The sequence below is a fragment of the Nyctereutes procyonoides genome, unplaced genomic scaffold (assembly GCF_905146905.1).
Source record: "Nyctereutes procyonoides isolate TBG_1078 unplaced genomic scaffold, NYPRO_anot_genome, whole genome shotgun sequence".
Lineage (NCBI taxonomy): Eukaryota > Metazoa > Chordata > Mammalia > Carnivora > Canidae > Nyctereutes > Nyctereutes procyonoides.
In genome coordinates this window covers 174,875-311,225 of record NW_026575139.1, presented here as the reverse complement: position 1 = coordinate 311,225, position 136,351 = coordinate 174,875, and the positions used below count along the sequence as shown (strand labels likewise).

The 136,351-nt window shown below is 64.5% G+C and overlaps 5 protein-coding genes across 6 annotated transcripts; 3 read left to right on the top strand and 2 right to left on the bottom strand.

Annotated features, from left to right (window-relative positions):
- The first annotated feature begins 65,399 nt into the window (after positions 1 to 65,399).
- INF2 (inverted formin 2) lies at positions 65,400 to 80,798 on the top strand. The gene is given in 25 exon segments (XM_055303671.1): positions 65,400 to 65,453; positions 65,455 to 65,791; positions 67,199 to 67,314; positions 67,383 to 67,542; positions 67,968 to 68,001; positions 68,894 to 69,035; positions 69,520 to 69,661; positions 69,819 to 70,135; positions 70,137 to 70,494; positions 70,865 to 71,010; positions 71,083 to 71,144; positions 71,616 to 71,718; positions 71,948 to 72,033; positions 72,350 to 72,450; positions 73,137 to 73,207; positions 73,314 to 73,421; positions 73,510 to 73,580; positions 74,211 to 74,331; positions 74,847 to 75,011; positions 75,131 to 75,233; positions 75,412 to 75,573; positions 75,910 to 76,515; positions 76,977 to 77,033; positions 79,868 to 80,470; positions 80,566 to 80,798. Coding segments are annotated over 23 exon segments (3,621 nt in total). The 3' UTR covers position 77,033; positions 79,868 to 80,470; positions 80,566 to 80,798.
- Positions 80,799 to 83,745: 2,947 nt separating this feature from the next.
- On the top strand, positions 83,746 to 99,386 carry ADSS1 (adenylosuccinate synthase 1). The gene is made up of 13 exons (XM_055303659.1): positions 83,746 to 83,985; positions 89,508 to 89,610; positions 91,661 to 91,723; positions 92,493 to 92,543; positions 92,878 to 92,944; positions 93,793 to 93,900; positions 94,001 to 94,082; positions 94,833 to 94,959; positions 95,470 to 95,624; positions 96,516 to 96,640; positions 97,478 to 97,575; positions 98,791 to 98,940; positions 99,016 to 99,386. Exons 1-13 carry the CDS (start codon positions 83,794 to 83,796, stop codon positions 99,066 to 99,068), a joined length of 1,374 nt encoding a protein of 457 aa, XP_055159634.1. The 5' UTR covers positions 83,746 to 83,793; the 3' UTR covers positions 99,069 to 99,386.
- Positions 99,225 to 102,873, bottom strand: LOC129496311 (uncharacterized). Its single transcript, XM_055304403.1, has 4 exons — positions 102,261 to 102,873; positions 100,477 to 100,586; positions 99,652 to 99,775; positions 99,225 to 99,497 (listed from the first exon to the last, which is right to left on the bottom strand). Exons 1-4 carry the CDS (start codon positions 102,871 to 102,873, stop codon positions 99,259 to 99,261), a joined length of 1,086 nt encoding a protein of 361 aa, XP_055160378.1. The 3' UTR covers positions 99,225 to 99,258.
- Positions 102,874 to 103,499: 626 nt separating this feature from the next.
- Positions 103,500 to 107,899, top strand: SIVA1 (SIVA1 apoptosis inducing factor). The gene is made up of 4 exons (XM_055303663.1): positions 103,500 to 103,676; positions 104,926 to 105,120; positions 105,875 to 106,031; positions 107,719 to 107,899. Exons 1-4 carry the CDS (start codon positions 103,559 to 103,561, stop codon positions 107,774 to 107,776), a joined length of 528 nt encoding a protein of 175 aa, XP_055159638.1. The 5' UTR covers positions 103,500 to 103,558; the 3' UTR covers positions 107,777 to 107,899.
- A 3,856-nt stretch (positions 107,900 to 111,755) lies between these two features.
- On the bottom strand, positions 111,756 to 131,826 carry AKT1 (AKT serine/threonine kinase 1). 2 transcript variants are annotated; one of them, XM_055303657.1, is made up of 14 exons: positions 131,707 to 131,826; positions 129,279 to 129,417; positions 120,824 to 120,952; positions 117,337 to 117,448; positions 117,048 to 117,195; positions 116,774 to 116,905; positions 116,628 to 116,693; positions 115,529 to 115,597; positions 115,295 to 115,420; positions 115,086 to 115,214; positions 114,790 to 115,004; positions 114,265 to 114,352; positions 112,674 to 112,776; positions 111,756 to 112,545 (listed from the first exon to the last, which is right to left on the bottom strand). In XM_055303657.1, exons 2-14 carry the CDS (start codon positions 129,322 to 129,324, stop codon positions 112,466 to 112,468), a joined length of 1,443 nt encoding a protein of 480 aa, XP_055159632.1. In that variant the 5' UTR covers positions 129,325 to 129,417; positions 131,707 to 131,826; the 3' UTR covers positions 111,756 to 112,465. The 2 variants fall into 2 exon arrangements, with proteins under 2 accessions (XP_055159632.1, XP_055159633.1); XM_055303658.1 differs by lacking the exon at positions 131,707 to 131,826 and adding an exon at positions 129,754 to 129,937.
- Between the last annotated feature and the right edge of the window lie 4,525 nt (positions 131,827 to 136,351).

The window sequence follows — 136,351 nt, the reverse complement described above, 5'->3', positions numbered from 1 at the left end:
GAAATTGTCCTGAAAAAAGTGCAAATTGCTACTTCGCTGCATGTAAATGAACCGCTAATTGCTTTTTGCAAACAATATTTATGCAAATGGCCCCACATTCTGCAAAGCTGCACAGATTATGCGTTCACATTTACATTTGTCACCACCCTCCTTTTATCTGAAGAACCGCGGGCGAGGGGCCCCCCCACGGCACTCGGCACTCGCTGCTCAGACTTTCTTCCTCTGTGTCCCTGCGAGCCCCCGCGCTCCCGCGGCGCCCTAGGAAGACAGCCAAGTGTCCCCAGGCCGAGGCCGCCTTCCGCTCCCGCTCCCAAAAGCCCTGGTCTCAAATCCCTTGGGTCCCGGATGCACGTATAGGCCCAGCCACACCCTCCCTGCCTCAGAGCTGACAACAGCGCCTCCATCAGCAAGCTCAGTAGCAGCCTGCCAACCCAGGGAGGGTCTGCGTGCCTCGAGCCTCCGTCCTGGAAAGACTTTCTGAGCATCAGTAAGAGAAGGGCCTGCAGCCAGGGGAGGAAAATTCACGAGCAAGATGAATAATCCCAGAAAATAAAATGGACTGATAGTTCGGCACGTGAGAAAGGCCTTAAGATCACTCACAGTCGGGCAGCCCGGGTGGCTCAGCAGTTTGGCACCTGCCTTCAGCCCAGGGCATGATCCTGGAGACCCAGGATCGAGTCCCACGTCGGGCTCCCTACAGGGAGCCTGCTTCTCCCTCTGCTGTCTCTGCCTCTCTCTCTCCCTGTGCCTCTCATGAATAAATAAATAAAATTTAAAAAAAGAAGAATCACTCAGAGTTGCACAGATTTCTGGGCACCAGAGAGAACGGAAGCCGCCTGGGCCCGCGTGCCCCCGCCGCCCGGCCACCAGAATCCACGCAGAACAAGGAGGAGAACAAAAAAAACCGCGCGAAAGCCACTCCCGGGCGCGATCAGACCCCAAGGAGCGCCGGGCTTCAACACCCCTGCACGTGAGGAAGGAACAGAGGAAAGGGAGGACATCCCAGCGGGCGGCTGCTCACACGCTTTGCAGAGAGTAAGGGCAGCCCAGGAATAATCACTGATTTCGGGGATGAGGGAAGATGAGGGCGCGGGGTGGGCGCGCAGGGCTGCAGGCGCGGGCCCTCAGCGCACCAACCCTGCACGCGGGTCCCGTGCAACCTAGCTCGGAGTCTCTGAAGGGCAAAGCTTCGAAGCCCCGCGGAGCAGGAAAGAAGGCGGTTGTGCCCTCAGGGGACTAGGTGGCAGGGGCAAGAGGGGTATAAGGGGGAAGTTTCAGGTCCCGTTAAAAAAGAAGGAACCACAGATTTGGAGGACACACGGTCCCTCCCACTCCCACCAGAAAGTAGAGCCACTTGAGGAAAGCAGCCTTGGCGACCCCATCGAGAGGGGCCTGTAAACCGCCCGAAGCCACAGCATCGTGGGAAAGAAGTTACGTCTCTTCTAAGCCACCACCAAAACCAGCATGTGAGGGGCGCCCGGGCGGCTCAGCGGTGGAGCATCTGCCTTCGGCCCAGGGCGTGACCCCAGGGTCCTGGGATCGAGTCCCGTGTCGGGCTCCCTGCATGAAGCCTGCTTCTCCCTCTGCCTGGGTCTCTGCCTCTCTCTCTGTGTTTCTCATGAATAAATAAATAAAATCTTTTAAAAAAGAAAAAACAGCATGTGAAAACCGACACACCTGATAAGGGGCACGTTGGCCACGCCAGCAACAGCAGCGACCAACACGAGACCGTGAGCCCCTGCTCCAAACTGAATTCAGATCCTCCCAGAGGACGGCTGAGGCCGGAGGACCCTCCACACAGGTCGGGGAGGAAGGGTCCGTCTGCAATGCACCTGGGTTTCAAGACACCCAAGAAGGCACAGACTTAGTTTCAAAGGGGGAGGGGGCCGGGGCACCTGGGCTGAGGGGGGCCACGTCAGGGGCGCGTCTGACTCTCAGGGTTGGGGGACCAAGCCTCCTAGGTCTCTGCTCAACGGGGAGTCGGCTTCGGACTCTCCGTCCCCCTCCCTCTGCTCTCCTCACCTCGCTCTCACGCGTGCTCTCTAAAATAAATGCACAAGCGGCCTTAGAAGAAAGTTGGGGAGCACCCAAGAGAATGAAAAAAGAGCCAACGAGGGCAATAAAAAGAGCCGGGGGGTGGAGAAGGAGCACGCCCCACGGATGACGTGCTCAAGTCCGTATCCCCGAGGACATCTGGGGTCGGTACCCTGAAATGACCGACCTGAGACATCACATCCCACAAGGAAGCTCAGATGTTTCCAAGATAAAGCAAACACAAAGTATGAGCAGAGGAACCGGCCCGACGTCTCGAAAATAACAGCAAAGCAACAGTGCGGCAACAGCCCCAGAATGGCAGCGAGAGGAGGTCGGGATGGAGCGTTTGCTATTTCGGGAGAGGAAGTGTGTGTGTTCCTGCGACACTGTGGCTTTCTGAGCAGCAGTCCCTGGAAGCCCGAGCGCAGGGGCCTGAAAGTGAGCAGCCTGGGAATCCGAGACCGTGAAGACCCAGGACAGGGGATCCCACACCCGGCCCCTGTGCCGTGGCAGGGGAAAAGGCCCAGGCCCCTGCCCCACATCCCAGAGGGCTGAGCGCAGGGGGGCCCCATCCTCTTCCGCGGAGAATGTGTTTGCCCGGGAAGGATCCCCCTGGCCAGGTCTGGACAGCAGATCCTATATGAGCCCTGAGACCCCTCCAGGGATGCGGAGCTCCCGTTTCACGGGGCTTTCCCCCCACGATGCCCACGTGGACACGGGTCATTGGGACCAACGGGGAGGCCTTCCATGGGTGAGTCACGGTGGGTCCTCCTCCAAGCCGGACCCCCTATGCTTGCTCTCAGGATGAGGGAAACAAGCAGAGACACAGAATGGACTGGTGTCCACGGTGTCCTCCAAGTGCCCAGAGAACACGTCCACGCACACAGGAGCTCGGGGAGTCCCGAACCACGAGCCCTTCCTGAGGGATCCACCAGAAGGTCAACTTCCTGTGATGGGGCAGCGACGGCAGGCTGAGGACACGGCTCGGGGCCCCCACCCCGCAGGCGCTCCTGCCCGCCCTGAGGCTAGGGGAATGGTCCAGACCACAGCAGGACAGGAGCCCCCTCGGGCCCCAGGGTCTTAGGGGTTTACCAGGAAAAACAGTATTATCTAGAGTCGGACGGACTTCGGGAAGGAAGCTCCCAACTGTCTTACCGTGAATCCCCTGCTAGCAGGGGGAGAAAACACCTTAGCTGGGCGGTGGCCAGGCCCCCGGGGTCCGGAGAGTCCTGGTCAGGGTACCAAAGTCCGCTTGGCCACCTCCCACTGTCCTGACCTCTCCCAACAACCAGGTACATAGCCCCCCACCCCCACAGGCCCCGGGCAGCAGCTCTTCCTGCCCACGGTCCCGTGCTTGGGTTTTAATAAAACACCATTTTGCACCAAGGACACATCTCAGAAATTCAGCTCCAGACCTCGCCCACCACGAACCACCTCACCCACGTTCTTCCTAAAGCAACATCACATCCATCTGAAAAATTGACAGGGAAAGATTTTGCAAAAGGATGAATGTGGGGAGGAGGCCGGAAAGTAACCTACTCGTGTTTGGGCTGGGACACAGCGGGAACGGGGCACTTGGGAAACAGAAGAGGGAAAGGCAGTCGGTGGGTGTCAGTTACCATTAAAAATCAGCAACCCAAGGGTGCAGTGTTAACTGAAAAAAATATAGGGATAAAAAAACAAAACAGAAATAGGAGCATTTAAAAAGTACAAGAACAGAGAAAATCATAAGAATAAAAATACAGGGATCCCTGGGTGGCTCAGGGGTTTGGTGCCTGCCTTCGGCCCAGGCCGTCCGTGATCCTGGAGTCCCGGGATCAAGTCCTGCATCGGGCTCCCGGCATGGAGCCTGCTCTCCCTCTGCCTGTGTCTCTGCTTCTCTCTGTGTGTCTCTCATGAATAAATAAATAAAATCTTTTTTAAAAAATACAAATATTTTAAGAAAAACAACAAAAACAAAAGAGCAAAGAACACATATCACATAGCAAATGTTACCGGATGCATATAAATATCAAGTATCATACCAAACATATAAGTCATATTTTTTTAAAGATTTTATTTATTTATTCATGAGAGACAGAGAGAGAGAGAGAGAGGCAGAGACACAAGCAGAGGGAAAAGCAAGCTCCATGCAGGGAGCCCGACGTGGGACTCAATCCCGGGACCCTAGGATCACGCTAAACCGATGAGGCACCCGGGCTGCCCATAAGTCATATTGTAAATGTTAATGGGAGGCGCCTGGGTGGCTCTGTCAGTTGAGTGTCTGCCTGCAGCTCAGGTCATGATCCCGGGGTCCTGGGATCGAGTTCTCCCTCTGCCTCTGCCCCTCCCCCCGCTCCTGCTCTCACTCCGTCTCTTTCAAATAAATAATCTTTAAAAATCAAAACAATTAATGGGCTTGACTTGTCTATTAAAAGAAAAAGATGTCGAGACGCCCGGGTGGCTCAGCAGTTGAGCGTCTGCCTTTGGTGCAGGGCACGGTCCCGGGATCGAGTCCCACGACGGGCTCCCAGCAAGGAGCCTGCTTCTCCCTCTGCCTGTGTCTCTGCCTCTCTCTGTGTCTCTTATGAATAAATAAATAAAATCTTTAAAAAAGAAAAGAAAAAGATTTCAATTTCGCTCACAAGCAGCACCCAGCTATATGCTGTGAACAAGAGACACACATAAAATAAAGTGAGTCAAAAGGCTACAATGAGCAGGACTGAATAAAGGCATGTCAGGCAAACAGAAGCCCCCAGAAAGAGGGCAGTGGTCCCAGGACACCAAAGTAGAATTAAAGACCAAAATCACTAAACATGACAAAGAAGGACATTTTAACACAAAAAAAAGACACAATTCTCAAAAAAAGTAAAAAAGTCGTGGAACATTTATAACACAACAACCACCTTTATGAGAAGAAAACTCAGCGCTCACGAGGAGGCGCAGCAGCACGCCGACCACCGAGACGGTGCCACCTCACGCCCAGAGCAGGACGGACCAAGTGAACTAGAAGGCACATGACGGGGCAGGGCCTGCAAAGGCAGCAGGAGGGGAACTCGGGACCACAGGAGCCTTATGGGGGACACCCGTCAGGGATAAAGGTGAGGACACAGGATGAGTCAGGAATAGCCTCCGACTGGGAGATGCGCATCAGACACGGTCGCCAGCAGCCCGTGGGAGGTTTCAACGCCTGCACGTGGGGCAAAGCCGGCCAGGTGCTGGACCTCCCCACAAGGAGCAAGGTGGTCTCGAAGGTGCTTCTGGCTAGAGGGCATCAGCCACCTGTGCTCTCCCCGCCGAGCTATACGCTCCTCCTGGAGGGGAGCTTTGAGCGACACGTAAGAGCTACCCACACGACTGGTAGGCAGAGCTTATGGATTTAGCTAATATTTGCACACACACAGCTTTAAGCCGGAGGATCCCAGATGCACCTGCTCGAGCATTCACGAAGCATTCACAAAAACAGATCATCTGTTAAGTCACTAAAAATTAGTGAGTTCCATAAAGTAGAACTATTGCAATCAACAGTCTGTGGTCATCATATAATAAAACTAGAAACTATCGACAAAATGAAAAATTGGGGGCAACAAATTTTTTTTAATCTGTAAAACAATTCTTGGGTGAAAGTAGAAATGCACAGTGAAATCACTTACTTCAAAAAAAAATGATGACAGGGAAGATATGTAGTATTGGCTCCATGGGATATACTTAAAGCAGTGATCAAAGAAAATTCAGAACTGTGAACACTTTTATCAATAAACATGAAAGAATTTTTTAAAAAAATGCAATAAAATTCCCAGCTCATGCAACTAGAAATAGAACCCCAAGTAAACCAAAGGAAAGCTCAAGGAATGAAATAATAAAGATAAAAGTAGAAATTAATGAGGTAGAAGAACAGAAAAGCACTCGACCTAATTAATAAATCAAAAGCCTAATTTTTTTTAATTAACAAAATAGGCAAACTGCTAACTAACCTGATCATGAAAAAGGAGAAAGCTCGAGTACACAAAATGAGAAATGACAAGAAAAGCAACCATTGGAGAAAAAGAAAGCTTAAAGTCGTGGGATTGGTTTGCAGACATCTCTGCAAATAAATTTGAAAACACTGATATTATGGGTTAAATTGTGTCCCCTGTCCCAAAAAAAGATATGTTGAGGCCCTAACCCCCAGTGTCTCAGATGGTGACCTTACTTGGAAACTGAATTGTTGTCAGTAAAATTGGTTAAGTTGTGGTCCCCTCAACACTGCTTGGTGAGAGGGAGCCCCTAATCTAATATGACTGGTGTTTTGGTAAAAAGAGGGGAATTTGAGGCACGCACACATAGTAGGAAGATGCCACGTGAAAATAGGCAGAGATGAGAGTGATGCATCCACAAGCAAAGGAATGCCAAAGGTCGCCAGCAACACCAGAAGCTGGGAAGAGGCAAGGAAGGATTCCATACAGGTTTCAGAGGGAGCGCAGTCTGGTTGACATCGTGTTTCAGACTCCCAGACTCCAGACTGAGACAACAAGTTTCCATTGTTTTGTTTTTTTACAGATTTTCTTTATTTATTTATTCATAGGAGACACAGAGAGAGAGGCAGAGACACAGGCAGAGGGAGAAGCAGGCTCCCCGCAGGGAGTCTCATGCAGGACTAGATCCCAGGACTCCGGGATCATGCCCTGAGCGGAAGGCAGACGCTCAACCACTGAGCCACCCAGGGATCCCAGTTTCCATTGTTTTAAGCTCCCCCCCTGGTTTGTAGCACTTTGTTAGAGATCCTAGGAAACCAATACGTGTGATTAAAGACATAAGTTCCTAGAGAAATACCTATTTCCAAAATTGACCCAGCTGGAGATAAGAAACAAACAGAAAAATTTCAGGAGAAGAAATTGAGAACTTCCCTACATGAAATGCCCCAGACCCAGATGGTTTCACAGGAAACTGCTACCAAATTTTCAAAGACCAAATATATAGTTCCAGTGTCTCATAAATTGATCCAGATTACTGAAAAATAAGGAAAACATGGAAGGGTAACATTGAAACCTCAATCTATACAGACAGTATGAAAAATGGAAACTATAGGGACGCCTGGGTGGCTCAGTGGTTGAGCGCCTGCCTCCAGCCCAGGGCCTGATCCTGGAGTCCCGGGATCGAGTCCCACATCAGGCTCCCTGCATGGAGCCTGCTTCTCCCTCTGCCTGTGTCTCTGCCTCTCTCTCTCTCTCTCTCTCTCTCTCTCTGTATCTCTCATAAATAAATAAATAAATAAATAAATAAATAAATAAATAAATAAATAAATAAAATCTTTTTAAGAAATGGAAACTACAGAGTGGTCGCACTTACAAATATGCAAAAGTGCTAAGGAAAGTATTAATAAACAATGCAATACCACACAAAGAAAATAATGCACCACAGCCAAGTGAAGTTTCTCCAGGTGTGCAAAGTTGATTCAGTATTAAGAAAAATGTATACCACAGCATACACACTGTGCACTGAGTCGGAGAGAAGACTCCAGGTGAAGACATCTATACACAACCCTTGTCCTGAAGCCTGTATCTCTCTCAATGTAGAAACAGTAAGGAATATCCTCTAAGATTAGGAACAATGTGAGGATGTCCAGTATCTCTGCTGCTGTTCAGTATTGTACCAGTGGTATTAGCCAATGCAATTAGACAAGAAAAATCAGATTGAAGCATAAGGATTAGAAAAGAAGTAAAACTATGTCAATGTGCAGATGATATACCATATTTTTTGAACACTTCTGAAGAACACATGGTAAAACTAATCTCAGACAGGAGAGTATTCCAGTAAGGTGACAGGATACAGAATTAACATACAGAAACCCATAGCCTTCGTGTACACAAAACACAACCAGTTAGAGGATGCAATAGGACAGAAAACCCCAATTACATAGCAATAAAGAAGATTAACTAGGGATGCCTGGGTGGCTCAGTGTTTGAGCATCTGCCTTTGGCTCAGGGCGTGATCCTAGAATCTGGATCAAGTCCCATATTGGGTTCTCCACAGGGAGCCTGCTTCTCTCTCTGCCTGTGTCTCTGCCTCTCCTTTTCTGTGTCTCTCATGAAAAAATAAATAAATCGAAAAAAAAAAAAGAAGAAGAAGAAGAAGATTAAGTACTTAGGGAAAAACTCAGCAAAAAAAAAAAAAAATGTGCAAAACCTACGTGAAGGGAACTTTAAAATGCTCCTGAAAGACTTAAACTAGTGGAAAGACATCCCCTGTTCTTGGATAAAATGGCTCACCACAAAGACATCAGTTCCCTTTCAGTTGATTTATAAGTTCATTGGAATCTCAAAAAAATCCCAACAAGGTTATTTATAGAGCAAGACAAGTTACTATTGAAGTTTATATGGTAAAAAATATATATGTATATACAAACAGTGCCAGGAAAACACTGGCAAGAGTGTCTCTACCCGAGCTTCAAACGTACTATATAAAGCTGCTTGTGGAATGGAGTGGAAGTGCAGAAGGAATCACGTGCATATATGAAAATTTAGTGTATCAGAAAGATGACAGCTCGGATCACAGGGACTGAGATGGGCTGTGTGTGCACGTGCCTGCGTGTGCATGTGTGTGGCAGATCTGTGCATGTCCTAACATGTTCCACGCACAAGCCCACCCACCGCCACGATCAAATTGCAGAGGGCTTCCACCAGCTTCCTCACTCTACAGCCCCCCAACCCCTTCTACCTCCAGACCCTAACCCCCGACAACCACTAGTCTGTTCTCTGTGTCTCCTGCTGCATGACCCCAAAATGCTCTATAAATGGATTCATACAGTAGGCAACCTTTTTAGAATTTCACTCAGCCTGATTCCTAGCTATTATGTATATCAGTAGCTTGTTTCCTTTTATTCCTGAGCCGTACTCCCTGGTGGGGGTGAACTAGTTTGTTAAACCGTTCACCCTCTGAAGAGCATTTGGGTCGCCCCTAATTTGGGGTTATTACAAACAAGGCGGCTGTGAGCATTCATGGACAGATTTTTGCATGAACTTAAGTGTTCGTCTCTGACATAAAAGCCAAAGAGTGCAATTGTTGGGCCACGGTAAGGGCATTCTTCGCTTTAAAAGAAACTGCCCAAAAAATTGATAAATTGGACTTCATCAAAATTTAAGCCTTTTTCTCTGCAAAAGACCCAGTTAAGAGGATGATAAGACAAATTGCAGACAGGAAGAAAATACAGGCAACCCTGTATTTGTCTATAAGCTTGTATCTAGAATTTGTAAAAAAAAAAAAAAAAAAAAGAAAGAAAGAAAGAAAAAGAAAACTGTCAAAACTAGGCAGTAAAATAATAATAATGGTCCTACTAGAAAACGGGCAAAAGACATAGACAGTTCACTGAAGAAGATATGCAGATGGTAGCTAAACATGAAAGATGTTCAATACAACCAGTAGTTAGGAAAATGCAAGTCAAAGCCCCACCGTATTCCCATCAAAATAGCTAAATTAAAAATTCTGATAACACCAAATGCTGACAATGATGCCGAGAAACTGCATCCCTCACACACGCATTGCTGGCGGGGAGGTAAAATGGTGTAGCCACCCTGGAAGCTCTGTGGTTTGTTCTAAAATACAGACTTTTTTTCTGAGGCGCTGAGGTGCTGAGAGGCGCTGAGGCAACTGGGCAGCCACGTGGGAAACATAATAGGATCCTTACCTCACACCACACACACGACCGAGGTCCAGACGGTGCAGGGATCCAAAGACTCAACCCATCCCAGTACAGGAAGGAGATGGGGTGAATCCTTGTAACTGTGGTGCAGGGAAAGGATTCCTAACTACGACTCACATTCCAGATGCAATAAAAGGCCAATAAATTTACTTGCAAAACACACTCTAAAGTCAAGAGATGACTGACAAAAGGGTATAAAAATATATATATTTATTTTTTAAAGATTTATTTATTTATTTATTTATTCATGAGAGACACAGAGAGAGAGGCAGAGACCCAGGCAGAGGGAGAAGCAGGCTCCATGCGGGGAGCCCGATGCAGGACTCGATCCCAGGACTCCAGGATCCGCCTTGGGCCGAAGGCAGACGCTCACCGCTGAGCCACCCGGGGGTCCCAATATACATATTTACAAGTCATTTCATAGGCAAAGGGTTAATATTCCTCACCTATTAACAATCTTTAGAATTGCAGGGGAAGAAAAACAACCCGGTGGGAAATGGAGAGAAGACGTGAACAGACAGCCCCCCAAAGAAGGTGAACTTGGCCCGATGCTCAACCTCACACAGGCGTCTCCAACCGCTGAGTTCGAACGCAGGTCACTAGACAACACACACTAAAATAGAATCAGATCCTTGGATTCAGAAAGACAGGACCTGCGGACACGGGCCACTGCGAGAGGACTCGGGAGGACGAGCTGCTCAGTGGTGTAAGCCCGGCGCGGGGACAAGGACTGTGTGATTCCACTGACACGAGGGCCCCGGATGGGGTCATGTCCATGGTGGCAGAAAATAGACGGGGGGCGCCGGAGGCTGGGAGGGTTCAGGTCGGGGAAGGAGAGAAGGTTCTGGAGGCCAACGGTGGCGGCGGCTGCAGGACAGCGTGAGTGTGCTTCACGAAGCCCCCGAGCGGGGCACTTAAAAGTGGTTAAGATCGTAACTCCTGGGCAGCCTGGGGGCCTCGACCGCTTTGCGCCACCTTTGGTCCAGGGCATGGTCCTGGGGACCGGGGATCGAGTCCCGCGATGGGCGCCCCTGCATGGGGCCTGCTTCTCCCTCTGCCTGGGTCTCTGCCTCTCTCTCTGTTTCTCATGAATAAATAAATATAATATTTTTTAAAAAGATCGTAAATCTTACGTGGATTTTACCACAATAAAAACAAGAACACGAGACAGCACTTCAGAGAGATGAAACCGGAAGGCGTGACCATGGCCTGCTCTGTGCAGCTGTGGGGCGCCAAGCAGGTCCTGCTGGAGGGGTTCCCCGGGGGGTTTATCTCAGGGAACCATGCACTCCCCTTCCCTCCCAGCACCCCATGTCCAGGGGTCCACCCCCAATACACCTGCACACAGCTACTCGCTGCAGCCGTGCTGGCGGCTGTGGGGTCCACGGGCACACCCCCAGCCGGGAGCAGGACAAATATGAGTCACCGTGGGGGCGCGCAGCTCACAAAAAGGAGTGAGGGTCCCGAGGAGCCCGGGGCTGCGGCGGGACCTCCAGGGGACGGGTGCGAGTCGTAAAAGCAAAGAGCAGAAGAGCACCTTCTGCGTCAGTGGGAAACAGGAAATTCCCCGGAACTACGTGGATCTGCTCATCTGTGCGAACAGAGGCACGGAAAGAAGTCAGGAGGGCGGGAGGTTGTTCCCCACGGGGCTTGGCAGGGTCGGGGAGGAGAACATGAGCCCGCGGCTCGGCCCGGGGACACGCCCCCCAGCAAGCCTTCCCCGGGGTGCTGCCGACCTTGAGGACCAGGTTAAGGGCTCACACGCTCAAATACGAATAAGTGAATTAAGAATCAATAGAAGGGGGCAGCCCCGGTGGCTCAGCGGTTTAGCACCGCCTGCAGCCCGGGGTGTTATCCTGGAGACCCGGGATCGAATCCCACGTTGGTCTCCCTGCATGGAGCCTGCTTCTCCCTCTGCCTGTGTCTCTGCCTCTCTCTCGCTCTCTCTGAATGAATGAATAAATAAATCTTTAAAAACAACAAAAAAAGAATCAATAGAAGGAACCAGGGCGTCTTGGAGAAAGATCCAGGAAGAGAAAGAACAGAACAATCCCGAAACACAGAGGCGCTCCGAAGACCCCGTGAGACAACGGCGACGAGCCCCCCGTGCCACGAGGATTGGCTAAAGTGGATGAAATAAGAACTCAGGCGTTTAGCCTGATAGGGACATGCGGTATTTATAAAATATGACTTACAGCACTGGTGTCAATCATTTAATAAATACGTGTATGAATCATTAAAATATTAGCCAAAAACTATGAAAATTAAAAATCTCGAAATCAGTGGACAGATGCAGCAGACGCGCGGACGCGGCGAGAGGAGACCGCCGTCGGGCAGGCAGAGGCTCAAGGAGCCGCCCAGGGTACAGGCTGGAGGAAAGGAAAGGCGTTTGCACCATGGAAGCGTCTGGAAGGAGAGGAGGACGGGTCTGACGCGCTCTAACCGGGGCTCCCAGGTCGGGGGCCACCCCGGGTTGCGGTGACTTGGCAGGAGGGTCACAGCCCTCGGGGTCTGGTTGTGCTCGCAGCCGTGACCCCCGCGGTGAGAGGATGCAGAGCGAGCGCTGCCGAGCGCAAAGGTGCGCGGGGTGAAGTCTGAGGACGCACCAGCTCCTGAGAGTCCTTCCCCGCGGGGTGCGGGCGGGGGCACAGGACTCAGAAACAAAGACTCCAAGGGACACACACACCCCAGCACCTGCCTTCTGCTCGGTCCGCCCAGCGGCCGCTCCGTGTGGCGGTTCCAGCGGCGCCTCACACGGTTCCCGGCGGGCGGTCACCGTGCGCATCCAGGCATTCCCTCTCCCCACGCATCCCTCCTGGAGGTTGAATCCTTTGGAGGCTGTGGGGTGTGTGACCGTGGGCTTCTCCGCCCGCTGCGGTCTGGTCAGACAACGCGGCCTGCAGGCTCGGCATTCCCGAGCGCGGCCTCCAGCTGCAGAGGTCCCCGAGCGCCCGCGCCAGTAAGCCGCTTCCCGGCTCCTCCCATCCGTCCTGTCCTCGCTCATTTTTCTTTTCTTTTCTTTTCTTTTCTTTCTTTTCTTTCTTTTCTTTCTTTCTTTTCTTAGATTTTATTTATTTATTCATGAAAGACACAAAGAGAGGCGGAGACACAGGCAGGGGGAGAAGCAGGCTCCATGCAGGGAACTGATGTGGGACTCGATCCCGGGACTCCACGATCAGGCCCCGGGCTGAAGGCAGATGCCCAACCGCTGAGCCACCCGGGTGTCCCTCGCTCATTTTTCTAATTGTTTGCCCGTCACGTGCGACCATGGAGCCTTAGAAATAGGACCGGTCCAACCGGACTGCGAAGCTGAGTTTTGCATTTTATTCAACGTTAATGAGTTCGATTCCGAATGGCCACACACGCAGCCCGCGGCCAGTGCGTCCCGAGCGGCGATAAACCGCCGGGGGGTTTAACAAATGATACTGGAACACTTGCTCTCCACGTGGCGAGGGCCGGGTTCCGAGTCCCACACCCGCGCACATTGAACTCCAGACGGATCAAAGACCGGAAGGTGAACAGCAAAGCTGCAAAACTTCTGGAAGAAAAACAGAGAATGTGCTTATAATGTTGGTGGAGCCGCAGATTTCTTGCCGCACAAAATAAACAAATAAAGGAACGTATTGGGGATCCCCGGGTGGCGCCTTCAGCGCAGGGCGTGATCCCGGGGTCCCGGGATCGAGTCCCACGTCGGGCTCCCTGCATGGAGCCTGCTTCTCCCTCTGCCTGTGTCTGTCTCTGTGTCTCTCATGAATAAATAAATAAAATCTTTAAAAAATCATAAAATAAAATAAAGGAACGTATTGATAAGCTCGTCCGGCCTCAACCTGAGACCTCCGACGGCGCAGAGCATGGAGGAAGCAAGCACACACGCCGACAGGACCGAGCAATTTAAGGAGAAAAAAAAAAAAACACGCATCCTCGTTGAAAGAGTGAGCCGAGGATACGGTTAAGGGGGCCACCGGCTGTCACCTTTGACCCCCTGCCAGGGCAGGAGACGCGGTCTGAGCTGTCGCCCCCTCAGTGGCCCGCCGTGCACCTGCTGTCACTCGCTGGGCACTTAAATCCTCCGCCTGGTCCTCGACACATTCGGGCCCACCCATCTTCCTCCCGGCGGCCAGGTCGGGGGCGCGCGGGACACTGGCACTGATGAAATGCCTCTAATAGCCAACATCCATCTGCCCGTCCCGTGGGGCCCCGCGAGAGCAGGGTGGCCGCACCCCCGCGTCCTGGCCTGAGGTCTCCACGGCAGCCCCACAGAGGGAGACGGCCGAGCAGGGCCGGCTCAGAGACCCCACGCGCGGCGAGCCACGGAGCCACGCTGGGGTGCCCGGCCTGGGCCTGCGGGAGGGTGGGGACCGGGTGGGGGCCTCCCTTCCTCTCACGCCATCCAGCCAACCGCAGCCAGGACTGAGCGCCCGCCCGGACCCTCCTGTGAGCTGAGTGGACCCAGGCCGCGCCCTTCTGACCTCCCTCAGCCTCAACTTACCCCTCTCCAAATACAGCCACGCTGGCAGTCAGGCTTCCACAGAGAATCCTGGGGAACCCAATTCAGCCCCTAGCATCTGTCACCCCAGCCCCTGTCTCCCCGTGCCTCTGTGGGACCCCCCCACCCAGCCCTGGGGGTGCTGGCAGGGAAGCAGGGTGGGCGCACAGACCCAACGGGGCAGCTCGTAGCCTGGGCCCCCCCACCCCCAGCAGGAAGGAGCGCACATGCACAGGTCCGTGCACCCCGGGATCTGCACATGGAGGGAGGCACCGCCGGAGGAGGCAGCAGGCCCAGGGGCGGGGGGGGGGCTCGCCCCGTGAGCTGCTTGGTGCCTGTGGGGAGCGAGCCCGGCCCCCCCACAGGGGGTCCCCATCCACCCACCTTGGCTGCAGCCTTCTGGGGATGCCGCTGCCCAGCCAGCTCCCACTCAGGCCCCATTGAGGCCATTTGTGAGGCCCACCCCTTGGTTGTGGGGCCGCGGAGCACCCCGCCTGTGAGCCTCCTGCCCCGCCCACGGGACAACCAGGGCCGCGTCGCATCCAGGGCTGTCGGACCCATCGCCTCCTATTTTAGGGGTGAATTAATGTCATATACACAGAGCACCTTCTACCCTTGACCCCGCCATGCTCCACCCTCCACTCTCTACTCCTCCACCCTACACCCCCGCCCTACCTCCTCCACTCCATCTCCATTCCTCCAGCCTCCTCTCCCCACCCTTGCACACTCTACCTCTCTACCCTCCACCTCCACCCTCCTCACTCCATTCCCCCTCCCCTCCATCCCTCTATCTCTCTACCCCTCCATCACCTTCCCCTCTATTCATCCGGCATCCTTCCACCCCTCCTTCCCTGCATTGCTCTCTCCCTCCACCCTCCCATCCCCCACCTTCCATCCATTCACTCACCCAGCTGCCCTGATGCTGGCCCTCTGCAGAGCACGGGGGATACTCAGGCAGCCCTAGACACCAAGTGGCCCCAGCTGAGGGAGGCTGACCTGCTCCACAGGCATCTCCCTCCACCGGGCACCTGCTGCCATTGCCTCAGGAGGGCTTCAGGACTCTGTGCCCAGTCCAGCCAGAGGCCTGGGGGGCAGCCCAGCGCCACCCTTGCCACTGCCCCCACACACCTAGGCCTATGGGGGGGCAGCAGAGCCCTCCCTGGTGAGACTCCGGGCACAAAGCTGCTGAGTGGCCAGTGGGAACCTCCAGGCCTGAGCTCAGAGCCTGCTCTGACAGCTCCTGTTGAGGAGGGAGGCAGGGGGCGAGGGCTGTGGTCTGGGGTGACCAGGGCCCAGGGCAGGGGGGCAGCAGAGGCCTGCCCCCACAGTGGGATGTGCCCGGCCCAGAGGCAGATCCTGGGTGGTCGGGGAATCCAGGGAGAGGAGGATGGAGAGAGAGCACAGGGACGGAAGGGCCTCATCTCAGTCCACTCCAGCTGCCCTAACACGGCAGGCCAGGCGCCTAAACGTGGACATTCCTTCTGGCAGCTCTGCAGGCTGCAGGTCTGAGGGCCACGGGCACACAGACCCCCATCTCGCCATACAAGGGCACAGACCCCACGTAGGGGCCCCACCTCCAGGCCCATCTAACCCTGACCCCCCCCCAGGGCCCACCCCCAACAGCATCGCACGGGCGGCGGGGCCTCCACGTGTGAATCTGGGGACGCAAACGTTCAGGCCACCTGGTGCCTCACCACGGGCACCGGATCACACCGCGGACACAGGCCCAGGCTTCCCTGTAGAAATTCGCTCTCCAGGGAAGAGAAAGAGTGTGCAGGTGCCTCCCCCGGGGCGCCCAGCTTCGGGGCCACCAGCCAGACCCCAGGACCTGAGCCTGACCGCCCACCTGCTTGTACCCGCCCACCTTCACCCCACGTTCTTCCTGGAGCTCTTCTTCCCAGCCCATGTCCTGACTCGGGCAAAGGACAGGACAGCGCGGCCCCTCAGGCAGGACGGCGCCCAGACAGCCCGGCGCAGCGTGAGCTCAAGCCCCGCCTCCGGCTGTGCAGGTGCGTGGACTGACCCACGCAGTGACCACACTTACCTTTCCCTCGTTACAACACCCAAGTCCCTGCCGAAGGGGGAGCACAAGCCTCGCTTACACAACAGGCACTGGACGGAGAGGCGTGTTTCGTCCAGGCGCGCGCACGACTTCACGCCACCTCCACATGCGATGACGAGGCTCCCCTTTCTGGATACGCTTCCTCACCCTAAATACGAGGCATCCACCCCCCCTTGCTCGGAGTCACGGCTTCGGAAGTTTCTGCCCGTGACCTCCTTACTTGCTGCAAATCAAGTTTCCCTCGTGCGACCACTGCCCTGGTGTGGTCTCTGCGTGTGACTCACCCAGGAGCCAACTACGCTGGTTCCCTTGCACCTGCACCACGCACCCTGCTTCTGCCGAACGCACGGGGCCTGGGGGTCGCTTGGGGACCCAGGCGCCCCCCACTCGGGACCTGTGAGATGACCTGCCCACAGGACAGCGCACACAGAGCCGGGGACCCCCTCTCGCCAGGTGATTCTGGGGCACACTCGGTCCGACACACGTCACGGCCAGTCACCCAGGACCGCTCCCCGCTCCACACGGCCCCCACCCCGCACCCCGACGCAGCTTGGGTGCCCAGCTCCCCGTGCGAGCTCGCCCACCAGCACAGGACAGGAAAGGACACCGATTCTCTCACTGGGCCTTGAACAGCGCTGGTGCCCTGAACGAAGGGCGGTCACCAGACCCCAACGGCGTGCCTCCACCTCCCTCCCTGCCCCCGCGGGGCCATCCCCGCTCCCACATCCGTGAGGCGGCTGCGCAGATCACCAAGAGTTCGTCTGCCAGTGGTGGTCAGGCCCCAGGGTCCCCGCGGGCAGGGGGTCCTTGTTATTCAGGAGACCCCGGACCACACGGGAGCTCGTGGGAGGGGTGAGTCTCCACCAGGAGACCACGCGGGCAGAGCGTGGCCCTGAGGGAGGGCTGGGGACAGCTCGGCCAGCCGTCCCATCGTCATGCCCACGTAATCAGACCCCGAGAAAGGCTGGGTGCCCATGAGTGTGCCAGGGGGTGACGTCCCGGGGTCCACAGAGAGAGGCCACAGGCGTTCAGGCCGCCCCTGATCTGTGCCTTTCTGTCAACACTTCCATCATGAGGTCTGTGAGTCTGTCCAGGGAATTACTGAACCAGGCGGTGGGGGGTCCTGGGGGGGAGCACGGGAACCCCGGGTTTGCAGCCAGAGAGTCAGAGGAGCAGTGGCTCAGTGTCTGCAACACGCGGCGAGTGTCTGGGGTGGGCCCTGCCCTGCACCCAGTGGGGTCTGTGCCACCTGCAGGGGGTCAGTACAGAACGGAGCTCAGTACCCCAGCTGGGCTGGGACAGGACTCAGGACAATCTGCGCCCCCCCCGGGGGACACACAGCGGCTGCCCATCCCTGGCAGCAGACAGCAGCGAGGGGGGCCAGTCCCCCTGCACGTGCCCCGCGGCCGGGACAGCCCGGGCCTTCTGTCCACAAGACACGGAAAGGCCACCTGAGGAAGAAGTGCACCCGGACGCCTTCCCCTGAAGCGCTCTGGAAGGAGGAGGGAAGCGCCAGCATCAAGGGTCCAGATGGGCGACAGCAGCCGGGAAGGAAACCCGGAGCCTCGGTGCCGCGCTGCCCACGCTCCTGATGGCACGGGGGACAGCTCTGTGCAGAAACCAAGAACAGGGATGAGTCAGGTCCCGGAGTGACGCGGAGGAGTCCTTCCTGAGAGTGAGGGCACGTCGGGACAGCCCGACTCCTCTATTTTGCTTTAATTTTCATGTTTCCGTAGGCACCGAGTGCGCCGCGGGGACACGCTGTGATGCCAGACGCCCGAGGGGCCCTCGGGGGAACACGAAACGGCACGTCCCCAGTCCCCGCGCTGAAGCTCTACGTCAGAGCTGTCTCGGCGGCGCGTTTTCCCTCCTGAGGTACGTGAAATGACCGTGCGCCTTAGCAGCGACGGCCTCCCGCAAACGTGGGTCCCCACGGCCACAGCGCGGTCCGGAGGGCGGCCGGCGCTGCATCCGACCGTTGCTGCGGCTCACGGGGTCCCCTAAAGGGGCCAGAAGGGCAAAACTCCCCCAGGGAGTGTCTGCAGACGCAGGAAGGGACCCCTGTTTATAATTTCTGAAAACTCCCAGAGTAGCCTTCACTTGATAAAAACTATTTCCAAAAAAAAAAAAAAAAAAATCCTCTTGAAATATCAGACTTAAGAGAGAAATCCCAGACCCGATCTCCTCAAGCGCTGCAGTGAGTCAGGGTGTCCCCCGTCGCACGGGTTACCACAAGAAGTGTGGAAGCGCCTGAGCACGCCCACCACGAAGTATGGGTGCAGGGACTGGAAGGCGAGACCGAGAAGCGGCCACCGCGCCCTGATGGGACCGTCCTGGTGGCAGCAGCCGGATCAACCAACTGCTAGAGCTATCGGGACTTAGGAGACGAACCCACAGAAATCGAGAGCGTGACTCTGTGCCCGGAAAATAGGACAGGACGGCGCTCACCGCAGCCCCGAGGCCACCGAGCAGCCAGGGACAAAATCAGCAGGGACACCGCGTGACTCAGCGTGGACAGCTGTCCCCAGGCCGCCCTCTAGGTGAACACCGCACAGATCGCAGTCAAGCAGAGGCTTTTTCAAGAAACTTGGAAACCCCGTTGTGAAGTCCCGGAGGGAGGACCAAGGCCTCGGAGCCGGGTGCTGACTGCAGAGGGAGCAGAGCCAAGAGGCGGGCTGCCCCCGCGCGGGACGGACGGGAGAGCCGGGAGGACCACACGCGAATCACGGTGACGACAGAGCCAGCTGCCCCAGCAGGCCGGGGACACGCGGACTCAGAAAGGCAGCGCGGGTGCGGAGCCGGGGGGCCGGCGCGTTCCCGGGAGGTGCAGCTGGGTTCCCACATCACGCCCTATAAAAAGCTGGCTGCAGATGGACCGGAGGCAGAAAATGTAAAAGGAAGTGCGAGCGGAGCCGCGGGGGCTGGCCCGCGTGGGGGGAAGGAGCCCAGCAGCCCCCGGGACACAGGCCCGCCAGCGGCTCGCCAGGCGAGCGGAGAAATCCCGGTGAACACCGGGGCCGCCACTCCGTCCCCTCCCCGGTGCAGGGTCTGCAAGGACCCGGGCAGAGGGGACCCTTCTCTGTGCCGGGCGTCAATCACACTTGAGAGCCAGGGCCCGGGGACACCCCCAGGAACCCTCAGCCACGCAGAAGGGCAGGCCCGGGGGTCCTCAGCCCCTAGACTTATTACAGGGCCCCGATGGTTAGGGCAGCCTGGGCCTGTCCCGGGGAGCCCTAGGCAGGGCCCTGCAGCCCGGCCGCAGGTGAACATGCACCACGCCCCTCCCCTGCCCATGGACAGGGTCACCCTGGGGCTCAGGAGGGACACAGACAAGGACACGTGTGCCCAGGCTGCTGGAGGACCACCACCGACCCCCCCCACCCAACCCACAGCTGCAAAAATGATAGCCCAGAGTGGAGGAGGCCGCAGGGCAGCCTGGAGACCCCTGCCACTGTCCCCTGGGTCTGCGGCAGGCCCACGGGAGGTCACCGCCAGCCTGGGCCTGGGGTCAGCCTACTTAGCCTCTCCTGCAGACCCTCACCTGCCTTCTCTGCCAAGTGACCCTTCCTGGTGCCTGCGTGACTGACGGAGCTCTCCGGCCGCGGCTCACCATGTTGACTTTGCAGCCGGACACCCGAGCCCTGACCGTGGGGACCTGGCGAGTGTCCTGACCGGTCAGCAGGGACCACCCCGAGGTCAGGGCAGGGCAGGGCAGGGCAGGCCTCTGCTCCGGGCCTCCCTGCAGACCCGGCTACCCACACCCACCACCAGCCCCAGCTTCAAAGAGGTTCTTGGGGGGGGGGAGCCTCCTTCCTATAAATGTTTAATTGAAAATTAATATTTATGAGGCTCCTGAATGACGGGGCCGAGAGCTGAATAAATACTAACGAGGGGCGAGCGTGCCCGCCCGTGTGCCCAGCTCTGCCTGCGGCTCCCCCCCCCCCCCGCGAGGCCCCACTGCACCCTGCGCCCCAGCCCGCCCCCAGCTCCTCGCCAGCCTCCCCCAGGAAGCCCTCCAGGCCTGTGCACCCGCTCCCTCCGCGGGGGACTGTGCTCCGCCCCACAGGCCCCCCTCCGAGGGCAGGGAGGCCCGGGCCATCACCCCTCCCCCCCCCCCCCCCCCCGCCCCGCGTGACCCAGGAGCGCCCCGAGAGCCCGGCTTAGCGGCTGGAAGCGGCGGAGGGGGGGGGGTCCCCGGAGGCCGGGGCGGCGGGTGGAGCTCGGGCGCCCTCGCGCGGCCAGTGTGGGCGCGGCCTCCCGCGGGAGAGATGGAGAGATGGAGAGCAGGGGTGGGGCGGGCGGGGGGGGGGGGGGGGCGCTGACCCGGACCGGGACCCCAGGCAGCCGCCCCTGCTCAGCCGCCCCCCGTCCCGCTGCCCGGGATGCCTACAGGGACCGCGCCCACCAGCCCCTTCCGCTCCCCCCCCCTGCCCCCTAGTCCAGGAGGTCACTGCCCCTGGCGCCTCCATCATCCCCAGGGGGCCAGGCCCTTGGGAATGTCACCACGGGCGGGGACCCTGAGGCCCCAGGGCACCTGGTCTGTGGACTTGCACGCAGATGCAGGACGGACCACTGCGCCCCACCCCGGCCCTGGCCCCTGGGTCCACCCCACCCCTGCATCCAGCCCCTCTCCCTTGGGCCACCAGTGCCTGGGAGGGAGAGGCACAGGGAGACGGCGGGTCTTCCCGGGGTCTTCCCGTCTCCAGGAAGGGGTCAGCATTAGGCCTGCCCTGTCCCTCTCATCCCTGCACCCTGACTCCGCGGCCACCTCCCTGCTGCACCCACCAGCCGGTCCCCCGGATCCGCCCTGCCGCACACCTGCCGCTCCTGCAGCACACACCGCGGCAGAGGTCCCCTCAAATGCCAGCCTGACCCCAGCACCACCCTGCTCAAAGCTCACCTGAGCCTCCCGGGTCTCCAGAGAGACAGCAAAGCCGCCCGACCGAGCCTGGCCGCCTACTGTCCCCTCCTCCCCTCTGAAGGCTGCTGGAAGCAGGCGCATCTCTGGCCTCAGAGCTTCCTGACTTGCTGTTCCCTGCCTGGAACCGCGTTCCCGTCCCTTCACCTAGGTTCCACTAGCTTTGGTTTTAGAGCTAAGTCGCTTCCTCCAGCAGGGGAGGGCCCTGGGGAGGCCCGAGATCCTGAGCCCCGTCCGGTGAGACAGGACACGAGGGCCGCAGGACACAGGAGCACGTGCTGTGGGCAGCCAGGCTCTGGGCACAGAGGGGGCCGCGGGCGCACCAGGCAGGCCACGCTTCGGGCCCAGGCCCTGTGCTTACAAGCAGCGACAACTACGTGCATCTGCCGGGACCCTGGTCCTGTTTGCTGCCCCAGGGCCAGGCCATGATTCTGGGAGGGCCGGAGGGAGCCCACGCGGCAGCCGCACCCGTGATGCCGTTAGCAATAAATTCTGACCAATCTAGTCCTTTACTTACTAATGCAAATAGAGGGCATCTCGGAGACGGGCTGCAGGCGCTGTCCCCACGGTCCCCAGTTCCTTTCTCCCTGCCCACCTCCCAGTCTAGAGCCTAAAAGCGCCAGCAGTTCATTTCCCCAGTCTCTCTGGAAGCAACGGTTGCCCCGTGACGTGCGGACATCTGCCGAGGGGCTCCTGGCCGAGAGCTTTCCTCTCCCATGAAAGACGTAAGGCTCCCAAGGAATCTTCTACACCTCACTGGCGTCCCCTGCTTCCTGCCTTCAAACACAGTGTGCGTGGACCTGCAGCCACTTTGTGACCAAGAGGCTACAAGTCTACACACAGGATGGCAGGGCAGAAGGATACAAAAGCCACGGATACAAGCCACTGAACCCACGCTGGGGCCACCGCCCTTCGGCTTCTTCGTAAATAAGTGGCAGGTGTCCACAGGGTAGTATGGCACGTGTCCATATGGCTAAGGCCACTTACACTCGAGGCTTATTTCCTGTCGCTGGGCAAACTGTTCCGGAAAGAGTAAGATAAGCTACAGCAAGAGAAGGTCCAGCAGCTGTGCAATAGACGCGCTAGGAGGACAAAATGGGGAAGACGAGACCGAGAAATAGGGAAGAAAGGTTGTTAAAACCAGTTTTCCTTGTAGCATGATTCCGTCCTGAGCTCATTTTACAGCTTGGTGACTACACTTAATGGGCCTGTGCTGAGTACTGGGAATCTTCTAGAAGAGGAGACTTCAGGTGCCCTCGATGTGACAGCGTGAGGAGCTCAACCACAGTCATCACTTCCTGGGTTACACACATCGGGTCATCATGTTGCTCACCTTACATATAATTTTTTAAAGACTTTCTTTATTCATTTGAGAGAGAGAGAGAGAGCGCACAAGCCGGGGGGAAGGCCGAGGGACAGAGAGAGGCAGACTCTCCACTGAGCAGGAGCCCGACTCGGGGCTCGATCCCAGGACCCTGAGATCATGACCTGAGCCAAAGGCAGACACTATCAACTGAGCCACCCAGGTGCCCCACGTATGTATTATTTCGTTTTAAAATAAAATACATTTTACGCTTTAAAATGTCTTATTTTTAAAATTACACATTTAAAATAAATGTTTTAATTTTTTAGATCAGAATATTTTTCTGATCTGAACAAAGACTTAAGGTCCTGCTCAGCCAACCCAAGGCCTGGCCGCAAACCACAGAACGTCAGGCAGGAAACAGTTAAAAGAAACAAAAGGTCACATACCCCACACATGCGGGTGACAACTCTCAACTCCAGAGTTGAAAAAGACAAGCTGCCGCTGGGAACAGGCAGGTGGCCTGTGACGTGCCGGACGTCAGGTGGGCGTAGGTGTCTCCCTCAGAGACGGTGACGGCTCTCGGGGGAGGCTCTGGGGCCCCGGAGCTCCGTGGCCAAGCCGGTCACCGTTCAGACGTGAAGGGGAAGCGTGTTGTCCGATATGCGGACACAAACGAGCCCCCGGACCCTCTCCGGGAAAAGGAAGCCGTCAGGTGCGCGCAGCAGCAAAGACGAGGTGTAAACTAAAGAAAGGCGGTGAGGGGAGAAATGAAAATCAAGAAATCATGATGAACAAAGAAGCCATAAAACATCTTTTTATAAAGGGGGGTGGCACCTGGGTGGCTGAGCGGTTGAGCGCCTGCCTTTGGCTCAGCTCGTGACCCCGGGGTCCTGGGATCGAGTCCCACATCGGGCTCCCTGCATGGAGCCTGCTTCTTCTCCCTCTGCCTGTGTCCCTGCCTCTCTCTCTCTCTGTGTGTCTCTCATGAATAAATAAGTAAAATCTTTTAAAAAAGATATGTAGGGCAGACCACGAGTAAAATACACTGGGGATGCCGAACTCCCCGCCAGGCCGGGTCTGTCCCGACTCTACCCCTCACCCGCCCTGTGACCCTGGGAACTCACTTCATTTCTCCAAGCTGGGAATAGGAACCTGTGGCTGCAGGATGGTCGCCAGGAGGGGACGCATCGCGGGGCGCTCGCCGCAGTGTCGGGGGGTCGACGGCGAGGCCCGCGGAGCCACGGGCTGGGATCAGATAGCTGCCTACGCGGCCGGTGCCATCAGTGTGGGTGCGGGGAGCTCCCGGGGAAAAGACAGAAGCTCTCGGGGCGCCTGGGTGGCTCAGTCAGTCTAAGCACCTGCCTCTGGCTCAGGGCGTGATCCCGGGGTCCTGGGATCAAACCCCGCATCGGGCGCTCTGCTTCTCCCTCTGCCCCTCCCCCTGCTGCCAGCGCTCGCTCTCTCCCTCTCTCTATAATAAATACATAAAATCTTTAAAACAAACAAAAGCTCTCAACATGGATCATTTTTTAAGTCCTGCTGTGTTGTTGACAAGAGACACACCAAACACAAAATGACACAGCTTGAAAACATTCTGAGGAATGAGACGTACCAGGTGAAGGGGTTTTTTTTGTTGGTTTTTTTTTTTTTTTTTTTACAGGAAGCCAGAACCAGCGGCAGTATCATTATCAGACAACGTAGGATTTCAGGGCAAAAGTACTCGATGAACTAAGGAGAGCGTATTTGGATAAAGAACGCCCTCCAGGGATCCCTGGGTGGCACAGCGGTTTGGCGCCTGCCTTTGGCCCAGGGCGCGATCCTGGAGACCCGGGATCGAATCCCACGTCGGGCTCCCGGTGCATGGAGCCTGCTTCTCCCTCTGCCTGTGTCTCTGCCTCTCTCTCTCTCTGTGTGTGTGACTATCATAAATAAATAAAAATCAAAAAAAAAAAAAAAAGAACGCCCTCCACCCGCTGCCGAGTCCCGGAGGGTGTCGGCCCCTCGGGAGGCAGAAGCCCCCGGGACCCTTGTGACTGAGCATCCGTGCCCTGCACCTGCACACACGCCGTCACGAGGTCCTTCTCAAGAGGGACGGGGTCCGGTGCCGCGCACCAGGCCGGGTGTCTCAAAAAATAAATAAATAAATAAATAAAAATTAAAAAATTAAAAAAAAAAAGAACGGGAAGACGAGCTGAGGGGGACCAGCAGGTCAGAATGCAAGTGGCGCGTGTAGGTAGAGTAGAAGTAGTTCTCCGGAGGGTTCTCCAATACGGGGTGTGTGTGTGCAGAGTGACTTACCCGCAGTTACAGAGGATGACAGGTCCCGAGGCCGGCAGTCGGCAAGCTGGACACCAGGAGAGCCAAGAGCGAGTTCCAGTCCAGGTCGGAAGGCCTGACGACCGGGGAAGCCGACGGTGAAGTCCCGGTGTGAGTCCAAGTGCAAAAGCAAGAGAAGACGGAGGTCCCAGATGGAAGACAGGCAGGCAGGGGGCGTGTTCAGGCCCTTCGACTGATTGGGTGAGGCCCACCCACGTGGGGAGGCCCGGGCTTCCCGCCGTCCACCAGTTCAGATGTTAATCTCATCCAGAAGCACCTGCATAGACATGCCCAGAATCCCACTGACCCCGGAGCCCGGTCACACACGAGCTAACCGTCACAGGTAACCGGCCCGCCGTCCATCCCAGAACACACCTGGGGATCAGCCTCACAGCTTCTGAGCTCCTGGCATCTCATCCCCGAGCCTGTGACCCCTGAGTGACGCGGAGGCAAAGCTGCACGTCACAGCTGCGGCCCACGGATCCCCCATCACGACATCAGAGCCACCCCAGCAGATACCGCGTGCTCTGGAGGCCCCCAAGGCCCACCCCACGGCGGCCTGTGCCGTCTCGGGGGGGACACGTGCCACCTGGCTCAGCCGCAGCGAGCACCCCGGTCATCACATCAAGAGTCCCAGCCCAAGAAGGAGTCCCGGCTGATGACCTGTGAGCCATGAGCCTACCTCTCTGTCCGCCCCGCGGCTCCCGGGAGGGGCCAGGGGACCCCCCACGTCGGCTCAGCCATCCGTCTGTGCCCCGTTGCTTCCTGGCCTTCGTGTTTCCGTCCACCGGTCCGGGTCTGGGATGGTCGATTTCGTCCCCTGGAACCTCTCCGGAGCAGAGCCCCGCAGGCTCGCAGGAAGTCAGATTTGGAAATGAGGTTCCAGGGTTGGCAGAGAGCATCGCAAGCCCCAGCGGAGCCAGACTGACACGTCCACGGAGCCCACATCACAGTTATTAACCTTCTGCTCCCGAGCATATGGAGAAAAGCTGCCAGAAAGCCAAGGAGAATCTGCCCGGATGGCGTCTCGGCGGGAGGCCGACGTACCTCGCGCGGCAGGTGCCAGAGAAAATGAGTGAAGGAAAGAGGAGAGTCACAGAAGGCGAGTTAGTAGGTGTGCAGGACTCGGCATTCAACAAAGACTGCGTTCCTTTCGATGCCAAACAAAGAAGCGCAAGTGAGGGAAACCCCAGGAAGTCTCCGTGGGTTCCCCAAAGGGGAGATGGCACCGGCCGTGGTCCCTGACCGGCGCAGCAAAGCCCGAGGCCAACAGCACAGATGTGGGTGTGAAGGTGCTAACCTCCTGGCCTCCTGGACCGGCAGCATGCACCTGGGGGTCCTGGACGTGCACCTGGGGGTTCTACACGTGCACCTGGGGGTCCTTCGTGTGCACCCAGGGGTTCTGCACATGCACCTAGAGATCCTGAGTGTGCACCTGGGGGTCCTGTGCGTGTACCCTGGGATCCTACATGTGCACCTGGGGGTCCTATGCATGCACCCGGGGGTCCTGGGTGTGTGCACCTGGGGGTTCTGGGTGTGAACCTGGGGATCCTGTGTGTGCACCTGGGGGACCTGCATGTGCACCTGGAGGTCCTGAGTACGTACCTGGGGGTCCTATACGTGCACCTGGGGGTCCTGCATGTGCACCCAGGGATTCTGCACATGCACCTGGGGGTCCTGAGTGTGCACCTGGGGTCCTGAGCATGCACCTGGGGGTCCAACACGTGCACCTGGTGGTCTTGCACGTGCACCCAGGGGTCCTGTGCATGCACCTGGGAGTCCTGAGCATGCACCAAGTGGTCCTGCACATGTACCCGGGAGTCCTGCGCGTGTACCTGGGGGTCCTGCACGTGCATTGGGCAGTGCTGCTGCTGCTGCTGCGGGGGTGGGGGGAACCATGCACCTGTGACCTGAGGTTAAAGCCCCTGAAGCATCCACAGACGCCGCCCTGGACAGCTCGGCTGCCATGACTCGTGCCCACGCGAATCTGAGGTCTTCAAGTTGCAGGAGCAAGGAACTGTGGGATCTCAGAGCCTGATGAGCTTGGTGTCGAGGACTCTAGTGCCACAGACCACGGTGCGGCCGCAAGTGCTTCCGGCAGAGGTAAAGTGTGAGGCTACGCTCTCCCTCACGAGGCTGGATGTGGAAGGAACACGAGATCCACAGCCAGGCCCCGGCCCCCCGCCCCACACCCCGGCCCCCTGCCCTTGTGCAACATTTGAGTGACACTTGTTGCCGTGCCGTCTGGGTTTTCACAGGGAGCACATGACTTCGAAACCACGCTCCACGTGCTGGGGGTCACACCAGGTCTCCACAGCCCGAGTGTCCGGCCACGTCACCGTCCACCCTCACTGGGGGACCTGGGGCCCAGGCAGCAGGTCCTCGAGGTCGGGGGCGTGGGGGGACAGCCGGCCTGTGCCTGCAGCGCAGGGCTCCTTCCCCAGGACCCTTCAAACACTGCCCCACACAGCAGGCGGGCACCCCACGCCCTCCCCGCCGGGTGGGCCGCCCGCGGTGCCCGGATCTCTCCCCACCAGCTGTCCACCCCTCAGCTGCCTCACGGTGGAACACATTCCCGAACAAGCTGCAGACACCTGCCCACCCTCTGGGAGCTCCTCAGCAGACAGATGCTTCACTAACTACGCTTGGGGATTTGTTTACGGTTCCTTTTCTTTTGAGGAAAGAAGTGTGCTAGCGTGCGCGTTACTCCGCCGCGGAAGGGACCAGGGCACCCTCCCTCGAAAGCACGACGCTCAGGGGCAGAAGCCAGTCACAAAGGGCCACCTGCTATGAGATCCTGTTCATAGGAAATGTCCAGACCCGGGAAATCCGCAGACAGCAGCTCGGGGGTGCAGGGGCTCGGGCACGCGGGCAGGGAGGGGGTGACCGTCATCCTAGGGTACCTACCGTGGATTCTTTTTTTTTTAAGATTTTATTTATTTATTCACAAGAGACACTGAGTGAGAGAGAGAGAAAGGCAGAGACACAGGCAGAGGGAGAAGCAGCTCCATGCAGGGAGCCCGGCGCGGGACTCGATCCCGGGACCCTAGGACCACACCGAAGGCAGATGCTCAACCGCTGAGCCCCCCAGGCATCCCTGTCCCCCTACCGAGGATTCTAACCAAAGCAGACGCCGTGTGAGCCACCCCGGCCAAGACGGAGCAGCATTGTCACTCCAGAACATTCCATCCGCACCTGCAGGTGCAAATGCTGATGGATCTCTGGCCAGCTGTCCTAGAACCCGGCGCAGCGCGGTCACGCAGCAGCGACTCCACCGCATCTTCCGTCAGCATGTTTGGGTTTCACCCACGTCGCCTTGGTCCTCCTCCACATATCCACACGACCCAGCTCTCCCGATGCCCACCGTCATCGACGCAAGAAGGACAACGTCTCCTGTACTAGCAGCGCGCTCTGCCCGCGGACTGTCGCCTAACGTGATGCGTGGTGCCCGGAAAGCCCGCCGGTCACCGTCACCAACCCCGTGGTTAAAGTACCTGTGTGGGGATCCCTGGGTGGCGCAGCGGTTTGGCGCCTGCCTTTGGCCCAGGGCATCATCCTGGAGTCCTGGGATCGAGTCCCACGTCGGGCTCCCGGTGCATGGAGCCTGCTTCTCCCTCTGCCTGTGTCTCTGCCTCTCTCTCTCTGTGACTATCATAAATAAATAAAAATTAAAAAAAAAAAAAAGTACCTGTGTGACCCGCAGCGTCGCTTTTCCTCCTGCACTTTGGAAGGCCCTTTGTTCTCTCCGGATTTATTTTTACAGCTGTTGGCTCACAAAACCACTGAGAAATGATTTATCTTATACTTTTTGATAAGCTTTTACGGCAGCAAACAGATACTGGGATTGGAAATGCATCGTTGGAGGAAATGGGGGGGGCCCACGTAATCCCTGTTTCCACTCCAAATATTACTGATTGTGAAAAAGATAGTGTCCTTGGGGCCCCTGGGTGGCTCAGCAGTGGAGCACCTGCCTCGGGCTCAGGGCGTGACCCCGGGGTCCTGGGATCGAGTCCTGCATCGGGCTCCCCGCAGGGACCTGCTTCCCCTCTGCCTCTGTCTCTGTGTCTCTCTGCATGTCTCTCATGAATAAATAAATAGAATCGAAAGAAGAAATAAAGAAAGAAAGAAAGAAAGAAAGAAAGAAAGAAAGAAAGAAAGAAAGAAAGAAAGAAAGAAAGAAGAGAGAGAGAGAGAGAGAGGGAGGGAGGGAGGGAGGGAGGGAGGGAGGGAGGGAGGAGTTAGTGTCCAGAGCCCAACTTCCCCTACTTGGAGTTTCAAAGATGTCAGCTCTGAGCACCTCTGTCCACCTCAGCACCCTGGGGGACAGGAGGCGCTTTGATCCCGCAGGCACAGCAGCACCTTTGCGTCCTCAGAGGCCGGAGCAGCCAGCTACCAGGGGTGCAGCCAGCGGCCCAGGGGCGGCGTCACCCGCCTGCACAAAGGCAGGGGAGGGCGGGGGAGAAGCGGCCCCTCCATCGCGGGCGCCCCTGCAAGTCAGGGCGCTGGACCTCACTCCCCGAACCTGCGTGCCCCCCCGCACCGCTGGGCCCTCTGACCCGCCCCGCCCCCGCCCCAAGCGGGACCACCACTCAGCCAAGACAACGGAGGGTGGTGCCGCCTGTCGACACCAGAGGGCGCGCCTTGCCCCCAAATGGACAGGGGTGGGCGCGGGGGCTCCCAGGCCCGCCAGAGGTGGTTGGTGGCAGAGGGGTCGGTGGAGGGTCCTAGCTCAGCCCCCCCGCCCCCGCGCCAGCTGCCCATCTGCTCCTTGAGGGGCTTGGCTGGAGGCACTGACCGCCCCCCTTCCCTGGTCCCCATCCTCGGCAGATGGACGGGGGACGTGATGATGACATGGGGCTCTGGCACGGGTGAGGGCTCCTCGCAGCTGGGGGACCCCCAGCACCTGCGCCCGAGCTCCAGGGAAGGTGGTGCCGGGCACGCTCGGGGATGCCTGGGCTGCCGGCGTGGTGGAGGGAGGACCCGGGCCCAGCGGTCACCCAGCGCCGGTCCTGATTGGCCAGCCGAGAGCTGCGTGACCTCCCCGTGGTCATGGCCTGCGAGGGTGTGCTTGGCACAGCCCGAGTCCCCTTGGGCGCCCCGTCCCTCCCACGTCAGGCTGGCAGACGGAGCCTCAGCCTCAAAGCCCAGAACGAGGAGGGCACACGGGGGGTCCAAGCCTGGGTGGGTGCAGCCATGGCCGTCGGCTGGTGTGGGTGCTCAGGCCAGGGCAGGGGACACCTGAGGGCCATCCTTTCCTCCACGTGGCAGGTCTGGCCTCCACGGCGCTCACCTCCTGGCTCCCAAGGCCCGGCCCCTCCTGGAGCCACCTCGCCTCCCTGGGCCTTAGGTCTCCCCCTGCAAAGCAGGGGTGTGGCTGGCTCCTGCCCGGTGCGTTCTGAGTGTCCTCGTGGTGCCAGCACGCAGTAGGGGCGCAGGACAGGACATTTCCCGCCCTGCCCACCCCTCCACTAGCCGGGGACACCGCCCGGCAGGCAGCAGCACTGCTGGCCGCCCCTGGCAGCAACGACAGGCTGTTGGTCCCCTGAGCAGGCCGGACCCCACAGGGCAGGCCCCGCATGCAGCCCCCATGGAGCCAAGGCCCCCCTCAGCGGTCTTCAGGGGTTGACCTTGAGGACCCCCTCTGCCCGGAGCTTGTGCTGTGCAAAGGCAGCCCGACATCCTTCCTTCCTGGCGGGTGGGGAACTGGCACAGAAGGGTCTCCAGCAGGACTGCGGGGCCCTTAGCAAAGGCCCCCCGGGTGGGAGGCGCCCGCTGTTGGCCTGGGGCCCACGGAGCTCACCTGGCCGAGACAGGAAGCCTCTAAGGGGCCGCAGGGCCAGGAATGAGCTCCCCGTCCTGCTCGGGTGAGCAGGGACGCGCTCAGAAGGGCTGCGGAGGGCCCGGTCCTGGAAGGGGCCTATCCGAACCTCCAAAGGCCCCTTGGGCCGGGGAGGCGACTTCCCTGTCCCCAGAGGCCTCTCCCGGTGGTCCCGGGGCCTCGAGCTTGGGAGCACCCCTGGGCGCGCACAGCTGCACAGCCTCCGGCAGACACCACCTCCCACCACCTCTGGGAGAGCAGCAGCCCGGCCGGGATGGTGACTCAGTCAGTGACCTAAGTGGCCGCGGGCAGCCCCAGCCCCGTCTGCCCTCTGGGAGGAGCCCGTCGTGTTGCGAGAAGGAGTCCTTTCGGCCCCAGAGCCTGCGGGCCCCCTGGCCCCGTGTGCCAGGTGTCCTCCGCCCGCACGTGTCGCGGTCCCATCCACCTGCGCGCCTGTTTTCCACACTTTCCCTTACGTATTTTAAGGCCCAAGAGTCCCAGGATTTAATAATTTTATAAAACTATGTCTCAGGATTAGTCATCCGGGGTCAGTTTCCCCGAGTACGTGACGCGTCCTTTCAATATATAAGCTTCCGAGGAGTTGGCTCCGGGGAAGCTGTCTTGGATCTTGACTCCGTGTCTGCTCTGTGCCAGCGCTTTGGGCTTTTCCCCAGGAAGTCCTATTCCATGGCTCTTGGCTCCTTTTCTTTCTTGTTTAAACACCTTGGTGCAGACACAATTTGCATATTACAAAATTCACCCGTTTCAACTGCACAGTGCAGTGGTTTCTAGCGTCTCTGCAAAGTTGTGCGACCGAATCGTAGCCACCATCCACTCTCAGGACATTTCATCGCCCCCAAACCGAAAGAAACCTCACACCCCTTAGCAGTCCCAGGTCCTGGCCACCCAAATGCTCCACCTGAGTCTACAGACTCCCCTACTCTGGACTTTTCCCATAAATGGGCCGTACAGTTCGCGGCCTTGCTGGACTGGCTTCTCACAGCTAGCGTAACGGGCTTTTTTTTTTGACTCTTTCTTTTAAAAGATTTTATTTATCGATTTGAGAGAGACCCAGAGAGAGCGCGAGTTCACAAGGGGGGAAGGAGCAGAGGGAGAGGAAGAGGGGATCTCAAGCAGACTCCCCACCGGGTGCAGAGTCCCATGCAGCTGATCCCTTGACCCTGAGGTCATGACCTGAGCTGAAAGCAAGAGCCAGAGGCTGGGCGACTCTGCCACGCAGGCGCCCCGCTAGCGCTGTTTCTAACTTCCGCTCCTGTCCCCGTGTCACGCTTCAGTCCTGGTTACAGTTGAACATCATTATATGGGCACTCCGCATGGCACTCCGCATTTTGTTATCACGTGACGCGTATCTGGGCTGCTTCTCCTTTCGGTTGTTGTAAATAATGCTATTAACGGTCACCGACAAGTTCTTGTGCGGACAGAGCCTTCAATTCTCTCTGTTCTCTTGGGTGTGTGCCAAAGGGCGCAAGTGCCGGCCATTCGGAAGCTCCCTGTTTCACAGTTTGAGGAACTGCCAGACTGTTTTCCCAGGAGGCCGCAGCACAGTCCCGTGGGTCCAGTCCCCTCCGTCCCCATCACGGTGCCCGAGGGTCCACCCTCACCTCCTCGCCAGCTCGGCTGCTCACCACTCTCAGTGTGACCATCCCCGTGGGCCTGAAGTGACCCCTCCCTGCAGTTCCCAGTGGCCCTTCCCAAGTGCTGATCGTGTGTTTCTGTGCTAGTGACCCCTGTACCTTCTCTCCGAGAAACATCCACCAGGTCTTTACGCCTTCTCCGTATTTGGCACGTTCTCTCAAAATCTTTTCACGTGTCCATACCCTCCTTTTCTCTTTCTCAAAATATTTACCTCTGTGTTTATGTGTATCGCCTCTGGTTTCATCTGCATTTCCCAAATAATTTTCAGTTTTTCTCTAATTCTGATATGGATCATATCTTACTGTCTCTAAGCTTGTTTTGAAGAGATAGCCAACCTCCAAGAGGGCCTGGGTGTCCTTGGCGCCAGCACTCCTGCCCCTGTGTGCTCCCACCCACGTCACATCATGCTCACAGGGCTCGCAGTGGCAGTGGGGGACGTCGCAATGTTGATTTCTGGGGTGAGGTCATAAATGGGATTCCAGCCTCCACCTTGATTTCCTGGAGCATTTGCACTGGGGGAGTCAGCCACCATGTGGTGAGGATGCTCAAGCATCGGGCACACATGGGGAGGCAAACGGGGAGGGGCGCACAGGAAGGCACGCACGGGGGGGGCGCATAGGGGGGACACACGGGGTGGTGCACGAGGAAGGCAGGCACAGGGGAGGCAGGCACGGGAAGGCGCGCACAAGGAGCACGCATGGGGAGGCACACACGGGGAGGGGTGCATGGGGAGGGGTGCACGGGGGAGGCAGGCATGGGGAGGGGCGCACGGGGAGGGGTGCGCGAGGAGGTGCGCACAGGGGACACGGCTTGCTCACCATGTGAATCTGTCTCTGTGGAAGCCAACCCAGAGCCCCAGTCGCACCTTCAGATGACAGTAACCCAAGCAACACCTGAGCCCAAGTGAAAGCCAAGCCCAAGCTCGCAGAGTGTGTCAGAAAGCAACTGGTGGTTGTGTTTTGCACCACTAAGTGCTGGGGTGCTCTCTTGTGCGGCCTCCAGTACCTGACACGGGGACGGGTTCGTGGGCCTCTGCCTGGGCGCCCCTGTGCCCGCAGGGACGCTACACTCCGCTCTCTTCCTTCCAGCGTCTCTGTACAGCATCCGACTGTAACTCATCTCTCCTGCTCCCTCTAGGGTGAAGTCCAGCTCCTGTGCTGACTTGCACAGCTATTCCCACCTGTTCCTTGCAGCACCTGCCCCTCTGCCCACCCCCTGCCATCCAGAGGGTTTTCCTGGACTCTGCTGACCCCACACTTCCCAGGTGGATTCTATCCCTGCTGAGAGCTCTGGGGGCCTGACTGCAACCCTGGTGCTCCCCCCTGTGAGTGTGGCACCCTCCCGGCCCCCCGCACAGCCAGGGCTCAGGTCACTGGCACCTTCCCCTGCCCTCAGGGGCTCCTGTATCCAGGGCCACCTCCACTTTGTCCTCTGCATCTTTCAGCTTCTCTTCTGCATCTCCAGCCTCATCTCCCTGTGGTTTCCTCCTGCCCCTCCGGTGCTCCCTCCGCCCTCACAACTTGCCCCTGGTCCAGCTGTCCCCGTCCTGCTATTTCTCATCTATGGTCATGCTTATCAAACCTAATGTTTCCACTAGGTCCCTTTTTCTTATTATTTTTTTCTTGCTCTTTTTTTTTTAAGATTTTTATTTATTTATTTGAGAGAAAGTACGAGAGAGAAAAAGCAGGGAGAAGGAACAAAGGAAAAGCAGACTCCCTGCTAAACAGGCAGCCGGACTCTGGGCTCCTTCCCAGGACCCCAGGATCCTGACCTGAGCCAAAGTCAGACACCTAACCCACTGAGCCACCCAGGCGCCCCTTCTTCCTTCTTATCGATAATGTGCTCCTGCACCTACTTAAATAGATCGAACCCGGAATCCCTGGGTGGCGCAGCGGTTTGGCGCCTGCCTTTGGCCTGGGGTGCGATCCTGGAGACCCGGGATCAAGTCCCACATCGGGCTCCCAGTGCATGGAGCCTGCTTCTCCCTCTGCCTGTGTCTCTGCCTCTCTCTCTCTCTCTGTGTGACTATCATAAATAAATAAAAATTTTAAAAAAATAGATCTAACCCATTTGCTGTATTTTGATTTTATGTCTTCATGCTTGTTTACATGCTCGGGCCCTCCGCTCCCGGGATGGTGCTTCACACGCTGCGCTTAGAAGTAGCTCTCCTCCTTCTCCGAGGAGGCTGTGGTCCAGCGCCTCCGGCTACTCTGGCCTGAGGAAGTGTCTTCTGGTCCTGGCTCTGGCTCTGGTTCCGGCTCTGGTTCCGGTTCTGGATCTGGTCCTGGACCTGGTCCTGGCCTTGGTCCTGGCCTTGGTCCTGGCTCTGGTCCTGGCTCTGGTGCTGGCTCTGGCCCTGGTTCCGGCTCTAGTTCCAGTTCTGGATCTGGTCCTGGCCCTGGTCCTGGCTCTGGTCCTGGCTCTGGTCCTGGCTCTGGTCCTGGTCCTGGCCCTGGTTCTGGCTCTGGCTCCTGTGAGCTGCCCAGCCTGGTGGTATTTCCTCAGAGTCCGAGGAGGACAGGTCACGTCCCCACCTGGTGATGACAGGTGCTCTCACCTGAGTTCTGGCACAGGGTTCCTAAAAACCCCGGGGATTTTCTAAGTGCTGAGAGCCTTTAGGGTGTCTTTTGTATGATAATGAGGTGATGTTGGAAAGCCCCTAGGTTGGGACTGCTTGCTCAGGAGTCCCACCCCTGACCTCTGGGGAGGGGCAATGGGTGGGGATGGGGGGTTGTATCAATCACCAATGGCCAATGATTTAATCGATCACAGCTGTGCAAAGAAGCCTCCATAAGAAGCTGAAAAGGATGAGGTGGGGTCGGGAAGCTCCTGGTGGTTGAAGTCTTGGAGGTTCCAGGAGAGCCCTGAGCTCAGGGGCCTGATGAAGGCCCGCCCCTTCCCTTCCCTCGCCCTCCGCACCTCTTCAGCCGGCTGCTCCTGAGTCATAGCATCTGTAATAAACCGGTGATCTAGTAAGTAAAATGTTTCTCCAGCTTCAGTGAGCAAATTAATCGAACCCACAGAGGGGGTCCCTGAAATCTCCGACCTACAGCCAGTTGGTCAGAAGCACAGGTGACAACTGGCCATTGGCATCTTGAGGGTGGGAGGGGCAGTCTGTGGGACGGAGCCTTAACCTACAGGGCCTCTTTTTTTTTTTTCATTCGATTTGCCAACATACAGCATAACACCCGGTGCTCATCCTGCCAAGTGCCCCCTCAGTGTCCGTCACCCATTCACCCCCACCCCCCGCCCTCCTCCCCTTCCACCACTCCCAGTTCGTTTCCCAGAGTTAGGAGTCTTCATGTTCTGTCTCCCTTTCTGATATTTCCTACCCATTTCTTCCCCCTTCCCTTATATTCCCCTTCACTATTATTTATATTCCCCAAATGAATGAGAACATACAATATTTGTCCTTCTCCGATTGACTTACTTCACTCAGCATAATACCCTCCAGTTCCATCCACGTTGAGGCAAATGGTGGGTATTTGTCGTTTCTAATGGCTGAGGAATATTCCATTGTATACATAAACCACATCTTCTTTATCCATTCATCTTTCGATGGGCACCGAGGCTCCTTCCACAGTTTGGCTATTGTGGACATTGCTGCTAGAAACATCGGGGTGCAGGTGTCCCGGCGTTTCATTGCATCTGTATCTTTGGGGTAAATCCCTAACAGTGCAATTGCTGGGTCGTAGGGCAGGTCTATTTTTAACTCTTTGAGGAACCTCCACACAGTTTTCCAGAGTGGCTGCACCAGTTCACATTCCCACCAACAGTGTAAGAGGGTTCCCTTTTCTCCGCATCCTCTCCAACATTTGTGGTTTCCTGCCTTGTTAATTTTCCCCATTCTCACTGGTGTGAGGTGGTATCTCATTGTGGTTTTGATTTGTATTTCCCTGATGGCAAGTGATGCGGAGCATTTTCTCATGTGCATGTTGGCCATGTCTATGTCTTCCTCTGTGAGATTTCTCTTCATGTCCTTTGCCCATTTCATGATTGGATTGTTTGTTTCTTTGGTGTTGAGTTTAAGAAGTTCTTTATAGATCTTGGAAACTAGCCCTTTATCTGATATGTCATTTGCAAATATCTTCTCCCATTCTGTAGGTTGTCTTTTAGGTTCTGTTGAATGTATCCTTTGCTGTGCAGAAGCTTTTTATCTTGATTAAGTCCCACTAGTTCATTTTTGCTTTTGTTTCTCTTGCCTTCATGGATGGATCTTGCAAGAAGTTGCCGTGGCTGAGTTCAAAAAGGGTGTTGCCTGTGTCTCCTCTAGGATTTGATGGAATCTGTCTCACATTTAGATCTTTCATTCATTTTGAGTTTATCTTTGTGTCTGGTGTGAGAGAAGGGTCCGGTTTCACTCCTCTGCACGTGGCTGTCCAATGTTCCCAGCACCATTTATTGAAGACACTGTCCATTTTCCAGTGGATGGTCTTTCCTGCTCTGTCGAATATTAGTTGACCATAGAGTTGAGGGTCCACTTCTGGGTTCTCTATTCTGTTCCATTGATCTATGTGTCTGTTTTTGTGCCAGGACCACACTGTCTTGATGACCACAGCTCTGTAGTACAACCTGAAATCCGGCATTCTGATGCCCCCAGCCTGCAGAGTCTTGATGTCATTTTGGAATGTGGGTGAGGTCCAGAGCCGATGGCCAAGAAAGAATTCTTGAGATGTCTTTGGTGCAAAAAGGTGGTTTTATTAAAGCACAGGGACGGACCCTGGGCAGGAAAAGCTGCAGCCCCAGGGCTGTGAGGTGTGCTGATTACATACTTAGGAGTTGGGGGAGATCAGGACGGAGGGAGGTGTCCAAGAGGTCTTCGATATGCTAAAGAGGACTCTCAGGATCCTGGGGGCCTGGCCTTTGGCAGGCTCCGGTGGTTTCCCTCTAGTAAAGCATTAACACTGAGACAGTGGGGAGCTTCCTGGAGGAATGTTCTACTAGGCCTGCCTCCTGTGTTTGTCAATGGGCTGCAGGTCATAAGGAAATTTTATTTTATTGACATTCCCTTCCACCTTTGTTTTCCCACATCACCATGGAGGGGAGGGTGATGTTAGGGCTCCAGGAAGTTCGGCTATCGGCTATTGATAAGAGTGTTTTTCCTTGTAAACCCCTAAGACACTGGCGCACCAAGGGAGGCTCTGTCCTGCTGGGCTGTGGTCTCCGACCATTCCCCTAGCCTCAGGGCAGGCAGGAGCACCTGCGGGGTGGGGGGACCCCCTCCTGTGCCGTGTCCTCAGCCTGCCTTCGCTCCCCCATCAGTCTGAGGCCGGCTCCAGGGGGACAGTGTGGGACGGAGGTGAGCGAAGGAGGCCTGGCTGGTGCGTGGGAACTGCCATCAGAAGCACATCCCCCCCCCCAAAATAAATAAATAAATAAATAAATAAAGCACATCCCGCCAGAAGTGCCCTTAGCAAGCCCCCCCACCGTCAGAGCTTCACCTTCAACCTCCCCCCATCCACCAAGGGCTCCCCAACTATTCATCACTCACCCACCCAGCGTGGAGGCCGAGGGGGGAGGTGGGTGCCAGGGCAGCCATCCTCCTGTTCTCAACAACCCCTCATCCCGGCAGGTGCGCCACCCCTGCAGCCTCCCCTGGGAGCCAACCCCCCACCTCCTAGTGTCCCCTTCCCGCCTCCCTGCAGGCCCTCTCCTCCCACGACACCCCACTCCCGACACCCCACTCCCGTCGGGACAATCTCAGTGCCCGGGCTTTCCCACCGGGGTCTTGTTTGGATTTTCTAGTTCCCTGAATCCCACCTTGCCTGCACCTGTGGCTTCCCCAGGTTGAAAGGGGAAGAGCTCGTGTAGCCACCAACGGGGACAGGACAGAGAAAACAGGCACTGGAGGTGCCCTGGTGGGAAGCCCCCCGAAAAGCTCTGCTCCCCTCTCTGCCACCTGAAAGTCACTGTGTGATGAGGTCTTCGTCTCGGAGAGTGGGGGCTGTTCCAGGGGCGCTGGGAGACCTGCCCACACCTGGATGAGGTCACTCCATCTCTGGGCAGGGCCTGGGCTGGGAGAGGAGGGCGGGGGACTGGGGAGGCTGGGACCACCCTCTCCCAGGGCACATGTGCGCGCACACACACACACACACACACACACACACACACACTCTTCACCATCTTCTCCGGGGGCATTGCGAGCTGGGCAGGAATCCAGGCCCGGGAGGGGCGCTCTCTCAGTCCAGAAGGCCCAGTTATTCACCAGCCTCCATAAAGATCTAGAGCCCACGGAGCTTCACAGGAAGGGTTTGATTTCTCTTTGACCAGAGGAGTAAGCATCGTGCTGGGCAGCTGTGCTGCTTTCCAGTCCTCCAGCGGCTCACATGCCTCACGTCCCCACGTCCCCACGTCCCCACCGAGGCCCCCCGAGGTCCCGCTGGTGCAGGAGGAAAGAAGCCGGGGCATTCCTGGAGTGGAGCCAGGAGCCCGGGAGGGCGGACCTGGGGCCACCTGCGGAGGAAGTGACGAGGAGGGTGGGGAGCACCGGGCGGGGTAGCTGTTGCTGGGGGCTGAATTGTGTCACCCCCAAAACTCCCCTGTTGAAGTCCTAATTCCAGGGTGACTGGACCTGGGGACAGGCCAGGTGGGGTGGTGTTGGTGGTGACAAAGGTTAAGTGAAGTCACGAGGTCCTGACCCAACTGGGCTGGTGCCCCTGTAAGAGGACAAGGCCCGGGTCTCGCTCGCCCTGGGCGGCCCCGCAGGGAGGCGGCCTCTGCCAGTCACGGAGGCCCTGGTCCCCGGAACCGGCCCTGCGGCACCTCGATCTTGAGCCTCAGCTTCCAGAAGTGAACGAGCTCCTCCCCGGGCCCTGCGGCACTGGGCCCCACCCTCGCCCGCCACTGCCTGGGCCGCTGGTTAGAGGTGTCACCCCACAGCCCCTGAGGCCCCAGCTCCGTCCTGAGAAGGGTTGACAGGTGCGCGCGGCCGAGAAGGGAGGACCTCGAGTCCTCACCCTGGAATGTGCCCGTTCTCCCTCCCTCCCGTGGGTCTCAGGGCAGGTGACAGCCCAGTCAGGACAAAGGCCTTCTGTGCCTCGGGCCAGGTGACCGCGGGGTCACAGCTGCAGGACTGGCAGCCCGGGTCCCTCCTCGGCACCTGCGGGGTGCCCGCCCGGCCCTGCCTCCGTGACCCGGGCCCGCCACGCAGGACGGCGGCCGACTTCTAGCTCGAAACACGTTCCGCGGATTAGTGTGTTGGCCCCACACCCCGGGGACCAGCAGGAGGCGGGGAGCTCCCTGAAGGAGAAATTCTCCCCATCCTGTCCTGGGTGTGGGTCGCGCTGGCTGTCAGAGCTCGCCAAGCTGCACACCTGCGCGGATGCATTTTACTGTGCATACGTCGTACCTCAAAACACGGCCCAAAAAATAGTCATTCTCTTAGAAAGTCAGAGAATAGGAACAACCTAAAGGTAGCGAATACTCAGAGTGTGATGTGGACACAGACGCCGTCAACACCTCTGCTTTGGGTTTTGCTGACTTCCATCGACCACAGAACATGATCCCATTTCCGCCAAATGTGCCGCAATGGTTTTTTTTTTTTTAAAGATTTTATTTATTTATTTATGAGAGACACAGAGAGAGGCAGAGACCCAGGCAGAGGGAGAAGCAGGCTCCATGCAGGGAGCCCGACGTGGGACTCGATCCCTGGATCCAGGATCACGCCCTGGGCTGAAGGCAGGCGCTCAACTGCTGAGTCACCCAGGTGCCCCTGCTGCAATATTTTTAACAACCGTGTGACTTAATACCGTTTGCAAAAACCCAAATGTTTTCTTCAACCTACTGTGGGGAAATCATTCTTTCTAGGGTTTTCCTTTCAACATTGTAAACAACACTGCTATCAACCTCCTGGAGCTCGTTCTTTTTTATTTTTTTTAAGATTTTTATTTATTTATTCATGATAGACACAGTGAGAGGCAGAGACACAGGCAGAGGGAGAAGCAGGCTCCATGCAGGGAGCCCGACGTGGGACTCGATCCCGGGACTCCAGGATCACACTCTGGGCCAAAGGCAGGTGCTAAACCACGGAGCCACCCAGGGATCCCCTGGAGCTCATTCTTCACGCAGATTCGAAATCATCATCTTGGGATCTCTGGGTGGCTCAGCGGTTTAGCAGGACACAGCCCCAAATCACTAGACGTGCAAAGTGCAGGAAATGTGACTGACACCCAGAAGCCGGGAGACAAGGAGGAGCTCCTCGGAGTCCAGGCGGTGGGGAAAGCTCAGCCCAAAACACCGTTCGGAGGAGAAGGTGAGGCAAACACCGAGTCCATCATCTCCCCGGCCGTGCGCTCAGAGGAATACCAGACCAAACGCCAGAGGAAAAGGAGCCCGGGTGTAGGCGTGAAAATGTAGGAAAAGGTGAGGAAGTCCTGAAAGGATGACGTTTGTGGACAAATTCAAGCAAAGATACAGGGCACGACAGTCCCTGTGGCACCTCGCGGAGTTTAAAACACCAGTAAAACTAGGCGCGTCACAGCCGGTGGGGCATTTGCAATACAGATGTGCAGCAAAGCATCGAGGACTTATGTCCAGGACGTACAAATATGTGAAGAACTCCTGCAAATCAACAGGAAAAAGATCAACTCCACAGGGAAATGGGCAGACTACGTCACAAAGTAGGAGTGTCCAGAGGTCAGTAAACATGTAAAAAGGCGCCCATTTCACCAATCAGGAGGCAAATGCAGATTAAAATCACAGCATGAGGGACACCTGGGGGGCTCAGGGGTTGAGCGTCTGCCTTCCGCTCAGGGCGTGATCCTGGGGGTCCCGGGATCGAGTCCCCGCATCGGGCTCCCTGCATGGGGCCTGCTCCTCCCTCTGCCTGTGTCTCTGCCTCTCTCTCTGTGTCTCTCAGGAATAAATAAAATCTTAAGAAAACAAAAATCACAAGGTCATACCACAAACCCACAGAAGGGTCAACACGAAGACAAAACCTTCCAATTATTGGCAAAGATGTGGATTAACCGGAGCTCTCGCACATCTCCGGGACAGCGAACGCTGGCACAACCAACCGCTTTGGCAAACGTGTTTGGCGCGATCTGTTAAAGCTAAACGTAGCAGACACACAGCTAAGAGTCACGCGGCAGAAACGGGCACACGCGTGTCCCACAACACGTACTAGAGCGCTCAGGGCAGCACAGAGGCCAAAAGCTGGAAGCCTCTCCGTCAGTGGCAACACCGGTGAATAAATGGGGGGCCGGCCGCCCACTGGGATGGCGCAGACGACACAGGAGCCCCCGGACCTCGTGCTGGACTGAGCAAGCAGACGCCGGGGAGCTCACGCTGGAGGCCCCCCTTGTAGGAAGACCAAAGCCCCGGAGACAAACGGGGCGAATAGCACTCGGGTATCCTTGGTTAGGGGTGGGGGAAGGAGGGGGAAATGAGGGGCGCTCAGGGGCAGGGCTGGGGGACGGTCGCCTCCCCCGGCACGTTGGTCACAGCGCGGTTCAGGTGGTGCCATCAGATGCTCCTGTCTGTGAATATTCCACTTCGGTGACCCTGTCCCGGGAGGAACCACAGGTGCTTCGCATTCGGGAAGCAGAGGAGGAAGCCGGGGACGGTGCCGGGCCCGCGTCCACGCGGGCTCAGTGGGCGCCCACCACGGCGGCAGAGACAGGACCGCCGTCCCTGCACGCTCTCGTGTCCGTGCCTTTCAGTCTAGGGAGACGATCTGAGAACCGGGCTCCTTTGTGGTCATAAGACATTTCCCTGAAATTCAGCAATTCCTTCTGTTTAAATCCAAATGAGACAAATTTGATGTTTGATTTTAGGGTGAAGCATTCCAGGATTATCCCATTCTGCGTTTCAGTGACTTCCAACCTCCTTCACTCTACGTTGTATTTGCAAGGCACGATGTCTGGAATAAAGCTCAGCAACTGAACAATGGTGGTCGGATTTAAAATGACTTCCACAGACTCTTTTTGTGACTTCTTTTTGCCTGGCTTGATATTTTAGTGACAAAAACTTTTCAAAAAAACCCAAAATATCTCTTTTGTGTTTCTGGCTTAGCCATCACCCACTGGGTAACTCTCTCAACCTCTCTGAGCCTCTGTATTCACAATTTTAAAATGGACATAATATCCCCAAGTTCATAGATTTTGAAAAGGATTAAGTTAGATCCTTCACGTGGAATGCGGAAACAATCACCCCATTGTTTCATGAGCTACCAGATAACACAGAATGCCCGGTTAAATCTGAATCTCAGACAAACAACAAGTAAGTTTCAGCCTAAGTATGCCCCGTGTAATGCGTGGGACACAGTTATATATCAAAACAGGATTCATTGTTCATCTGAAATTCAAATTTAACTGGATGTCCTGTATTTTTTTTTTATTTTTTGTCCTGTATTGTTATTTGCCAAATTTGGCAACCCAACTCAAGGGTGTTGCTGTGCCTTTGCTTACCTGGTTGAACAAGTACCAACCCTGCGCCCAGCACACAGTAGGCTCTCAATAAATATTGGATGGATGGTGGGTAGGTGGGGGGGTGGATGGATGGATGGATGGATGAGTGGATGGATGGATAAGTGGATGGTGGGTGGGTAGGCAGATGGATGGATAGATGAATGATGGGTGGGTAAGTGGGGGGTGGATGGATGGATGGATGGATGGATGGAGGATTGACAGTGGGTGGGTAGGTAGATGGATGAATGGTGGTGGGTGGGTAGGTGGGTGGATGGTTGGAGGGGTGAATGGTGGTGGGTGGGTAGGTAGATGGTTGGATAGATGAGTGGATGGATAGATGGATGGATGGATGGATGGATGGATGAGTGGGTCGGGGGTAGACAGATGGATGGATGGATGGAGGATTGACAGTGGGTGGGTAGGTAGATGGATGAACGGTGGTGGGTGGGTAGGTGGGTGGATGGTTGGAGGGGTGAATGGATGGTGGGTGGGTAGGCAGATGGTTGGATAGATAAGTGGATGGATGGATGGATGGATGGAGATGAGTGGGTGGGTGGGTGCATGGATGGATGGATACCGGATACTGTAATGGTTTTAACACCAAGCAGCCTTAAGTATCCCATGACAGAGCCAGGGGAAAGCAAAAGAAGTGCCTGCTGACAGGAAACCCCCAGCTCAGACACATCTTACCACCTCTGGGGTTAATCTGCTCAGACTCTGTCTATAAAATGGAAATGCTCTGCTGTGCCCCGGGCAAGAGGAAGCCCAGTGTGCTGCCCTGTATGCCTGACATGCGAAGGAGGGAACCTGACTACCGGCTTCTAAGTCTTCCCAGCCTCTTCCTGATTTCACATAAAAGGTGACGTCTCAATACCCAGCACCAAGGAGCCGCTGCCAGATAGCTGACCACCCCTGTGGCCAAAGCCAAGCTTGCCAGCCTCTCCCGGCAGCCCTCCAGAGGCTTCCTCGGTGCGGATGTCCAGTCCAGGTGGATACGCCTCTCCCACCTGGGGTCCTGAGCCCTGGGAGCCACATCTTTCCAGGGAGGCCACCTCCATCTGTAGGGAAGGGGTTCTTACCAGTCGGGCCCGCAGCCCCTGCAGACGTCTTACTAACCGGCCCTCCTCTTTTGGAGAGCCGCCCCCTTGTTGAACCGAGGCCTTGTAGAAAGCAGCCCACACTCCTCGCCCCCAGAATGTGGGCTGAGAATGTCCGAGGGTGGGGGTCGTCCTCAGAATTCTCCCGGGGTGGGGCCCCTCATGACCAGCATGGCCCTTCCTGCAAGGGCCCCAGGCAATGAGCCGGAGGCAGTGAGCTATAGGCAGGCATGGCCAGAGCAGGGCCGCGGGGAGGGAGAGACAAAGCTGACGCCAACGCTGAGACAGGCGCCGGGAAGAGGGGACTTTGGTGGGACAATCCCTCTCTCTCCTGGCCTCCATCGGGTTGGGTTTCTTGCAACCAAAGACCCCTGCCTACTTCCGCATCTCTGAACCAGAACCCGGTCGCGGGGCTGGCCCTTACCAGGACTGGGCGTACCCCTGTGGGCCCCACCAGCACCAGGGGCCAGGGCGCCGTCCCCCACCATCCGGTGGCTTCCTGCTGGCTCTGACAGGTCAGGAGCAGTGCGCCATCACCCTGAACACCCCTGCCCCGCGAGCCCCAAGAAGCCTGAACCCCAGAGAGGCAAAGCACGCATCTAGGAAGCCGGAGGAGGGGCAGGGAGCACACCCGCTCGTTGGCTCAGGGGGCATGCGGGGAGGGCAGCCGGCCAGCTCCCAGCAGTTAGTGTTCGCACAAGCCTTCATCCGAGCACATGGCCCTGCTGGGATATGCCCCATATTCCACACTCCGGAACCCACGGACGTGGCCCAGCTCCAGATTTGCAGCCCGGGGGGATCCTCGCTGAGACTAGGGGTCCAGGACCCCGTTGGCTCTGGGGCCTCAGTTGTCCCATCTGCACGTAACGCGATGGAAACTAACAACTCCAGAGGAGCGGGGAGGCAGGCCAGCCTAGGGGGTGGCCCCAGCCAGAGGGAGCATCTCCCCATGCCGTGGGAACCAGGAAGGTGGGGGACAGGGGAAGGGCCGAGCCCTGTCAGAACCCCCCAGGGTTCTTCCCGGGGCGGCAGCTGGTCTCCCAGGCCTGCCCACTGCTGCCCGCATGGGGGTGCCAAGGTTCCCAGAGCCCCAGGGCACATCTGGGCCACTACAAGGCTTGGGGGAGGGGTTTGGTACTTGATCCCCGTGCTGTGCTAAGCTCAGGACCGGCTAGCAGGTCTGGGGTTCCTGAACTGGGGGAGTCCCCGGGGGGGAATCCTGAGAAGCCCCTCGGCAGGAGCCCCTGCTGTGGCCTGCTTGGCTGTGCAGAGCATGGGACCCCCCCACCTCCGCCCCTTGATTCAAGGGCCCTGCGGGGGCTGAAGTGAGAGCTGCTTTGGGAAAGACACCCCCCCCCACATGCCCACCGCAGTCAGGCCCAGGGACCCGGTAGGAAAGGCCCAAGGTGAGACGCAGCCCCTCCTCCCCCCCAGCCCTCCACCCTTTCCTCCTCCTCCTCTTCCCAAGGAGACAGATGGTGATGGAAGCGGCCTCCTTCGTTTTCCGGAGGATGACTCAGACCGCAGCTGCTTCCTCAGCCCCACACAGCAGCCGCAGCCTGCCCTCCCCCGCCTGGGAGCCCCCTCCCCCCACCTGCCCTGCCAGTCCCCAGTCCCCGGGGACAATGCTGGGCGGAGGAGCCAGGACACCCCCTTCCCAGGCCTGGCCTAAGAATGGCTGCCAGTCCCCCAGCCTGGGCTGACCCCAGGTGGCCCCAGCTGCACGCCCTCGACCCTAGGGGAGACCCCTCCAAAGCCCCTCACTTCCTGCCCACCTGCTGATGTCAGCACCCCTGAGCAGCAGGGAGGACCCTGTGTTCTGGGCTCCCCCTTGGTGTCCAGGGAGGGGCAAGGGCTGGGCAGCCCGGGCTGAGCCCCGGTTCTCAGGGACACTGGGAAAGGGCCGAGCAGAGGGGGAGGGGAGGGCTAGAAGGAAGTCCTCAGGGAGAAGAACGAGAGAAGTTTCCAGAAAGAGATGCGGAGTCAGTGTGGAATGCTGCAGGAACCAGACAGACCAGCCTCCTCCAGGGAAAGTGTGAGCCAGAGCCCAGCAGTGCAGACCCACCCGGGATCACCAGGCCCCTCAGCCTAGAGCCGCTCCCCCTCCCCCCAGCCCTCCCCTGGGAGTCCCCAAGGGCCCTTGGGGGGGGGCCACCAGCTCCTCTCTGCCTCCCCAGCTTCCCTTCCTCTCCCCCTCCTGCCTGGCCTTGCCCCGGAGCCGCCCCAAGACCAGGGCACACACAGGCACACACTTGCATGCACACCTGTCAGAGGGCTGCATGAGAGCCCCCCCTGCCCTGCCCCCGAGAAAGCAACAGGCACCCCACGCCCACCCCCTCTCGTCCTGCCCCTCCCCCCACACCAGGGCTGCTGCAGACACTGAGCTCAGGGAGCCTCCGGGGCCAGGGACTGGGGCTGTCCAGGACCCTAGACCCCGGGCCACCCCAGGGAGCTCCCTCGGCCGCACACCCGCTCGAACCAGGCCCAGGGCCCCTGCTGCCTGACCGAGGGGCACCTTCCGGCCAGGGAAGTCTGAGCAGGGGCTCCCGAAGGCCCTGACCCCCACGCAGACTCTAGCGCCCTCCTGGCTTCCTCCTGTGGGCCTGCAGGTCCTCGGAATAACCAAAGCTCCCTGGCCTCCTACCACGTGAAGGGGAGAGGAGGAGTGGGGGGCCGTGGGTGGAGGGGGCTGCGGTGCTGAACGGCTGCTTTTCTCCGGGGTGGAGCCTTGCTTCAGCGGGGGACCCCCCATGTGAGCTTCGAGCCGGGCCATGGCTCCTGCCCTCCATGTGGCCTCAAACGAGCTCTTAGCCCCTGGGACACGGGGCGCCCATCTGTCGACAGGTGGTAACACCTGCTGCGCCAAGCCCCGGCTGTGTGCACCTGCTGCTCTGAGCACCCTCCCCAGGTGGGGCCTGGGGCTCCTCCCACACTCTGCCACTGGGCTGCCCACTGCACATTCTGGAGCCGTGGGCACTGACCCACATCCACACGACGAGGCGAACCACGAGGTCAGGCCCTGGGCCAGCCGCCAGAGGGCCAGGGGCACAGCCAGGCTCCCAGGTCCCAGGCCTGGCGGGCCCGGCTAAGGGCTGCGGGGCGCCCAGCCACCCCCAGAGAGATCCGGCTGTCCATCTTTCTCTTGGGGTCCCCGCAGAGCAGAGCTGAGGCCCCAGAGGGAGGCAGTGCGGTGGTCAGGAAGGGCTCCTGAGCTTCCCCAGCGTTCGCAAGCACCGCGTGCCCCACCAGCCTCAGCTCACCTCGTCCGCAGCAAATACGGGGGAGCCTGGCTGGCTTCTCTGTCGGGCACCCACGTCTCCCACGGCCTAACCGACAGATGGCCCAGGGGTGGCCCGTGCTCCCAGCGGCAGAAACCGGAGGCTGACTTCTGATGCACAGTCACACACGTGCAGGCTCACACTCACGCTTGCACTCCTGGCTGCTGCGACCAACTCCTGCCAGCCTGGCCCTGTTCCCGGCTTCCCCTCGACCCCGGAACTGCCCCCATCCTGGGTCAAGCCCACTCTACCCCTTTCCCTGCCCTCCTTGCCCTGCTCCGCGGCTTGTCTGGAGGAGCCTTCCTGACCCCCCAGCCCCGCCCCTCAGCCCCCAGCCTACAGTGGCCGGCTGTCCCCCCGGCTCACCGAAGGGCTGCTTACCCCTGGGCCTCACCTCCCACCCCTGCATCTACAGCCCAGCTCTCATCTTCGCACACAGTGGAGGCCACTGCTCAGAGGGGTTCGCACAACTCACACTACTTGACCCTCGGGGCAGCCCCGGTGGGACCCGAACCTCCACTGGGGCACCAAGGGGGCCCTCCGGCTCCAAGCGGGCGGGGTGCCTGCCCAGGACTTGGCAGCAGACAAGCACAGAGCCAGGATCTGGGCCCGGGGCCGACCATTGGGCCACACAGCCCACTGTCCCCAGGCCATAACTGGCCTCCAGGGGACCCTCACCGGCCTGTCAGGCCCGACCAGGCCCGCTTGTGGAATGCAGCTCACGGCTTCACCCCCTGCCTGCACAGGGCCACTGGGGAGGTGGTCAGAAGGCCCCTGCCCCCCCCCCCCCGCCCGCCCAGCCCCCTCCGGGCCACTCCCGCCACTGGCAGCCACTCCAGGGAAGCGCATGATGATTCAGGCCTGAATCAGCAGCTTTGGGAGAAGGACTTGGCCGCCTCTTCCCTGGCACAAGGGGGGAGGGGGAGAGAAGAGTCCAGGCTCTGCTGGCTGGGGTCAGCAGGGTCCCCTGGCCGGGACCGAACCAGCCACAACCCCGCTGGGGTGCTGGAGCCCTGGAGCTCTTCCTGCAGGAAATGTAGACACACAAACCCATCGTGTGGGAGGTGGGCCCGAGAGAGGGCCTGCCCTCGGCCAGGTGGGGTCTGGCTGGAGGATGCAGGAGCTGCTTTCTGGACTCACTCGGACTGCAGCCCACCCACGGGGCCCCCACCCACTGGAAACTGAGCTCAGGCTGACGCACTCACTCAGCAAACCTCCCTGGGCGCCCTCCCCAGCTGGGTCCAGTGCCCGAGGAGCAAACGCTGGGGGGTGTGGGGTGGGGACCAGGCGCTGGAGCTGTTCACAGCCTGGACCGTGCAAAGAAATAGCTCTGGCTCCCGCGGGAGGGGTGTGAAGGGCTCCCAAGAAGCTAAGGCAGGGAGGGGGCCCCTCGCCGTCCCCCTTGCACAGGCTTTGAATCGGGATCCTATGATGCATCTGTGCTCAGTACATAAACAACGGACACGATTTAAAATGGGAAAAAGACAAAGGACATCCTCGTGACAGCCATGGGCAGAAAGTCTGGCGCCACGCTTGTCCCTCGCCTCCGTGGCCTCCACGTGCGTTGGTCGCTCCCAGAGGGGCTGGTGGGGCTGGGGACCGACTCTAGAAGGGCCCTGGCGGGCGCTCCCACAACCCTCGGCTGCCCCACCTGGCAAAGGGCGCGGCCGTGCACACAGTCAAGTGACCACCCGCCAGCGGCCGAGCCCTGCCACCGCTCTGCTCATCGAATTAGAGCTGGATTTCCAGTTCAGTCTTAAAATATGACCAAACTGGGACCGCCGGGTGGCTCAGTGGTTGAGTGTCTGTCTTTGGCTCAGAGCGTGATCCCGGGGTCCAGGGATCGAGTCCCGCATCGGGCTTCCCGCAGGGAGTCTGCTTCTCCCTCGGCCTGTGTCTCTGCCTCTCTCTGAGTCTCTAATGAATGAATTAAAAAATACACATATGGCCAAAGTCACAAGGAATCGATGCATCAAAGGAAAGAAGGGTGCCACCCGGGGGGGAGGGCGGCCCAAAGGGGAGAGCCTGGTGGGACAGCCCGGGGTTCATGCTGAGGCACCCCTGTAGAGCTGGGGCGGGGGAGCTCGCTCCGAGGTGCACCCCCTGGGCCGCACCTGGCCAGGAAACCACAGGCTAATCACACACAAGCCGGTGGTGCCTGAGAGAGAGGTCAAAGTTCAGCGGGAGAGCAGGGCCCACTGGTGGGGAGGGGCAGAGAGTTTCCCTGGAGGGAGGGCCTGGGAGTGCCAGAGGGAGGGGGCGGCCACCCCGCAGAGCCAGCACCCTGCACAGAGGTCTCAGGCTAGCGACTGGCGTGACCAGTGTCTGCGGAACAACCACATTTGGGCTTGAACTTTCTGGTTATCTGGAACTCCTAAACGTCAGCAGCTGTTCAGGATACAAACGGGCCCACTGGGCACTGGGGCGGGGGGCGCAGGGAGGGCGGGGAGGCCCGGGAGGGGCTGGGAGCAGAGACCTGGGCTGACCTTTTTCTTTTTTTTCTAAAGAAAACCGCTGCCCGCCCCAGGATCCCCTTGGGGGAGATCCCGACTTTGAGGGCAGAGCAGGCCAGTGGGGCGCACCACCGAGCCCCTTCCCCACCTTGTTGTGAATCTGTCAACGCTCTCCACGGACGGCGGAGGTGCACGAGTGGATTCTCTTCTGTAAAGGCGAAGAGGCTCAGCGCCCAGTTCAGGGACGACAAGGGCAAAACGGAGGCCAGACCCCAACTCGGGTTACTCTGGGACGCTGGGGTCCCCGGGGCAGGGTGAAGGCCAGGGGCTGGGCCCCAGTGAGGGGGCGCCGGGCCACCAGCCGCCACTCCGTTCATCAGTGCCTCTGTCAGCAGGCTTCGTCCCTGGAACGAAACCGTGGAGACCTGAGACGCCCGGGCGTGGCGCCGTGTCTCCAAGGAACACGGTCCAGGAGCCAGAAACCACCAGCGAGGGATTCAGGGATTCCCGACTCGGTTCCCGACTCTCCCAAGAACGCCAGGGAGAGTCCGAACCATCGACCCCCTGCCTGGACGCCCTTGGCCCTGAGCCCCGTCCCCTCTCCCCGCCCCAGCCCTGCCTCTCTAGAGGGAAGAAAAGTCCCACCCTTGATGTGCAACGGCAGACCCTGGGCTGGGGGCACAGTGGGCCCCAGGCGCCTGCTCACCCTCGAAGCCCTAAGGAACCCCCCGGGGGGACTCCATCTGGTGCGCCCCCAATGACTCCCTCCCCAGTTCCCAGGACCGAGGCTGTTCATCCCAGGGGTGCCCCCTTGTCGACTGCAGAAGCCTTTCTTCGGACAAAGGGGCACAGCCCCCCAGTATACAAACCAGTCCGGGCTCAGCTGCTCTCTGCCCCCGTCACACTGAGCTATCTGTGCAGAACCACGGAGAAAACCGCTTGTCTGTCTACACCTTCGGAGGCAGCTGTGGCCACCAAGAGAAGGGGAGGCAAGGGGCAGCCTGTCCCCCTGGGGGTCTGCGGAAGCCCCGGGCTGCTCCCTGCTTGGCAGGCTGCATCTCCAGCCATGACCCTGGGCACCCCGGCCCTCAGGGCAGGCCACCAACCACCTGAGACCCAGGGATCACTGGCCTGTCCAGCTCAGAGAGGGGCCGGAGGGAAGCAGGCCGGGGACAGAGGGACCACAGCTCCACCAACACGCCAGCGTCCTTGGCCTGTGGGTGCAGAGGACAGTGAAGGAGCAGGTGCCGTCCACACAGTCTCAGCAGCCTGGGCCTCGGTGGTGGTTGTCCCCGGTCACCACGAACGCCGAATTTGCTCCTAGGGGATGCAGGGTCAGGGTCCACCAGCCTCTGGCCAACATTTCACTGGCTGATCAACACACAACCCGGTTCCGTGTGTGTTTCTGGCTACAAACACCTTATTTAGTGTAGAGTTGACCCCTGGACCTGTGCTAAGCCCCACGAGGTCAAAAATCCCCCATGCAGCTTTTAACTCCCCCAAAACTTCACTGGTAACATAAACTGCCAGTTCACACGTGTTTTGTGTGCTACGTGGATCATCCGCTGTGTTCTCACAGGAAGCCGGAGAAGGGAACACGTTACCGGGAAAATCGTAAGGAAAGTACATTCACGCACCGGCCGGATCTACTGAACAACAGCCCCCGTCTAAGCAGACCTGCCAGCCAAGGGTCATCCGTACGCGCTCACCGGCTCCCTCCGAGCTCCAGGCCGGCCGCTTGGTAACCGGCACCTGCCGGAAGTCTCCCCACACAGGTGTGTGCTCGGGAGGGGCGTCCCCACGCTGGACAGCCATTTCAACAGCGAAATCTCCAACAAAAGGACAAAAATGCGGAAAACGCGTTACTGGATAGGCCCGAGAAGGCTTCACGGGGTGGAATGAAACCAGGAGGCAGGGCGTCGCCTCCTTGGACCTCCGCTGGGGGCCTGCTCCTGGGGGACTCAAAGTCGTTGCCACCCTGGGCATGCTCCCAAATGGCTGCGGTTTTAAGGGTCCAGATGCGTGTTAAGCAGTGGACAAGCTCGCAGATACAGGCTCTGCGAACCACGAGCGTGTCCTATGAGTGTGCGTGGGTGTTCAAACAAAGAGGGGAGAGGCCACTGCCTGGCCCAAGCCTCCACTGGCCCGCCCGGCCACTGTCCCTCCTGGGAGCCGCTGTCTGGTCCCACCTCCTGGACCCCGATCCTCCACCAGGGGTGGGCCCCGACCCACGCCAACCTCCTGCCACCAGGCACAACGGGCAAGCATCCGGGGGCTCCCTGCAGCTTGAGCTGGGAAACTCCGAGAGGCTGCTGTGAGTGGGTGCTGAGGGAGAGACGGGCCCACAGCCACCCCCCACTGCAGCTCCCCCGTTTGGAGGTGCTCAGAGGTGCTGTGTCCTTATGAGCAAGCACAGATGCAGAGTGGCTGCCGAGGTGTCACAGCTGCTCTGTGGCAGCGCTGGGTACCCAGCTTCTCACTCACCAGGTAGAATGAGCCCTGAAGTGGATGGCTGGATGGACGGGCGGGCGGGTGGGTGGGTGCGTGGGTGGGTGGACGAGTGGACACGGAGATGAATGGAAGGGTGGGTGGATGGATGGGCGCATAATGAGCAGATGGACAGGTGGGTGGACAGGTGGGTGGGTGTTTGGGAGTGTGTGTGGGGTGGGTGGGTGGGGAGATGGACAGATGGTGGGTGAGAGGAAAGGTGGGAGGGTGTGAGGGTAGACGGGTGGGTGGTGGGCGGCTGGGCAGCTGGACGGGGGTGGGTGGAAGGGTGGGTGGGTTGGCATGCTTTTGCTGACTCCATCCTGTGGCAGTGTCAGAGGTCATCTCAGGGCATCCCACTAAGGAAGCAGGTTTCAAAATGAAAGCGATAAAAAGCACTTGGGTGCCTGTGCAGGGAAATGAAACCAAGGGCCAGGCTGCTGCTCGGGGTCTCTGGACCCTTGGGCGTCCACCCCCCACACTCAGGGCTGTCCTGGCTTTCACCTCCGCGTCACATGTCAGGCCGGGAGACTGCTCTCTGAGAAATGCCCACGCCTGCCTTCCTGCTCCCAGCAGAGCTCACGCTGGCAGAACCAAAGCCTGCTCATCCCAACCTCCGAATTCTGCTTCCTGACAAGGGGTGGCGGCCAGCTCTGTGCAGGCCCGGGGCGGCGGGGCACCGTGCTATGCCCGAGCGTGTGCAGGGGGCGCGTGCTCCCGCAGCGGCAGGCTCAGGTGGCACACGAACTCCGGCCCACGTGTTAGTCGGCTGACCACGGGTTAGAGCTCCAGCGTGTTTCTTGGCCTCAGGCATCCGGGTATCCAGAGCTGGGAATGTGCACGGGGGCACCCCCAGCTCCAAAAGCAGACCCAGCCCCAGGAAGGGCCGCCGGGTAGACACAGCTTCCAGAGAGACCGTCCATCATCAGTGTGCTGGACGGTGTGGCTGCACGAAGTTTCTGAGGTGGGACAGGAAACCAGGGCGGAATGCGGCCTGGACGGGGGCATGCCTGGGGGTCAGAGGCACTAAAAGAAGTGGGGAGCAGGACTGAGGGGGCCCTTATATGTCCCAAGGCTAGGCTGAGGCATGGTGGGTCGGAGCCCAAGGCCAGGGGAAAGCCATCCTGAGGCCAGTGTCCGCAGCCACAGCCTGCCGACCCCGGGCCTCGGCCACCCACCGCACAGGGACACACTCCCTGCCTTCTTCATCCTGCTGGCCGGTTACCCGTTGGCCTGCGGTGACCAACTCAGGCCTCGGGGGTGGGTGGGGGGCATGACCCCCCCTGCCCTGGGGCCCACCTGCATCAGGCAGGTGCAGCGCGGAGAGCCCTGGGCAGGAGACCGCCTTGCAAACTCCCTCTGCTCCATCGGGGCAGGGGACCCGACGGCTGAGTGGGCCTCAGAAGGGCCGGCACGTTGGCTGCAACGCGGACCGAGGCCAGGTCAGGCCTCTGCTCCAGTCTCTGGGTGAGGCTCCGGATTTCTGCGCACGCCCCAGGCCCCGGGGGTGAGAGCAGGGGTGAGGGGTGCAGAGAAGCTGCTCAGCTCCGGGCTCCCGGCTAGGCCATCCTCCCCAGCCCAGGCTCAAGGCTAGAAGGTCGCTCCTTCCTCCACTGCCTTCTTCCATCCACGAGGTCAACAAGCACACCCAGTGACCGCAGCCGGTAGCCGCCAGGCGCCAGCTCGGGGTGGCAATGAGTCAGCCGGCCCGTGTCTTACCCCACCTCCAGGCGCCTCCAGAGCCGGGCATCGGGTTCCGGATCCAGGAGAGCATGGAGAGGCCTGACACCCCGCTCCGGGGAGGGCGGGGAGGCTTCCCGGAGGAAGCCCCAAAGCTCAGAGGCGCAGGGGGTGGGGAGGAGGGGCCTGGTCAGCCTTCCAGGCAGAGGCACACTTGCCCGTGCAAGGACTCGCTGCAGTCCAGGAATCTCTGGGTCCCCATCCAGGGGTGGCCATCACATCCCCGAGTCTCCCGGCTGGAGAGGGTCCAAGAGTCGGCAGGCACCTTTCCTGGCTGGCTCCCCTGGGTACTCAGGGGCCCTCATCTGGCAATGGCCTGTTGCCAGGAGCCACCCCTGCACGGGGGCGGACCCAAGACGGCTTCCTGGGCTGACCAGGGGTGCACACGCCCCTGGGAGCGGGCATTTACAGGCCAGCCCTTGTCCCCACCGGACGGGCACACGGTCCTGGGCAGAAGCAGGATTGAGCCTGAGAAAGCCCGTGGGGCCGGCCCTGGCACCTGCACCGGTGCCCTGCCCTCTGCCCACCGTGCCCTCCAGCGGTAAGTCCTCCCCACCCGGCCTGCCTCCCCGGGGGCTGAGCGCCGCAGGTCTGGGGAAAGGTTTGTCAGGCAAGACCGGGGACAGGGCTGCTCTGTCCGCATCTTCTCCTCTTGCCCTAATTACGAGCTTTAGAGGCTGCCGTCCTTCTCCTTCACAGGTGGGACCCGGCAGTTCAAGCAAGTCCCGGCCTGACTCACACTGAGCGAGCTGGGGCCGGGCGTCAGGGCTCTGCCCCCACCTGCCCCTGACGCACCTGTGCCCCCCCCAGCCCGCATGCCTGGGGCCATCGGCTCCCTGTGAGCTCCAATGAGGGTCAGATATCAGAAGGGACTTCCAGGGCTGGGGGCCGCCTCTCCCTAGCGACTCAGCCGGGTTTCTGAGCCTGCTACGGGCGGGCCCACCCACCCACCCCCCCCCCCCCCCCGGGGCCAGGTCGGGGTCGCCCTCCAGGTGCAGCAGTCTGGCGGGCCTGATGAGGCAGGGCAAGAGGAGGGGGCGCAGGGGCAGAGCACGCGGGGGCTCCCGGAGGCGGAGGCGCGGGTGGGCGGCCGCGGGCTGGAGGGGGGCTGGCGGGGGGGGGGGGGTGCTCTCCATGCAGGGGCGGGGAAGAGCGGTCTCCCACAGGGGTCCTCGGAGGTGGGCGGGGGGGGGGTGCAGATGCGCGTCTGCAGGCCCCCCCTGCCCGGAGCCCTGTGGCTGGGCGGTCAGCTCGCTGCAGGGGTGCTGGGGGGGGACACGCGCGCGCGGGCGGGGCCGGGCGGCCACGGGGAGGTCTGGGGCTGCGTCCCGCCCCGCTCCCCGGCTCCCAGCCCCGCCACCCACGTCGCCAGGGGCCAGACCCGCAGGGCGCGGGCGGGGCCAGGGAGCCCCCGACCCCCCGGCCCCGCCCCGGGCCGCGCCCGCTCCCCACGTGGCCGCCGGCGGGCGGGGCGGCCCCTCCTCTTCCGCGCGCCCCGCGGAGGGAGCGGGAGCCCAGCCCAGCCCGGCCCGCAGCGCGCCCAGCCCGAGCCGAGCGGAGCCCGGGGGCCCGGCAGCCCCGGCCCGGCCCGACCCCAGCGAGCGCCGCGCCCCCGCCCGGTGAGTCCACGCCTCCGCGCCCCGCAGGAGCCGCCGGGGAAACTGAGTCCCAGCGCGGGGCTCTGGGCCCGGGGAGGGCCTGGGGCGGCGGGGGTGCGTGCTGGCCGCGGCCCCCCCCGGGACCCCCCCCCGGTCACCCCCCCCCCCCCGGGACCCCCCTCCCCGGGCCGCCCACCCGCGCGCAGCCGCCGCCCGTGCGCCCTGGCCCGCGCCCCGCCCGGTGGGCGCTGGATTCCGCGTCCCCGCGGCCGCCTCCTCCACCTCCTGACCGCGGATCAGCCACACTTGGGAAAATAAACTTCGGCTCCGGGTCGGCGGCCGGTCCCGCCCGCGCCCTGGTGTCCGTGGTGGTGTCCGCGGGGCCGCGCGCGGGCCCCCATCGCTGCCCCGGGGTCCCCGGGTGGGGCTGGAGGGCTGCTGTGTGCTCCGCCACCCCGGAACCGCTTCCCGAGGGGGGACCCCGGGATGAGCATGACCTCAGGAAGGAGGGGGGTTACCCGCGGTGCCTGCTTCAGCCTCCAGCTGTTCCTGGGGAGCTCAGGGGGTGCAGGGGGGCTGCTGCCTGCCTGCCCTAGGAGGCTCTGTAACCCAGGGCCCCGGGTCCGTTGGTGACCACGGCGTTAGTGCCCTGTCCTGGCTGGCCACGCAGGAGTCATTGTGGCCCAGAGGGCGGTGGCCCTGCCTGGGTCCGGCAGACACACCCTCGGGGGAGCTGGAGTTAGGAACTTCCCTTCTTCCCACCAGCCCCACCCCCTGCTTCCCCAGGCAGTGGGACCTGGGCAGGACGCTTGCCTGCTCCGGGCCTCAGTTTCCCCATCTGCACCTGAAGGATGGGGACAGGGTTCAGGCATGGCAGGGAAGACACCCAGAGCAAATGCCTCAAAGCCCCGCCACAGGGCTGCCCGGGGCAGGGGGCCTGCGGGGAGAAGGTGCCGGGTCTGGGGTCTGGGGCCTCGCACTCCCTCACCAGGACGGCATCAACTCTTGATTTAAAAAGCCAAGTCGGGGCGATAGCCGCCCGCTGACCGCTGCCCCGGCCCCATCCTCGTCTCGGCCCAGGAGCTCGGGGCTCATGGACCGGTGGTCACGGCCCATGCGCACAGCGGGCCCTGCTGGGGGGGGACCGAGGGGACCGGGGGTGGCCCTACTGGGATGCACTCAGGCAGCCTTTCTGCCGGGGTTCCGCTGCTTTACCGCAGAGAGTTAACTCTCAGGTGAAGCCCCCCCATTTTGTGGAGGTGCTGACAGCTGTCGGAGCTAATTGCACACACCTCACATGCCGGCCCCCGGGCGCTCCTAACCTCACGTACACCCTGTTCGCATTTCATCAAAGTGCAGTGATTTTCCAGGCTGGAAAAGTTAGCGGCTTCCTAGGGCTGGAGAGGGGCGCTAATGTGGGTGCGGGGGGCGCCGGCCCAGCTCTGCACCGGGGCGGAGGGCTCTCCGGGGCACCCAGAGGAGGAACCGGAAAGCAGAGCCCCCCCCCCCCAGTCGGAGGGATGCGGCCTGACTCGGCTGCCTGGCTCCCTCCCGCGCTGTGGGCTTGCATACAGCAGGTGTCTAGTAGTTGCATGGGTCAAGGCCCAGTGGACACAGCGGATTGGGAAAGGCACGTCCGCTTCTATTTCGGGACAGTGAACAGGAGTGAGTCTAGGGGAGAGGCCAGGACTGGAAGGTTGAGGCCAGGCAGGAGCTGGTCTCTTCGGGGCTGTCCCCGGACAGAGCCGCCACGCCTGGGGGCCCCTGGACATCCGAGACCAGGACGCTGGTTTCAACCCACTGGGGAGGAAGGAGTGCATGTGAGGGGATGAGCTCCCCATCACTGGAGGTGTGAGAGCAGGCTCTGACACGTGGCCGCCTACCAGCCTCACCCTAGTCAGGAGGGTCCTGCCCGCCCCACCTCTGAACACCGGACAGCCGGGTCCTGAGCTGGTGTGGGGTCTGTCCACACAGCTGCCCCGCCTACCCCACCCGCAGAGGTAACTCTGAGGTGGAGGGAAGCTCTCATGGTGCCCGCCAGCCGCCTCCCCAGCCAGGCAGGGGGGGGGGCGGGGCCCTGTCCTCCCAGGAGGGGCCGCTGCCGCTTGTCCTCCCGAGGGGTGCTCAAGGAAGGGAGTGGGTGGGTGGGTGCGCGGGCTCTCCGGGCCTCCTGAGCGGTGTCCTGGGCACGGTCCGTGTGCAGAGGAGCGAAGGACCGAAGGACCGAGCCAGCCTGTCACACCTTCCCGCCCCTCGGCTTCCGACCCTGGCACCTACCCAGCCAGGCCTGGGTCCTATGGTCATCATCTGTTTCAGGAAGAGGAAACTGAGGCACAGGGCTGCTGGGTCGTAGTGGTGCCGTTTTGGCAGGATGCATTTATAAAGCCCCTACTGTATGCATCTGCTTCGATGCTCCCCTCACTGCTCCGGTGGCCCAGAGGGTGGGCGTACAGGGGTCAAGGTGAGCACTGGTGGCCCCAGGGGAGCACGTGGCGACTGAGGCTGTCCCTGTGTCGCTCGGCACCATCACAGGACCCTCGGGGTCACGGCGCTGGACCACTCTGGGAATAGGAGAGCGTGGTCCAGGCCTGGGAGCACCCCTGGGGCTCCAAACAGGGGAGGGGGCAGGCACCGGGGCACCCGGCAGCTGCCATAGGCCTGCTGAGCTGGACCCCTGGGCCGGCGGCCCTTCCGGCAGTGTGGGGTGGTCACAGAGGTCATGGGTGCCCAGATGACGAGACCACACAGAGGCCCCTCTCCTGGGGCCACCTGAGGACAGGATGCCTCTCCTGCCCGCCCCCCTCATGGCCACCCCCCCACCCAGCCCCACCTTATGCCTGCAGCTCTCCGCTGCTGCTGGCGCCCAGGTCGGGGTCCCCTCCCACCCGTGTGCTGCTGCAGCACCCTCCACCACCCCCCTTCCCGTGAGCTGGGCCCGAGCCAGAAGAGGGGCTGGGAGGAGGGAGGGTGGACTGGGGCCCCCTGCTCCCACAGGGGTGGCCCGGGCCGACTGAGCAGGGTGGGTGGCCAGGGCTGCTGAGGGCTGCGGGCTGGAGCCCTCCGTGGGTGGGAGACCAGTCGGGAAACACTTGGGGAGGTGGAGGCAGACCCACAAGGCCTGACCTTCGAGGCTAGCCCAGGGCGCAGTGGGTCAGGGCGGAGGAGGCCACTTCTGGACACACACGCAGCCCTGGGTGATGGCTTCCCTGCACTGGCCCCGCGCCCAGCCTGCCCTACACACTCACGCACACTCACGCACACACGCAGCCGGTGGGGCAGGGGTCTCCGAGCTCCACCTCAGCCCTGCTGAGTGCTGGTGGACGTGGGTGTGGATGCCCGCGTGGGCTGGCCAGCTATGTCAGAGGACCTCGGTCTCCCCCTCTGCGCCTGGTCTGGGTCCTCTCGGGCCCTGGGTGTGGCCTCAGTGTGCAGCCTGCTTCCCCCGCCACCCGGGTCCCCACTTCTGCTCCCAAGTACGGCTTGGCTCGGCCGCCTGCACGCAGCAGCAGGGAGGCCGGCGTCTGCTCTTCACCCCCCAGAGGTGGGGAGGGCACGCCCCCCCTCCCCTGCCCGTCCGTGTCTACCTTCCCACGTGTGCAGACGTGAGCGCCGGAGAACAGGAGCCCCACGTGCCCAGATGGGCTCCTGCCCTCTTGGAGGCACCTAGGGCCCTGCCTGGTGCTCCCAGGCTGCTGTAGGGGTGGGGGCGCAGCCCGGGAGGGACCCTGCAGGCCAGCCAGGCCCTGTAGCAGCCAGCAGGTGCACCCCTGGAGAACGTCCTGGCCACCCCACAGATGAGAAAACCAGGTCCTCGATGGGCCTGGCGGAGGCAACTGGCCAGGAATGGCTCGGGGCATCCCCTGCTGCACGCCGAGGTCTTGCTCACCTGGCGGGCCAGGTTGCCCGAGCCAGGGGGTCCAGGGACGGAGCGGGCCTGCGTCCCAGCTCAGTGTGGGCCCCCGGCAGCCTGGCTGAGGAGGAGGAGGCGCGGCGGCGGGCGCAGGGGACAGGGGGTAGTGGGCACAGCACTTGCTGGCATTTCCAGGGCCTGGTTGACCGATGGCGGATGGGTCGGGTTGGCGCTGAGCAGTTCATCCCCACTTGGGGACTGGAACCCGGGCCCTGGGAAGTCCAGGGGACAGAGCCAGCCAGCGGCAGAGCCTGATGTCACCCAGAAGCTGAGCTGTGCCCTGCCCCCTGCCCCCCACGGCCCCTGGCACGGCTGGGTGCCCCCCCCCCCCCGTCAATCCACTGCTTTGTTCACCCGCCGGCCTCCAGCTGGGACGTGGGACGGGGCCAGGGGCAGGGACTGCTGGGGCAGGCAGTGGGCAAACTTCAGCCCCACCCCAAAGCCTGAGGCCTATGGGAGCAGGCATCAGGGTCCTCCCAGGCCCAAGAGGCCTCCCCCCAGGGCAGCAGGGAGACAGGGAGGGAGACACGGAGGGACACCGGAGGGCCTCCCGGAGGAGGCGTCTCTGCGCTGCCTCTGATCTGGGGGCCGAAACCCTGGGAGGAGGGATTGGGGTGGCCAGCCCGAGGTCTTCCGCGGCCACCGGAGGCCCTGCGGGTGGAAGCCGCGGCCAGGTGCCTGCGGTAGAGCAGCACCCGATTCAGCCACCGCCCCGCCACCTTCCTCGCGCTCCCCCACACCCGACCACAGGTCTGCACCCATCGCTCCCCTCAAGCATCCGCTGCGACTGGCTCAGCCACCTGTGCCACTCTCCTGTGCGCAGGGCGGGCGGCCCCTCCCCACCCCCGGCCGCCAGACTCAGGACCGGAACCCTGCGGATGCCCCCAGACCCCCAGGGAGGCCCACGGGCCGTGCCCCCCGGCTGTGGGGAGGCGGAGGCCGGGCAGCAGGTGGAAGCGAAAGCTCAGCTTCCTGGCGAGGGCGCCGCCGCCCTTCCTGTCCTCCCCGTCAGCAGTCAGCAAGCCTGGCGTCCCCTGGGGGAGGCGCCATTCCCAGGCCACCCCCAGCCCTCCTGGGAGGTGCAGCCCGCAGCGCCCAGCCCGGGATGTGCCCTGTTTGCCCAGGTGTGTCCTCACCTCACCAGGGCAGCCCCCTCCGCCGCTTCTCGTCCTAAGCCAGGAGGGTGGGACCGTGGAGGACCAGACAGGCCGCGCGGGCGCCCCAGGTCTGCCATCACCCCACCCGCCCCCAGACCCTGGGGCCAGTGGCCCAAGCCCAGGCCTGGCCTCCCGGCGCTCAGCACCCACTGGCCCAGACCCCACTCCACTCCCCGTCGCTGCGGGAGGGGGCCCAGCGCCCTCTCTGCCCTGCCCCCCGGCGCCCTGGGCTGGTGGCCGGCTCCCCCACCCGAGCCCAGGTCCCCCAGGGACGGTGGGCCCTTTCTGTCTCTGTGCTCTTGATGATGATGGAAACGACCACATTCACCCCAGACGCAACTTCTGCTAGCATCCGGGCGTGTGTCCTGCGTGGCGTGTCGCTGCATGGCTGAAGTCCCACGCAGTACGGCACCGTGTCCTACTTCCCGTCTCTGTTTTTAATTCAGCGCTGCTGTGGAAGTCTTGATGTCCCCCCCGCCCCCAGGCAGCCCCTCTGTTTGCTGCCCGATGCCGCAGTGGCCCGGCCGGCCTCCTCCACGGGGTGGGGGTGCGGGGTCAGGTGAGGCCTCGGGACACACAGGGTACCCCTAGGTAACCAGGACAGCAACCTTGGCCGAGGCCCTGTGCTCCGTGCCTGTGGGTGAGTGGGCGGCGGGGAGGCACTGGGTGGTTGGTCCTTACCCAAGGCCCACTGTGCACGGCACCCCGACCTGGGAGGCGCCCACGGCGGGCGAGCCCCACGAGTCCTTGGAGGGCTTATGGCCTGGTGGGGAAGGTGGTGCGAGCCCTGGACGCCCAGGGGAGCCGGGGCTGGGGAGCCAGAGGAGGACTTGGCTCCAGGGGCTTCCCCCAGTCACGCAGGGCCCCGGCTGCCCCTGAGCTCCAGGGAATTGCTGCTGGAAATACAATACGAGGGTTGCCAGGCAGTGGAAAAATTTGGAGCTAAAAATACAGTGTGGCAGCCCCGGAACCCCGCTCCTGCCATTTTACCCGCCTTCCCCAAGGAAGACAAGCTCCCTCTTTGCACCCCGCCCCCGCGCCCTCGCTGGCTCTGGGCCCAGAAGCACCCCAGCCCCTGTGCGATGCTGGCAGGGCCACTGGGAAGCCGCCTCCCCACAGCAGCCCACCCCTCTCCGGGGGCCCAGGTCCCCAGCCTGTGCCTTCCCGACGCCTCACTCCCACCCCTGGGCCCCAGGCCCCCCAGCAGCCCTCGCGGGGGTCTAGGAGAAGGCCAAAGCCCTTCCTCGCCGGAGCCGAGCGGTGGCACTTAGTGTGGGCGTCTGCACCCCACCACACGGTTCAGAGCCCAGGGGACCCAGGCCGGGGCCGCCCAGCAGCCATGCCCAGGACACGCGCTCCCTCTCTGGCTGTTTCTCCATCTGCATAGCAGAGGTTGGACTCTGAGGTCGGGGTGGGGGGGGCAGCTTCGCCCCTGCCCCTGTGCCCCCCGTCCCCCCGTGAATACACTCAGAGCACTGCCAGGCAGGGGCGGCGGTTTCCCATGAGTCAGCACAGCACAGCTGCCTGGGCGTGTGGTGCCCGGATGGAGCGGCCGGTGCTGCTGTGCGGGGCCAGCCGCGCGTGGGCAGGAAGCAGATGGGTGACCAGCGGCGGGTCTCCTCCGGTCCTCGGGGCAGCCCCGACGTGGGCTGGCTGAGCATGGGCCAGCAGCACACCCCGGCCAGTGGGCTGACCCCGGAGAGCTCTGGGGGGGGGGGGAGTCATGACCCCCTGCAGCGGGAGCCCCACTTTAGTGCAGAAAAGATTGACCGCCGAGAAGCATGGGGGACATGGGGGACGGACGTGCCGCTCACGTCCGAGCCCCAGCATCCTCGTCTGCAGAGACCCCTGCCCATCCGAGTTCCACGGGTGCAGGGGGAGGCACGGTCTGCCTGCGGGGCACGTGGGGGGTGCTGAAGCTCCCCCAGGGTCGGGGTAGGGTCTGAGACTCCGGATACGGGCCCTGGGAGACAGTCCGTGCTTTTCAGCAGGTGGTGCCCACTGCAAAAAAGGCTCTGGAAATGCGGAATCCTGCACAGGCCCCGCCCCCGGCAGGCCGGCCCCGCCCCCGCGTAGGGGTGGGGAGCCCCGAGGTCACATTCCTGAGCTTGCGGCCCGCCCCGGTCTGGCCGGCTCGGGGAGGGTCCCTGCCACCGCGCCCTGTCTGGGCGCCAGGCCTGGCCTGCAGCCCGCCCGGCGCTCTGGCCCCGGGAGGGCCGGGCCGGTCGCCCGTGGACGGTATTACAACAGCCCGGGGGGCTCCTGGGTGCTCACTGCCTGCTCCCGGGTCCCGTTCGTCCACTGGGAACCCACAGCAGCTGTCCCTTTGCCGCCGGGGAGCCCAGGGCAGCGTGACTTCCCTGCGAGCACAAGCAAGCCCAGGAGTCTGGCTCCTGCCTCCCACGCGGGTCCCGGGTGTCGCCGGGAAGGCTTGTTCCCCACGCTGTTCTCCCGACAGCAGCAAATGCCTGATTCCCTCTGGGGCTCCTGGCAGGAACGTTCAAACGCCCCCCCATGGGAACAGGCAAGGGCTGTTTATCCCGCGGAGCCGCTTGGATCGGGCACCAGCACTTGCCTTTGGCAGCGACTGCAGGCGGCGGGAGGGGGCGCCGGCTGGCTTCTCGTCCCGTCCCCGAGCGCGGGGATTGTTCCTGCGGTCACACGGTGTCGTTCGCGGGCGTGCACGTGGTGCCTCTGTGCATCCTGTGATGCACGTGTAACGCCACGTGCATGTGTGTGAGGCAGTCACGTCCGTGTGTACGTGTTACATGATGTGTGTTCACACGCATGTGCATGGCTATGTGCACGTGTGCAATGTGTACAGGGAGGGGCATGACCAGCTTGGGAGAGTCAGGGCGCACAGCTCAGGATCCCTGGAGGACGAGCAGCTGGAGGGGGCTGGTCTCCGCCTGCCCTGGTCCCAGCCCCCAGTGCACCAAGGGGGCCCCTGCAGGGGTCTCCCGGAGCAGTGAGCCCGTGGCCCCGGGGGCTGGGGTGCGCAGAGAGGACCTGGCGGTGTCAGGTCGGGGCGCTCTAGCCCACGCACGCTGTGCCCGGAGCTTGTCTTCTGCAGCCAGGGACCCCTGGGGCTCTTGGCCAGAGAAGGCCCGGAGGATGCTGGGGGCCCGGCCTGGGAGAGTTCTAGTTCCAGCTGCTCAGCCTGTGCCAAGGCAACAGGGACTTGGGCCAGTGGGGCGGGGGCGGGGCGGGGAGGGCAGGGTCAGTCCTGGCTGCGTCTTTAAGCGGCAGCACCCACGGTGGGTGGCAGTGTGAGCAGAGGCCCCTCCGCTGTGCTCTTCATGCTGGTGGGAGCGGCCCTCTCCCCGGGCAGCGTCCCCGTGCGGAGCCACCGCTGGCAGCCGGGCGGCTCAGCGGTCAGCGGTGATGAGAAGCCAGGAGAGTGCGCCGGGCAGCCCGAGGCAGGGCCTGGAATGGGTGGGCAGAGGCAGCCGGAAGGTCTTGCGCATCTGGGTGAGTGGGCGGTGGGGCGGTGGGGCCGGGGACAAGAGGGTCAAAGCCTGAGGGGGACAGGAGAGGCCATGGGGTCACAGGGAGGGCTGACGGGCACCCCGCATGCCGCTGCAGCGACGCCCACACCCACTGCCTCTCTGGGTGCTCCCAGAGGTCCCGGTGAGGACAGTGGGGCCCTCGCGGGACCCGCAGCCTGCTGAGCCAGGCCGCCTCCCCCGGGGGGCTGGGTGGGGGGCTGGGCTCCTGGCCTGCACCTGCTGCGAACAGAGGAGGGGCTGCTGGAGTGCCAGGGCATCGCATGCCTGGGGTAGGGGGAGCCCGGAGAGCACAGGGGACCCCGGGCCGGGCCAGCGATGGGCACCTGGGCTCTTGTCCACACTCAGAGGCGCCCCCTAACTTGGCGGGTCGGGCAGCCCCGAGAGGGGGGCCGGGCTGGACAGCCTCCCCCTGACTGGGGTCCAGGCTGGCTCCGTTCTGTGCTTCCCAGCGCTGGGGGTGGGCTTGTGACCTGGCTGCTGTAGGTGCCACAGCCCTTTCTCTCCTGTAACCCGGGGGTGCTGGGGTGCCGGGGAGCTGGTGGCGGGCCGGGCCCTGGGCACGAGGCAGTGGTCCTCCGGGCTCTGCTTCTCGGGCGCCGTCTCAGCAGCTCCGAGCCGCCCTCCTCACGGTAAGTACGAGACCCGAGCCATACATGGTTGCAGGAGAGCCTGGGCTGCCCCTGACCGTGAGGCCAGGCCCCAGGGGCTGTGGCTGAGGACAGCGTCACTGCCGAGGGCCCTGCCGGGAGCGGGGGGGGGGGGGGGCACTCGGTGGGTGTGGCGAGGGCACAGAGGCTCAGCCGGCCTGTCCTCCTTGGGGAAAGTCCTGTGCTCGGGGGCATTCTGGGTAGGGGTCACACCTGTTGAGGCTGCACATGCTCGGCCTAGGGGGACGCCCGGTCCTCTGGCCCACGGAGGGATGCTGAGGGCCCCGGAGGCCACGGCCTGGCCGGGCTGCTTCCCCACGGGGCCCGGCCTTGCTCGCGACCGGGGTGGGCACCGGTCGGCCCCTTCCCCGGCCAGGCGCCCGATGCCTGGGCAGCCCAGAAGTGCCCAGGGTCTGGACCTGCCGCACCCTGTTGTCCCTATCTGACCCTGTCGCTTGGGCAGGGGAAGTGCCCTGGGACAAGATAAGGGAGGGAGCCCCAGAGACACCACTTTTGTTGCATCGTCACCGTCACCACTGGGTCAGTGGTGTTCCTAGCACCCCGGGAGGGACAGGGGGACGGTGGCCGCTGTGGTGGCCGTTGGGGGTGGGGAGGAGCGCCTGGCTGGCACAGGGGAAGCCCGTGGGCAGTGGCGGCCCTGACTGGACCAGGGCACAGCGTCCCCCCGGGCAGGCCTGGGGTGAGCGGGAAGCAGGGCCACCCCATGTGGCGGGGGGAGGGAGACCCCGAGGACACTGCCCCGCTGGCACCCCGGCCTCTCCCCGTCCCTCCACCGGCGGGGCGCCCCCGTCACCCCCCGACCCGGACTCACGCCCGTCTCCCCCCGCCCTGCAGTTCGGCAGGATGTCGGTGAAGGAAGGGGCGCAGCGCAAGTGGGCGGCGCTGAAGGAGAAGCTGGGGACCGCAGGACTCGGACCCCACCGAGGCCAACCTGGAGAGCGCGGACCCCGAGCTGTGCATCCGGCTGCTGCAGATGCCCTCTGTGGTCAACTACTCGGGCCTGCGCAAGCGGCTGGAGGGCAGCGACGGCGGCTGGATGGTGCAGTTCCTGGAGCAGAGCGGCCTGGACCTGCTGCTCGAGGCGCTGGCGCGCCTGTCCGGCCGCGGGGTGGCCCGCATCGCCGACGCCCTGCTGCAGCTCACCTGCATCAGCTGCGTGCGCGCCGTCATGAACTCGCAGCAGGGCATCGAGTACATCCTGAGCAACCAGGCCTACGTGCGCCAGCTGTCCCTGGGTGAGCCGCGGCCCGCCGCGGGGGGGCGGGCAGGCTGGCGCGGACGCCCCCTTGGTCGGTCAGGGGGAGGCTCCGGGCCGGGGAGGGCCGAGGGAGGGCCGGGGTCACAGAGAGGACTCACGGGCCAGGCAGGGAGGCCTTCCTGGAGGAAGAAGACCTCCAGGTCAGCTCGGCCGTGGTCCTCCAGCCGCTGCACCTGGTTGCCCCTTCTGCTCTCTGGCCTCGCCTGGCCTCGCCCCACCCTGCCCCCCTCTCCGGCCTACCCCCCTCCCTCCGCCCCGGAACCTGCCACCCTGGTCCAGGCCCTGGCAGCCGGACTCACCTGAGTCCACCCGAGGAGCCCCGCTTACATTCCGCCTGGCCCCAAGTGCCTTGAGCTTCGCGGGCCTGCAGCCCTGCAGTTCTGGCCAGCACTGGGGCTGGCGGCGTCCTCTTCCCCCTTTCCCCACACCCCTACCCTGCCCGTGCCCTGCTCCCACCCCCGGGGGGCTTCGCCTTCCAGCACCCAGCCTCCACTCTGGCTCAGGCTGCTTTCTGCCTTCGTGCACCTGTTGACTGCTTAAGTTCTGACTCACAGTCACCTCCTCCAGGAAGTCTCCCCAGGCTGCTCTCAGTCTTCTACCTGTGGGAGTGACCTCAGGCGGCCCTGAGTGAACAGAGGTCACTGTGCGTCCCTTGCCTGCCAGGCTGTGCCGCTCTCTGGCAGCAACCGCATCTCCTTGATGCTTGGTGCTCTGTTGGGGAGCGCGGGTGGGTCGGCCCGTGGGTGGGTGAGTGCCCGTGTGGGTAAGCAAGGCAGAGGCTACCTCCGGCCTGTCCTATGCAGCCTGGGCCTGGCTGTGCCCATGTACACTCCTCTGTGGCCTCTCACCAAGGCCCATAAGGGACACCCCCAAAACTTGCTCAGCTCAGAGGATGAGGTGGGAGGCAGGAGCTCAGCCCGGGGAGCTGTGCCAGCGTGGGCCTTGGGGCCAGGGCCAGCAGGGGCCACTCTGAGTGCGGCCCAGCCCAAGACCCCCGCCTCCGAGCCCCTCCCTGTGGCACCTGCCTCTCTGGTCCCCTGGTAGAGGCAGGTCAGCACCCCCTGAGGCCAGACCACCCCAGGGCCAGCCCACCCCCGAGGCCAGTCCACCCTGAGGCCAGCCCACCTGAGGCCAGCTCACCCCCAGAGCCCAGCCCACCTGAGGCCAGCTCACCCCCAGAGGCCAGCCCACCCTAGAGGCCAGGCCAGCCCCTGACATGGCCAGTGGGCTGGTGCAGAGCGCCCCCTGGAGCCCAGCTGCAGGCTCTGCCCTTCCTGGTGAAGTGTGAGTCAGGTCAGCCAGGCACAGGGTTGGGGGGACAGAAGGAGGAGGAGCCCAGGCCTGGGATCGAAGGGTCCCCCTGAGACTCGCCTGCCCTTGGCAGCTCTGGACACGTCCAACGTGATGGTCAAGAAGCAGGTGTTCGAGCTGCTGGCTGCCTTGTGCATCTACTCACCCGAGGGCCACATGCTGACCCTGGACGCCCTAGACCACTACAAGGTGAGCCTCGGGGGCGCCTGGGGCCGTGGTGGGCCTGCGGCGCACGCTGACCCCTGCCCACCCCGCAGACGGTGTGCAACCAGCAGTACCGCTTTAGCGTCATCATGAACGAGCTCTCTGACAGCGACAACGTGCCCTATGTCGTCACCCTGCTCAGTGTGATCAATGCCATCATCCTGGGCCCTGAGGACCTCCGCACCCGCACCCAGCTGCGCGGGGAGTTCACTGGTGACCGCCCACGCCCCCCGGAGGCCCCGCTGTGCCTCTGCCTCTGGTGCCCCCTGGCTGACCCGGCCCACGCACTCCCCTCCAGGACCCCAGGGGAGGTCTCTGGGAAGCTGCCCCTGCCTGCTCCCTTTGGTGGACTCGGGGCCTTTGGGGGTGGCTCTCAATGTGACACTGACCCCCCAGTGCTGTCCTGCCAGGGGTGGCAGTGACCACTGAGTGGGTACGACCGCGTGTCCCCTCCAGAGTATTGCTGGTACCTGTAGGAATGGCAGGGTCCCCCTCCTGCCCCCTGGGCTGGGTATCCTGGGGGTGGCAGTAAGCCCAGAGCAAGAGCAGAGGGGAAGGCAGGAGCAGGTGCAAGCGACCCGGGGTGGGAGCTGACCAGAGCAGCCCCTGAGGCCGCTCACCCCACTGTCCCTTCCCAGGGTTGCAGCTGCTGGACATTCTGACACGGCTACGGTGAGTCGGCATCACTGTTCTCCGAAGCCAGGCTCACCTTGAGACCCTTGGGTCCCAAGCAGTACCCCCAGATGGGCAACAGGGGACTTGGCAGCAGTAGCCCCAGTGGGCCCAGCCTGTGGACCCAGGTCCCAGTGACGACGGTTTGCCTGATGGGTCACTCCGTAGAACCGGGGGCTTGGCAGCTGCGCCTAGGGACCGGGCTTGCCAGGTGCAACACAGGACGCCCCGCTAAGTGGGAGTTAGGTAGACAGCAGAGCCCTCCTGTAGTGCAAGTATATCCCAGTTGTCGTATAGGACACACTTATGCTAAAAATCATTTGCAGTTTGTCTGAAATTCAAACTTGGCGGTGCCTGGGAGCCCACGTAGCCGCGAAACCCCATCCTGGGCCCCATGAGGTGCACTCTCCTGGGTGGGGGCGGTCAGCTGGGCCGTGGGGGGCCCAGAGGAGGAGCCTGGGTGTGAGGTTGCTAGATGCCGAGAGGGGCCCGCCCTGCCGCCAGGGGCGCCGTTCGCCGGCCAGGCCAAGGTGAGCTGCAGGTGCAGGGCCCCGTGTGGTGCAGGGCCCCGTGTGCGCTGCAGCTCCCACTGCCCAGGCCGGAAGGCCTGCCCCTCACAGAGGCCAGGGCGGACCCCTCCATGTGGTGTGGGTGCTGCCCTCCCAGCACCCCTGCATGCTGGGAAGCCGCCAGCGTGCCCCCCCCAGGTGTGAGAACTTTCTCTCCCCCTTCTCAAGGGCCGTGGGGCGCTGGTGACCTCCAGCCACGCCCGTCCTGGCCACAGTGGCCGCGTGCCCAGCACAGCCCTGCCCGGGTCGTCTGCACATGTGTGCCAGGTTGGGGGGCGGCTGGTAGGGCACAGCCTCAGCCTGTGCCCCCCACCCCACCCCAGGGACCTGGAGGACGCCGACCTGCTGATCCAGCTGGAGGCCTTCGAGGAGGCCAAGGCGGAGGACGAGGAGGAGCTCCTGCGGGTCTGTGGCGGCGTCAACATGAACAGCCACCAGGAGGTGTTCGCTTCTGTGTTCCACAAGGTGAGCCGGGGCCTGTCTCTGGCCGGGGTCAGAGGCTGTGACCCCGGCAGACCCACCGCGGCCGGAGCACTGAGGCCAGATCGGGAGCCACATCAGGGAGCTGCAGGGGCTGGGGGGCGGCGTCTGGTCCAGCTGGCCCTCCCTGGCCAGCACCTTCTGTTCCTCAGAGCCAGGGGGCACGTGTCCCCAGGGGGCGTCCAGGGACACCTGGAGACATCTGGGGTGGGCAGGGGTACTGCTGGCTTCGGGTGGGCAGAGACCAGGGATGCTGGGTGGCGTCCCTCCAAGCACAGGGCAGCGCCCGGCACGGACAGTTGTCCAACCCCAGCTGGCCGCAGCGTGGCCCTCAGGGAACCCGGGCCCCGGCCCCTCACCAGGCCCAGGACGGCGACAGCGGGGACAGTCCCGGCCTCGGGAGCCCACCGTTGTCAGCCCGCCCCGGCAAGGGCACGGCCGCTGACCCCCGCTCTTCGGCCGCGCCCAGGTGAGCTGCTCCCCGGCCTCCGCCCAGCTGCTGTCCGTGCTGCAGGGCCTGCTCTACCTGGAGCCCGGGCTCCCCTCCAGCCAGCTGCTCTGGGAGGCTCTGGAGAGCCTGGTGAACCGGGCCGTGCTCCTGGCCAGCGATGGTGAGCGGGCGGGGCACGCGGGGGGCCCTTGGAGCGCTGCGGGAGGGCTCCCGGCCTCGGCCCCCGACCCGCCCGTGGCCTGGGGGCAGTGAGCAGGCCTTTCCGCCGCCCCGCACCCACGTCTCTGACCTGGGCCCTCACCCCGACCCCCCCACAGTCCAGGAGTGTACCCTAGAGGAGATGGTGGAGCGGCTCCTGGCTGTCAAGGGGCGGCCACGCCCAAGTCCCCTGAACAAGGCCCACAAGAGTGTCCAGGCCGACCTCGGCCAGAGTCGGAGGGGCAGCGTGCCCCAAAACAGCGGCGCCCCGAAGCCGGGCGTGGAGGACCAGCAGCCCGAGGCGGACCTCACCAGCCGGCACATGGTCGACGTCCAGAGCACAAGCAGTGTGACTGCCCCAGAGCCGAAGGGCCTGGAGCCGCAGGCGCCCACCCCGATCCCCCCTGCACCCCCACTGCCTGGCTTGGGGGCAGGGCCTCTTCCCCCCCCCTCCCCCTCCACCGCCCCCACTGCCAGGCCTGGGGGCCCCAGCTCCCCCACCCCCTCCACCGCCCCCACTGCCTGTCTCTGGTGGGGCCCAGCCTCCCCCACCTCCGCCACTCCCGGGGTGCCCACCGCCACCCCCACCGCCTGGCATGGGCGCCCCTCCACCCCCACCCCTGCCGGGTACCTCTGGCTCCTCTGCGGCGGGTGGCGGCGAGGAGGAGATCATCGTGCCCCACAGGGACCCGGGCCTGGGCTCTGCCTGGGTCCCGAGCCACCGGCGAGTAAACCCTCCCACTGTGCGCATGAAGAAGCTCAACTGGCAGAAGCTGCCGTCCAACGTGGCGCAAGGTGAGGGCGCCCCAGGCTCCGCGGGGGGCAGGGGCCCGGCCCTGTGTGTCTGTGTCCCGCTGCTGCCGGCCAGGGCAGCGGTTCAGTCTCTGCTCCCGACGTAGCCCTGGGTCCTGGGGGGAACAGGTCAGAGGTCACATTGGAAGACCCTGTGGGCACCCCCCTCCCCGTGCGCACCGCTGTAAGCCGAGGTGTGCCTCCGGTGCTGCCCCCTGCGCTGCCCAGGCCCTGGGTGCGGATGCTCGGAGCGGGTCACGGCCAGGGCCGCTGGAAGGCCTGGATGGCACCTGCACATGCCGCGGGTGACGGCGGCCGGGGGCTCTCGGGCCCCGGGGTGGCCGTGAGCCTGACGGGGACACCTGGTCCGCAGAGCACAGCTCCATGTGGGCCTCGCTGAGCTGCCCGGGCGCCCTGGTGCCGGAGCCTGACTTCTGCAGCATCGAGCGGCTCTTCTGCTTCCCCGAGGCCAAGGCCAAGGAGCCGGCGGCCGCCGCCGCCAGGAAGGAGCCCAAGGAGGTGGGGCCGGGCCGGGCTGGGGCCGGGGCCTGGCCGCCCTGCACGTCCCAACGCCTGCGGGCTGTCTTCCAGGTCACGTTTCTGGACTCGAAGAAGAGCCTGCATCTCAACATCTTCCTGAAGCAGTTCAAGTGGTGAGCGGCCCGGTCTAGGCCCCGCCCCGGCCACGCCCCGGCACGCCCGGCCACGCCCCCGCCGTCCTGGGCTCCACGGTGCCCTCTGCAGGCCGCTCCTGGGAAGTACACACCCCCTCGCGGGGCGGGCCCTGGAGACCAGCAGTCCCACCCGCACCCCCACCCCGGGAAGCTGAGGCCCCAGGCGGGCGAGTCCTTCCCTGCAGCTCTCGGGCATGCGTGAGCCGGCGCGCCCCGGTCCTGAGCAGCCCCCTGGGAGGAGGAGGCAGAGCGTGCAGACTGGGAGTGTGGTGCTCAGCCCCCAGCCTGGTTCCTGTGTGCCCCCAGCAGCTGGGCCCCTGCAGCCTCACGGGTGTGAGCAGCAGAGGGGTCCTGGGCTGAGGGCAGTCCCGACCGGCAGGGTCCCCGGGAGCCCACAGGAGGCCGCTGCGCTCCCTCTGCCCCCACCCCCACGTGCCCCCTCTCCTGCAGCTCCAACGAGGACGTCGCTGCTATGATCCAGGCTGGGGACACCAGCAAATTCGACGTGGAGGTTCTCAAGCAGCTCCTCAAGCTCCTTCCTGAGAAGCACGAGGTGAGTGGGGGTGAGTGCCCCGGGGGCTCCCCGGCAAGGGCAGGAGCAGGGGAGCTGGGAGCCGGGAGCTCAGCCCGCCTGGGGCCTCAGTGGGCAGACACCGGGAGCTGTCATGCCGCACATGAGGGGACGGTGGTGGTGAGAGCAGGTAGATGCAGGTGCCGGGCAGTGGGGGGCTCCCTGGGACGGGCTGGGAGCTGGAACCCCACGAGTGGCCTCCTCCCCGCAGATTGAAAACCTGCGCTCCTTCACAGAGGAGCGGACCAAGCTGGCCAACGCCGACCAGTTCTACCTCCTTCTGCTGGCCATTCCCTGGTGAGCAGGCAGGCCTGGGCCCCGGGGCCCGTGGTGGGGACAGGGGCAGGGGGAGCGGGCCCAGACCCGGGGACAGAGTGGGGCCGTGCACCCCGTTCCGTGGGGGCTCCACTCAGCGCTCACGCATCCGCAGCTCTGGCAGGGAGGGGCGCCCTGCTGGGAGGCCACAGCCCTACCGGGTGCTCTTCCGGGGCCCCACCCAGGCCTGCTGAGTGCGCCCTGGGACCCGGCCCAGGACCCGGCCTGTGAGCAGCCCCCGAGCCGCGGGCCCAGAGCAGGTGGGGGCCCAGCCGCTGACGTCCTGCTGTGTCCCCAGCTACCAGCTGCGGGTGGAGTGCATGCTGCTGTGCGAGGGCACGGCCGTCGTGCTGGACATGGTGCAGCCCAAGGCCCAGCTGGTACTTGCTGCCTGCAACAGTGAGTGGGGGGCAAGCCTGGGGCCTCAGGACAGGGAGGGGGCCCGTGGCTGCTGGCCTCCCCCCGCATAGACACGTCCCTGCTCTAAGACACACACCGAGCACGTGCACTCACGTGCGCATCCACAGGCACACACGCGGCTGCTTGTGCACAGATATACACGCATGCACACGCATACGCAGCCACATGGGCGTGCGCAGATACAGGCGTGCACACACCTATATGTGTTCAGGGACACCTGTACGCTCACCGCTTTCTCCAGATGAGGGATGAGCAGGAAAATACGACAGCCCCAGGGCAGGGACACACGTCTGCTCCCATCTCCGCTGCGGAGCCAGGAGGACCACCCTCCCCGAAGCCCCAAGGGCAGTTAGCTGAGAACCCGGGAGGCCACAGCTATGACCTTCAGGAAGGCTGCTCTCAGCAGCATCACCCAGAGGAAGGGGCAGGGGTCGTCCGCCCCCGGGGTGATGAGGGGTCAGTGAGTGCTAAGAGTGGCACACCTGGTTCCAGAGCCCCTGAACCTGGAGGGGGTTCCAGCCCCCCTGCCCAGCCCTGGACCAAGCTCGGAGGGGGTTTGGGGGAAGCGCCTAGGGGAGGGGAGTGAAGAACGCTGAGACCCCTGGGCCACAGCCTCAGACACCCGCAGCACCCTCCCCTCCCTCAGCCCTGGCGCCCTCCCACAGGCCTGCTCAACAGCCACCGGCTGCCCGTCTTTTGCCAGCTGATCCTCAAAATTGGAAACTTCCTCAACTATGTAAGTGGGCCCCGCCCCAGCTCGTCCCATCCCCTCCTGCTTCCCACCCCCCACTTCCCTCCCCTGAAGCCTCAATGGCACTCACTGCCCACCCTGCCCCTCGCAGGGCAGCCACACGGGGGATGCTGATGGCTTCAAGATCCAAACACTGCTGAAGCTCACGGAGACCAAGTCCCAGCAGAGCCGTGTGACGCTGCTGCACCACGTGTTGGAGGTGGGTCCTCAGGGTGGCCCCTGAGGCTCGGGCATCCCTGGGCCAGGGTGTGGCCACAGCAGCGCTCAGAGGACACGTCCTGTTGCAGGAGGCGGAGAAGAGCCACCCGGACCTCCTGCAGCTGCCGCAGGACCTGGAGCAGCCCTCCCAGGCCGCAGGGTAGGTACCCCGCCCCGCCCCGCTCTGGTCCTGGCCTGGGAGGTGGCTGGGCCAGGCTGGGCCTCATGGCCGCAGCACAACCCTGGGCCCCCGGGAGCCCCTGCCCCAGAGAATGCTTACTGTCACCTCGGGATAGACCTTGGGTGGACACCGAGGCCCAGGAGACATAGGGCGTGACCTGGTCACAGTCACACCAGGAGCTAGGCCGACACTGCCTCTGTTCAAGGTGGATCCTCACAGCAGCCCACGGGGAAGGCTGTGCCACTCCCCTTGTACGGATGGGGAAACAGGCCAGGGCAGGTGGGGCTGCGTCCGTGGGGTCACTGAGCCCGGGGGGCGCAACTCAGGGAGGGTGGCCTAGACCTTCCAACTGCAGGTACATGCTGCTACAGAGGGTTCTCAGGCCTGAGAGCCAAAGTCAGGCTGAAGCATTGGGTCATTGTCCTGGCTTGTCCGTCGCCGGCACCACGTGGCCCTCTCCAGAGCTCTGACTGCTTCTGGTGACCTGCAGGGGTGCAGTCCAGTGTCCCCTACTGTCCCCATAGGTGTGCGGGCTGAGGACCCCCACGGGCCCCACAAGACCGGATATCAGCTGTGCCTGACCCCACCTGGCTCTGGGATATGTTTTAGGATCAATCTTGAGATCATCCGTTCCGAGTCCAGCAGCAACCTGAAGAAGCTTCTGGAGATGGAGCGGAAGGTGTCCTCCTCTGTTCCAGAGGTGCAGGAGCAGTACAGCCAGCGCCTGCAGGCAAGCTCGAGCAGGGTTCTGGGCTGGGAGAGGCAGTGCCTGGTGACCTCGGGGTGGGGGTCTGGGCCGGGGGAGGCAGTGCCTGGTGACCTTGGGGTGGGGGTCTGGGCCGGGGGAGGCAGTGCCCGATGGCCTTGGGGTGGGGGTCTGGGCCAGGGGAGGCAGTGCCCGATGACATCTGGGGGTTCGGGGGCCCCGCAGGGTTTGTGCCAGACTAGGCTAGTGAACAAGGCAGGGCCAGGTGAGCATGGGAGAAGACCACCCCAGGGTTGGGGCGCTGCAGGAGGGTAGCATTGCTGTCCTCAGTCCCCAGAGTAGGTCCTATAAGTGCGGGGCTTCCCTGATCCCAGGGACCCCAGTATCCAGACCTCCTGGTCCCACCCAGACGCCGCTGCCTGTGGGGGCCAGTGCAGGTGGCCATCACCCTCCTGCAGCCCGGCCTCATCCCCGTGATGGCAGGTGGCACCGCTGTGGGGCTCCCGCAGGGCTGTGACCGTGCCCCCCCTCACCCCCAGACCAACATCAAGGCCTCCCGGGCGCTAGATGAGGTGTTCCAGGCCATCGAGCAGAAGAAGCTAGAGCTGGCCAGTTACCTGTGTGAGGACGCCCAGCAGCTGTCCCTGGAGGACATGTTTGGCATCATGAAGACTTTCCGCGACCTCTTCATCCGCGCCCTGAAGGTGGGCCGGCCGCAGCCCCTCGCCGACCTCAGGCGTTGCAGGTGGAATGGCCCCGCGGCGCCAGGCCCGGCCAACCCTTGGGGGCTGGGGGTCACGGGCCCCGTGTGTCCCCCTCGCAGGAGAACAAGGAGCGGAAGGAGCAGGCGGCGAAGGCCGAGAGGAGGAAGCAGCAGCTGGCGGAGGAGGAGGCGCGGAGGCCGCGGGGCGAGGATGGGAAGCCTGGTGAGGCCAGGCCCGGGAGGCCGGGGGCGGGGGGCTCGTGGGGCCGGGTCTGCACGTGGGCCGCTCCCCCGACCCCGGCCCCGGGCTCCGGTGGCCCCCCACCCCTCCAGGTCACCTTCAGGGTCAGCCGGGTGGCTCAGGGACCACAGCATCTCTGAGGGTCTCTGGGGCTTCTCAGTCAGGAGGGGCGTCGGGAAGCAGGAGGAGGTGTGTGTCATCGACGCCCTGCTGGCCGACATCAGGAAGGGCTTCCAGCTGCGGAAGACGGCCCGCGGCCGAGGGGACGCGGAGGGGGGCAGCAAGGCGGCCGCCGCAGACCCCCCGAGGGACAGGGCGCCTGGTGAGACCCTCTCCCGCCTCCCGCACTGCCCGAGAGGTGGGGCTGGGGGGCGGGGGCCTCTGGCACGGGTCCCCGGGGCTCCAGGCTGCGGTGGCGGGAGAGGCCGGCCTGGGCCTGCGGGAGGGGAAGCAGGCCCCGCGGCCCCGGCTCGGCCGTGCCGTGGGCAGACCCTGGACGCCGAGGCCCACTCTCCGGAGCCCCCCCTTGGAGGCCCCCGGGGAAGGCCCAGGCCAGGCGGCTCTGCGGGGCTGGGATGGACGGAGCCCCCGCGGGCGCACCCCGAGTCGGGGCCTGGGAGCCGGGCCCGCCCACGCCGGTCCTGCCCTGTGTCCACAGCGGCCGCCAGAGGCCCCGCGGGAGGCGGCGGCCCCACCTCCGATCCCCGGGGCTTGGACCTCGCGGACGCCATCGCCCCCAGCCCGCAGCCCGCCGTGGATGCACCCGAGGACGGCGGGCCCGGGCCCCAGGAGAGACGCTCTTCCTGGTACACCGATGCCAGCGAGTTCCTGGCCCCCGAGGACCCCCAGGGGCCCCTGCCTCCTCAGGGCGCCTGGCCAGTGGTGCTGGGAGGGGCCCAGGCCCTGAAGCCTCTCAGGATCTCGGGTGACAAGCCCTCCGGGGCCCAAGACGCTGAAGAGCCCACAGCCCCTCGGGGCGTCTGCCTGGCCGAGGCCGACAGCACCGTCCCGGCCCCGCAGGAGGCAGCCGCCCGCGGCCGCAGCGCCGACCCCCCCGCCACAGGCCCTGTCGGGGACGGGGACGGGGATGGGGACCAGGAGGACACAGCTCCAGACTCTGCGCTGGACACATCCCTGGACAGATCGTTCTCTGAGGACGCAGTCACGGACTCCTCGGGGTCCGGCACTCTCCCCAGCGCCCGGGGACAGGCCTCGAAGCGGATGGGCAGGCGAAGGAAGAAGCGCCCCTCCAGGAGCCAGGAAGGTAACTCGGGGCTCCCCTCCCATCATTCCTTGTCCCCCCGAAGCAGGGCCCTGCTGGGAGGCGTTGGCGTGTGGTCGGGGCTCATCCGTCCCACGGTGGGGCCCTGAGCCTCGTGCTACAGTCCGGACGTTCCCTCCCCTGCCCCCCAAGAGCGGGTGATTCCCGGGACGTGCCCACGGCCTGCAGGAGAGGAGGTGGCCACCCTTACGCACCTGGGAGGGGCAGCTCTGGGGGGGGCCGCTGGCCTCGTCCCCACGCCCCTAAGCCACTAACCCCCGTTTTGCGCCGCTTCCAGCAGGGAGTGGCAGCCGGGCCGTGGAGCCAGGGGCTGCCTGAGGCCCAGCCGCGTTTGGCTCCTCGTCCATGCAGCCCGAGTGCCAGGTCGCCGGCCCCAGCTCTGAGTTCAGGGTAGTTTAGGAGTAGAGTAGGCCGTTGAGTGCATTTCTCTTATTTGAAAGCAGAGGTTGTCCCTGACCCTGATGATAATAAAACAAAAAGATCGTGTGTGATTCAGTAAGGTACGTACTCGAGCTGGCGCTGCGCACTAACGGTGGCCGCAGAGGCAGGGGCCGCGCCCAGCCCCTCCCGGGCACTAACCTGGCTTCCTCCAGCCTGCCTGGGCCTGTCAGCAAGCCCTGCCCTCCTCTGCCGCTGGTGGTGGGATGCGCCTGGCCCTCTGTCGTCCCTTCCCTCTCTGCAAGGGTGGGGGAGCCTTGCTTAGCTGGTGTCTGCGCGGTGGCAAGGTGCGACCTCAGCTGTGCGCCAGGCAGACGGGCCTCGAGAGGGCGGGACGGGCAAGACCACCTGGGGCGCCCTCCAGGGAGCAGGGTGCGGGGTCGGAGAGGGCAGGGGCAGCTTGGCCTCCCAGGCCCAGCAGGACAGGCTGCCCCTGTCCTGTGCAGTCTCTGGCTGACCTGTGGCTTTCCTGATTCCCAGCCCCCGGGGAGGAGTAAGGGACAGGGACAGTCCCAGGGCCAGCTGCCAGGGAGAAGCGGGCCACCAGCCCTCTCCCTGGCAGTCGGGACCACAAATGGGTCTGTAGGCACATCCTGGGCAACAGTGCCAGGCCCCCCATGCCCCCCGAGTATGGGAAGGACCATCAGTGCCCCCTGACGTGGCCCGAGAGGCTCACAGATGCAGACGGAGGCCTGGGGTCCCTACTGTGTTCTGGACTGTGCTGCTGGAGCACAGATCCCGTTCCGGGGGGCCGCCTGGTTCTCCACCCACCTGCATCCGGCTGGGTGCCACCGCGCTGTGCTGACCCCCTGGACCCAGAGGACAGGTCCAGCCGTGCCCCGAGGAGGCAAGGGCAGGGGTGAAGTCGTGGGTGCTGCTGGGTACAGTCTTTAACCTCAGTTCCAGAGTTTGCTTCTGGGGTTACTTTCTTTTTTTTTTTTTTAATTTATTTCTTTATGATAGTCACACACACAGAGAGAGAGAGAGAGAGAGAGAGGCAGAGACACAGGCAGAGGGAGAAGCAGGCTCCATGCACCGGGAGCCCGATATGGGATTCGATCCCGGGTCTCCAGGATCGCGCCCTGGGCCAAAGGCAGGCGCCAAACCGCTGCGCCACCCAGGGATCCCCTGGGGTTACTTTCTGAGCATAAAACACAGCCATACACTTGCCGGAATGGCACTGGTGGGTCCCTTAGGAGCCGGGATCGGGGCCCAGCTGCTGGTCCTGGGTGGGTGTGGGGGACGCTGGGCCGTGTGGTCTGGGGGTGTGGGGGGCCGGCAGCCACATGTGGCCGCTGCCCAGTGAACCATCCGTGTGCCCACCACGGGTCTGTGCTCCCAAAGGGATCAGCCCCTGGGGGCGGTGGCTCCCAGTCCCCCGGCACGGGGTCTGCTGCTGCACGCTCGCTCCCCTGCCCCGGCCCACTGTCCCCCGGCAGCTGGGGGCAGGAGGAAGGAATCCGAGCCTCCTTATCGCCTCAACTTTTTTTTTTTTGGAAAAACTTCACCCTGACACCTGACAGGGAACTTGTAAGATCATAGTGAACACCACGTACCCTTCACCCTGAAGCAGCCACAACTAGCAAAACGTAGCAAAGTGATGGTCAGCATTTGCTGCATTGCTCTCAACTTCCCTGAAGGAGTTCAAAGCCAGGGACGTCATGCCCTTTGGCCCCTGAGCCCACCTGGGGTCTCCTCCTAGGAAGGGGGCTGCAGCCCCGGGCCCCAGCAGGGCCCAGGCAGGCGTCCTCAGGCAGGCCTGTCACCCCTTGTGGGTTGGGGAACTGAGATCCTAGCCGGGACCACACCTCCAGCCTCTGTCCCGTGTGCGCTGGAACCGTGGAAGGCATGTTCACTTCGGGTGGGTCCCACGCCCCCACCCACGGGTTCCGGACTGTGTTGGGGCAGGAATTGCACACACATGACACCTCAGGAGGCGCTCGGGCCATTTATCCCACAGCCAGTGACCTGGCCCTGCCTTGCCCTGGATCCTGGCACAGTGGCGGGGCGGGGGGTGGGGGGGTGTGCAGACAAAAACCCTGCTCTGGATGATGAGTGACCTTTGTGCCTGCTCGAGACCCACAGGTGGCATGTGGGGGAAAGAGCTGAGCCCTGGGCCACAGGGCTTGGGGGGGGCTGCGGGTGGAGGGAACTGTGGGGGTGGGCTCTGGTGCCCCCAGGACCGAGCTGGGAAAAGACCAGTCAGGAGGCCTCCAGTGTAAGGGGCTGCTCGGGATGCAGCTGAGGATGCTGTGGGGAGACGCAGCAGTGGGGATTGATGAGGGGAGGTGGTGTGGCCTGGGCCTGGGGGGAGAGAACGGGGGGGGAGTGGGGAGAGCTGAGCTGGGGGGGAAAACAGGGGAGAGGGGGGAGAGCTGAGCTGGGGGGAGAACAGGGGAAGGGAGGAAAGGTGAGCTGAGGGGAGAGAATGGGGAGGGGGAGAGCTGAGCTGGGGGAGAGAACAGGGAGGAGGGGGAGAGCTGAGCTGGGGGGGAGCGGAGGGGGGAGAAAACAGGGGAGGGGGAACGTTGAGCCAGGGTGGAGGAGAGAGCAGGGGAGAAGAGGGAGAGAATAAGGGGGAGGGAGGAGAGCTGAGCTGGGGGGGGGGAGAGAACAGGGGCAAGGTAGGGGAGAGGCAGGGGGGCAGGAACAGAGCAGGCTGTGAATCCAGCCCGGGCAGGTGCAGGTGGACAGGAGCCAGCTGGCTGGGGGCCATCCCCGCACCTTCCGCCTGGAAGGGTCTTGCTGCCCAAGGGCAAGGGCCCGGGGTTGGGGGGACCCGGGGGGCACCCAGTGCGGCCATGGGGCAGTGGTGACGACGACGACGACGACGTGACGACGTCCAGAGCCCGGCCCCGCGCACCTGCTAACGCTGCCGTTTCCTCTCGCTCCGCAGGCCTCAGCCTTAAGCCCAAAGCCAAGTGAGCGTGCCCGCGGCTGCCCCCCCCAGCATGGGTCACCGGATGTGCCGCTGAGTGGGGCTCCCCTGGGCCAGGCTGGAACCGGGCCCCTGGGAAACCAAAACTCTGTGCCTTACCCTCCAGGGACGTGGGGCTCCCCGAGCTTCTTGGGGCATTCTGGCCGAGACCCCAACAGGCCCGGCCCCGGCCCCGGCCCCTCCTAGACAGCCTGCACGCCCCAGCACCCCGCGGTCTGCTTCCTGAATGCCGATGGCCGCGCCTGCACCCACACCCGCATGCACCACAGCGCTGCCCGCAGGGCTGAGTCCCCAGGGCAGGGGCCGAGTCCCCAGGGCGCCAGCTTACAGGCCTCCAGCCACGCGGCCCCGGATGTTTCTGGAGACCGGCCCTCGAGCCCTCTCCCCACAAAGCCACGGGAGCCCCCGACCCTGCCGCCGCCCGTCCCAGGCCCCGGCCCCGGCCCCCTGCTCCCGCTCTGCGCCTCCACCTGTTCAGCTGCGCTGGAGCAGAGCGGGTTTTAACTGAAATAGGATTGCGTATGCCCTTCTGCTCTTCTGTGGTAGCTGAGTTGTGCGTGGGTGCGTGGGAGGGAGGGAGGGAGGACCCTAGGGCCTTGGGTAGGGCGGGCTGGCCAGCATCCGCACAAACAGGCCACGGCCCCCCTGCTCCGCAGACCGGCGGGCGATCCCACGGAGTTGGCCCCCATCCCGGTACATCCAGCCCTGGGGTAGCACGGCGTCCGCCCTCGCTGCCACGGCCAGGGCCTGGCCACCTTGTCAACGGAGTGACCCACCCTGCCACCGCCACCTCCTCCGGAGAGCCGGCCGCGACGCCCCCGGGCTGAGAGGTAGCCCAAGGCTGGCGTCTGGAGAGGCTCAGACCAATAAAGGAGAACTGGCCCAGGGAGTGGCTGTGTGGCGTTCAGAGCGGCGGGCGAACGTGCGGGGGGGGGGGGGGGCAGGCAGTGCCCTGTATGGGGAGTGGGGGGGGGCTGCCTGCCTCACAGAGCACCCGGGGCCGAGCGGGTGCTGAGCAGACCCCGGTGCGGGAGGCGAGCACGCCCCTTACAGGAGGCTCACCCCCCGTTGGTGTAAAGGTAGTGACTCTTCAGATTTACGAGGTGTCCAAGCACCATGGTCCAGTTCTAGAATATTCCATCATCCTCTGAAAGTCCACTTAGCAGTCACTCCCCATGCTGCCTCTGCCAGCCCCCAAATCTGCTCTCTGTTTTGATACATTGGCTTCCTTTTTTTTTTTTTAAGATTTTATTTATTCATGAGAGACCCACACAGAGAGAGGCAGAGACACAGGCAGAGGGAGAAGCAGGCCCCACGCAGGAAGCCCGATGTGGGACTCGATCCCGGGTCCCCAGGATCACACCCTGGGCCGAGGGCAGGCGCTAAACCGCTGAGCCACCCGGGCTGCCCCATAGATTGGTTTTCTGTGGACGTTTCCTGCAAAGTCACATGCCGGTGACTCCCACGTAGCGTGTCTTCGAGATCCGTGGTGTGGCAGCGTGTGTGGACACTCCATTCCTCTTCGTGGCTGAGTAACACCCGGCCCGTCCGGGTGGCCTGGCCCTGCCTCCTCGGGTGACGCCCCCCGGCCCCCCACCCGGGGGTGTTTCCGAGTGAAGGTGCTGTGGACGTGGGCTTTCCTTTCTCATAGGCTGAGGTTTTGACTTTTTACAAGACCGCAAAGCGGCGGCCCAGTGTGTCGTCCCCGCCAGGCCCTATTTGGCGCTCCGGGCACGGGCGGCCGTGCGGGTGCGCATAAGGGCTGTGTGGGGACCACCGTGTGCCCTGTGGTCCTGGGGTGCGCTCTGCCCCCGGAGCGGGGGGGCCCAGAGGTCACGCGGTGAGCCCCCCAAGGTCGGCGACCTGTACTGCCATTGCCCTGGGGACGACGGGCCCACGGTGCACAGGCCGTGGCAGGGGGGCCCGTTCTAATTCAGGCCGGGCCGTGTGACTGGCGGGGCCCCAGCTGCTGGGCCAGGACGGGCTGTTTATAGAAAAGCCTGACTCCCCCCAGGCCCTGGGCTATTTATAGGCCCCGGCCCCGGTGTAGGGGAGCTGCGCCCCTGCCGGCTGGCCTTGGCCCTGCAGATCCCGCGGGACCTGCGGGTGCCCCCCCCCCAAGGGCCCCGAGCCCGCACCCCCTGCAGCAGAGGGAGACACGCGCATGTGACAGGACTCCGGCTCGGCGCCCGCCCCTCCACAAGCCCCACGGGCGTCCAGGAGCCTCAGCTGCCTTCTGGAAACAAGCAAACAGCCCTTCCTCCCACGTTGGTGGTCCCTTCGGCGACAATCCTGCCTTTTCCCGGTCCACACTGCAGGCTTCCGAGCTCCAGCTCCTGTCCCGCTGCTCGCTCCCGCCGGCCGAGCCGTCGGGGCTCACCCTGGCCTGCCTTCGGAGCATGCAGACCCAGAGTCCGCGGCCCTCCTGGCCCCGCTCAGCCCCTCCCGCGGGCGGGGAGCAGTGTCGGGGGGCGGGGGCAGGTGCTGCCACCCAGGAAGGCAAGGTGAAGCCTGCCCCTCACACCCCACTTGTCGCTTGCATTGTGGTGTTTGTCCCCCCGTCCCCCCCTCGCAGTGCTGGGAGAAAGGAATTGTTGGTGTCCCCATGTGAGAGAACAGGGCCAGGACCCGGAGGGGTCAGGGTCAGGGCCCCAGCGGGAGGACCGAGGGGGGCGGCTGGCAGCGCTGGCCTCTGCGGGGACCGTCTGTGAGTGACCTCGGTGTGACCACTCTCCCTCCATGGGGGCTTCTGGTCCCCCGGGCACCCACGGAGCCCAGCGGCTCTGAGCCCTGGCCACAGGTTAACGTCTGGGCGGCAGGTCCCTCTGTCCTGAGATGCCGTCCCCCACCCCCCAAAGAGAAGGGGCACTGGCTCCTGGCCCTGGGGGGACGGGCTAATCAAGCGCTCCTGCCCCAGGGCTCCATCGCTGGCCCCTGCTCCCAGAGGGGCTGGCCATGTCCCAAGCCGGGTCCACATGGGCTGTCGGGGCTCCATGTGGGCCAGGGGGTGGAGCAGATGGTGGGAACACGGGCGCCCAGCAGACTGTCGCAAATGGTCTCTGGAAGCCCAGTCCCTTGGTAGGCGGGCCAGGAAAGGGGTCTGGTGTGGGGCCTGTTGGAGACCCCGGCCGCGTGGGGCTGGGGAGCATCCCTGGCTGTCTCTCTCCCGGCCAGGTGGCCCTGCCATCACGGTCCGTCTCCCTGGGCTCTGGGTCCTGCAGACCAGAGGCTGCGCCGCCTGGTGGAGCCTGCCGGCTGCTCCTGTTGCTGCCGCCACCGCCACCGCATGCCTGTGCTGGGCGCGGAGCCCCTGAGAGAATGGGTGGGAGTGTTGGGGGAGGGGACACGCTGTCCTCTCTCTCCTTGGCCGCCAGAGCACATGCATCAGTCCAGGGGACCCAGGGTCACCTCAGGGCAGGTGCGGGCCCCGAGCGCCCAAGGATGCAGACTCTCCAGGTGGAGCGTGAGGACACGCTCCCCTTTTACAAGTGGCACTCCTGACCTGGAGAGAGCCCCCCCCACCCCGCGTTTCTAAGACCCTGAGGTCCTAGGCCTGATGGGGACGCGGTGGAGTGGGGACCCAGGTCTGGGAGCAGGGCAGCACAGGTGCCCCGTTAGCGCTCACGCAGGAGAAGCCTGGGTCTGGGGGCCCACGGTCTGTCCTTGGGCCCCCAGCTCCAGAAGGAGGTGCCCGCAGCCCCACACGGCGCCCCGCGGTGGCTGGGCGGGCGGGGGCGGGACCCAGCGGCCTGGAGGTCACCGAGAGGCGCCAGTGCGCCCGCCAGGCCCGCCCCCGGCCCGCCCCCTGCCCCGGGCCGGCTCCTTTTAGTGGCGCGGCTGCGGGGCCGTCCTGTGGCCCAGCGCAGCAGAGGAGCCAGACCGACATGTCGGGGACCCGCGCCTCCAACGACCGGCCCCCCGGCACAGGAGGCGTCAAGCGGGGGCGGCTGCAGCAGGAGGCGGCGGCGACGGGCTCCCGGGTGACCGTGGTGCTGGGCGCGCAGTGGGGGGACGAGGGCAAAGGCAAGGTGGTGGACCTGCTGGCCACGGACGCCGACATCGTCAGCCGCTGCCAGGTGCGGGCCCCCCCAGCGAGCCCCCTCCTCCGCGGCCCGGGGACCCTGTCCTCCCTGTCCTCCCCGCCCCGACCTGGACACGCCTCTTGGATGCCTCCCCTTCCTGGACGCCCTGCCCGGACCCCTCCGCCCGCACACGCTCCCCTCCCCCGCCCGGGTCCCGGACCGCCTTCCCCGCCAGCCCCACCCCTCGGGCCGCGGCCAGGGAGGAGCTATAAATACCTGTGCTGAGCTGGGGACACCCGATCTTCAGGGGGTGGGGTGGGGTGCGCCTGGGGTGTGACACCGGCCCTCGCTTGGGGGCGGGGTGGGCCCCCCAGCTCCTGGCTGGTTTGAGACGCCCTCCCTCCCCGCTCTGTCTGGGTCTGGCCAGGGGGTGGCCCCCGGGGGCCTGGCCAAGAGGAGGCAGAGGCGAGGGCAGGACAGTGGGCCGGGACCCAGACAGGCCAGGGGCAAGGAGGGTCCCGGCCAGCCTCGGGGGAGCGGGAGGGGCCGGGGACGGCTGGCCAGGGTGACCGCGGGGGAGGCCAGACGCAGGCTGTGTCCCCAGGAGCCCAGGGTGGCCCCTGCCAGCTGCGGGCCGCTCTCACGGGTCTCCCTTGGGGCCCCTGCCCCCGCGCCAGAGCCCAGAGCCACGCTTGCTGCCTGGGCCGACTTAGAGCTGGGCACAGAGGGGCCAGCGTGGGTGCAGGCTTCGGCCGGGCTGGGGTTCAGAGCCAGGCCCAGGAGGGCTGCCCCAAGGGGAAGGCCCCCCCCAGCTGCTCGCCCGGCCTGTGGCCTCATTCCCGAGCTCCTGCCAGGAGGGCTGGGGCTGGGGCACACCCCCCGGGGAAGGACCTGGGCCCAGCGCTTGGCACAGGGAACGCCTCAGCTGCTGTCTGGCCTCGCCTGCCCCGGGGCAGACAGCACATTCCTGGAAGGTGCTTCCTGGGACCAGGACAGACCCCCACACACCCCCTCCGCCCCGGGCCAGGCCAGCACGCCCGCCCCGGCCCCGGAGAGCCTCCGGGTGCCAGGGAGGCCTCGGGGTGCCCTCCTGCATGGGCCGGCGGCCCTTGTCCCTCCGCAGCCAGGCACATGGTACCAGCACCCGCCCTGGGACCTGCTGGCTCCGGGGAGCCTCTCAAGTCTACAGGTGGCCCGTCTCCGTCCTGAAGAGACTGGGGCGCTTTGCAGGCCTTCCTGGCCATGGAGTGGGGCCTCCCCGCGCTGCCACCTGGGCCAGCAGGCCAGGCCCTGCCGTCCCCCATCTGTCACTGGGCAGAGTCTTGCTCGGCCGCAGAGCAGGCTGGAGCGCCAGTCAGCTGACCTGGGGGCCCGGGGGGCAGCGCCCCCTCACCTCCTCTGACTTCTCAGACCGAGATTAGATGCGTGTCCCCCTGCAGGAGCCCCGGCTGACTCACAGGGGGTAGCTGGGGGCCGCCCCAGGAGCCCGCAGCGCCTTGGCCCCCTCCCCGGCCGCCTGACCCGCTGGTGAGGCAGGGAACAGTTGAGGAGTGAGAACGAGCGGCGCGTGTGGGTCCTCGGAGACCTGGGGCCGTTGGGCCGCACAGACGAGGCCCAGCCCTCGCCCTGGGGAAGGCTGCAGCTGCCCCTTACCTAGGCGTGTGCGCAGGACGCCCACAGTCTTGGCCACAGGTGCACGGAGCCAAACCCGCTCTGACCCCGGGAGCCTGGCGGCACGTGGGAGCAAGGGGCCCCGGGAAGCAGGCGGCAGGGCACCTGCGGAGGGCACGAGTCCCGTCTGGGTGGCTGCCTGGAAGGGCTGAAGCCGGCCAGCCCCAGTGACCAGAGGGTCACCTGGCCTGTCACTTGGGCCCGGGGCCGTCCCGAGTGGCAGCTCCATCCCCCACAGCTGCCCGGCTCCACTCCGCCTCTGCCTCTGCTGACCCTCGCCGCCCTCGGGCCCGTGTCTCCCCTTCTCCGACTCGGCACACGTCCGCGGTCTGGGGCCAGACCCACCTGCACCCCCACAGCCATCCCGGCTTCTTTGCTGCCCATCACGTGGGGCCTGTGGTCAGCACTACCGTCCTGGCCTCGGGCTTGGGTCCCTCCTGCTGTTTCCTTCTCCAGGTGGGGGACAGCCTCCCCTTCTCACTGCACAGATCCCACATGTCCCACGGCTGATGCCGTCCCCGTGGTACCCTGGCAGCCCCTCATGCACCCCGAGCATCCTGGGTCTGTGGGGCTGCCCTGGGGTGCTGGGGTCGGGGCATGACCGTGAAGGCCTCCCTTTGCTGGTTGGGGTGCAGGCTCCCCTGGGGACCGCTGCTGGCCTCCAGTGGCTCTGGCACCCCCTGTTCTCTGCACTGTCTTTGCATGGCATTGGGTGCCCCATGGGGTCCCCACACCTCCACTGGGCTCATTCTCCGGGTCGGCCGGTGTCCCCCTGCTCGGCCGTCTCCCCGGCCTGGAGTCGGCCCCAGGCCCACGCGGCCAGCTGCTCACGCCCAGCCCTTCCTCCGTTTCCGAAGTCACTTTGCCCAGGACCACCAGGGTAGAGGTTTAAAATTCCCTCCGTCCCAGCTGCCTGTAAGTGGCCCTGGGGCTTCACACGTGACCGGGCACCATACAGGGTGCGGTGGTGGGTTTCTCTCGGTTTCCACCGCAGTCTATGCCACCACCCCATCCTGAAGGGGCGGGGGCCAGCCAGGTCACCCCTCCACGTCCCGCTGCTTGTTGGTGTCCTGGGAACTCTTTCTCCAGGTGGGGATCACCTCGAACCCCAGACTGCTCAGGGCCCTCCATGGGGAGCGGGGCCAGGAGTGGCTGGTGTCGCTGCCAGAAGCGGGCCTGCCCTGCGTGTCTGCACCCTCTGATGGCACTGGTCACGCAGCGGGGGCTCTAGAGGGAGGGTCCCCCGGCTTACACAGCCCCTTGTGGCCTTGGGCACGTCCGCCCCGGGCAGGTGAGACCCGCATACCCCCCCGGAGCCCGCGACCTCTGGCTCCCCCGACCTGCCCCAGTGCCTCACTGTGCAGAGGGCAACTTTGTGTTTGGGTTGGACGCGTGAGTGAGACGAGGTCAAGCGCTGCATAGGTGGGTGGACTTCAGGTTTACCCTGACGGGCAGGAGGCCGGGGGTTGGTCACCGGTGTCTCCACCCTGGGAGCCGGCTCCTTGCTGTGTGCGGTACAGGATCCTGATTGATAAAACCGGCTGCTCCAGTGGCCCAGGACCCAGACTCAGCCGGACCCCAGCCTCACGCAGGGCTGGCCGGGAGCGGCTCCAGGGCCTCAGGGAAGCTCCCCGCTCCCCTCCTCACCTCCTTGCTCCTTTGGTCCACTTGTGTGGCAGTCGGAGCAGAGCTGGGGATGGACGATGGACACAGGTGGACGAGCTGGTCCCTCTCCAGTGAGCTGGGCTGGGGAGGCCGGCAGGGATGGGGCCGGGGCTGTCAGGGACACAAGATCAGCAATGTTGGGGAGACGGGGAGTCTGGAGCTCAGAGGTCTGGGCCCCTCAAAGCTGACGGGATGGGGGTGGGGGGCAGGGGGCTGCATCACGGGACAGCCAGCCAGGGTGGTGCGTCCCCGGGGACGAAGGCCAAGGGGGCACTGTGGCCAACGGAGCCGTCCAGAGCAGCATGGAGACCCGTGTCGTGGGGGGTTCAGAGAGAACAGGAGGGGGGCGGTGCCGGCTGAGTGGGTTGTGAGGGTGGGGGCAGGTCAGAGGTCAGCGGAAGGCCATCCAAGCCGACCACAGGGTGCTCAGGATGAGGGCCGGAACGGGACAGATGCTGGGGAGCAGGGGTATGTGTGTGGGTGACACGTATGCAGGATGTGCTCACGGGGGAGCCTCACGGAGCCGTGGGTGTGCAGAGGGGGAGTGGGCACCCCAGGGGCAGCCCCGAGCCCCTTCGCAGCACCCCCACCCAGTGCACACTCACAGCCCCACACACACCCCGTTGCCTCCCAGGAGGTGGGAGCCTCTCTGGGCCAGCTGAGCCCACCCCGTTCCCGTTCCCGGGGCCTGCACCTGCGGAGCCAGAGCAGACGTGGGGCCCGAAGCTCTGGCCTTCACGGGGCGCCACTGCCTCCCAGCGGGGCTGCAGGAGCTGGTCCCTCGGGCCTGGGAGTGGCCCCGGGAGACGCGCTGCACGAGACTCAGGACCCCGGTGGGGTGGGGCTGAGGGGTGCAGAGAAGGGGTGCTGGGAGGATGCTCTCGGGGCTCTCTGTTCTCCAGGTTTTGGGGCCTGGTGGGGACGAGGTACCAAGGAGGGCAGCAGAGGCCACACTCTCTAGCTGTGGGGGGTGTCTGCACTGAACGGCCTATGGGCACCACTCTGGTACAGGCCCTGTGGGTGTCCGGGGGCTCCCTGCCGGGCCTGGTGCCGACCCCCTGGTGCCAAGGAGGGCAGGCCCACTGGACTCCTGCAGGGGCAGGAAGGGTCAGAGCTGGCCAGGTTCCCCTTCTCAGATCCCTGCGTCCCGGGAGGCATCATGCAGGGGCGTCCACGGGGGACTGTGAGTGTCGGGCAGGGGCGGTGGATCTGGAGCTGAGCCACATGTCCTCACCGTCCTCACCCGTCTCTCCCGGGACCCTGGACAAGCTCCTCCCTCCAGCTGGTTTTCCCCACTGGGCCGGAGCTTGCGAGCTGTGACCCCAGCCCCAGCCCCTGGCCCGGCTCTCCTTGGGCCTGCAGACGACCCTTCGCAATCGGGCTAAAGCCTAAGGACAGCAGGGGGGTGTTCCTGCCCCAAACTTGCCACCTGGGGGAGGGCAGACCAGGGTCTCTCCAGGAAGGTCCCCAGGGCCTCTGCAGAGCTGCTGGGACGACCCTCCCGGCGGTCAGCAGGCCCCAGGCTCGGCATCCTGGGGCGGGCCCGTGGCCCTGGGAGTGGATCGTGGTCTGACGTCTGGGCCCTGGGGCTGCCCGGGGTCATCTGACGCCCACTGGCCCACGATGGCCCCTGCCTGTTCCTAGGTGCCCGTGTTTACCCCCAACAAAGGTGCGGCTGTGCCCGACAGTGCTCGTCTGTGTGTGTCCTCGGGCCAGCTGACGTTGGCACTGGGCATGGGGAGAGCGCGGGCGGGGGGGCAGTGTCTGGCCCCGGCTGCAGCAGGCAGGGAGTGGCCGTGGGGGAGCGTCTGCAGAGGCAGAGGGCCTGTGTCCCCACCGGCCCGGATCCCGCTGCCACCTCCCTTCTCTGGGGACCCAGGTCCTGGGTGAGCCGATGGAGGCCACGGCCCCAGCCCCCCACCCCCACCCCATGGTGGTGGCAGTGGTTGTGTAGGATGCCCGTGCGAGGGGCGTCAGCGCCAGGGCAGAGCGGGGAGGGGGGGTCTGCCTGAGGCTGGGCCCGCTGCCCCTCACTAACCTGGCGTACCCAGACATCCGTCAGAGCCAGCCACCGCGTGGACAGCATCCTGGGGCCCCGGGGGACAGACCCACTGCCCTAAGCCTCCCAGACTTGGCTCCCGACGTGATTGGAGCTGGTCCAGGGTGAGGCTGGGCAGGCCCGCCCAGGGGAGGTCCACGCCCGCAGGTGCCTGCACACTCAGCCAGGTTTCTGTTCCCAGGGGGGCAACAACGCTGGCCACACCGTAGTGGTGGACGGCAGGGAGTACGACTTCCACCTGTTGCCCAGCGGCATCATCAACACCAAGGCCGTGTCCTTCATCGGTGAGTGCCCCCGGCCCGGGGTCCCGAGTGTGTCGGCGGGGTGGGCCTGGGTGCCATCCAGCCTGGCCGGAGGGAGAGAGGGCAGGAGGCCCTGCTGAGCGGCGTGCGAGTGACCGCGAGGGCTGCACACCTGTGCGGGCGTGTGGGTGTGAGGACGTGAGCAAGTGTGCCGTGCGGGGGGGTACGCGCAGGGGTGCAGCAAGCAGGTGTGTGTGTGCGAGCAGTGGCCAGACCCCTGCTGCAGGGGCGGAGGCCCGGCCGGCTAGCACCCCCGGCCTCTAGGACTGTGGGGTCTCTTGCTCTGTCTCCCCCCCACCGCCCCTCTGGCCACCACCTGACCGCCTGTCCTGAGGTCAGCTCTTAGCCTGAGCCTCCCCCCCAGGCGGCCCCCAGTACTGCCCGACCCCGGCCAGGCCGCCGGGATGGCCTCCCACTGCGTCCCGGACCTTTCCTCTGGCCCCGTCCACGACGCAGCAAGGCCACGCTGGGGACTCCTGTGCCCCCGCCCCCCCCTGGTGGGTGGGGGTGTGGGCCTGGTGAGGACTCAGGGCAAGTGTTGGCCGAGGAGCTGCGTGTGGACAGGCCGAGCTGAGGGCGCCGCGAGCCTCCCCCACCTGGGTGCAGACTCGGGCCCGCTGCCGTGGGCGAGTTCACCTCGGGGGCCCAGCCGGTGCCCTGGGGAGGCGGGGGACTCGGGGGGACTCTGACCCAGCCTTCTCCAGGGCCACGTGGTGGGAAACGAGGCCACAGAGGCCGTGCTTGATGAGAGGTGCTGCGCCCGGTGTCGGAGCCCAGGCTGGGTGGTCACTAGGGAGCGTCGAGGGGGCTCGGCTTGGCCACCGGCGTGCTCTGCAGGGGGCGAACGTGCCGGCACTCGGGCTCCACTTGCGACATTCGCCGGGCCTGCCCGGCTGTCATCTCAGGACACCGTGGCATTTAGGTGACCTTTTGTACTCGGCGTGGCTTGCAGTCTGCGCCACTCCCACCTGGACCCATGTCTGGTCTCCTCGGGCCCAGGCGGTGCCACCGGCAGGCTTGGCGGGGCCGGGGGTGGGGGCCGGGGGCTCCTCCTGGGAAGGCAGCAGGTGGCCCGGCCCGGTTGCCTTCGCTCTAAGACAAGAGGGCTAGCATTTCGCTCTAGCCTGGACCCCACGCTATCGTGCGGTGTGACCTGGGCGCGTCCCCGTCCTTCTCGGGCCTCAGGCTCTGCCCGCGTGAAACATCTATGTGGACCCCACTTCTGGTGAATGTGGATAGAGAAGACGCGGCTCCCCAGAGCCCCTGCCCGGCCCCCGGGAAGGGCTGGGGGCTGCGATTCTCCTGCCTTCCCATCTTCGTGCTGTGCAAGAAAACTGCACCAGCCCCACCAAGGTACAATCTATGTGCCATGGGACGCAACACAATCCAGCCTTGGAGCCTTGTGGCCACTGCAGGAAGTGCCCCCGAGCCGTTGCTGGAGGCCCTCCCACCGCACCCGCTCCTCCAGCCTCGGGCTCTGCAGATGCTTCACCAGGCCCCCTCTTTTGTTGTGATGAATACACACAACACAAATTTGCCATCTTAGCCATTGCTAGGCACAGAGCTCGCGGGCGTGAAGCAGGTTCACACTGTTTCGCACCCACCACCACTGTCGTCTCCAGAACCTTCCATCTCGCCAACCTGAGGCTCCGTCCCCTTTATATACTAACCCCCCTGGCGCATCCTCGGCTTCCTGTCCCTGTGCATCGATCGACTCCCCCAGGGACCTCCTGTGAGTGGAATCACACAGGGCTGTGTCCTTCGGTGACCTGCCTTGTCACTCGGCACCGTGTCCTCAAGGCCCATCCGTGCCATGGAAGGTGCCAGAATTTCCTTCCTTTTTAGGCTGAGCAGGGTTCCAGTGTGTGCTGGAGCCCCCGTGCTTCACCTGTCTGCGCGCAGGTTGGAGGCCTGGGTCGCCCACGGCCTGGGGACAGGGCTGCTGTGAGCGAGGGGGCACACGCTTCGTGCGGCCTTGAAGCTAAGCGGCCGGCGGCCAACAAACGCTCCAGCCCCCTGTGGTGTGTTGCAGGCAACGGGGTGGTCGTCCACTTACCGGGCTTGTTCGAAGAAGCAGAAAAGAATGAGAAGAAAGGTAGGTCCGAGTCCCCACCCGTGCTCCCCGGCCCGGGCCAGGCCCCAGCGGCGTGTTGGGGAGCGCCCCCGGGGTGGGTTCTGGAAGGGCAGGGGTGGGGTCAGCTTCCCCAGCTCTCCGGGCCCCACCCGCCTCCCGCGGGCTTTGGCTGTGCAGAAAGCTGGTCTTGGCCCAGGATGCGGAGAGCAGGGCAGCCCAAGGCCCCGGACTCTGGCTGCCGGGGGGCTCAGCGTTTGCGGGAGCTTGCAGGACAGGTGTGGCACCGGGCGGTTCACAGTCAGCAAGCCCTGGAATTTGATGAAGCTCCCCAGGAAACCCTGATGTCCGGCCAGGACTGGGGACCGCTGGGCCGGCCCCGCCTACAGGGAAGGATGTGGCTCCTGGGGGCTCCTGGGGACAGGCAGTGGCCGAGGCCACTGGCCAGGGCGTCACGGCAAGCTGCTCCCCCCGAAGGCTATCGAGAGGCAGCCGCCCTGACGCCCTGACACCCTGACGGGGTCCGAGGAGGAAGCGGGCCTCGGCCTCGGGGCCGGAGCGCAGGGCAGGAGCGAGAGGAGCCATGGGGAGCCTGAGCCTGGACACGAGCCCGGGACGTGCCAGGACAGAGGCCCCCCGGGGAGAGGTGGGGCGGCCCTGGGGGAGACTCCGGGCCCTCTGCAGGGGGAGATAGCCTGGGCGACCTTCGTGTTCTCTTGCCCGCGGGTGGCGGGGAGCGGGGCCAGCCTGGCCCTCTTGCCGTGACGGCTGACCGCGTGCCGCGTGACCGCAGGTCTGAAGGACTGGGAGAAGAGGCTGGTCATCTCGGACCGCGCCCACCTCGGTAAGCACGCCCGGGCCGGGTGCAGGCCGGGTGCCACCACCTGCCGCGCGACCCCCTCCCGCCTGCGGCCCCGCCACCTGCGGAGCCCACGCAGCTCCACGGGGCCTTCTCCAGGACCTTCAGAGCGGGCAGGGGGTCGGGATCACAGGACCCTCGGCAGAGGGAGAACAGGCCCAAGGGGCTCACCACGGTCCCCTGTGAGACTGCGCTGGGCACAGGCGGTTCTAGTCCCCTTTCAAGTGGGGCCACTTGGCCTGGCGGCCCGGCCGAGCGCAGGGGAGCCCCGTAACCCTGTGTCTGTCTCCCGCTCGGGGACCCTCGCCTGGCCGCGCAGTGTTTGACTTTCACCAGGCGGTGGACGGGCTGCAGGAAGTGCAGCGGCAAGCCCAGGAGGGGAAGAAGTGAGTATCTCGGTGGCTTTCCAGTCTGGGAGCTCTGGGGTGTGCCCAGAGGGGAGCGGGGTCCACCCCAAGCCAGCACGACCGCGGGCATCCCAGCCCAGCCTGACCACACACACACACACACACACACACACACACACACACACACGGGCCACAGCGCCACCAGGGCACCCGAACCCCTGCCCCACCAGCACCCACGCCCATTCCTTTGTCCTCCAAAGATATGCATGAGAACGTGCGTGGGACTGGTTCTCCACGCCAGGGCGGGGAGAGGCTGTGGCCGTCCTGCCCCATCAAGTGACACACTCACTGGCCGCATGTGTGCACGCACTCACACCCGTGTGCACACAGGTACGCACACACACTCGTGCACAGGACGGCCGGGGGCAGTCCCGAGCGGCCACTCCCTGAGCCCGGGGCCAGGGCGGTGGCGGGCAGTGGGTACGGTGGGCGTGGCCAGCACACCCAGCCCCCGGGAGGCAGCAGCGGCCAGAGAGCATCGTCACCGCCCGGCCAGGGGGCAGGGGGGCCTGATGCAGACCGGAAGTCTCAGAGCCCCAGGTCCCGAATGACGGCAGGGTTAGGGCTGGCCCACAACCACCTGTGGGGGCCCCAGCCCCCGATCCCTGACAGCCAGCCACTGGAGGGGCCGGTGGGCTCTCACAGCACCCCCAGACTGCCGGGGTACTGCCGGGGAGGGCCCCTCCAGCTCAACCCCATTTTCGAGGGGTGCAAACAGGCACCGAGGTGCTTGCCCAGGGCCCTGAGCGACCGGCTCCTTCCCAGCCCCGTCTTGCATATCAGCCCCCCCAGACCCCCCCCAGGCTCACGGCGGCCCCATCTTGCAGTATCGGCACCACCAGGAAGGGGATCGGACCCGCCTACTCCTCCAAAGCTGCCCGCACGGGCCTCCGCGTCTGCGACCTCCTGTCGGACTTTGATGACTTTTCCGCCAGGTACCTGAGCCGGCCGCAGCCCCAGGGGGGACCGTGGCTAGTGCTGAGGGCGTGGACACCCAGGCGGGGCGAGGGGTCGCAGTCACTGTCGCCCCCGCAGATTCAAGAACCTGGCCCGCCAGCACCAGTCCATGTTCCCCAGCCTGGAAGTGGACGTCGAGGGGCAACTCAAAAAGCTCAAGGTAGATAGGGGCGCTGGCGTGGTGGGGGAGGGAGGGATGTGGGGGGAGGGCCTGGTGTGGGGGGGCATGGCGGGGGCACAGCAGCCCAGGGAACACTCGGGGAGTGCACTGTCCCGGGCACTGCTATGGAGTGGCCGGCCCTCTTGGCAACCACAGGGCCCCTGTGCAAGCTCATGCCAGTGAGGGCAGGAGGGTGCCTCCCCAGAGGCAGGGGACCCTCAGGCCCCCCACTTTCCCGCAGGGGACGTTTCCGGGATGTGCTGGGGAAAGAGGCTGGGGCCTGGCTGACTCACACGGGGGCAGCACTGGGTCAGGGCCACGATGAGGAGAGCACAGAGCCCTTCCGGAAGTTTCCAAAGCTGGGCTCCTGGCTCTTGGGCGCTGTGAACAAGGCCAGTGAAGATGCCAGCCACCGGATGGGGGCCCACGTAGTGACCTCAGTGTAACCCCCTTGTTATAAAGGCCTGTCTCCAAACAGTCACGTTCTGAGGTGCGGGGGGCGGGGTGGGTGGGCAGTCAGGACTTCAACAGATGGGGGGCGGGGGGTGCAGTTCAGCCCTTGGCCGCAGGAGGGGCCGGTGCGAGCGTCACAGATGATGCCCAGAAGGGCCGGGGTGGCTCAGGTCTCGGGACAGGTTGCAGGCCAGGCCCCTTTCCGGAAGGGAATGTGCCGGGCGTCCGGCCGTCAGGAGGGCCCAGAGTGGGGGGCCGTGGCCTGGCCCCACCGCGGCCTCCTCTGCCTCCCCACAGGGCTTTGCAGAGCGGATCCGACCCATGGTCCGAGACGGTGTCTACTTTATGTATGAGGCGCTCCACGGCACCCCAAAAAAAATCCTGGTGGAAGGTGCCAACGCAGCCCTCCTTGATATTGACTTCGGTAGGTGCCCGGCCCGGCTGCTCCCGCGATCCCCCCTTTGCTGCCTGCCGGGGACCAGGCTGGCCGCTGAGCGGGTGTGCAGGGCTGCCTTCCGGGGCCACGCTGCTGCCCGTCGTCCTCATGCTTCAGCTGGGAGGGGGCAAGCGACAGAGCTGGCCTAGACGGGAGGGGAGCGGCCAGAGCTGTGGGCCCTCAGCATGTCCCGTCCTGACCCCACGGCCACGCCAGCCCCAAGGCCACCTCGTACAGGCAGGGGAAGCGCCCACCCTCCGAGCCGGGGGCAACCTTCTGTCTCTATTCCCCCGCAGACTCCTACGTGGGCCACCGCGGCCCGACGCACAGTGCCCACACAGGTCACTCCCCCGGGAGGGTCCCTTGGTCACTCGCCCTGGAGACCCGCCGAGGGGACGTGCAGGAGGCCGACCCAGACGCTGCCCTCTGCCAAGCCGGAGCCCTGGGCCGGGCTGCTCTGCAGGGGTGGCAGGCGCCCCTGACGGCTCTGTCTTGCAGGGACGTACCCCTTTGTGACGTCATCCAACTGCACCGTGGGCGGCGTGTGCACGGGCCTGGGCATCCCCCCCCAGAACATAGGCGAGGTCTACGGCGTGGTGAAGGCCTACACCACACGCGTGGGCATTGGCGCCTTCCCCACCGAGCAGATCAACGTGAGTCCCCAGCGCCGGGGGGCCACAGCAGGGGCCACAGAGGCAGAGCCCGGCCCCGTGCTGGGCAGAGCAGGGACACAGGCAAGGGCAGAGGCGGGCATCCGCCGGGTCGTGTGCCACAGAAGCTCCCGGGAAGCCCCGGGGACCAGCCCTTCAGAGCACCCCATGCGGGCAGCTCGGGGAGCCCTCAGGGTGCCGCTGGCCGCCTTTCCTAACAAGGGCCCAAGGTCACGTCCTGAGCGGGGGCTGTGAGGCCGGTGTGGGGAGGGGAGGGCGCCGCATCCAGAACACCCCGTGGCTCAGTCGGGGCAGGGGCAGCAGGCGTAGGGACAGGGCCTCACCAGAAACAAGCACACACCTGCCCCTGAAGCTGAGCTATGGGGCCGCCCCCGCCTCAGGTACCTGCACAGGCCATAGCGGGGGGAGGCAGGAGGCGGCCGTGCCCCCAGGGCCGGGTCCTCCACGTGTCCAGGAGGAGGCGCTCAAGGACACGGGACCCCGCTGGTCAGCTCGGCCTCACCAGTGGGAGCCTCAGCTGAGGGCACACCTGCCAGGGACGTGGGGACGGGGGAGGCCAGGCGCGAGGAAGGATCTGTCAGGGGGTACAGCATCCAACAGTCCCCAGGGGGGAGCAGGGAGAGGGAAGAGGGTTAGACAGCAGGAGGAGGAGAGGAGAAGGGGGAGAGGGGGAGGGAGGAGGGGGAGGGAGGAGGAAGAGGAGGAGGGGAGGAAGGGGAGGAGGAGAAGAGGAGGAGGGGAGGAGAAGGAAGAGGAGGGGAGGAGGGGAAGGGGAGGAAGGGGAGGAGGGGAGGGGGAGGCACAGAGAGAAACGCCAGGCACAGGCCCCCCCCTCATGCCGCGGGGGACCTCGCTGCTCTGCCCGTCACGCAGGAAATCGGGGACCTGCTGCAGAGCCGTGGCCACGAGTGGGGGGTGACCACGGGCAGGAAGAGGCGCTGCGGCTGGTTGGACCTGATGATCCTCAGATACGCTCACATGGTCAACGGCTTTACCGCGTAAGCAGCCCTCCCAGCACTAAGCAGCCCTCCCAGCACGGGCTATGTGGGGGGGGGGGGCGGCCATGGCGGGGCGACGGGGGTGACATCGGAGCTGGCCTGCCATCTGCTCCTGAGCACCTGTGGGGAGGGCGACAGCAGGCGGCCAGAGGGCGTCCTGGCACCTGCAGGAGGTTAACGCCGGCCATCGCGGGAGGGAGAGGAACCTGGCGTGACGGCCTACGCAGCTGTCCTCACGGACACGACGCCCTCTAAGTGGGACGTCGCCAGGCTTGGCCGGACCTGACTGCCAAGACCTCCCTTAGGTCTGCCCGGGTTGGGCACTGGGCGGCCGGAGGGAGACACTCCCCACACCGTGAGCAGGTGCCAGAGAGGCTGCGCTCTGAGCGCGGAGGCCACGGCAAAGCGGAGGACAGGGTGGCATCGCCCCCACGGGCTCAGGCAGCACAGAGACCCACCTGCGAGGCTTTTCAGGCCTGGCCTGGACGGGAGGAAGGACAGGATGAGGCCCTGGGCTCAGAGCCCATGCCAGGAAGAACCGGCAGAGGCGGCCGCTGTCGCTGCCACCAGGGGCTGGACAGTTCCCGCATGTCCCTGGGGGTGCTGGCCGCAGAGGAGCTGAATGCGGCCCCATCGCAGGGCCCACAGGGTCAGGGGAGCAGGGAGCAGGGTCCCGTGGGGGCACCCGAGGTGAGGGCCCCCTCCGCCTGCCTGTCACCGGGGCTGCTGGCTGCTGTCTGTTTCCCGGTGGCCATAAACAGCAAGGGAGACGCAAGGGTAGAAGGCCAGCCCGGCCCCAGCTTCTCCAGTGGGTGGCCGTCTGCTGGTTGGGGACAGGCTGGCCTTAACGAAACTGGACATCCTGGATGCCCTGGACGAGGTGAAGGTCGGCGTCTCATACAAGCTGAACGGGAAGAGGATCCCCTATTTCCCAGGTACGGGGTACGGGGTACGGTGGCTTTTCTGAGAAGGGACTGGTCTGCACGGGAAGTATGCAGAGTGAGTGCTTGTGGGGAGCCCCCTTCTTCCCTCCCATGGGGATGGAGTGGGGACAGGGAGGGGACGGGCGGGGACCGGCTGGCTGCGGGGAAGCCCAGGGAAGGGGCTCAGAGGGACGGACACACCTGGGGTGGCAGGTGGGAGCCAGCCCCCTGCTAACCCCAGGCCCCAGGGACGCTTATGTGCTCCCAAGGCCCACCTCCGGGGCACGCTGGAAGCTCCCTGGACAGGTGTGGGCTACCGCACGTCCCCTCTTTAAAAGCACGCAGGTCATGTTTTCTTGGACGGCCCAGTTCCTTACGCACCTCGACGCCCGCCCCAGCGACTTCCTACCCGCGGCCACGGGGCAGCCGCGCTCACGCTCCCCGAGTGCACGCGTAGAACCACCAGTGCCGCTTGGCTGCAGGACCTGCATGTGTCCTGTCCACCCGTGTCCCCGGCCCTGCTGACCCCCCTGGCCTTTGAGAAGGCACAGCAGGGAGGTGGTGTGACCCCAGGGATCCGGGGCCCAGGGAGCACGCAGTGAGGACACTGGCAGTAGGACCGCTTGTCCCAGTGCCTTGCATCAGTAAGGGATGGGTGGCGTCCACTGGGAGCCACATGCCGGGAGCCACGGAGTCCCGGCTGCAGCAGGGTCCTTGCCCTGGGAACAGGACACACAGATCCCTTCACGCTTCAGGACCCTCAGAATTTCCAAGGGGGGTGGACCTGGGTGGCTCAGCCCATTAAGCATCCAACTCTTGATTTTGGCTTGGGTCATGATCTCGGGTCCGAGGATCCGTGCCCTGCATCGGGCTCGGTGCTCAGGGCAGGGTCTGCAGGACATTCTCTCTCTGCCCCTCGCTCCGCATACTCAATGCTCTCTCTCTAAATAAATGGGTAAATAAAACCTTAAAAAAAAAAAAGGAATTTCCAAGTGGGGTCCGTGGAATTCCGCAGCTGAGCCAGCACTTGGCAGATCCGTGTCTGGGGTGGACGAGTCCCCTGGTCTGGAAGGGGTACGCCAATGTCCGAGAACCACCTCACCCACCCCCCTGAAGACCACAAACAGGGCCGCTTGGCCAAATAGGGCGAGCAGCTACCCCCACCCCTGCCGAATGGGCACCAGGTCTTCAGGACATGGGTCCCCCCCGCCACCTCTGTCTCCCCAGCGAACCAGGAGATACTACAGAAGGTCGAAGTCGAATACGAAACGCTGCCTGGGTGGAAGGCGGACACCACGGGCGCCAGGAAGTGGGAGGACCTCCCCCCGCAGGCCCAGAACTACATCCGGTTCGTGGAGAATCACATCGGAGTGGCAGGTGGGTGCCCGTGCCCCCGCCACCACCCTGCCCTCGGCCCCCACACCCGGGGCTGAGCCTCCCTTTCCCTTCCAGTGAAATGGGTCGGTGTCGGCAAATCAAGAGACTCGATGATCCAGCTGTTTTAGGCAAAGGCAGGGCTGGCCAGCAGCCGCGGCCCCATCCCGCATCCACAGCCACCAAGTCCACGCCCGAAAGGAGGAAGAAGTATTTTCTGTACTTTTATGTTCCTAAGCCTTCAGCTCAGCTGATTTCCACGGTGACCCAAACATCTGACAGCCAGCGTTGTGTACATTTTTATTTTTTAAATCCTGCTATTTAAAATGAGCCAAAGTACTCAGAACAGAGAACTTTTACGGCACGTGCATTGTCCCACGGTGGTGTGGCCGGCTGGAGCAGTTTAGTAATAAACCCATCCAGTAGCCACCGAACGGTGGTGACCAGTACGTGTCTGGCTCTGACCGTCCTCTTGTCTTGACTTCTGAACACTAACGCTTGGCGTGACCAGTCGGGGGGACACAGGTTTCCGGGATCACACAGCCAAGCCGTGTGCTTGTCTGGAGGGCAAGCGGGAGCGAGCCCAGGTGGGCAGACCGCAGGCATTCAGTGCGTCCCAGAGGGGAACCTTGCGGCACCGCCGCCTGAGCTCTGAGCCCCTGTGGGGGGTGCAGGCAGCGCCCCAGCAGCCCCCTTCATGTCAGCCGTGCGCACCTGCCCTCAGCCCTCCAAAGGTCACTGGCTGGAGCAGGTCACTTGTTAACTGGCCACAGCTGCCACGAGCTTCCTGAGGTCTCCGCTGGGAGCTGAGGAGCCCCCTTGAGCAGCTCTTCGGAGCCTGCGGTAAATGGAGAAAAATAACTGTCCTGGGGAGATCGCTTTGGTGAGGGAAGGAGTTAGACGGGGAGACCGGATTTGTAACCTGGCGCTGGCAGCTGGGCTCGCGGAAGTGGGTCGGTGCCCACGGGGCTGGCTTTCCCGGGGACCTCGCGGGGCCCGAAGGTTCGGGTCCAGCGGGGCTGGCTCACACCGAGGACACGCTAACCGCGGGACAGCATCCTTGGTGAGCAGGCCCGATTCTGAGCCTCCTGGGCCTTCATGCACTCTAGCAAACGGCTCCAAACGGTGTCCAGAACAGTCTTGGGCGACGTGAAACAAGCCAGGAACACGGGTCGCAGCTGCTTCCTCGGCCTTCCAGTCGCCGAGAGCACAGCTACCCGGAGGCCGTGGGAGAAGCACCAGCTGACGGGGTCCGTTTCCCGAGGAGAATTTCCTTTCGGGATGCGCAGGGGGATGGGAGGAGAGGCCCGAGGCAGGCAGGATCCGTCCCCAGGCCTCGGTGCCCCCAGGGGGACACGCTTCTCCGGGCGAGCGGGCCGTCCGGCCACAGCAGAGGGATGCACGCCCCTGACAGCCACCCAGGGTAGGCATTTTTCAAAAGAAAGAGAAACCATTTCATTCTGTATAAAAAGCTACAAGCCTGGCTTTGGAAGGTTGACCTGCATATTTAAATTAGCTGCCAAATTTTCAATTCTCTACCTTGTAGTGGCCGCTAAGTCCTTCGCTTGAAGATTTTGTTCCACCTCCGGACAAAATCTTGCAGAGGCAGCCTCGGGCGATGCCCTCACGTGACTGTAGCGTTTTGCAGGCTGAAAAGACCAATTTACGGGGGTGACGATTCCTGCATGGCCCCAACTTCCTCACTCCCAGGGACGGGAGGCTGTCCTGAGGGGTGGGCGGGGGCACGCAGCCCCCCTTTGCAGCAGGTGTCGGAGGGTCTGAGCAATGGTAAGGTGCTCTCTGTTTTGCACCCGTAACAGCCCCAGCATGGAGGGGCTTGCAGTGGTCTCAGCTCAACACATGAGGGAGACAAATCCCTAATCGATCCAGGTTGCTGGGCTCTTCCAAGTGCCCTGAAAAGCTGCCAGTTCTCTGGACGTTCACTTACCTGCACTCGGCCACCCTGCTCTGAGGTGCTGACCAGTAAGGGGAGCTGGATGGCCAGAGACATCCTTAGATGGGATCCAGGGGAGCTGCCTTCGCCAGAGCCCAAACCAGGCGCCAGCCCAGGTCGGTCAGCAAGTGAGCAAGTGGTGGAGCAGCACACACCCAACTCACTCAGCAACGAAGGAACCTCGCCGAGGGGCTCAAAGTCGGCGCGCTGAGGGGCCCAACACGAACGCACACGTGCGTCTGCAGAGTGAGCTGCCCGCGTGCTGCGAGGCTCTAGGACAGCGGCTGAGCTTCAGGGAGGGGAGCGGAGCCAAGGCCTCCTGTGGCCACACAGGCGTATGCGCTTGTTGTCACGGACGCCACCGTCCCTCGCTCACCCGGGCACTGCTCTGGGTGCACATCCGTTCGACTTCGCCGTAACTGAATTATGCTGCAACTTAAGTTGCTCACAGGGATGCAAGCGCAGCGACTGCCCAGCCCTGGGATGGCTGAGATGGTCATTGCTCAAAATCTTAGGGCCCCGAGGCCACCCTGACCAGACACGGGCGAGAATGCACCTCCTGCCAGCCGTGTCCGCGGTGTGTCTCTTGGGAGGGGGAAGCGTGTTCCCTCCTCAACCTGGTGAACGTTCATTTCCGCAACGTCCCACTTTCTGAGGTTATGCCGCTCGGCACCTGCTTCACACTCAGCCTGACCCTGGGCGGCAAGTGTTCTCGGAGCATCCTCTGGCCTGGGCAGGGCGGGTGTCCTTACCTTGTTCCTCCACAGCCCCCTGTACTTCCCTTTCGGTGACATCTGTCCCAGCCGGGGGGAGGGACCCCGCTGGCTGTCCTCCACGCCGCTCCGAGAGCCCAGCGCAGAGCCCAGCGCAGAGCCCAGCGCAGAGCCCGGCATGTTACAGGCTGAACCGTGTCCGCCCTGGGGATTCCTGGATCACCCGATTCCCTGCACGTCCTATCGGGACTGTAGCTGGAGAGAAGCTTCCTTCCTAGCGTTGAGACAGAACTGACGTTGTAACACAGGCCCTACTGGCACGCGTACCACCGTGTGGGCACCGGGTGTTCGGGGCGACGAGCCGATGCACGCACAGTAGGGTCTTTACCAGCCGAGCTCGGCTCACACATGGCGGCCCATCTTCTTGTTGCCGCGGCTGCAGGGACAGCAGCTGACATCTGCTCTCAGTACCTTCCAAGCGCAGTATCGTCGGGGGGGGGTGCTGGGTGGGGGTGGGGGTGGGGGGGGCCTCCCCGCACAGATGGCCTCCGGCCAGCACCGCCCCGATTCCCACGCCCCCATCCCACCGCCACCCCCTGACGATGTGAGGCGCCACGGGTTAGTGGCACAGTCCGGCATCTGTCCTTCTGGCTTACCCCACGTAGCATCAGGTCCTCCTGCTTCCTGCGGGTTCCTGCAAATGCCGCGCTCCCCGCAGTCGGCGGCCGCCCAGTAGAGCCGCGGGGTCCTTCTGCAGCCCTCCGGACAGGGCCGCGCTGACCCCCTCGGTGCCCCCGGGGTCGGGGCCGCGCTGACCCCCTCGGTGCCCCCGGGGCCGGGGCCGCGCTGACCCCCTCGGTTCCCCGGGGCCGGGGCCGCGCTGACCCCTCGGTGCCGACGCTCCCTCCCTCCCTCCTCCCTCCGTGTCGCCAGCCTCAGCACCCGCCGCGACCCCGACCGTGACCTCGGTCGTGACCCCGGCCGTGACCCCGGCCCGGGCGCGGCCGGCAGGTGGGCATGAGGCGCGCCGGCCCCCGACACCCACTCGGCCCCGCGTGCGTCCTCGGAGGCCCCGAAGCGGCTCCAAGCGCGGCCACGCGCCCCCAGAGAACGTCCCGAGCCCCGCACGACGAGGCCCACACCCCGCAGGGGCCGCCGAGCGGGCCCCGCGCCGCCCTCCGCCGGCCGGAAGTGACGTCGCTGCCCCGGAAACGCGGCCGACCGGCATGCCCACTTCCGTGAGGACGCCGAGCTCCTCCGACCTCGCATCTCCGAGAGCGCGAATCCTCCTCCCGCGCCGGCGGCTTGGACGAGGGCGGGGAACCAGTCTCAACCCTCGCGTCGGCTCCGCCCCGCGCCAAACCCCGAGCCGCCCCGCCCCTCCCGCGCCGCCCGCCGCGGCCCCGCCCACTCCACCGCGGCCTATCCCGCGGCGCGCTTTACGCAAGGCCCGCCCCCGGCGCGTAGGCCCCGCCTCCAACCTACGCTCGGCCAATCCCGCGCCGCAGCCCGCCCCGCCCTGGCCCCGCCCATTCCCCGCGAGCCGACGCCAGGCGTCCGCGGCCTATCCCGCGGCGCGCTTTACACAAGGCCCGCCCCCGGCGCGCCGGCCCCGCCTCCAAGCTACGCTCGGCCTATCCGGCGCCGCGCTCGAGCCCCGCCCCCGGCCTGCCAGTGCGGCGCACCCTCCGAGCCTCTCTCCCCAAGCCGCTGCCTTCCGTGCGTGCCGCGCCGCGGTCGGACCCCGCCCCCGCCCTGGCCTTCGGCTTTTCCCGCGCAGCCGGGTCCCGCCCCCGTCCTCTCCCCCAGCCTATCCCGCGCCGCGCCGCCGCCGAGCTCCGCCCCCTTCCTCGCTGCCGGCCTATCCCGCGCCGCGCCGCGTTGGCGCGCGGCTGTGACGTCACGGGTGGCGGCGAGGCGCGCGGCGGAGCTGCGCGGCTCGGGGCCGGCGGCCATGCCCAAGCGGGGCTGTCCGTTCGCGGACGCGGCCCCCCTGCAGCTGAAGGTCCGCGTGGGTCAGAGGGAGCTGAGCCGCGGCGTGTGCGGCGAGCAGCACTCGCGGGAGGTCTTCGGTGAGTGCGGGGCGCCCTCCCGCCCGCGGGGGCCCGAGCCGGCGGCGTCGCCCCGGCCCCGCGTCGGCCCCGCTGCAGGCCCCGGGGAGGGGGAGGAGGAGGAGGAGGGCCGGCGGGCGGGGGCTGCGGGCGCTGCGGGCGCTGCGGGCGCTGCGGGCGCCGGGCCGCGCCGGTGAGTACCCGGAGCTGCGCGAGGTGAGTCTCCCCTGCCGCCGCGCTTGTGGCTGCAGAGCGGGGCTCGGGGTCGCCCTCCCCGGCTGTCCCCGGTCCTCCCGCGCAGCCCTGGGTCGCAGACGAGGCCTTCTGAGCCCTCGAGTGCTAAAGCTGAGCGCGGCCTGGGGCTGACCCGGTCAGGGCTGGCCGGCAGGCAGCTTACCTGCAAGCGGGGGCCGGTCCGTGCAGCTCTTTGCCGCTGCCTTGAGGTCCTGGGCGTTCCAGCCGGGCAGTCACCCCGGGCCACTGCTGGGTCAAGGGATCCCAGGACAAGGGGAGGAGGAGCTGCGTGGGGCAGGGCTCACCAGCCGCCCACTTGAGTCACCGTCACCGTCCACGTCACCCGGAGCCAACGGCTTCCAGGGCCTGTTGGGCCTGGCCTCGTGGGGCCGAGGCAGAAATCACAGAGCATCTGGGGGCTGGAGTTGGGCGTTTGATCTTGTGAAAGGCCCCGATGGATGGCGGGCGTGTGGCGCGACGGAGAGCCTCTGCTGCGGGTGCCGAGCCACCAGTTCAGCTCTCAGGTGGGAGTGTCCCGGGCCCACAGGCGTCCGCAGAGCTCCAGGACCGCTTTGTCAGGAGCCGGTTTCTGTCGTGCTCTGTGGTAGGCGAAGGGGGTGCACGCTGGCCGGGGCTGTAGGCCCCGCTCTGAGCCTCCGGGTGTGAATGAGTGATCGGAAGCCCAGAGCGTCCTCTGTGCTATGCACCAGCCGGCTTGCAGGGGGCCGGGCAGGAGAGAAACAGCAGTGACGTGAGGCCACTTGTCAGGAAAGCCGCGTGGAAGGTCATGAGAGGGAGCCTGGGGAGGGCTGCGTGGTGCAGGATCATCCTGGCGGAGGTGGCCACTGAGCCCGGGGAAGGAAGGAAGGGCGAGCAGACCCAGTGGTCCCCAGCTCACCAGGGAGCATCCTGGGCCGGGGCGGCTGGATGACAGCACAAAGGAGGCCTGGCCACGGCAGCTGGCTGGGTGAGGGGGCAGTGCCAGGGCTTCCACGTCGCAGGGCTGTGAACACTGGGACTGATTTCTCTTCCTCAGAGAAAACCAAGCAACTCCTTTTTCGAGGGGCCCAGGCCTACATGGACCACTTGTGGGAGGAAGGCTGTGCCATTGTTGACCTGCCGGAGTCCCCAAAGCCCGGCCCCACAGAGGCCCTTCGGGCAGCCCGTGGGCAGATGCTGATTGGACCAGATGGCCGACTGACCAGGAGCCAAGCCCAGGCCTCTGAAGCTGGTGAGTGAGGCCAACAGCAGGCACTTGCCCAGCCATGCGCTAAGGGTGGATCTGAGCACTTGACTCCTGACACTGTCTGCCTGGGAGCTTCTCCTCCCCTCCCTGCAGGGGCAGGAGCTGGCCCCGGGGTCTGAGGAGCTGGTGAGCACCAGGAGGCTCCCGACCTTAGGAGGTTCTAACCCCCACCCACCCCCGGCTGATATGCAAGCCTGCAGGATGTGAAGCAGCGTTTAGCTGGGGGATCAGGATCCACCTGCAGCAAGACCCAGAGTCTCAGCTGGGTGGCTCCGCCGGTCCGGCGCCTGTGTGGTGTGCAGCTCAGACGACCACCTTTGTTGCTGGTTAAGAGCCATAGTCCCTGCTGCCTCCCTCCCCAGGGCCTGGACTGGGGCCCAGGAGCTCTGTTAACCAGCGATGCAGGGCCACACTTTGAGACACGGGTGCTGGACACACGAGACGGGGCCCACAGGAGTTCTCATACAAGCCACAGTGGGGAAGAACCGATCCTTCCAGTACCGACATTTGAATAGTGGGAATGGAAGGAGCGCTCAACCCAGAGTCACGGAACCAGCCCTGTAACATGCTCCCGAGCACTTGGGGTCCCCTAGTGAACAAGGGTCTGTGGGCCGTGCTTTCTTGTAGGGTGTCAGGAGGACCCACTTGCAGGGAGTCCAGTCAGGGGATGTCGGTGGCCCCACAGCCTCCAGCACTTCAGATCCCTGCAGGGCTGACGGATGGCGTTTCGTTCTTACAGACCCCTCCGGGGCAGCGACCAGAGCCTGCTCCTCGTGCGTGCGAGCCGTGGACGGGAAGGCAGCGTGTGGCCAGTGTGAGCGTGCCCTCTGTGGGCGGTGTGTGCACGTCTGCTCCAGCTGCGGGGGCGTGGCCTGCGCCCTGTGTGCCCTTGTGGAGTAAGTGGTTGACGGTAGGGTGCCCGCGCAGGCACTTGAGCACCCCCTGACGTTGAGGCCTGGAGGTTGGGAGAGCGGCCGTCTGGCACTGCCCCTGGGGACGCGGTGGTGCCGATAACTGCTTTGCCTGGTTTTAAGTTTTTCTGAAGACTGAGCCTTCGTCACGGAACTCCAGCTCACATAGACTGCCAGTTCTGCTTTGCTCATAGTTTTCTGTCTCAGTAACTTCGTGATCTGATCTTTCAGGCTCTGACGTGAGGACTGCCTCACATGGTTTTTCCTGTTGGTCTGCTGGCCAGTGCAGGAAGCAGGGGTGGGGGTGGGGAGCAGGCGCAGGCCTGTGTGTGTGTGGCTGGGTGGGGGCTGTCTTGAGCCAGAACGGACCGTCTGCTTAGTGTGTTACTTGAGTGCGCGTGTCTGCCTCCACTGTCTGGATCCCGCGCCTGCTTGAGAGGCACCAGGTACCATTCCCACCCCAGTGGCCACTTTTGGCGCCGGCTGGGAGTGTAAGACGAGGCCCCCACGCAGACTTGGAGCTGGTTGTGCAGACCTCACCCTAGCTTAGTCACAGCAGCTAAAGCCAAGCGTGGAAGGCAGAAGCCCACCTCAGGTGGGCCAGCCGGCGGAGCCTGGGAAAGCCAGGGGCGGGGTGGGTCCTGGGAACCCCTGCTGTCCTGTTTGGGTTGTATGTTGGCCAGTTATGCATGTGGAATACTCTTCCCTTTGCTTCTGCGAGCTTATTTTTACCTTCCTGTCTCCGTGCAGACTGAAGAGGGCTGGGCCCCCGCGCCTCGAGACCTTTTCCCTGGGGAGGTACCCAGTTGGGCAGCGTGCAGGTTTAGGGAGGAGTTCCTGGAGCCCTCCCCCTCCCCCTCCGTGTGTGGCAGCCTTCCTCCTGTCCCGACGGTGTTCTCCTGGCCTTTATCTCCTGCTTCCTCTTCCCCAGCTACCTACAGAGTTCACCCTGTGATGGGGGAGGGAGTGTCCATTTCTTAGAGCTACGGCCAGGGGACGGGCTCCCTGCTCCAGGCTTCAGGTCCCCGGGCTGAGGTGGCATCCCCAGGTTTAGAAGGCGGCCTGGGCCTGCTGCTCCCTCCCCTTCAGGGGAAGCCCCTTGGGTCCTTGTATCCGGGGCCATGGAGCTGGGAGCTGTGCAAGGCTCTGCTTCCACTAAAAAGTAGCCCTGCGCCCATCGGCGTCCTGCCCACAGCTGGTCGCCTGTGGCATGTCCTGTGCTGTGGGCCACGGGCTTACCGTCTCCCCTCCCCGCCTGGTGGCAAGCTGCGCTGCCTTCTTGATGGCGCATCTCAGACTGAGGCCTCTTTCCAATTTTCTTGTCTTTTCGTGGTCTCTCCTGAGGACCCTCCTCTGCGATTCGCTGAACTACTGTGGTCCAGTAAATCCTAACTGGATGCCGGGAGGTTCCCGTGTGGGGGGCCACAGGTGGGCCGGCGGCTCTCAGTCCAGTAGGGCTGCCGTGACAGACAGCAGTGGGTGGTAACTTCGCGTGTGGGGTTAGGGCCCACCCGCCTGCCGTGCAGCCCTGGCTTAGCTAGCTCCGCCTGCGGCTCACGGCTCCGTCCCCAGATACAGTCAAGGGACTGGGGCCAGCACCACAACATACCAATCCAGGCGGACACAACTGAGCCCCTAAAAGCCGTTTTCTCTCTTCCCTGTGACATTGCAGCTGTGGTGACGTTCACGAGTCGGTGCTCTGTGCCAGCTGCGCCATGTTCGAGGCCTGAGGGCTGGCCTTCCCGATGGACTGCACCGGTGTCGATGCCGTAGAACTGTGGGGGGTGGGGGTCTGTTTTATATTTTGTACCGAGGGCAGAAGTGAATAAACCTTTTATATTTGGACAAGAGGACTCAGTTACCGGTTTGGGGGCGTGGCCTCCTGGAGCAGCGCCCCACAGGTGGTGTGCTGGCCCCCTGGGCTTCCTGTGAGGTGTATAGATGGGAAATGGAAACGGGCATCCAAAGTCAGCTACTGCAGCCCCTCCAGCCAGTGATGACGAGAGAGCATTTGGATCCAGGCTTTCTGACGCCAGAGTGCAGAACCATGGTGCCAGAGCAGCGGGGGCGGGATGGGATGTGATGTCCCACACTGCCCCTGAAATGCCACCACTACGTGCCCCCCATCTGGGTGTCCACTTGGTTTTTCAGATGCCTGCGTGGCCTGGCTCCAGGTGACCGGACAGTCCCTGCTCTCCAGGGAGGGGTAGCCAGCTGCACCATGTCCTCAATGCGTTTGGGGCAGTGGCCTGAAGGGAGGGGAGTTGACAGGAGCAGCAGTAGGGTGGCCAGGAAGACAGGAGAGGAAGCCAGGGGAGGTCACACAAGCAGCCTGTGGGTCTCCCTCTCCTGGTCCCTCCATCCTGGTCCACACACATGGGGGTCTCCTGCAGGGCAGATATGTCCAGGGATAGTGGGGTATGATTCTTAGAGGACACAGGGTGGCAGGCTGGAGCAGGGCCCAGGCTGTGACTTGCTACTGTGGGTGAAGCATCAAAACCACCATTCAGATGGGAAAGGCCACACACAGAAGAGGCTGATGTGCCATCGGGGCAAGGGGAACAGCTGTCCATCAGTCCTCATCATGGGACCACCTCCTCTCGTCTGGCTTCCTGCAGAAGTCCTGGGACCTCTCTCCAGGCGTCCCCTACAGGCCATGGCCCAAATAAAGCACATCACACTGGTCATCTGGGAAATGCAAATCAAAAGCACAAGGAGACCCCACCTCCCACCCATCAGGATGACCATTAGTAAGAAGACAAGGGTTGGCGAGGATGCCGAGAAACTGGAAGCCTTGTGCACTGTTGGGAGCATAAGATGGTCTGACCACTGTGGAAAACAGTGTGGTGGTTCCTCAAAAAGTTAAAAATAGCAATCTTGTATGATGCAGCCACCCCTCCGTGTGTGTTTACCCAAGAGAACTGAGAAGGAACACGAACAGACGTGTACACTCCCGTGCTCACTGCGGTGTGAGTCCCTGTGGCCAGAAGAGGGGAACAGCCTGTGTGTCCATCGACAGGCCAGGGGGTCAGCAGACCGGCCTGTCTGGGCTGCAGGGGGGTATCCGGCCTCGGGGAAGGAGGCCCTGACCCCTGCTGTGGCCTGGACGGACTGTGAGCATGTGGGGCCCATGACATGACCCGGGCACGGGAGGACCAATCCTGTGATCCCTCATGCTGTCCCTCGTAGAGTCCGATTCATGGACACAGTAGGATGGGGGTGCACCAGGGGCTGCAGTGGGAGGTGGGGGGGTGGTCAGGGCTTCACTGGGACAGTTCGGGAAGGTGGGTGGCGGTGGTGAGAGCCGCACAGCAGCAACGTGCTGCATGTAGAGCCACTGAGCTGCACGCTTAGAAATGATTAAATCAGGTCGGGCACAGCGGGTTGTGCGGCTGACTCTTGGTTTGGCTCAGATCGTGACCTCAGGGTCCTGGGATTGATTCCCATATAAGGGTCCACATTCAGCAAGGGGTCTGCTGGAGAGTCACTCTCTGCCCTGCCCCCTGCTCACACACATGCATAATCTCGCTCTCTAGAATAAGCAAATAAGAAAATTTTAAAAAATTGCTTCTAAATTTTAATTTTTAAAAAATTGCTTCTAAAGAGGCATGTGGTGTCATTCTGCAGTGACACATGTACCTATATTTAAAAAAAAAAAACAGTTGACTCTTGAAAGCAGAAGTAATAGTTTAGTTTTGACATCTGTGGACACAGAGCTTGGAAATAGGAGTGTGCCCTGCCCTGTTGCTGTGCATGGGGCCCCAACGTCCCTTGGAAGGCAGATGGAGAAATACGGGCTGTGCGCTGGCCATCCCAAAGCCACGGGGCTTGGGGGCCCTCAGAGCTGCTCAGCCGGGGGCTGGATCCTTCCATGGACACGGAACATCCGTGGGAAAACTGGTAAGCAAGCCAATAAAGGAGATAAGACGGATATTTGGAAAAAGTCCTTTAATCCAAAGTCAGGCAGGAAAGATGAAAGGAGTGAGAACAAATGGGACCCAGAAGAGCAGCAAGAGGGTTCTTAGGCTCCGTCCCACCTCAGCCGCCTGCAGTGCAAGCAGCAGACCCAGCGCCTTGCTCAAGGATGACGTGTGCAGACAAACCTGAGGGCTGATCAGCTCCGTCTGTGCGCACGCATCCCCGGGCTGGCCGCTCCCGGAGAGCAGGCCCAGCCCGACGCCCCCAGCTCTGCAGGGCATGCCCGCGGCAGCGCACCCCACTTCGCCCGCAGCCCCCAGCTGGCTCTCACACGCCGGCGGCAGTGGGTGAGGGGCAGCCCAGGGGCTGAGCACTGCTTCCCACCCCCCACCCACGTCCCTCCTGAGGCTGCCCTGGGCCGGCAAGGCAGGTGGGGGGTGGGCCAGGAGAGGTGGTGCGGCCTCACTGCCCCCACCAGAGCCCCCCACCCGCCTGCCGCCTGCACAGGCCTTGCCTGCTGGGAGAAGCTGGGCCCCCGGGAGTTCCCTGAGGTGCCCGTCTCCTTGCACCCCCTACTGCTCCCACCCACAAGTTCAGGGCTTTCACTCGTTCCTCAGCAGCCCCCCCATGGGGTGCCATGTCCATGCCCTCGACCTTGACACCTGTCCTGGGACCAACGGCACCCCGCATCACCTGTGGGAAGAGGTGAGCCGCCTGGCAGCGGCTCCAGGCACCTCCCTCATCCCCCCACACCCGCCACTTGCAGTCACTGATTGCTCCAAGCTTGAGGCCAATGGCACTGGATTTCCTCTTATTTCCTATAACGGACTTTCGCCTTTCCTCTTCATGGTGTTACGTGTACCTAAAACACGACGATCTTAGTTGTGTCTAATGTCTTGAGGAACTGCCGTAGCTTGCTCCCAGCAGCCGCACCACTTCACATCGCAGCGATGGTGCGCGGGGTTCCGACGGGATGCCCGTTTCTCTTGCCTCTAAAGCTCCCTATACTATGTAACGTTTGTGTGTGTTTGTGGTTCTAAAAAAGCTTGTGGGGATTCCTGGGTGGTGCAGCGGTTTAGCGCCTGCCTTTGGCCCAGGGCGCGATCCTGGAGACCCGGGATCGAATCCCACGTCGGGCTCCCGGTGCGTGGAGCCTGCTTCTCCCTCTGCCTGTATCTCTGCCTCTCTCTCTCTCTCTCTCTCTCACTGTGTGCCTATCATAAATAAATGTTAAAAAAATTTAAAAAAAAAAATAAAAAAAAATAAAAAAGCTTGTGTACTCCTGCGACTGGGGGCTACGCCAGATGTGCCACCCCACCTGGGATCACCTTGGAGTCCAGAGAGGGAGGGGCCCTCATCCCCACCTCCAGGCCTATGCACCAGGACCTATAAACGTCCGGGCGTCCGGCCACACCTGCAGGGGGGAGTCCCCAGGTGAGGAAGCCAAGGCTCGCAGGCACTTGGGGGACGGTTGGCTCTGCTCTGAGCAAGCGACCGCCAGGCATCCACCAGGTGGCGCCTGCAGCACGTCCCACTGGGTTCCTGGGCCCCATCCGGGCCACCTGCACCCCTCTACCCGGCAGTCCCAGACCTGCTGCGTGGCTTCCCCCAGGCCTCCTGGACTGTACGGGGGTGACACGGCTGGGCGTGTGGACTGCGGGGCATGTCCCCGCTGCGTGAGCCCTGCCACGGAGGGCCGTCCTCCCTCAGAGGGGTAGGCTGATCTGCGGCGCCGTCGATGCACCAGCCGCCTCGCTCTTTACCCGCCACCCACCAAAACCAGCCACAAAGTTGAAAAGCAGTGTTTATTGAAGAATTCGGAGGGAAAGTCTCATAATAGTAAAAATAGTAAAGTTGAATGTAAAAAGCGCCCCCGTGCAGCACAACGTCGGGCCGCGAGGCGCGGAGGGTGCTCCGAAGGCCCCTCCGAAGGGCACTGGGCGCACGGCGGGCCAGTGAAGCTGCTCCGGAGGACACGTGATACCTGGGACACCACCGAAGTGGGATGGCCCCAGAGGGACAAAAGGGGGGAGGGAGGGGCTTTCTTGTCACTAAGATTAACAAAACCCCAAGATGCACGTGAATAGCATAATACACAGCAACGGATTGCAACGTCGTTCCTCTGCCTCTCGGGCGAGCCCGGCCTGGCCTGCCCCGGGAGGGGACCAGGCCAGCGTGCCACGGCCAGGCTGGGCCAGGACAGCCGGCGGGAGGGACGGGGGCCGCAGGCGCGTGGCTGCGCGAGGTCCTCAGCCTTTTCCTACGTGAGGCTAATCGTTCTGAAGGCCAAGGCCGTGTCTGGAGACCCGGATGAAATAAATTCGAGAAGCGCGCAGGACCCCTTCGTCGGCCGCCGGTCTGCCCATCCCGGAGGGCGGCGCGGCTCCTCCCAGTGCATCCAGAACTAAACACGAAGTCCTAACGGTCCTGCCAGGCTTCCTCCCCAGGCTTCCTCCCCAGGCTTCCTCCCCGACCCGGGGCCGGCGCGGTGGGCGGCGCGGTCACGCCGTGCCGCTGGCCGAGTAGGAGAACTGCGGGAAGTGGGGCCTCCGCTCGCTGTCCTCGCCCTCCATGTTGTCACCTGCAGCCGGGTGGGCCGGAGGCGCGCTCAGACCCCGGGGGTCAGCGCGGGGCGGGAGGCGGCCCGAAGGCCCAAGGCCGGTCCCGCAGGCCCTCCCGCGGGGGAGCTGGGCGGGCTTCCCTCCTCACCTTGGTCGGGCGGCGTGATCGTGATCATCTGGGCCGTGAACTCCTCATCAAAATACCTGGTGTCTGTCTCCGACGTGACCTGAGGCTTGAAGGGCGGACTGAGCTGTGGGGGGCAGTTAGGGGCGGCAGGTTAGGGGCTGAACTCTGCCCTGCCCCTGGGGCCTGAGCTCTCCCCCTCCAGGAACCCCCGGGAACGGGGCTCTGGCAGGGAGACGCACAACGCGGCCCCGCCACTAGGGGCCCACCGGGCCGGGCTCCCGGCCGCCCCGCAGCTGGCCCCGCAGCTGGCCGGCTCTGCAGGCCCAGGCCCCCGCGCAGAAGGCCACAAGTCCGTTCTCTTTTCTAGCTTTCATGACTTTCTGGTTCTCTGACGAGGTAGGAAGGAGATGAAGAGGGACTCCACAGGCCAGGATGGGGTCCCAGCCCCATCCTCGGGTGCCGTGCACACCCCTTCCTGACCAGAGAGCCACTGGCCCAGCTGCCAGGGGCTTCCACTCTGATCATTCATGATAGAGGGCCAGGCCCATCCCCACGGCCCCCTGACCCCCCATCAGGGCCAGTGAGTAGTATTCCCGTGCAGTGGCTCGGGGGGGACCCAAGAAGCAGCCAGTGCTGGGGTATGAGGTGCACGTGACATGCCCCAGATCCACACAGGGCTCCCAGGGCCCTCCCTGCCCAAACTCCCACCAGGAGAGGAGGCCAGGCCTTCCTCTGCAGGAGCCCTCCGGGACCTCGCCTGGCACAACGGGGAAGGGACAGTCCTGAGTGCGCAGCCTGGCTGGCCTCATTGGTGGCTCCAGGACAACAGCGCAGCTGGCTGAGTCAGGCCGCGGAGGTTGTGAGGGGAACCGTAGGGGACGTGCCCGTGGGAGGGCCCCCCAAGCAAGCACTGCCCTGCAGTACTCCAGGGCTGCCCCTCGTGAGCTAGCAGGAGTCAAGGTAGGGCAGCAGCTGGGCTGTCGGAGGGCAGGGCCCAGTGGTGGCAGACCTCAGGGCAGGGAAGTGGCTGGGAGCTGAGCAGGGTGGGGGTGCCTCGTCTCGCAGACAGGGCGGAGGCCCAGCCCGTGTGTGCGCCTGCAGGGGAGGGGAGGATGGAAACCAGGTAGGAGTCTATTTGGTGACAGGTGTGCAGCACGCCCTGGTACAGGCTTCCTGACCTGCTGGGCCACTGCGCCCCCCAAGTCCCTCAGAGGGCGAAGGACAGAGGGATGGGGGCAAGCAGCAGCTGCCTCGCTCCTGGGAGGCCTCCTGCATGCGCTAGGCAAGCAGGTGCTGTGCTCCGATCCCGCGTGCTCAGAGCGGCAGGACAGACTGTGGACAAGTGGAGAGAGTGGGAGGGCAGGGTTAGGGCCCCCGCTCCACTGCCAGCCTTCCACGGGCAGCCTCAGGGACGGGGAAGCCTGAGGCCCAAAGCTGACAGGGCGCCGGGTTCGGGGAGTCCACGCCCCCACACTCCCTCTGGGGGTTGGACCGAGGGAGGACCCTGCAGGAGGACCCTGTGCAGGGCTTGGGAGGAAATCCCGCCGTGCAGACCCTGTAAGCCTGGAGAAGGGGTGAGAAGGGGGGAGATGCGCCAGGCCACCGCACGCACCTTCTTCTCATACACGTCCTGCCACACGATGCTAGCGAAGAAGCGGTGCTGCATGATCTCCTTGGCGTCCTCTGAGCCCCCTCCGAGCCTGCGGAGGGACACGTCAGGTGCTGCCACTGCCTGGCTCAGGGCTCAGGCCCGTCACCGGGCCCTCCTCCTGCTGGGGTCTCGGGGCAGCAGGGAGGACGGTGCAGGGGGCACAGCCTGGGGCTGGGGGGCACGGGAGAGGGGAGCCGGTTTGAGGCTGATGGTCCTGGGGCGGGGGATGGCATTGCCTCCCTGGGGGCTGTGGACACCAGGCCATGGGCCAGGCTCCTGCATGAGGAGGACATCGGGGAGGCAGGGCAGGGTCTTCCTGAGCAGGTGTGAGAGGCTGCAAGGTCCCCACCGGCCCTGGCCGAGGATGTCACATATCAGCCACCAGCATGGCCCGGAGGCTGGCCCGCTGTCCCTGGGGGGCACGGGCACGGGCACGGGGGTGGGGTGGCCCACCAGCCCCCTGCTGGCTCAGGGCCGAGGGCTCACCTCTGCTTGGGGTCCTTTTTGAGCAGCCCTGAGAGCAGGGACTTGGCCTCGGGGCTGAGCGTGCGCGGGAAGCGCAGCTCCTCCATGAGGATGAGCTCGAAGAGCTTCTCGTGGTCCTGGTTGTAGAAGGGCAGGCGGCCGCACAGCATCTCGTACATGACCACGCCCAGCCCCCACCAGTCCACCGCCCGGCCGTAGTCGTTGTCCTCCAGCACCTGGGGACGCAGGGGCGCGGGTCACAGGCCGCCCGGGGGACGTGGGGGCCCAGGCCCCCTGGGGACGCGGCAGGTGCGCACCTCAGGGGCCAGGTACTCGGGCGTCCCGCAGAAGGTCTTCATGGTGGCTCCGTCCTTGATGCCTTCCTTGCACAGCCCGAAGTCCGTGATCTTGATGTGCCCGTCCTTGTCCAGCATGAGGTTCTCCAGCTGTTGGGGGGGGGGCGGGTCAGTGCCAGCCCCACCCCCTGCAGCGCACCCCCCAGGCCCCCCAGGCTCCCGCTGCCCACCTTGAGGTCGCGGTAGACCACGTTCTTCTCCGAGTGCAGGTAGTCCAGGGCTGACACGATCTCGGCGCCGTAGAAGCGCGCCCGGTCCTCAGGGAACACCCGCTCCCGGGACAGGTGGAAGAAGAGCTGCGGGACGAGGGCGTGAGGGTGTGCGGGCTGCAGGCCGAGACCCTGCCTCCCGGGCGGGGACCCCAGGGCTCAGGGCCAGCCCCACGCACGCCGCGGCCACCCTACCTCGCCCCCGTTGGCGTACTCCATGACGAAGCAGAGGCGGTCATGGGTCTGGAAGGAGTACTTCAGGGCCTGCGGGGGAAGCAGAGCTGGTACGCGGCCCCCGGGCCCCGCAGGACGCCCGACGCCCACGGGCCGGTCTTGAGTCTCAGGCAGGTAGGGTCCCGGAAGCTGGCGATCCTGGTGACCGCGTGGAGGCTTCCCCCGGGCTCGGGGCCCAGCCCGGGACGGGGTACGGTCGGCAAGGGGAGGACACGCCTGGGGCAGAGCTTCCCGGCCGCCTGGCCGTACAGGGACCGAGTCGTCCCCACAAGTGACTGACCCCGGGTCTAGCCCAGCCGCCGGGGAGGAGCCCCATCCACGGAAAACACAGGACAGGCTGGTTTCTACCGGCCACAGACTCAGGCAGCGGGAATAAGCTGTGCCCCGTGAGCCCTGTCCCCTCGGAGAACCTGCAGGAGGGGGTGCCACCACCAGGGCAGGGGGGCGGGGGCCAGCGTGCACGGACCCCGGAGGCCCTGTCGAGCGCGGCAGGGTGCTGTGGTCGTGGGGGTGCGCAGAGGGGGAGGGAGGGACACAGAGCCTGGACACGAGCAGCAGGAGCAAGGTGACACAAATCTGAGGCAAAGCCAGCATGAAGAACGAGTCCGGGCAAAAAAAATGAGACCTTCTTTTAAAAATGTCGGTCACTTCTCCTAAGAAAACGTTTTAAGGAACAGAAACTTTAGCTCCCACCCACACCTTCCAGGAGCTGGCCGAGCCCGGGACGGCGCTAAGGCTAAGGGCTTTCCGGACGCTCCTCCTGGGCCGAGGGTCCCCCAGGATGAGACCCTCCTGGCTCCAGCCTCAAGGGGGGAGCAGCCGGAAGGGGGCGTGCAGGGCAGGCACGGGGGCTTGGGGGCCTCCCAGGGCCTCGGGCAGAGTGGGGGGAGGAAGACCCCATTCCGTGCACGGGGGCACAAACCACCCCCGCCTCCCGGCATCCTTGCAGGTGTGCCCACCCTCGGCCAGGCACGCGGGGCTTCCGCGGACAGGCTGGTGGCAGGGAGCCCCCGGCCCAGAGCCTCACCCCCGCAGGCAGCCCGGCGCCTCCAGGACTCACCGTCAGGAAGGGATGCCGAGAGTTCTGGAGAACACGGTTCTCCGTGAGCGTGTGGGCAACCTCGTCCTGGAAGACAGAGCCCGGTGAGCCCCCGCCTGCCCCTGCCCACCCCCACACCCCGGCCAGGCCCCGGCCCCGTGCCCCACCTTGGCCACAATGACCTCCTTCTTCAGGATCTTCATGGCGTAGTAGCGGCCCGTGGCCTTCTCCTTGACCAGGATCACCTTCCCAAACGTGCCCTTCCCCAGCAGCTTCAGGTACTCAAACTCGTTCATGGTCTGTGGGGCAGCGGGCAGGCACCTGGGGTCAGGGGGGCCCGGGCCCCCCCGCAATCCCGCATCCCAGCCCTACTCCTCCCACAGGGCTCCTGGTGGCCACAATGGGGCGGCCAGGCCCCTCCGAGCTGGGGGAGCGCCTCACCACACGGTGCTTGGGCTTGGCCAGGGACACCTCCATCTCCTCGGCCCCCGAGTTGTCACTGGGCGAGCCCGACCGGAAGTCCATCATCTCTTCCTCCTGCCTCTTGAGCCCGTCGGCCACTGTCTGGATGGCAGTCGTCCACTCCTCCCTGCAGGGCCGGCACGTGAGGCCCCGTGACCCCGGCCTGGACACGGGGGGCAGCGAGGCCTGGCTCCCCACAAGGCGTGTGCCCTCCCCACCAGGGAGCAGAGGCCCCGGCACCCAGCCGCCCCGAGCATCCATCTCATACCGCTCCTCGGGTGTCTCCACGTGGAAGGTGCGCTCAATGACCGTGGTCCACTGCAGGCAACGGATGATGAAGGTGTTGGGCCTGGGCCGCTCAGTCTTCATCAGCTGACATTCTGGGGGCAGGGCTGGCAGGTGAGTCTGCACCCCCCCACACAGGGCCCACCTGCCCCCGCCCCCGGGACCCCACCACCAGGTCATGCAAAGCCCTATCCCATTCCCATTCCACACCTTGGCTCCCCTGCTTGTAAAACCAGGGGTGGGACCCCTATTCCAGCCCTGACACTGTGCTTGCAGGCAGTGAGGTGCCCCCGCAGGGCTGGCTGAGGCCGGGTCACCTCGGCCCCATGCCATCCTCTCCCCGGGTCTCTGAGCCCGTGCTGCATGCCAGGCAGCTCAACTGGCCGGAGGGAGAGGAGGAGGGATGCCCCGGGGGCGGGACAGAGGAGGGAAAGCAGCTGGTCCCCGAGCAAGAACCCCCTGCCATTTCCCCAGCCATGACTCCCAGCGCCCCCCTCAAGCAGGGCCAGTCCCAGGGCAAAGGCCGGTGGGGACTCACCCTTCAGAGATGCCGCCTGTCCTGGGCAGGCAGCTGGAGGACATGACCCTCCCTGGAGGCTGCTCGGGCTGTACCCACCCCACACGATGGCATTCCCCCACCACCACCCGAGGCTGGGGATTCCAGGCGCATGGCAGGAACACGGAGACACATATCCAGAGCACGCACACACCTGGAGCATGCACACACCTGGAATCTGTGCACACCGGGAGCTCAAACACAGCTGAAACACACGCACACTAAGGAGCTCAGAAGCATGCTCATGGCCGGAGCAGGCACACAGCTGGGATGCGTGCACACCGGGGGCTCGCACACAACGGGAACATGCACACGCCTGGAGCACACAGCTGAAATGTGTGCACACTGGGAGCTCACACAGCTGGAACATGCACACGCCTGGAGCAGACACACAGCTGGAATGTATGCACACTGGGAGCTCATACACAGCTGAAACGCGGGCACACCTGGAACACACGCACACCAGGAGCACGCTCATGGCTGGAGCACGCATGCACCAGGAGTGTACACACCTGGAGCAGGCACACAGCTGGACCAGACACACAGCAAGATCACAAACACACCAGGAGAATGCACACGCCTGGAGCAGGTACACAGCTGGAGCACGCACACACCTGGAGCAGGCACACAGCTGGAATGTATGCACACTGGGAGCTCATACACAGCTGAAACGCGGGCACACCTGGAACACACGCACACTAGGAGTTCCCACACACTAGAAGCTCACACACAGTTGGAACACACACACACCAGGAGCACGCTCGTGGCTGGAGCACGCACACACCAGGAGTGCACACACCTGGAGCAGGCACACAGCTGGACCAGACACACAGCAAGAGCACAAACACACCAGGAGAATGCACACGCCTGGAGCAGGTACACAGCGGGAGCACGCACACACCTGGTGCAGCCACACAGCTAGAGCACACACACACCTGGAGCAGGCACACAGCTGGAGCACGCACACACCTGGAGCAGGCACACAGCGGGAGCACGCACACACCTGGAGCAGGCACACAGCGGGAGCACGCACACACCTGGAGCAGGCACACAGCGGGAGCACGCACACACCTGGAGCAGGCACACAGCGGGAGCACGCACACACCTGGAGCAGGCACACAGCGGAGCACGCACACAGCTGGAGCAGCACACACACCAGTAATGCATGCACACCAGCAGTACAGGGGCTGTGGGGATGCACGAGGCCCCAAGAGGGGTGTGAGCCAGTCCGGGGTACCGCTGAGAAATTCTAGGGCGACACTGGCCCCGTGTGTGTGAGGGCCCTAGCAACCTCAGGGGGCCCTGGCCGGGCTCGGCAGAGGTAAGGAGTGGTCTACCAGAGCTGGGCCTGGCCTATGTCAACATGGGGATGGGGGACAGAAAGCCTTGTGGCCTGTGTTCTCCGTCCCACACACCTACCTCCCACTCGCTCATCAGAGACCACCAGCTTTTCCCAGGACCTAGGCGCCTGGTGTCCGTCCCACCCTGGCTTCCTGTGCCCCCACCCCTGGAATCCATCCCCAAGAAGCCCCTAGTCACAGAGGGCCCCACCGAGCCACGTCGCCGGCTTCAGGGCCCCAGCCCCTCTGGATGACACCTGCCTCCCGAGAGCCTCTGCAGAGTCACCCCCATCCCCCCTGCACTCTGCCCGCAGGGAACATTCCCCAGGGTCCCCACAGCCCTGCCAGCAAGGTGCCACGCACCCCAGTCAAGGAGGCACTGGGTGGAGCCCAGCCAGCCACCAGGCTGCAGGGACAGGGGTGCCTACCTCCTTGGTCTCCTGTCACCCTGGAGCCCCTACTCTATGGCTGCTCCGAGGAAGCCTGAAGACGCGGATGGGGTCAGGACTCAGTGGACCCAGGTCATGGTAAAGGTCCCCTGGGAGACCCCCAGGTGGAGACTTACAGGCAGGGGCTATGCTCCCCGCCGGACAGAAGCCCTCGGGGGGGGTACGCTGGCCATGCCCCTTGCCCCTACAGCACAGCGCCGGCTACACCGAGAGGGTGGGCAGGACAGCCAAGGTCCAGGACCGCCCAGCTCTATGTCCCTGCCGCCCGCACGGAAGCCGTGAGTCCCTCCCCATCACCCCTGCCACCTCCCCGAGACTCTGGACCAGAACCTGGGCCAGACGTGGGGGAGCTACAGGACCCCAGGCTCCCAGGCTGAGTGGCAGGGAAGGCAGAGGGACCCGGAGCGTGGAGATGTATAAAGGAGCCTAGGGTGGAGGCCGGACCCCCACAGCGGGCACCTTGTACCCCGGATGGCATCCCAAGAGGGGCCCAGGAGGTCTGTCAGTTCCGGAGCCCATCACTCATCCTTCCCCCCCACCGCCCCGGGCCGTGTCCCGGGTCAGCCCCGGGCGGCCCAGCTCCATGCCCAGGTCACCCGAGCCCCACAGGTGGGGTCGCACCAGCTGTCCCCACCCCTTGCAGGTACAGAGTAAGGCCACCGGAACACGGAGTTTAGAGAAAGCACCAGGCTTTCCAGCTTTGCAGGCTGCCCCAGGCCCCTTGCGTGGCACTGCCCCCCACAAACCACCACAGGGCCCAGGCCTCTGGGGGCTCCTCCTGGGGGGACAGAGGCTCCCGGAAGCCGAGTGCCCCTCTCGCACCCTCGTCCTGCCTCCACACCCAGGGCCGTTGTGGACAGACCCCGGTGAGCTCCAGGTGGCGTCCAGCCCGCTGGCTGTCCCCAGGCTGTGCCCCTCGGCCAGGCCCTCGGACGCCAGAGCAAGCGGGCCCCGGGACAGGTCCGGGGTGGCCCGCCTCGGAGCTCCCGGCAGCCAGAACCAGCCGCACGCTAGTTCCCACGGGGACTCAAAGCCAGCCCTGCCGCCCTGCCCTCCTGTCCAGCCAGGGTGGCCCCTGCGCCCAGCGGTGCCCAGCCGCGGCCCGGGGAGGCCGCACGCACTTACGTGCCACGGAGAAGTTGTTGAGGGGGGACTCTCGCTGCTCCACATCCTGGGGCCGCTCCTTGTAGCCGATGAACGTGCCGTCGTTCTTGAGGAGGAAGTACCGGGGCCGCCAGGTTTTGATGTACTCCCCTGAGGACACGGCGCGGTGAGGGGCCACGGCCGCCGGACCCTGCCCCGTCTGCCCACGGAAACCCCGCTCCTAGCGCACGCACCCAGGACACGCTAACCCGAGGACACTGCCCTCGCTCCCAGCAGGGCGGACGGGGGTGCCAGCATGGCAGGGCTAAGGGCGCCCCCCCCCCCACCCATCTGGGTCCGGCCAGGCGGCGGCCGCCAGTTACTGCAGGGACAGCAGCCCTGGCCTGCAGGATGGAGCCCGGCGTGTGGCATGGAGGGGACAGCGAGTGGGACCCAGGGCGCCGTCTGCAGCAGCCCCCTGCCCCGGGGCCGGGCACTGGGACACTTGCCTCTCCCCCCACCCCACCGTGCAAGCGCGGGCATCACAGCGAAGCCAGGCCCAGGTGTCCGCGCGCTCCCCGGGCTGCGACCTGCCACCCTTGACCCCCACGCCCACGGATGGGCTACCCAGGTACGGGGAAGTGTTCCCCAAGTTTCGCCACATCAGCCATAAACAGGCGTTCACACTTAAGAACCAGAGCAGATGTCCTCAGCGATGTTCGAGCGACTGTCATTTTTCATACTGACACCCGGAAAAAAAATGTTTCATTTCCATTTTGCCGAGCAAGGAGTTTGCACAGCGACGGAGAACTTACTAATTAGACAACTGCTTTATCGCAGGGGCCACTGGGCAGCAGGTGGGGGGAGGCCGGGTCCCCACGCTCTGGGCCGGGCCCTCCGTCCCCGCAGGGCCCCGCGGCAGGGGCGCCAGCACAGGCCTGCTCAGGGCCAGGCACCGGGGGTGGGGGGTTCCCCGCCTCACTGCCCAGCGCCTCCACCAACCCAGTGGCCTCTGAGACCCAGCCCTGGCTCCACGACACCTGGTGGGGGCCGGGGGGTCACCCCAGCCCTACACGGCTGGCTCAGAGGGACCCGGCTGAGGGCAGCGACCCGCCCGGGACCTCCACCCCGATCCGCCGAGCCCCCAAGCCCGCGAAGACGGTCAGCTGGGAAGGCTGGGGGGTCTCGGGGGCCCGGGACCCGGCCGCTGCCCGGCTCCCCCACACCCCTTCCCCGCCGGTGCAGCGGGTGGGCCCGAGCGAGGAGCCTCGGGGCCGTGTGCAGCCCACCACCCGCGCGGCCCGGGCGCGCGCTCCCACCCCCTGCGCGCCAGCCTGGCGCTGTCGGCCCCTGATGGAGTGCCTCCCATCCCGCCAGCTGCCGCTCCCCGGGACGCTGGCTGAGCGGGGGAGCGATGAGCGCCTCGCCCGCGCCGCCCCGAAAATCCATCTTGATTCACCAACTGCCGCCGGCCCCCACCGCGCCCAGCACCGTGCCCCGTGCGTGCAGCCGGCACAAGTGCGCCTGCTCAGCCGCACCCACACGCCGGCCGGGGCCTCAGTTTCCCCACAGGGCCCAGGATCCCTGGAACGGGGGTGCCGGTGCTGCAGTACCCAGGACTCACCCGGCCACTTGGCTGTGCACCTGCAGCACTCCAGCAGCCTTCACCCCACCCCACTCCAGGGCCAGGAAGGTTCTGGAACCCAGAACTGGAGTAGGGGTGCCGGGAGCAACGCTGGCAGGGACGAGGCTGAGCCCTCCACCAGCCCCAGACCCAGGGCATCAAGGGCGGCCACGGTCGGCCCCCAGCTGTCCCACCGCCGTGCCCCACACAGCTGAGCCCCCCGAGGAGGAGCAGCGACCCCAGGGAGGCTGGAGCCAAGGCTCCGAGACTCGCAGACCCACTTCTGCCGGGCGGGGGGCCGAGGCGGTGCCAGATGCGCCCCGGGCTGGGGCTGCGTGGGAATGCATTCAGCCACACGTCGGGGGCCCCGGAGCCCTCCCCCCAGCGCTGGGCTGACAAGGACGGAGGGAGTGGGGGACGCAGCCGCCCTGTGCCTGTCCACCGCTGTCCTCGGGGGCTGGGGCCGTGGGGTCGGGGCGGGGACACACACGCCAGCCTTCACTGTGGCAGCTGACGACCACAGGACGCCCGAGGGCCGTCAGGGCGCTGCTCCCGACGAGGGCCCCCGCCACTGCCTCGGGGAGACGCCTGCCCACAGCCAGGCCACGACCCCCGAGGGCTCTCCGTCCACCGCGTCCACCCCACACGGGGTCTCAGCACAGCCCCGGGACCAGCCTCAGGGGCGCTCAGCACGGCTCACCCTGCACCCCCGCCACGGGCGAGGCGCCCCTGCCCAGACGGTCTGCCCCGGCCCCCGGCAAGCAGGCAGGGCGCGCGGCGTCTGGCTCCCCACCCGGACTCGGCCCTCGGCCCTGCAGCCCCACACCCGCCCTCGGAGGCCGCGTCCTGCCCGGCCAGCAGAGGGGACTCGGCGCCCCAGCTTCACCCTGCGCCCGTCCACCCGCAGTAAGGGCTCCAGCTGCCCTGGCGGCATGGAGTGGGGCACACGCAGGCCCTCACGCGGACCGGGGCTCCCCACGTCCTCCTGCCCCCCTCAGGGCCCCACAGCCCCCGGCACGGCCCCGCGCGTCCTCCACTACAGGGGCCCTTCGGACACTGCTCATCTTGGAGCCAGCTCGTCCCCAGGGAGAGGCTGGGGACCCCAGAGGGAGGGGCTTCCTCGTAGGCAGCCCTGGCCTCCCGCAGCCCAAGTCACAGTGACAGGGCTTGGGGACAGCACGGGCAGGGGCTACGGGCCTGCGCCCTCCGGGCCCCCCGGGCACGGGTCCCGAGCCGCACTACGGCCAGGGCAGCCCGGGCGGCAGCACACCGAGGGCTGGCACCCACGCGGGGGGCGGTCGGGGGTCGCGCCGCACGCTCAGCCCAGGCCTGACGCCCGAGAGTCCTCCACGCCGTGACCCGGCCTGTCACCCCCGGGCCCCGGCCCACTCAGCCACCGCGCCCCGAGCCCCGCGAACGTTCCCTCCCAGTCCCCAGTTTTTGGGGAAAGTGCTAGATAAACACTTTGCCGCAGCAGCGGTGGCGGTGGCAGGCGGCGGCTGGCGGGGTGCCAGGCGGCGCCGAGCTGTTTCTCCACAGCAAAGCGAGCCCCAGCAGGCCCGGGGAGCGGGCGCCAGCTGACAGCGGCGACCGTGCGGTCCCCTGCCGCCAACACATCCATCGCGGGCCGACAGCTGCCGGGCGCCCATTTACCTTCTCCAGCACAGTGAGCAAACGGCCCCGCTGACGGCAGCCCATCCATCGCCGCCCTCCAGGAAGGGGCGGGCACGGGTCATCTCGGGGGGCCCGGCCTGCCAGGCCTCTGCCGGTGCAGCAGCCGACACACCCCCACTCACGCGGCCCCGGGCCTGGCGCGGCGAATCACGCCAACCCGCCCCGTGACCCTGAGCCGTCCCGAGGGCAGCGTTTGTGGGGTCGGCCCCCGGCAGGGCACGAGCGGCCGCTGGAGGAGGGCATACGCTGCCCTCCCGGAAGGCCCGCCTGGCGGGGGGGCTCCTCATGCCCCTGGCTCCCTGGGGAAACTGAGGACTCTCACGGTCACCGATGCTGAGCAGAGACCCGGTCCTGCGGGCCAGGCTGAGCTGCTCACGGGGCTTCGGCTCTGCCCCCACGCAGGCAGGCCCCCGAGTCACGGCCCGGTAGACACAGGCAGCCTCAGGAACACGGGAAGGCACTGGGGGCCGCCGGGCGCTCCCTCCTGCCCAGGACGGTGCCCCCCACCAACCTCCGCGTCGTCCAAACCCACTCCTGGGCGCGGCCACCCGCCCATCACCCCAGCCGAGACGCCCCTCCAGCCGCCGTGTTCCCCGCGCACCCACCTCCTCCGTGGGCACCACCTACCATCGGCAGGCCGGCCAGAGGAGGGGCCGCCCTGAGTCCCAGCCCCTGGGACATGGCCACGAGGCGTGGTCCCCGGGCCTGCGCCCTGGTCCGGGGGCCCCCGCCCACACCACGGGCTCACTGCTGGTGTCCTGCCCCCGCGGCCCGGAGACCCTCACCCACATCACGGCTCATTCGGCGCCCCCTCGGAGAGGCCACAGCCCCACTGCCCTGCGGCCGGCTGCTAGGCCCCTGCTCATCTCCCTGCGCGCCCCCGCCCCCGCCCCCTCCCAGTGTCCCCCAACGAGCCAGCCACTGGCTCCAACGGACGTGCACCTGGCCCCACCGCAGAGGGGCTCGGGGAGGCTGGGTTGGGTGGGGGGTTCGGGGGCAGCCGCAGCCACACCTCCGCCTCAACGAGCATCCTGGGGGCTGGGAGGGGAGTGGGCAGCCGCCGGGCTGTGGGTCCACCAGCTTCCCCCGTGTACGCCGGCCTCTTGGGCCACAGGCCTGGGGAGGGGGGCTGCGGTCATGGGGCCCCCCTGGGGATCTGGGAACCACATCCAGAGTCTGGAGACGCCACCTCAAGCCCCCGGGGTTGGCAGAAGCAGCACAGGAGGAACCCCTCCCCTACAGGGCATCAAGTCTAACGCCCCGAAACGCAGGCCGACTCCTGAAGGCTGGGGACGACACCTGACGGCGGGAGCAAGCGCGGGCCCGGCCGCAGGGGATGCGCAGCTCCAGGAGCTGGCCTGGGGCTCGCCACCCCCCACCGCGGCCCGGGACCCCAGGGACCTGGGCCAGCCGAGCACAGGAGCCCCGGGCCGGGGCCGCCCGTGCCGAGCGACAGGAGCGGCGGGCACCAGGCCGCTGTGGGGAGCGGGCGCAGAGCCACCGCCATGGGCTCCGGTTACGGGGGGGCCCTCAGGGGGGGGCGCTGGCCCCGAGCCCGGCCGGGTGTGCCTGGGCAGGAGGGACGCCAGGGGCGGCCGAGCCAGGGCCCCCCCCACAGCGCTCCTCAGCACTTCTAGGAACTCGGGCTGCTGCAGCCCCGGCTCGCCTCTCCCGAGAGCTGGCGGCAGGTGGGGGTCTGGGCACGGGGCTCGGGGCCGCCCCCCCGCATCCCCCCCCGCCCCCCAGCCCGGGCCTCGCGCCCCTCCTGCATCAAGTGCGCGGTGCTGCCCAGGGCCCGCTGCAGGGAGCACGGCCCACCAGCGCCCAGGCCCCTGCCCCGCCCCTGCTTGTGACCCCCCCCACCCCCTGCACGGAGCCCGGCCCCCGCAGGGCAGCCCTGCTCAGACAGCACGCCACAGCACGGGCCCAGGCACCCAGGGCCGGCGGGCGGTGACCCCTCACCCCCCGAGCGAGTCACCCCAGCTTCCTCTTCTGTTGTTTGTTCTGCACGGAGAAGCCAACATGTTCACAAAACAGGAAACAGCCCCCAGTGGTGGTGGCCACGGCCACGGCCACACGCCAGGACCAGCAGGCCCTGGAGCCCGGCTCCCGCCCCCAGGCCTGGCCCCCCTGCACCGAGCTGCCCTGGGGGCAGCCCCGGGCCCCCCACCCCACCCCACCCCACATGGCACCAGCTGCCTCACGGACCGGGGGCTGCCGGGACCGAAGCCACAGCCACCTCGCCAGAGAAGCCGGGGAGGGGCAGCCCTGCCCTCCAGCCCAGGCCACGGGGCCAGGGGAGTGGATCCCCCCTTGCTTCGGTGTCCTGCTGAGCCCCTCACCCCCTCCAACCAACAACAGCTGACCCCAGGGCGGGATGTGCTCTAGTGTGTTCAACAGGCCTGGCGTGGCTCGTGGCTCGGCAAAGCTCACACCCCCTCCGAGGGGAACCAGGCTGCACCCTCCACGGTCCCCCGCACCCACACGGGGCCCGCAGGACCAGGGACGGGGTAACGGATGGTGTCACCACTGTCCCCCACCTCAGAGCCACGTGGGGCACACAGGTAATGCCAGGGCCCCGGCAGGAAACAGGACCAGCCACAGCTCAGGGAGGGGCGGTGGGAGAAACACGGTCCGGGGAGCCCAGGCCCCACCAGGGCGCCTGGACCTGGAAAGGGCTCGGGGCACCCCAGGGCGGGGACAGGCCAGGGCCAGGCCTGCTGACCCCCGGCCACACAGGTTCCGGGAGCAGCGGCGCCCGCGCCCCCAGCGCAGCTCTCCCCCACCCCCCCAGCCCCCCACCGTCAAGCCCAGCTCCCAGACCGGGGACCGCAGGCCAGCCGAGCGCGCTCCCCACGGGTCCCTCCTGGCTGATGGCCGGCCAGGGTCAGCACAGGGGTGCCCGGGGCTCCCCACCCAGGCCCAGAGCCCCCCCTCCATCCACCCAGCTCCTCACTGCCTTCCTCCCCTCTCCTGGTCCCCCGGGTCCTGCTGGCCTGACCCCCAGGAGAACCACAAGCCGGCTGGCTGGGCGGACGGTGCCCACGCTGTCCTGGGCTCCGAGACTAGGCCCGGGGGGCAGGGGAGCCCCAGAGCAGCTGCAGACACGCAGGCCGTGACCTTCGCGCAGGGTGGTCGGAAGACAAAACTGGATGCCGCAGGCCGCTGGCTAGACCTACACCCTGGAGCACGCGTGGGTTTTTAATTGTCAACCTTTAGAAATCAGGAGAATGCACATAAGGGAGCTTGGAAAATGCACATCTTTTGAGCAAAATGCCAAGCCCACCAGCCTCCAGCAGCCAGGCCTGGGCTCGGGTGTCCGCTTATCACTCGGCTAACGAGCGTCCGAACAGCCGCCTCTGCTCAGGAAGCCCACCCGCCTCTGGGGTCCCCGTCGGCCCAGCCCGCGCCCAGCCACCCGAGCCTTCAGCAGCTTGGGCTCACTCTCCCGGGGACCCGCTCCCCACTGGACACACGGGGACACTGAGGCCCGGAGGGCTTGCCTGGCCCCCGGAACGGGTCAGTGCAGGGCTCAAGCCCCGGCATCCCCACCCAGGCCGGCCTCCCCGCTACCCACCACGAGGGCTCCGGCCCCGGCACGCGGCATCAGGTCACCTGGGAACAGCCCCAAAGTCACTCCCCACAGATGGACACCCGCCTCCCCACGGGGAGCTGGGACCCCCTCTCCTGGCCTGAGGCTGGGGCCTGGAGGCTGCTGAGGCTGGCTGCACCCTGACTGGAGGCCCCCCACAAGCCGCGTGACAAACGTCAGCAGGCCGTGCCCTGCCACCGTTCCTATCGTTTACACGGGGAGACCAAGGCCCTGAGAGCTCAACAGATTTGCCCTGGGCGGGGAGGGGACAGTCACAAAGCAACCAAATCAGATTCAAACTCAGCTCTCCGGATGCCCCCTGGCCCGACACCCCACAGCCCCTTCAGAAGGCACACGCCCTGAGTAGCAACCGGAAAGGCACCCCTGCCCCAGCCCGGTTGGCAGGGGACGTCCCCGTGCCTGGGTCAGGGGCCCTGGGCAGCCCCGAGGCCCAGGACCTCCTGGGTCAGCCCTTCATCTGACAGTCGGTCAGCAAACACTTGTCAAGGATGAAGAGGCACCGGTCCCACGAAGGGGACTGTGGACACGTGCTGCTCCCGGGCCCGGGGCAGGTGAGGGGGAGGGCTGGCCAGGGGTCCTGGGGGGCCGAGGAGGACGAAAGCGGGGGGACCGGGTTCTTAGGGGAAGCTAGGCGGAAGGGCTCCCCCAGACCGCAGGGCCCTGAGCATCCCGGCCCCTGTCTGCAGTCCCCGTGCAGCGGCCTCCCTGCAGCGGCCACACAAGCTCTAGAAACACAGCTGACCACATCCCTGACCCCGCGCCTCGAGCGCTCGGCAGCCCCAGCCCCTCCTCCCTGCCCCTCCGCGCCTCCACCCCCCCCCCCCCGCCCGCTCCTGCAGCTCCCCGGCCAGCTCCCCGCCCCGCTCCGCTGGGGAGGCCCTGTGCACCCTCCAAAGCCCAGACACCTGCTTTTGCCACGCCCCCTGGCTGCTCCCCATGTCTGAGGATCCCCCTCCCCACAGCCCGTGGGACCCTGCGGTGGGGACAGGGCACCCTCCTGCCATCTGCTGTAGGACGCGCTCGAGAAGTGGCTGACTAGCCAGCTGGGGTCACCAGAGCCTGGGCAGGAACAGGTCCGGAGGAAGAGGAAGTGGGGTGGGGGCAGCTAATTCCCGCTCTGGGCCAGGAGGCAGCCACTCGCCAGGGGCACCTGGACGGGAGGCCTGTCCGTCCGCCGCTACCCATCCCGGAGCAACAGAGGCCCGCAGGCCCGGGGCCCCGTGGTGCGGACAGGGCAGGCCGGCGGGCGCGGGCCAGGCGGCTCGCTGCTCCAGCACATGCAGGCCCCGTGCTGGGCCCCGGGGTGGTGCGGAGCCCCCCCAGCCCAGGCCCGAGGCGGGCAGCAGGCCAGGCGCAGCACCTCGGCCCTGGCCTCAGGAGCCCTCGGGCAGTGCCCCGGGCCGCCAGCGAGCCAGGCCTTGGACGAGCCCCAGTGTCCTCCCTGCCTTCCAGGAAAGCGGGCAGGGAGGTGGCCGTGGCTCTCCCGCCCTAGGGACCCGGCCAGGCGGCCACTACGCCAGCCCGGCCTCCAGAGGGGAGCCGGCCCCGGGACCCCCGCCCCAGCCCCAAGCCCCGCAGGCACTGACCTCTCTTGTGCAGCCAACCCTCCTTCACGATGGCCACGTCGTTCATGGCGCCCCGCTCCAGCGGGCCGGGGCCACCCCAGCGCCCCTCGCTGGCCCCTCTCAGCAGGGTCTCCCCGAGCCCAGCCGGCGTACCCAGCCTCTGGAAGAATCAAGGGGCAGCGTGTGAGGTTGTGTCCACCCTCCAGCCCCACGGTGAGGCCGGGAGGCCCTGCGCACCCAGGGTCCCCTGCTGGGTCCTTCCGCCCCCTCGCAGCCCTGAGCCACAGCCACCCCCATGGCTCCCACCACAGCCCCCGACAGAGTCCAGGTTACCAGCCCTGCTCCCTGGGGCCGAGGCTGCAATCCCCCTGCCACCCCTCTCTGACCCCCAGGTCCCCAGGGTCTGCTGGCCCTTCTACATTCCCACTTCCCCCTGCCTGGCCACAGACCATTCCCCACCCCAGAGGCCTTCCGGGTATATCCCAGCCTCCCTAACCTGCCACCTCCTCCAGGCAGCCCCTCTGACTGCTCTGGTCTATGCTGCTTGGCCTCTCCAGGGCCCTGGTGAGTGCCCCTGAGCTCCCTGCCCACAGGCCGGGGTTCCTCCTTCTCGCCCCAGACTAGGAAAGAGGAGAAATTCAAACAGAACAAAGTAGGGCCAGGAGACCAGGCGGCTGGCGCAAATGAGAGCCCGGAGCCCTCCGGGGTGACATAAAATACCTCCCCCCAAGAAACCCCAAGCCCCTCCTAAACCACAGCACCCTGCCGGTCTGAATCTGGTTCATTCATCCGGCCAGCACGGACCAGGCATCTCTGGTTTCGCCAGGCTCGGCCCCGGGGACAAAGAGAGGTTCACATGGTCCCGTCTGAGAAGCACCCAGTCCAGGCTGGTCACAGACCCATAATTACAGCATTCAGGAGGCAACAAATGGGGGGGTGCTCTAGACAAATGCAGAGGCCCTGGCACCCGCCCTGGCCCACCAGCAGCCTTCCCTGGAGCAGACACTTTGGCCATTGAACCTGAGGGGCCCTCCCCGTCGCTCCCTGCTGGATGAACTCCTAGGCATCCCTCAAAACCCAGTTTACACCTTCACCCACTCTGTGCATCCTGGGAAAGAGCACTCTTCCCAGGCGCAGTCCTCCGCGAGCCCTCCACGCGAGCACTGCCGGGGGCAGCCTGGGAGCCACTTGTCTTGGGGACCTCGGGCCCAGGACGTCCGGGGACCTCTGCAGCGAGCCCAGCACGGCTCTTCCTACAGCTGTCTAGGCACCCTCCGGCCACGCACCTTACCGGCCTCCTGGGGCAGGGAGGGGGCCCAGAGGAGGCTGCTCTGAACCTGCGGTCTCAGGCTAAATTTAGAAGAGCGAGAAGCCCCCGCTGGCTGTGTGTACCGCCAGGCCAGGGAACACACTTTGCCCAGGGAGAAAGTGCCCAACGTGTGGCCGAGCGCCGCGAGCAAGACCTCCAAGGACAGGGCTCCGAGCCCCCGCGGCAGGCCGGGCCCCTCTGGGGACACAGTGGGCGTGGCCTGGAGGCAGAGGGCTGGCCTCGGAGACCTCTGGACGTCCCCCGCCCCCACCCTGGCCTACGTGGGGCCGCGGCTGACAGAGTCAGACAGCTGTCGAGCCCCGCGTGTAAAAATATATCTGTGCGCGCACAGGCTGGTGTGCATCTGCAGGGAGACGCACGCGGCAGGCAGCGGCGGGCAGCCTCGGGGCGCACTCGGGGCGCACGGCCGCAGGGACGGGGTCCCCGTTTCCCGCGGCTTCCGGACCCCAGGGCCTCCACCCTGAGGGCTGGTAGCGTCGTTATTATTTAGGGGACAGCTCACGGGGCGCTGCCTGCGCTCCCAGGGCCCCTTCCTCTGCCTCCAGGCGCCGCCGGGGACCGCGGGTTCAGCGGGCGCAGGGCAGGGGACCCAGGCCCGCCAGGCGCCCCCGCCCTCCCCTTGCACCGGGGCTCGGGGCACACCCGGCCCCCGCCCCCCCCGCCCCCCGACAGCGCGCAGGAACCAGTCGGGCCCGCGCCCCCGCCTCGGGCCGGGGTGGGCGGCACCCCCAGGCCACCGCTCAGGCGCAGGCTGCAGGCCCGCAGCGGGCGCGGCCTTTGTGGGCCGCCGGGCACCTCGCCATCACGTACAACTTTTTGTCTCCGGGCAGCGGAGGGCTCCGCCGCGGGGACCCCGCAAACTTGCCGCGGCCGCGCGCACCCCGCGCGCACCCCGCGAGCACCCCGCGAGCACCCCGCGGCCGCCGCCTCCAAGGTCAGGACGGAGGCCCGGCGCACCCCCGCCGCCCGCCCGCCGCCGCCCGGCCCGCGCCCTCCCCGCCCAGGCCGCGCTCGGCCACTTCCTGCTCCGCTCCCCCGCCCCCGCCGCGCCCGGGCCGCCGCCGCCAACAAAGCGCCCGCGGGAGGAAGTCGGGCCCGGGGCGCGGGCGGGGCACTCACCGGGCGCCTCCGGGCCGAGCGCGGGCCTAGCCGGGCCGCGGCCTCCGGCGCCCGCCGCTCCGCATCCCCGCGCGCCCGCCGGGCGGGGCCGGGCTGGAGGCCGCGGCGGGCGGGCGCTGGGCGGGCGGGGCTCCGCGCCGCCGGGCCCGGTGCTCGTGGCGGCCGCCGGCTCGCGTCCCCGGCTGCGCTGCTGCGCTGGCTGCGCTGGGCCGCCCGCCCGCCCGCCCGCCGCGCTCGTCCCGCCGCCGCCGCCGCCGCCGCCGCCGCCGGCCCGCCCTCTCCCCGCCCCGCGCCGCCCCGCCCGGCCGCCCGCCCACATCCGCCTCCGCCGCCCGGGGCGCCCCCGGCGCGGCCGGGGCGAGGGCGCGGCGCCGGGAGCGCGCGGCAGGCGGCGGCCCAGGCTCCCCGCGGCCGCGTGCTGCCCGGCCTCAGTTTCCCGGCGCGGCCCGGTTCCGCCGCGGCCGGTGGGGCCATCCCGGGGCTCCTGCCCCCGAGCGCGGGGGGAGGGTGCCCCGGGGGGGGGGGCGCAGCCGAGGCGACCCTCAAAGGCCGGAGGCCCGACCCTGCCCCCCCATGGGGCCTGGGACCCTGGCTGCAATGCGCCCACGGGACAGGGGGGCTGCGGAGGGAGGGGCCCCAGGCCCAGGCCCAGGCCCGCGGGCTGCAGAGCCACCTTGCCCTGGCCACGACCCTCCATCCCTGGCCGCGCCTTCCCGGAGCTGCCCGTGGCCCCAAATCAAGACACCGACAGCTCTACAGGAGCAGATGGGGGGCTTCCCACGATGACAGCGGGACAAGCGGGCCACAGGGACTGTGGGGCGGTGGGGGGCATCCACCAGGTAGGCGGCTTCCACCGCACACCTGGCGGGGGGGGAGGGGGGTGCCTGTCCTGGGCTGGGACAGGCACCCAGAGAAGGGCTGTCAGAGGGCAGCCCAGGCCCCTGCCTGCCGCCCCGGTGGGGCCCCGGCCTCCCACAGTCCACTGGGCAGGGGTGGGCAGCGGAGGCGCGGGCGAGGCGGGAGGACACTGCAGATGACCCCTCCCCGGGCCCTGCACTGGGCTAGAGCCAGAGATTTCTCCAACAGCTGCCCCTCCCCCCATCCCTGAGGCCTCCCAGTCACAGCGATCCTTTTGTGGAAGGAAAACTCCTGAGTTACCCTCCTGGAGTCGGCATGCGTTCTGTGGGGGAGAGGCCCATTTCTGTTCCTTATCCAGGGTCAGAGTTCAGCCTGGGGGGTATAGATACTTCATCTGGGTCAGAGGCAGGTGCAGCCCAGCTGAGCGGCCAGCAAAGCACCTACACCCAAAACTGGGGCTCCTGCCAGACTCCTTGGGGCTGAGGGACAGTCATAGTCCTTAGAGGACTCTCCACTGCTCGGGGGGACGCTCACCCCTCATTCCTCCTCCTCGCTCTCCACCAGATGTCCCACATCTGTCCATCCCTTACCCTGCAAACCTTCCCCCTGACCCCCTGGGACTCCCACCTACCCACTGCTGCCCCAGGAAGGGTGTCCGTACCCGCCCCCCTGGCCACGCACGCTGTGGAGAAGGCGGAGGACAGGAAGAGAACGGGGTGGGGGTCGGTGGTGTCTGGCAGCCGCTGGGGAGGGGGGTCTGGGAGGGCGCCCTCTCATGGAAGATGTGGCGACTCCCCAGCCGCTCCAGGGCCTAGTGGCCACGAGAGGACAGGCGTCCTGGGCGGGAGGCCGCACCGCCATAGTCCTACCAAACTAAACCTCCGGCTCGTTGGCCGCCGGCCCGTCTCCAGGAGGCCCCACCGCACGGAGCTCCGGTGCCCACCAAGGGCCCAAGACATGCCGGGAGCCCCGCGCCCGTTTCTGCACCCCGTGTGAGCCTGTCCTCAGACCTCCCGGAGGGAGAGCAGAGCACTCCCCTCCAGGACACCCCCTCTGCACCTCAGGTGGAATGGCAAGACGAGGCCCCACTCCTGTCTGCCCGCCCCGGCCCACGCTGGGGCCCCTGGGGATCCCTCGGCCAGATGTTTCCAACAAGAAGTGCTGCAGCAGGGCCCCGAGGAGGGTGGCTGCCCGCCCCTCCGGAGCTCCGCGGCCTCGGGCCTGTCACCTTCTGCAGCTGCCAGCCGTCGGGCTGCCTGGTCTCAGCAGCAGCTGGAGGGCGGGGCCCGAGGGCAGCTCCCAGGCCAGATGGCCGCCCGGCCAGCTGCGTCCAGGGAGGCTGCGCCTGCGGTGGCCTCCTGTCGTCCTCACGCCCGGGGACCTCACGGGGCCAGAGAGGGGATCCAAGGGCTGCGGAGGGGGGCACCTCCCGGTGCCATCTCCCCGGGGCTGCCTGGGACGGCTCCTCCTGGGCAGTGGGGGGTGGGACAGGGGCACCTAACTCAGACCTATCCACCTAGAGGCACAGGGGCCCCCTCTCCCCGCGGGGATGCCCCTCCTCTAGCTCACGCCCAGCTGGGCTGGCCTCTCAGCTCCCACAAGCAGCGTCCGAACCTGCTGCGGCCCCTCTCCACGCCCCACAGCCTCCGTCAGGGCCCCAAGGAGCACTTTGTCCCACTAGCCAGGCAGGACAGGCCAGGACACCCTGCCCGCCCCGGGGCCTCCCTCTGGGCTGCCTGGGGAACTGTGCGCCCAGGAGGGCCGGCCTCCCTCCTCGCCTCCGCGGCCTCGGGGCCCCACTGGGGGAGCAACGCTGGACAGGTAGGGCCGAGGAGCAGCCAGGATTTGGTGGGCCGTCCCTCACGGAAGCCACCGCACTCACTCCAGAGACATGTTCTGAACCCCTGTTTGGTGCCGAGCCGCCTCGTCAGCGTCAAGGGTACAGCGGGAAAGCCGCGAGGTGGCGCGGTCACTGGACACGGGGAGCGCTCTGGAGAAGGCCAAGGCCGTGGAAGGAGAAGGTGGGCTGGGGCGGCGCTCAGCTGGGGTGGTCGGGGAAGGCCGCTGTCTGGGGGGAACCCATGGGAACCCCGGGGACTGGGTGCCGGGCCCGACAGCTCTTCCTCCCACTTTGCAGATGGGGATCTCCAGGTTCCAGGGGGTCGAGGGCGGTATGCAAGGTCGAGGGGGGGCAGGGGGCAGGCTGAGAGCCGGACAGGACCCCAGGGGGCAGTCCCACCGGGGTTCACCTGACCTGCTGTGAATTTGGCTCCTCCTGCTGGGAGCCTGCTCCAGGGGGGCCGGGAGGGGGGCTGGCCCTCCTTGAGGTGGGGGGAGGGGTCAGGGGTCAGGGTGGCCAGAGTGGATGCACCTTGGGAGCCAGGGAGTCTCCATGGCCGAGCGCCCTGTGGGTTCAGGGTTCCAAGGGTGCTTGCCAGATTTAGAAAAAGAAAACTGCAGGATGTCCAGTCAGAATTCAATGTCAAATGAACACGGAGTAATTTTTTAGTGTAAAAATGTGGCTTTCCTTGCCATAGACTTGAGATACTAGCTCCGCGGGGCTAGTCCTCAGGTCTCCCACCCCAGGATTTGAATAGGACCCCTGGGTGGCTCTGTCCCTCCCACCCCACAGGTGCCACTCCCTCCTCCTGAGGAGGGCTGGAGGCCTCTCCACTGATCTGCAACCTGGGGTCCCAGCCTTCGCAGTCCAGCCCCTCCGCCAGCACCTCCTCCACCCTAGTCCAGGCCTCCTTTCCACCTGCCACCCACCCCTGGCTGGGTTTCCTCTTCCCCAACCCATTCTCCATCTGTGGGGCTGCGGGGCAGTGCCGGTGGGATCTCAGGAGACCATCAGGATTTGAATCCTGATTCAGGGACTTACTGCCCGCTGGTGGCCTGCTGCGTGGCCGCTGACCTAACTAACCTCCCCCATCACACCAGTGCCATCACGAGAGCACCTAGCTAGCCGGGTTGCAGTGAAGGGGAGCTGCGCAGCGGGGCGAGGTGCTCCATCAGGGCAGCCCCTTTAGATCATTCCCCTGGGAAGAGACCGCCAGAGACCGCTGGCGGCCCGCAGTACGTCCCACCCCTGGGGCCCCAACTTCTTCAAAATCTTCGCTTTCTATTTCACTCAGGTTATTTCTGTCTCCCCGCAGACCAGGTGTACCCTGACACCTTTGGGGTGCTCTTGCACCTTGTCCCCAGGATGCCAACTCTGCAGTCCACAGGGTCTCCCCCTTCCTAAACACTTTTGTGCCTGCGCCGGACCCTCGGGCACTCGGGACCCCTCCGTCCAGGCGTGTGGCACCCTCTCCGCCGGGTCTGCTGACAGGTACCCTGTGTCCGAGGCCCTGGGACACGCAGCTCAGGGCGCCTGCCCCGCCCCCCTGCAGACCTTGCACTAGGGCTCCCCTGATAGGGTGGGGACCCCAGTTCTGGATGCCGCGGTGGTGGAGATCTCACTGGAGTATTCGGAAGAAGGTACCAAAGTAGCCGCATTCAAAAACAGGCTTTGAAAGAAGAAGGGGGGGTCACGTTTGCAAAATTTACGCCCCCCTCCGAGTGTCCCCTCCCTCGTCCCACGGCCAGCGCCCCGCGAGGTGCGCCCTCGGGTCACAGCCCCGGGGGGCCCGCGGAGGGGCGGGGCCTCGGACGCGGTTCCGTCGCGGAGGGGCGCCCGACACCCGGGCGCAGGCGGCGAACATCCCGAGAGGCCCCTCCCTCCCCTCCCCTCCCCTCCCCGCCGCGCCCCTCGCCCCTCCCGGCCCGGTGCCCCAGCTGGCGGCTG

Excerpts from the sequence above, each read along its gene's own strand:
- ADSS1 (XM_055303659.1), top strand. The coding sequence starts at position 83,794 with ATGTCGGGGACCCGCGCCTCCAACGACCGGCCCCCCGGCACAGGAGGC. Across the intron at positions 91,724-92,492 it reads AGAAAAGAATGAGAAGAAAG|GTCTGAAGGACTGGGAGAAG; the intron begins GTAGGTCCGAGT and ends GCGTGACCGCAG. Across the intron at positions 96,641-97,477 it reads ATGGTCAACGGCTTTACCGC|GCTGGCCTTAACGAAACTGG; the intron begins GTAAGCAGCCCT and ends GGTTGGGGACAG.
- LOC129496311 (XM_055304403.1), bottom strand. The coding sequence starts at position 102,873 with ATGCGAGGTCGGAGGAGCTCGGCGTCCTCACGGAAGTGGGCATGCCGG. Across the intron at positions 99,776-100,476 it reads GACTTAGCGGCCACTACAAG|GCTCCGAAGAGCTGCTCAAG; the intron begins GTAGAGAATTGA and ends CATTTACCGCAG. Across the intron at positions 99,498-99,651 it reads CTTTGGAGGGCTGAGGGCAG|ACAAGCACACGGCTTGGCTG; the intron begins GTGCGCACGGCT and ends CTTGCCCTCCAG.
- SIVA1 (XM_055303663.1), top strand. The coding sequence starts at position 103,559 with ATGCCCAAGCGGGGCTGTCCGTTCGCGGACGCGGCCCCCCTGCAGCTG. Across the intron at positions 103,677-104,925 it reads GCACTCGCGGGAGGTCTTCG|AGAAAACCAAGCAACTCCTT; the intron begins GTGAGTGCGGGG and ends TCTCTTCCTCAG. Across the intron at positions 106,032-107,718 it reads GCCCTGTGTGCCCTTGTGGA|CTGTGGTGACGTTCACGAGT; the intron begins GTAAGTGGTTGA and ends GTGACATTGCAG.
- AKT1 (XM_055303657.1), bottom strand. The coding sequence starts at position 129,324 with ATGAACGACGTGGCCATCGTGAAGGAGGGTTGGCTGCACAAGAGAG. Across the intron at positions 115,598-116,627 it reads CTCGGCATCCCTTCCTGACG|GCCCTGAAGTACTCCTTCCA; the intron begins GTGAGTCCTGGA and ends CTTCCCCCGCAG. Across the intron at positions 112,546-112,673 it reads GATCACGCCGCCCGACCAAG|GTGACAACATGGAGGGCGAG; the intron begins GTGAGGAGGGAA and ends ACCCGGCTGCAG.